Source organism: Magallana gigas, chromosome 3, assembly GCF_963853765.1.
Source record: "Magallana gigas chromosome 3, xbMagGiga1.1, whole genome shotgun sequence".
NCBI lineage: Eukaryota > Metazoa > Mollusca > Bivalvia > Ostreida > Ostreidae > Magallana > Magallana gigas.
This window is the reverse complement of record NC_088855.1, coordinates 7,345,303-7,489,481: the sequence shown is the minus strand read 5'-3', so window position 1 is coordinate 7,489,481 and position 144,179 is coordinate 7,345,303. Positions and strand designations below refer to the sequence as shown.

At 35.5% G+C, this 144,179-nt stretch overlaps 8 protein-coding genes, 2 long non-coding RNA genes and 12 other non-coding genes across 29 annotated transcripts in view; 7 read left to right on the top strand and 15 right to left on the bottom strand.

Annotated features, from left to right (window-relative positions):
- The window catches only part of LOC105330257 (histone-lysine N-methyltransferase MECOM), a 38,884-nt gene extending 18,849 nt beyond the window's left edge, over positions 1-20,035 (top strand). For 2 of the 3 annotated variants that reach the window (XM_066078291.1, XM_066078290.1), the window contains 6 exons: positions 9,764-9,898; positions 12,669-12,780; positions 15,262-15,424; positions 17,368-17,488; positions 17,609-19,582; positions 19,690-20,035. In XM_066078291.1, coding sequence (XP_065934363.1) covers positions 9,764-9,898; positions 12,669-12,780; positions 15,262-15,424; positions 17,368-17,488; positions 17,609-19,549 — 2,472 coding nt within the window. In that variant the 3' untranslated portion in view covers positions 19,550-19,582; positions 19,690-20,035. Of the gene's footprint in view, positions 1-9,418; positions 9,576-9,763; positions 9,899-12,668; positions 12,781-15,261; positions 15,425-17,367; positions 17,489-17,608; positions 19,583-19,689 lie in introns of those variants that run through there. The other variant, XM_066078292.1, reaches the window with a different exon arrangement.
- Positions 20,036-30,486: 10,451 nt separating this feature from the next.
- On the top strand, positions 30,487-44,742 carry LOC105330258 (GRB10-interacting GYF protein 2). Of its 3 annotated transcripts, none has more exons than XM_066078280.1 (29): positions 30,487-30,586; positions 30,907-30,949; positions 31,521-31,740; positions 31,903-32,017; positions 32,202-32,307; positions 32,447-32,613; positions 33,175-33,252; positions 33,406-33,494; positions 33,614-34,129; positions 34,493-34,628; positions 35,255-35,356; positions 35,464-35,528; positions 35,616-35,743; positions 35,882-36,052; positions 36,415-36,578; positions 36,935-37,014; positions 37,105-37,284; positions 37,617-37,753; positions 38,230-38,425; positions 38,790-38,903; positions 39,219-39,304; positions 39,390-39,407; positions 40,859-40,964; positions 41,168-41,364; positions 41,590-41,710; positions 41,839-41,938; positions 42,791-42,837; positions 43,247-43,360; positions 43,554-44,742. In XM_066078280.1, the coding sequence occupies exons 2-29, from the start codon at positions 30,918-30,920 to the stop codon at positions 43,755-43,757; spliced, it is 3,789 nt and encodes a 1,262-aa protein (XP_065934352.1). In that variant the 5' UTR covers positions 30,487-30,586; positions 30,907-30,917; the 3' UTR covers positions 43,758-44,742. The 3 variants fall into 3 exon arrangements, with proteins under 3 accessions (XP_065934352.1, XP_019923644.3, XP_065934351.1); XM_020068085.3 differs by having other exon boundaries at positions 33,175-33,318; XM_066078279.1 differs by lacking the exon at positions 39,390-39,407 and having other exon boundaries at positions 33,175-33,318.
- A 1,740-nt stretch (positions 44,743-46,482) lies between these two features.
- Positions 46,483-54,600, top strand: LOC105330259 (uncharacterized). 2 transcript variants are annotated; one of them, XM_066078301.1, is made up of 18 exons: positions 46,483-46,819; positions 48,080-48,437; positions 48,938-49,103; positions 49,433-49,656; positions 49,759-49,911; positions 50,016-50,114; positions 50,207-50,233; positions 50,331-50,417; positions 50,561-50,650; positions 50,736-50,816; positions 51,823-51,957; positions 52,056-52,199; positions 52,313-52,540; positions 52,790-52,903; positions 53,057-53,083; positions 53,191-53,253; positions 53,646-53,745; positions 53,990-54,600. In XM_066078301.1, the coding sequence occupies exons 1-18, from the start codon at positions 46,616-46,618 to the stop codon at positions 53,994-53,996; spliced, it is 2,307 nt and encodes a 768-aa protein (XP_065934373.1). In that variant the 5' UTR covers positions 46,483-46,615; the 3' UTR covers positions 53,997-54,600. The 2 variants fall into 2 exon arrangements, with proteins under 2 accessions (XP_065934373.1, XP_065934374.1); XM_066078302.1 differs by having other exon boundaries at positions 46,484-46,819; positions 52,313-52,531.
- Positions 54,601-56,649: 2,049 nt separating this feature from the next.
- Positions 56,650-65,999, top strand: LOC105330261 (alkaline phosphatase, tissue-nonspecific isozyme). Its single transcript, XM_011431871.4, has 11 exons — positions 56,650-56,812; positions 58,762-58,804; positions 59,412-59,632; positions 59,881-60,055; positions 61,369-61,538; positions 62,461-62,565; positions 62,749-62,851; positions 63,047-63,187; positions 64,960-65,151; positions 65,235-65,336; positions 65,688-65,999. The coding sequence occupies exons 1-11, from the start codon at positions 56,798-56,800 to the stop codon at positions 65,963-65,965; spliced, it is 1,545 nt and encodes a 514-aa protein (XP_011430173.3). The 5' UTR covers positions 56,650-56,797; the 3' UTR covers positions 65,966-65,999.
- Positions 66,000-66,058: 59 nt separating this feature from the next.
- On the bottom strand, positions 66,059-66,130 carry Trnac-gca (transfer RNA cysteine (anticodon GCA)). The gene has a single exon. It is a non-coding gene; the product is annotated as a tRNA-Cys (tRNA).
- A 2,655-nt stretch (positions 66,131-68,785) lies between these two features.
- Positions 68,786-68,857, bottom strand: Trnac-gca (transfer RNA cysteine (anticodon GCA)). Its single transcript has one exon. It is a non-coding gene; the product is annotated as a tRNA-Cys (tRNA).
- Positions 68,858-69,264: 407 nt separating this feature from the next.
- On the bottom strand, positions 69,265-69,336 carry Trnac-gca (transfer RNA cysteine (anticodon GCA)). Its single transcript has one exon. It is a non-coding gene; the product is annotated as a tRNA-Cys (tRNA).
- Positions 69,337-69,760: 424 nt separating this feature from the next.
- Positions 69,761-69,832, bottom strand: Trnac-gca (transfer RNA cysteine (anticodon GCA)). The gene has a single exon. It is a non-coding gene; the product is annotated as a tRNA-Cys (tRNA).
- A 1,304-nt stretch (positions 69,833-71,136) lies between these two features.
- On the bottom strand, positions 71,137-71,208 carry Trnac-gca (transfer RNA cysteine (anticodon GCA)). The gene has a single exon. It is a non-coding gene; the product is annotated as a tRNA-Cys (tRNA).
- A 1,756-nt stretch (positions 71,209-72,964) lies between these two features.
- Positions 72,965-73,036, bottom strand: Trnac-gca (transfer RNA cysteine (anticodon GCA)). Its single transcript has one exon. It is a non-coding gene; the product is annotated as a tRNA-Cys (tRNA).
- Positions 73,037-73,622: 586 nt separating this feature from the next.
- Trnac-gca (transfer RNA cysteine (anticodon GCA)) lies at positions 73,623-73,694 on the bottom strand. Its single transcript has one exon. It is a non-coding gene; the product is annotated as a tRNA-Cys (tRNA).
- Positions 73,695-74,681: 987 nt separating this feature from the next.
- Trnac-gca (transfer RNA cysteine (anticodon GCA)) lies at positions 74,682-74,753 on the bottom strand. The gene has a single exon. It is a non-coding gene; the product is annotated as a tRNA-Cys (tRNA).
- A 3,198-nt stretch (positions 74,754-77,951) lies between these two features.
- On the bottom strand, positions 77,952-78,023 carry Trnac-gca (transfer RNA cysteine (anticodon GCA)). The gene has a single exon. It is a non-coding gene; the product is annotated as a tRNA-Cys (tRNA).
- A 575-nt stretch (positions 78,024-78,598) lies between these two features.
- On the bottom strand, positions 78,599-78,670 carry Trnac-gca (transfer RNA cysteine (anticodon GCA)). The gene has a single exon. It is a non-coding gene; the product is annotated as a tRNA-Cys (tRNA).
- A 1,227-nt stretch (positions 78,671-79,897) lies between these two features.
- Trnac-gca (transfer RNA cysteine (anticodon GCA)) lies at positions 79,898-79,969 on the bottom strand. Its single transcript has one exon. It is a non-coding gene; the product is annotated as a tRNA-Cys (tRNA).
- A 15-nt stretch (positions 79,970-79,984) lies between these two features.
- LOC136273582 (uncharacterized) lies at positions 79,985-84,881 on the top strand. Its single transcript, XR_010711751.1, has 2 exons — positions 79,985-80,111; positions 84,604-84,881. It is a non-coding gene; the product is annotated as an uncharacterized lncRNA (long non-coding RNA).
- On the bottom strand, positions 83,073-89,994 carry LOC105330260 (uncharacterized). Its single transcript, XM_034483408.2, has 12 exons — positions 89,838-89,994; positions 88,887-89,069; positions 86,392-86,626; positions 85,904-86,080; positions 85,593-85,780; positions 85,323-85,494; positions 85,116-85,230; positions 84,690-84,843; positions 84,236-84,380; positions 83,765-83,936; positions 83,302-83,474; positions 83,073-83,216 (listed from the first exon to the last, which is right to left on the bottom strand). The coding sequence occupies exons 1-12, from the start codon at positions 89,853-89,855 to the stop codon at positions 83,131-83,133; spliced, it is 1,818 nt and encodes a 605-aa protein (XP_034339299.2). The 5' UTR covers positions 89,856-89,994; the 3' UTR covers positions 83,073-83,130.
- Positions 89,995-93,812: 3,818 nt separating this feature from the next.
- On the bottom strand, positions 93,813-101,396 carry LOC105331201 (uncharacterized). Its single transcript, XM_034483407.2, has 12 exons — positions 101,282-101,396; positions 99,133-99,316; positions 98,551-98,851; positions 98,255-98,428; positions 97,174-97,361; positions 96,702-96,864; positions 96,230-96,344; positions 95,908-96,061; positions 95,402-95,546; positions 95,009-95,180; positions 94,029-94,219; positions 93,813-93,936 (listed from the first exon to the last, which is right to left on the bottom strand). Exons 2-12 carry the CDS (start codon positions 99,310-99,312, stop codon positions 93,878-93,880), a joined length of 1,842 nt encoding a protein of 613 aa, XP_034339298.2. The 5' UTR covers positions 99,313-99,316; positions 101,282-101,396; the 3' UTR covers positions 93,813-93,877.
- A 15,425-nt stretch (positions 101,397-116,821) lies between these two features.
- LOC105348556 (transcription factor HES-1-B) lies at positions 116,822-118,311 on the top strand. The gene is made up of 3 exons (XM_011458033.4): positions 116,822-117,067; positions 117,192-117,287; positions 117,447-118,311. Exons 1-3 carry the CDS (start codon positions 116,969-116,971, stop codon positions 118,110-118,112), a joined length of 861 nt encoding a protein of 286 aa, XP_011456335.3. The 5' UTR covers positions 116,822-116,968; the 3' UTR covers positions 118,113-118,311.
- Positions 118,312-124,673: 6,362 nt separating this feature from the next.
- Trnac-gca (transfer RNA cysteine (anticodon GCA)) lies at positions 124,674-124,745 on the bottom strand. Its single transcript has one exon. It is a non-coding gene; the product is annotated as a tRNA-Cys (tRNA).
- Positions 124,746-126,218: 1,473 nt separating this feature from the next.
- LOC105348554 (uncharacterized) lies at positions 126,219-132,881 on the bottom strand. 3 transcript variants are annotated; one of them, XR_010711750.1, is made up of 3 exons: positions 132,759-132,881; positions 128,256-128,475; positions 126,219-127,250 (listed from the first exon to the last, which is right to left on the bottom strand). It is a non-coding gene; the product is annotated as an uncharacterized lncRNA (long non-coding RNA). The 3 variants fall into 3 exon arrangements; XR_903604.4 differs by lacking the exon at positions 132,759-132,881 and adding an exon at positions 132,058-132,325; XR_010711749.1 differs by lacking the exon at positions 132,759-132,881 and having other exon boundaries at positions 128,256-129,005.
- Positions 132,529-134,344, top strand: LOC105348555 (transcription factor HES-4-A). The gene is made up of 3 exons (XM_011458032.4): positions 132,529-132,670; positions 132,781-132,876; positions 133,337-134,344. The coding sequence occupies exons 1-3, from the start codon at positions 132,608-132,610 to the stop codon at positions 134,141-134,143; spliced, it is 966 nt and encodes a 321-aa protein (XP_011456334.2). The 5' UTR covers positions 132,529-132,607; the 3' UTR covers positions 134,144-134,344.
- The last annotated feature ends 9,835 nt before the right edge of the window (positions 134,345-144,179 follow it).

Sequence of the window (144,179 nt, the reverse complement as noted above, 5' to 3'; positions counted from 1 at the left end):
GAAGAAATAAATTCAGGATTCGATAAATGATTTCACTAAAGACTTTTAATGAAAGTGTATACGAGTTTTAATACCTGGGCTTTTAATAATTCAAGAATGGAAAAGTGATTAAATCGCCTATCTGTCGACAATGAGTACACATACATTCTTATCCTTTTCTATATCTCTAAGACATGGCTTCGAATTGTACCCAATTATATCGCTTAAGCTGAGAATGATAGCAGGATTGTCATTGTTTGAAATGGATACGGACAAAGTTATGACTATTTATAACACAAAATGCATTAACAGATAAAGGGCCGTCAAACTGTAGACACAAATACGAGCATGTTATATAACCGTGTATATACATTTCTACATCTGAGGGGCGGTTATATCAGCCATTGCATCAAGGTTATGTAGATAAAGTGCGGTGCATCATAAATTTCATCAAATTAAACAGTGTTTGTGTGCCTTGTTTGATTTGATAACCCTCAAATTAAGATAAGGCGTGTTCCCTTTGTTTGCTCGGTGATTCTTTAGAGTAGGCCAGATATTTGAGAAGTTTTTATCTTGTTTGTCACTGGCAATCTAAACAATCTCGGATTGTCACAAATTTGTGCATCACGGAATCACTTTGGGTTTTAGTTTCTCACATCGCGGGACTGTGTACTGTTGGGCCGCGGGACACGCGTTTTAAAACAAAAGATCCCCCACAATATAGGGGATATATCGTATCATAATTCCCGTATTATGGGTAATTCAAGAGGACAAAAATACTGTTTCCCCGTCTAACGAATATAATGACATATAGGTCAAAGTTATGAAATGATGTGCACACTTTGGTTATTAAAAATGGAGTTCTGAACATGTTGGTGCACACGGATTTCTGTGACTTATTTTTTTCACACTGTTAATCATTAGTCTCAATTTTCCCATTTCATTAGCGTGTCGGCCACTTGAAGAAATAGAACCACTCTATATAGTACTTTATAACTATCACTTCACTGCACTGTACAGAAAAAGAGTTTCTTATTCTGTAGCTCTAAATCTACCAAGGACTAGCGACATGTACTTAAAGCGGCCATGCATCTTAAGCTCACCAGGCGTACGTAGAAACAAGATATCAATCTTTATTCCATGTGTATTGTTTCCTGTCAATTCTCCGATTCTTGTGCTCCATTATTGCTAAGTTCTATGCTGTCATTGAAGATCTTCGTAAAAATTCTATTTGAAAAAAAATTGACATGAACTTTTCATTAAAAGATGAATCTGAGATATTGATAATGCAATCACGATGGCATCTGACCACAGCGCCCCCTGGGTCGCTTCTTTTTCACTCTCACAGAAGCGGAATGGATATTAGCCGATCTTTATTGAATAAATAGCTTTGTTATCAAATTTAATTAAGACCTATTACAGTATTGATTTCGCGGCGACAACTGCTTATTGTCTCGGTGTATGGAGAGTTTGAGTCTCAGTCTTTCCAATGATATGATACGTACACGAGATGATGGATTGGAATCATTCCCTTTATCAAAGATATCGATGGGTTTCAAGATGACAGCTAACCTGATATTCTGCTATTTTATACTGCCAATGACTTGTGTTGCAAAAACAACTCGATTAAAGTTTTTTCGTGTATGAATGCTTCTTCTTATGCAATCGTAAATGACTGTCTGTTCTCCAGCCAAACACCTCCATGAATCATCCCCGGTATTTCAAATCGATGTCACCTAGAATTTTTCTGCAAACCTTAAGGTCAAAGAAACTGTCTCGAAACATTCTCTTCCCACATTCTGAGAACAGAGCAATTTATCTCGCTGGAAGAGATACATAATGAAGCGAATATCGGAGACAAATTCTTTTTGACTTTTTCATTAAGTGATATTAAATAGTTTTGTCCGGTTCTTTGGGGTTCCTTGGAGACATTAGGACTATCTGGACTCGGGAAACGATGGGGTTTCGTGAATTGCAAGGGGACAACTAAAAACCCGAACTGTCGTGTGATTAATAGAAATACTCTTGTTACTGACTCCTTCAATTTATCTTGTCCTTCCTCTGAATTAAGGTGTAATGAAGTGAATAAAAGCTCTCGCACAGGGCGCACGCGGTCATAACAGAACGACGATTTGACCAATTGTTCTTTTATACATGTATATGACTAGAAGATATAATATTAGATGCTGTATCCCCCATATTTCGAAACTCTGTTTTTTTAGTATTGTTTGGAATCACGTTGACAAGAAAATTAAAATAAGTGTCAAATAGATGTTTTTTCTAAGTGCAACAGCTTATCCAAATAATGGTACAGTCATGTCAAACACTTCATTGACAAAGTTACATTTGTTCCAGAATAGATAAACGATGCAGTATATGCGCATATATTTTTAACCCCCAAAAACCCTCTATTTAATATCAATTTATTACAAAATGGGGTTGTTGCAGTTTCCAGAAAATGCTGGGAAATATTGGCAAAGAATGTTCATATTGGGATAGAACAATGTCAGACATCACAACTGAGGAGGATTAGGGTGTCTCTGGTCAGTTAGGGGGCGGGGACAGATAAATCCCACCGCCTGAGCGGTCAAATGACTGTTCATCCGGGTAATGCAACAACCAGTGATGAGTTCAAGCAGAAGTAATGACGTCACAGATGTGCACAAAATATTAGATAAATCTTGTAGTAGATTAGAGAATTTTATAGTAACAGGTGCTTTTTTATATCTGGACTTTTTGACACAGTTTACTGAGAGACAACAAATTTCTCACAGAAAATTTATTTCCCAAATAAAAATTTGATTCTGTTTCATTTGTGTACTTATTGTGGTTATCTTAACTTAAACAACAGCAATGTGATTTCTGAGTTCTTCCGGTTTCCTTTATCAATGTATATTGTATCTACAATTGTCTGCAGACATCGGAATAAAATTCACACGATGTGGGGTGTTTGGACAGTGCCACACATTGGTGGCACCTCCGCAAGTTCCGAGTCTGCGCGCCATAATTACCCCGCTTTGTAACTCGCACATTATTTGATGGAGATAAGAAAGCGAGGCATGTAATAGAAAAATCAACAGGCATCGTAAGAAGAGAGGCATGGAAAATGAATTTCACATTTTTGTCGGCTGATCTTCGTCACGTGTTGACACTAGCGGGAAGATGTGTGGGAAAATAGCTAGGGATGCAGATATCTGTCTGTTTGTCATTCGATAAACCGTCATCCTCGCAAAAACATATGTATCTGTAGGGTCATGTGTTGTTTCTCCTCTTCAAGAGTCCCACGCGATGAGAGAGAAAGAAAAGAAAGAGAGAGGGAGAGAAAGAGAAAGCCTGTCTTTATCCTTTCTAATTATATATCAATATGTTTTATTATGCAACATGCGCCCGTTCAGGACATGGTAATCTTGAAGCGCTAGCAGAGTTAATGTCCCGCTCATAGGTGGTTATCTAGGGCGAGTTAAGCATGAAATTATGTAAATTAATTACAAATTGGAAACATGGCGTTGTCTATATTAGGGACACTAGTTATCTGGGCGAAACGCAAAGTGTGTCTCTTTCATCTTATCTCAGCTTGGTGCAGCTTCATAGTATACATGAAGGCCTATTATATTATTAGGTCGCAATTTCAAATAAAAATGGTGAAAAAATATTCAAGATGGCGTCGTTCTTAAGGTGACAAAATATCTGTCTCCAGAAGACAAAACCAGTAGCGGCTAGGACGGTGGTTCCCGGTTTGGATTCCGTAGTGCTTCCGGAAACTCTCAAGAAAGTATAGCACGATTACTAAGTGCGGCATCTCTGTCTTACAAAGATTTCATTAATGGGAGCGAATCTTTCTTAACCTTTTTAAGAGATCTTAAGAGCAGGATGCAATCTAGGAGCATGATAATTTCACAGGATATCTGAATCATCTCGGTCATTTCTTAAATAACTTGTACAGTCCAATGCTGTATTGTTTGAATTATTTTTCATAAGCATACTAGACGCATAATTGTGCATGTTTTCTTAAACTACCTATTTCAGTTAAGACGTTTAAGTAAACAAGAAATTATGTTAAATGTTTACCTATCTATTTATTATAAAAGCTAATATCATTTTATCCATTTGGGATAATTCAGTAACGGAATATGATTTCACAGCCTTAGCACCATAAAAAGTAAGACTAGATCTCATCACAATGGTATCTTACATACACTTGTTCTGTTGCGGTGTCTGGAAGTTTCATTCCCAGGCTTTTTGAGAGATCTCAGCTCTGAAATCTGGGTGATAATGATGGGAAAGTAAAAATGACACTGGTTCTAACAAACCACAGATCTTCCGCTCCCCCAAACATGTGGCTCCTGTCACCCCTGGTCGCTGCTCTATATAGCCCCACTTTTTATACTGTACCCATAGCATAGACAACACCCAGACTCCGAGGTAGGTCCAGAATTTGGTGCTAAATCTCTGCGATTGTATTTGCTTTTAATCCTTTATTTTGATATAGGGTTAAATAGTGCGTATTGTCTTGACGCAATAGGTAAACAACTTAAGTCTTTGTTTTTAAAGGACAATGTTATGCATTTAATTGTTGATGTTTTGTTGTTGTGCATTGGTACTGACGTAACGAATGCAGTGTTGTGCAGCGTCTTGCGTCCCACTTTGCTGTCATGTTGTCAAGTGCTCATGTAGGTTGACTGTATGACCAGTTGGGGGGGGGGGGGGGGGGTACAAACACCCCCCCCCCCCAACCTGACAAATGTGCGTGTTCAACTGCACCAAACGAAACTGCTAAATGATCCTTTTTAAAAATATTTAATGAAAGTCTTGTTCCTTTTCAACTAAAACCTTATTTAATGACTAATAAACGAAATATGTTAATATAAAATTACGATCCTCATTTAAAGGGCGCTAGAAACGAGCGCTTACGACAAGGGAATTTAAGTTTGTCAACAAGTTAATTGTCGTTTCTGCGGGAAGAAGGGGACGTTAATTTGATGTATCATGCCATATCCCCAGCGCTACAGCATCCCCACGACTCATGACCCTGCGCCAGGGTGATTGCTTATCGAGGGAGCAGCGCGGGGAGGGTTCATTGTAGTGCGTGACATTATCGAGTTAGATTTTGTCGCGACGGAGGACAATTTATAAGATACACCGTGTATCCATCACAGTTCTCATTACAGATGCATGTTGCAATCCAATGAATACTTATCTTTTAATTTGTCTCACAGTGATCAGAGAATGAAAAAAAAGTTTAATACGTGAGCCCCGTCCTGCGTCGCAAATACCAACGATATCAGTTTGATATGGCGCGCGTTACATGTACTGGTAAAGTTGAGCATTGAAGAAACAAGTCCACGGCCACTACTGGACATGAGTCAGTAATCTGTGCTTTCTATAAGGTTCATCCCAGTAATCTGCTTTCTGGAGGTTTTTAAAGAACTTAAAATCACAATCCGAAGTCACGACGTGCAAATCGGATCGACGTTGAACATTTGTATCGATATCTGTATATAAGCACAAAATTGGTGACAGATTGGAGTCATTAAAGCTGAAAACATTTGTTTAAATGTTCTTATATTGAGTATTTTAAAAGCACAAGGCAAAGTGTGCAACTGTAAATGTCAACTCAATTTTTTGTAGATAAAATCATTTAACAAGGAAAATTAATTTTAAGATTTTCGTTTCGGCTAAGCTTTATCAGAGATCTCAACAAAAAAGCAGTATTCATCAAAACAAAACGAAAAGGAACAATAACAGTTTCTCGTGTCGCTTTCTTGTAGAGTACAGTGACTGTAAAGTCCCTTTTTATAGAATTGATTGCCAGGTGTCAGAAATATTTGGAGAAAAATAAAATACCGTGCCGAACATAACATTTATTAAAGTTGATTTTCTAAAGAAAAAAATATTTAAAAATGAAAACTTTAATGATACCATTAAATACACAAATGTCATGTTCTGATAATAATGAGATCCCATACTAGCGAGAGGAGAGTGATTGGAGAGTGACAATGAGAACAAGTCGGGTTCGTCCTCCCTTGCTTCTGTGCTGATGTGTGAACAAACCTCAGGACCCCGCGAGAGAATGTACGTCATATTGTTCGCCGAAGATACGGGGAGGAGCGAATTTGGCGCGTTCAATAAGCAGACGAGAGGCACTGGGTACATAGGTTTCTTGGAGGCATTGTCAGAGGACAATAGAGACGATGTATAATCTAGCCCTGTTAATATCGCTCTTGTCAATCGCCGTCCCATCTTATTTATTCGGAACTTAATTGAAAAATTATAATCTTTTTAATTCCTAACGTAAAAAAATATACCGTTTGACCCAAGTCCTCGTCGATACTTAATTCTGTTGTCAAATTGATCTTTAATCGTGGGTAAAGCAGTTTTTAGAATTAATGAAAAAAATGCCGGGATGTAATCTTCTCATGTTGTATCTAATAATACAATGAGTGTTGGAATTCCGATCTCTCGACGTGTCATCTCTAAGGGCCGGGGACAAATGATTATTTTCTCCGCTAAAGTAGCTCTCAAATTAGAAATTTTCATATTAATAATAAGGCAAACTAAATGAACAGATTCACAGATGCAATAACCCGAGATATTTGAACCCGATCTTCCACTTGTAAATCGTTCACCAAAGTGCAATGTCACCCCATTAAGATTCAATTTATAGATTTTTAAATTTACGAAATGACTAATTTAATGTTACATTGAATATGAAGAATTATAAAGTTGTTTACGGTGTTTTTGTGTTAGGTAGTCCTCCGCAATATGCAGAGGCAACACCGCGAGATTTCGGCGAGATTTCATCGGTGGCAATCGACTGCCTCCATTCTGAGGTGTAAGCGATGATGCATCATTAATTTTTCTGTTTAAAAATCATATTTCAAAAAATGACAAGATTGTTTGCATTAGTGCCATCTCAGTGGGCATCGAGAGACGTCTGTGAAATATTTTCATTTACAATTAAGGATCCCCGCGCAGGCTTCCAAGAGTTTCTCCCTGAACACATGGTGGAGCTTCGACGTCGTGAGATTTTGTTTCGAAGGTTGAGAAATAAACAATCTTTATCGAAGGTCAAATGATCGTCCTCAGTCTGATCAAAATAAACAACTTCTAGTCTAACCTAGTTTTTTAAGTTTTGGCTTGCAGGATTTCTCTAACTATAAACAATAAATTCGCCCACATCCCATACATCTAAACACTATACGTGTTAAACGTATCATTTATATGATGTGTTAGTACACAAAAAATTGTATATGCAATTATGATAAGTGTTAGATTTTGATCTTTAAAAAAACCCCACTATTTTAGACTATTGCAGATAGATCTCTGAAAAATAATGAACGTATATATTTAGGAAAATCATAACATAAATATGAAACAATGTATTTCTCTTTACCGAGGGGTTGTTTCATTTAAACAGGATGTATATGAAATAACTTTACAGATGGTAATATTGTGATAAAATCAGACATGAAATACTTTCAGAAATATGCCATTTGTTTACATGCTTCTGGCCGCATGATACAACATTTAAACCCTCAACAAGGCATGCTAAAGGAAAGTGTGTGTGATGTAGTCACCTATGACCCACCGAGAGGACCACAATGAACCGATTATCTCTTGTCCAAACAGTTGTCCCTTGCACAATAGCGCCAAAATAAGATGATAGCGCTCTGAATGAGCCTTGTCGTTTAGTTTGTTAAGTTGGAACATCTCACTCTACTGCTATTCTAAATATGCCCCGGTGTCATCTTTATACAATGCTTGTGTGAGTTATGTCATCATTTTAAAGTGTGTTATGTTTTGGGGAGCTTGGATCGGCCTGGGAAGCCCAAGATGGCAGAGATAAGGAGGAAGACAGTGTGTGTCGTAACGGAGGAAGAGTTTCCCAGGAGTTTGTCTCTAACGGAATGCAGACAATTTCATTTTAATAGGAAACATTTGTAAATGTTTAGAAATCATATATTTTATGAGAAAAGACAGTGTACGGGGACGCTGCGGGGTTTCGTGTCTTCTCGCTGGTTTCTGCCATCAAACATGGAAAGCAATGGTTGATGATAAAAGTCGAACCAACACGGTCACGCCGCCATTAATATAAACATCTGTAATTCATATAATTTAACGATTATTTTTTCTTTATTAAAAAAGAATATAAGAGGTGCGGAAATTAAAGATTTAAAGTTTTTCTGGAGAATCTGGCTAATAAGGACGGGGACCAGATGTCATGAAGGCATGTTTTCAGCAAGGACTGAACACAACCAAATGTTAAAATTGCAAATGACTCGTTAATAGGGAAATATTTGCATCATCATACGCTAGCAGCCTATGATATTTTCTAATTAGTATATGTAGCTAGAATTATCTCTCAAATCTAGTTTTAATTCGCCATGATGATCTAACCACCATTTCTTCTCTGGTTCCGAAATGTCACTGGATGGATGTTCACTCGGAGTGACTGCATTAAGGACGCTTGTTATTATTAGCGATGACTAACAATTTGCAAATGATGACAAACTAGGTCCGCACAATTAACAATATTTCGCAGAGTCCTTTTCATATATTCCTCGTCAACATTTTCGCATCAGGAGCATTCAAAATACCATTGCCCAGCTAAGGTTAATCATGTCGATCCAAATTGTTTCGAAAATTAAATAAATGTTCAATCTGTTTCGATTCGATGCCTTCACTGAGAAATAATTCAATAAAAATGTAAACCCGGTCGAACAAAGAACGGTGTCACTCAGGTGAAAGTTATTTATGTATTGAGCAGGCCCCTCTTTCGTCTGTATGCATCGCATCGAACGCACCAGCAGACAGGTGCGCTGTTTCTAGCAGTGTCAATGCTGCCTAATCTTTCCTAATTTTATGTTGCTTTTTAACAAATACATTGGTCTGCAAAAACGGGTGCAACACAGAGAAACGACTTGACTTAATCTGTAGCATAGTGGTCTTTGAAACTGTAGCAAATTGTTGACGGTTCAAGCCTGAATTGCTCTGAAGAAGTCGTGGCCCGGGTGTAAGAAATGATAACGAGGGATTGATAACCTCCCCTAACTCCCGCGGTTGGAGACAGCTGCGCAGTATTGTCCATAGAACATAATAAGGGATTCACTTGCTCTAGAATTGTCGAAACAACTCCAGGCGAATTTTCATAATGAAAAAAATCATTAAGAATAGGCCGCAGATTTGTGACAAATTATTCATAATTTACTTTGTTTCATCAAATCATAAAAAAAAATATTTAAAAAAAATAATTGCGAAATTTTCTTTTTACTTTTCAAAAAATCATTGACACAAAATATGTTCATCGCTGAGAATTGTTTTCACATAAATATGTCGAATTTCCTCCTGAGGCGTTATTGGCAGAGAGAAAGTTTCCCTACTTGTTGTCTTTCATGCAATGCAATAATTTGATCATGTTGAGCGCGTCCCATTGGCTGCACGGCGTGTAGATAGCAGTGCAAGCCAGCGCACACATTAGATCTCGATAGGAGGGGTTACTACTCATACACATAGCAAATGGCTGGTGTCCTATAGTATCAACTAATTCATCTTGACTTCATGTGGCCGGCGTTGTCAAAGGCCTCACTAAGACAATTGTGAATAACTTTATTATTTTTTTTAATTCTCTCATTGTTTTAATATTTATTTTAAGTTATGTATCGAGAATAATCTTTTAATTCATTCTCATATATTCATGGTGCAGTTTCGATTTTCATGCATGATATAGTGTTACATTTTTTTAAAATTTCACTCATGACTGTTCGTTTTATTTTTTTCATTTCAGATTTTGAATGAAAACGGAGAAATAAAAGGGTGGATTGATGCTAGTGAAACAGGAAGCGGAAATTGGATGAAATATATACGAAACTGTTCACGCTCGGAAAACCAAAATCTGATGGCCATACAAATTGAAGAAGAAGTAAGTTCAAACTTCATAAATGACTATAATTATGTTTATTCATAACACATGTTTTACCATGTATTCAAAATCACAGACATTGTGAAAATGTGTCAAAGATAGCTTTAGAAAATATTTTGAAAGAGTTTTAAAAACGTATTCAGCATTATCATAAAAGAAAAGTAATATTCACCGCGTTCTCTGCATACCTTTTTGAAATTCACGACATTTTGATGTCTCGCTAAAACATCTGTAAATTGAATAATTAAAGACAACTTCAGTTATTCTTAAATTTCCCGCGGTTCCCCGCTCCTCTTGGGATAACACTCCACACCATGTGTTTCACATAATTTAACAAACATTAAGAAAAAAAGAAGCAATGTTGAGAATATTAACAACACAGTAAATTAGTGAGAGGGGGCTTCCTAGACGGTCTGTGTCTTTTTCTTGAAATTAAACAACATCCCGCGGAGCTGCGAAGATGGCACCAAAAGATAAGGCGGATTTATTACATCCGTCTTTGGTTTCTTTTTTATGTTTTTCATGCTTCGAGTGGTGCTTAATGTGAATTCTTGAAGGACCCAAGAAGAAGAAATTCTTTCTCCCTTTGTTTTCTGTTATTTTCTGATTCCTTTGATTATGACATATTCATATCTTCTACCGAAGATTGACTTTAATTTGCTTCAAATGACAAAGATGGAGACAGACAATTATAGTTTAATTCTTCTTCTTTTTTTCCTTGTGTATTTTTGTATGCTTTATCTTTTGCCAGCCGTTCAATCCTTTCTTTTTAGGTTTACTAAGGCTCACAGCCCCTATCTTTCTTTAAAGTCTATTGAGTATGCATAAGTAATTTACAATAGATGAAGTTTTTATCTATAAAATAATTGATTATCACCAATTTTTACTCGGGCGAATAGATAAAGCTGGGAATAGATTCAGTCTCATCTTAGTCACGAGGGATTTAATGTCATCTCTTGTAATATTTATCTCCTAATTATATGGGTGACTGTCACTTATATTACTGGCCAAAAAAATGATAATGAGGAAAATTTATTTTTGCTAATTTGTTAATCATTAGATAATATAACTCCAAACAAATTTATCAAATCAAATGTCGTGCTTTGTCCATTTTGATGATATGGTCATAGGTACGAATAATATTAATTACACAGTATTTCTTGTTTCATGTATATTATTTGAAATAAAATGTTACATTTATTCAGTATTCATTTCATCTAGATTATATTTAATATTCATTTCATCTAAACATTATTTTATAATTATTTCATCTATATATTACTTACGGTAATATTCTTTTCATTTAGATATATTAATTCAAATTCATTTTATCTACACACTGTCTCTCAATAAAACGGCTAAGACTGTTGTGAAAAGCAAGTGTCCCTCTTTAATAACAAATCCTTTCTATTCATTTAATCATATTTGACATCCCATGAAAAAACATCACAACGGCATGTCATACACGCTCATCAGTTAATGCAGGGGGATTTGATCCATAATCCGCGATTAAAATCGTTTTTCCAATTTAAGCTTCAAGATTGATAACTAATTAGGCATTAATTATGTGTTTGGAGCGCGGTGGGGGAGAGGGGGTTTTCTTGTTTAGCAGAGCCCTTCTTTTAACGGTTTGTCAGGTCAATTTTTGTTTTATTGGCTTGGGAGGCACAGTGCAGTAATCACTTTAAGGCGTGTCATTTTTACACCTTATGTGTTAGAGGTGATGATATTTGGATGTTCTGTCATTCTCCTATTGGCATTGAGACGTTCAACTGTCCTTAGTATAAAAGTAAAACGGACACTGTAGAAAATTTAAAACTGTTTTAATATTCTTACACATCGCTGCTGTTGTTAAAATTGAAGGTAAGATTTTCTTTTAAAAATTAATTTGTGTATAAAATAATTCAGTGAAATTAAGAATTAGTTTTTAGCTATGTTTTTAGATATAAACAAAAATACGCATCTAATTAAATGGTATTGTAGTATTAATATTCATTAAAAATCAGCCACCCATATAAGGTTTTGATTTATATTATCCCATAAAATTAAATTGGTTTTTAATTTTAAATAAACATTATCATTATCATCACCAAGTTATCAAAATGTTATCTAAATAAATGGAAAACATAAGTGCGATAAATAAAATTGTCATTTTTTTTTATCTGAAGGAAAGTGTGTCTTTGTTGTATTTCTGTGTCCAATTTCTGTCACTATCTCACACACACAGAAACCTAGCGCTTTTGTCATAATTGGTGGTACCACTTGTATCGCTGCAACTTAAATCTTTGAAATAAGTGTTTTGTTTGAGTGTCGTAATTACCGCCGAGCTATGAAACTACTGCTCCATTCCACTCAGTATCTGTCTCGCTTGCTAAGTTACTTTAGCCCTACCGCGACTTTGGGCTTATTTATTTTATAAAATTGAAACTCGAAAGAGTGAAAAGAAACTTGTGTTTAAATATAAAGATAAAGACTATTTGTATAGAACCGTTCTCTATAACAAATCAACTAGCCGCAGAAGCTTGTTTGTAGGCGCTATAATCTCTTGAAAAGAAAAGTCCATCGATCACGAAAACGGGGCTCTCTGATTGGCTAACGCCGCCTGTCAATTACGGCACCTGAGATGGGCACGCACAACCTAAGTATTGTGTAAAATGACAGGTGAATCAGAGATCACCGTCCAAGTCATGTAAAAATCCAAACAAACAAAAATACGAGCACTTTTCCCCCAGTCTGCCTCCGGTGACTTACACCCCTTTCCTTATTTCAGATTTACTACAAATCAATGAGAGATATACTACCAGGCGACGAAATGCTCATCTACCCCGCCGATCCGGTCTGTCGAATGGACGCCCCGGACTTCTCCAAACTAGATGACCAAGGTCAGTTTAAATGTCTACATTTTATTTTTTTTTTAATTTGATTTAATATCAAACAATAATTATTGACTTTTTTCTATTAATTCGTGATAAATTACTTATTATGTTTTCTTAAAAATTTATTTATTTTTTCATCAACGAACATGGACATTTTTTATTTGAAATATTTACTTAATAGATGAATAAAAGTTTTTTGTATTGTGAGATGAATACTTTGAATTTTTTAATTGTGAACATTCTTTAAACAAATATTGGTATATCCGTGTGTTGAATCTGTCGTCTTTTGATGTGTAATCGCAGCTGAGACTAGCGCCTCGTGTCGATTTCGCTTCTTTGAAGATTCACCCACTAGGACCAAAATAAACAATTTAAACTTTTACTTACCGTACGCATGAAATATCATTCAAAAAATTGTCTTTAATTAAATTTCCAATGAAGCCATTCTTTGATTTTTCTTTATAGTTCCCACCTTTAAAAGAATCTTAATGATCTTGTCTCCTCGATAAAAAATTCATATTCCCACATTATTCAAAAACCGATTACTAAATGATAAAAAGGCGAGTTGATTCTCGACCAACAATTAAAAGTTGAATGCTTTTTTTATTTAGTCGGAGCTGTGTAGTTGTAGGGTGTTGTATTGAGGAACAGGCCGGATTCTCAAGGCTAGCTGAATACTTCTATACAAATGGCTTACACTTTCACTAAACCGATTACTGGGGCTATCTATTCTCCCTCTCAGTCGCTTCGCCATTATCAATTTGTGTGGCACTCGTTGAGAAGAAAAGACTTTTCTTGACATGCACATATATATCATTTTAATCTTTTGATAATATTTTGTAAGAATTTTTTGGGGGGTACATTTCTTTTAAGACAATTTTCGTCATCAAATTTAGCCATATTATACCGATTTGTACTTAAACTGCTGTATCTATAAAATATCCAAGCACTTCCTGTATTACAATAGATATAATTTTTTTTTTAATTGAGTGATTTACTTAATCTTGTCGTCAATTAAATGAAAAATCGATCTTTTGCTAAAGCTTTTAGCAAGTTATTTTGTTATTAGATATTGCCTGACACCGAAAATACCATTGCAGAAGAAATCTTTTAATTTTAGCATTTTATGGTGAATCTTCTAATGGCATTTTATTTTTATGTCTATTTCTTTAAAATTTTCTAATGCGCTTTTTATTTTTAAAACAACTTGAGTGAAATATTATAAAAAGATAGCAAGTTGCACATTTTTCAGCAAGCCCCCTTTGTGCGCACACCTCAATATCTTATGGGGTAACGCTATAATAGATGTATGCAAATTACTTGTGTTCCATTATGCAGGCTTAGAAAGTCTAATTGATTTTCACTTACTTTCAATTTCCCATGAAATTGTGACAGAATCACATTTGCGGTTCACCAGAAAACGAAATGAAGGTCAAAGCATAAAGAAAATTTAATTTCGGTGGTGTTCTCATCTCAGCGAAATGAGTGTATCTAATTGGGATTTAAGAGGAGAGTAGAGATAAAAAGTTGCCATATTTCAGCTGACAAATTTGAGGATTAAGAAAAAAGCCCAAAACATGTAATTAAGGTGAATGCGGATGAAGAAAACCACCGTGCTTATGTCCTATCTCGTGTGTGACATAAGACAGAGACACGAACAAAAGATAAAATTTTAATATCAATTTCAAATTCTTTAATTCTTATTCAACAATTTTATTTTTGTCTTGCATTACTTCTATCTCATTGTTGTGACTGTAGAGCCGAAGCTGCAGTGTAGTATTTTTTTGGGTGACAACACGATTTTTTGCAGAGGGAACAATGCGGGTATTTGTTAAGGGTAATTACTATCTCAGTGTTTCTTTTCGGTCAAGTTGACTTTTTACAACTCAAAGACAAGATCAGCTGTCACGATCACAAAGGACGGGGCTCCTTGATTTATGAATTATGGTAATACGAAAACGGTAGCTTGAATTCATCGAAATATTGTTTACCCCTGGACAAAAAGAAAACTGGACATGCAGGATCGGGGTCAGCTGTGGTCACCCATTTCGGCCAAATATCATTTACAGTCCAATACAAAAGAATTCTTCAAAACACCGCTTCCAAGCATTGGCCGATCTGGTCATTCTAATGCGTTTTGGGCCTAAAATAGAAAATGGAGATCTTTTCAAGAGGACTCACAAAAAGATATTGCGATGACCCGGCTGAAGCGCCAGTCTGAGGTCATGAGAAGGGTCGACTTCCGAGAGGCTCCGATTGACGTTTGACCACTGGACAACGCGAAACCCTTCTTGATTATAATTTGCAAATGAGAAAGAAGAAATTAATTCAGAAATCTTAGACCCCGAAAAGATAATTTCCCACCACAGATTGTTACTCAAAATTTTTCCGTGTAGGCAAGTAGTACTAAGACCATGTTTGGTCTTTATCAACCCACAATATGTACACAGGTGAAATTAATGTTTCTGTGATTTTTGAATGTTTTAGGTGAGACAAATTATCCTTGTGATTGCGGAGAGGTGTTTCGGTCTAAAATTGCGCTAGCACGCCATCAGACGTACGCTTGTACCCATAGCAACAACGTCCAGAATACTCCACAGAAAATGTCCATGGACAGGAACTCCGAGGATGAGAGCTTGGACTATAAGAGGTTCGTATTAATTAATTGATCAGTCAGTTCACGTGCTTACTCTATCGAGTATTAATTCAAACGATAAAAAACCAGATTGTAAAAAAAACTATCTACTGTCCTTTTTGGTTTTAACAAGGCGGGGTGAGGAGTTTTGCGAGTGTGTGCGATTTGAGTCCCCCTGCACATATAAATCACATGGAGGAAGTGTTTGAAGATTGCACTCTTTGTCTGCTAAAACACAAATTGAAGTGTCCTCAAATACGCCGTTAAACACGAGATATCAATTCGTGAATATTCTCACGAACAGTTTCACGACTTTAGGCTCAATTAAAGCAACTTGAAAGACAAAACAGTTTCTTGATAATGCCATGTGACAGTTTTGTACGATCTTAAAAGTTGAAAAAAGAAGGAAATTGGGTGTTCGAAAATTTGAAATTTATAAGAAAGTGAAATTGTCATGCAGTAGCATAAGTCTTGTTTGCCCCGGATAAACACACGCTTCGTATTACATTGGGCCACTTTTTGACGATCCTAAGAGATAACTTTTCTATTACACCGGCAAACAAATTGAAGTAAAAAGGCTGTAACTCTTTTTAAACATAAATGATTGATTTGAATTGCATGTTGATTTTTGCTTTCTAAATGTTTGACATCAAATATGAGGTATCTTATCTCATTATCAGAGTTATGAGGCGATAGCTATATGTTTGACATGATTTCTAGTGTCAATTTATAATGTGAATTGAAGAAAAATCAAGATGGATTTGATAAAAATATGTTGACAAAGAAAAAGGTTAGTTTATTGGACAGAAATTGTAGACGGGATACGCGTGGTGATTGTGCTCTTGCAATGAAATTATCAAATTAGACAAGAAGTGAGAGCAACTGTTTGCAAATAGAGTCGTTCAACATGACAGCATCTGTAATTAAAATCAAGCACTTTGTTCCAGAAAGAAAAAAATTCATATCCGAAATCTTCAGGTTACAAAGTGCCTTGTGCATCATTAAAGTCACGTGACACAAAAAAAGGTTAACCATTAATCACACATCCCGAATTTAAAAGTTAAGCATCACCACGATAAAACCTGAACACGGTCATCGTAATAGCGGATTAAATTAGAAATTAAGCACCCGGCATAATTTTCCCATTGTATTACACCAGTGAGTCGGTTTGTGATTAGTGCGAAACTTGTCCCATCCTGGTAAAAGTACTCACCGCCGTGGCCGAGGGGTGCTCACGCCAGAGTAGGTCTGTAAACATCGTCCCTGTTGACCTCTCTAGGGTGAGCCCCAGGAATGCATGAGGTGGTTCCTCCACGTATTCAGTTACACCCCTTCTCTCACTTCTGAGCTGTCGATAATCACCCTTCAAGTGTTAACCCCGGAATTCCTTACGATGCGCCTCATGTATACATGTAATACATCGAAGTCGTGAATAGGTCCATTGTTAAGACATAGATTCCAGAGAGACAGTAAAATAAACAGAAACACAAACACGGGGGCGAGGATCACGTTACCACCGCCCCTCTCTCTCTCTCATACCTGTAGATCAGCTAGGAACATTGCATGATTTAGTCTCATTTAGCCACCTGTCGACACCTCGCATGGAAAGATGCAACATAATAACGGCCAGTCAACTGTGTCCATTCTAATGGGAGTTAAGCAAGCCTTTTTGCCTTCCAATTACTTGTGTCAGAATTAAAAGGGTCTGTTCGATGCGGGAGAAGTGTTTCCTATACACATTTCTGATCTTCAAACATACAATCAGACACATCCCCCGCAAAGTATCTTCTGCACTTCTTGAACCAGTGTCCTGACTTAAATATTGACGTGGTTAACCATTTTAGTCAAAGAAAAGTACATTCTTCTTATCCTAATAATATCTTGAACATCATTATCCAGTACATGCGGTGATTGTTTTTCCCGGTCCCTCCACTAACTGTTGCTATGTTTTATTGCAGCGTTGGTAATGGTGACACTGACCTGTCCTCGGAGGTCCCTGAGCTCGGAGACCACGGAGAGTTCAAATGTGACAAATGTCCAAGGTCGTTCCAATGGAAATCCAACTTAATTCGTCATCAGGTAGGCACCTATACAAATCAAAGTGACAGTTTCGATTACCAGTATATAGTAGTATATAAAAATGAATAAGATGTTAAAATTTTTGTGATGTCCTAATTTTTCTGTTTTGAATACTTGCAGATCACTCACGACTCACTCAAAAAATTCAGCTGTGAGAATTGCGACAAGATCTTCACCGATCCAAGCAACCTTCAGCGCCATATAAGATCCCAACACGTAGGAGCCAGGAGCCACGCCTGTGGAGAATGCGGAAAGACCTTTGCGACATCTAGCGGCCTGAAGCAGCATCAGCACATCCACAGCAGTGTCAAACCATTCCAATGTGAAGTCTGTCTCAAAGCCTACACCCAGTTCTCCAATCTCTGTCGCCACAAGAGAATGCACGCCGACTGTCGTCAACAGATTAAATGTAAGGACTGCGGCCAGGCCTTTTCTACAGTTACCTCTCTGAGCAAACACAAACGCTTCTGTGAAGGCGCTCTTCGAAATGGAATTCATCTAGGATTTCCATCTGACAAAATCAGCCAGTTAAGCTTGCCAAGCGCCGTCACCCCCTCCCACCTGAATCCAGCCCTGTACATGGGGATGTATCGGCCTCCCTATCCATTCTATCCTCCACTTGGAGCTTCGTTTCCAGTTTTCCCTGGTGGTCACCCATTTCCTGGTTTGACATCCCCGATTTCACCATCAAATCCCGGAAAAATGTCTCTACAACCGACCTCACCTTTGGGGAAAGCTTCCATTCCCTCTCACTTGTCACCACGTGACCGACTATTTGAGCGACACGCCGAGGAATCCGGACGTAATTCTGTCAACTCAAATTCTAACGACTCACCACTGAGTTCCGGAAGTGATTCGGACCACAGTTCTGCTTCCGATGCAGAAAGTGAAAGCAGCTCTTCAAAACGTCCAAGGACCAAGTCTCCTTCCCGGGGATCACCACATCAACCTTGGTTACCCTTTAGTCAGTCCGTAAAAACCGAGCGAATCTCACCAAAGCCCAAAGACCTACCTTCACCAAGTCACGAGAAAGAAGAGAAAAACCAAGATATTCCATTCGATCTTTCCAAAGCAACAAAATCACGATCTCCATCTCCTGCACATTCAAGGACCACTGCCTCACCCAAACCGTCTTCTGGGGAACAGCCGCTTGACCTTACTCGTAAGGCCCCGAAAGAAATCACGCCCCCTGAAAATACGAGGAAAACTCACATATTTGGTTTGCCCTGCTCTGGCCCCGATGCCAAACTTCATTATGCCTATCCCCAGTTTGGAACCCCAAGCCTTATTATGGATCATCTGCGTTTAGGGAAAGAAAAATTCCAACAATCTCTTCACGAAGTCTCCAAATTCATGCCATTTTCACGATTTCCAATGAGCAGTTCTTCATATGTTGCTGCCGCCATGGGACAATTCGGGGCCATCAAACACGAAAGCGAAGAGAAGGGGATAAGCGCCATGATGGATAAACTACCAGACTCTTTCCCGTATACTTCTTCTGGGAACAAAATAAAGGAAAGATATGGATGTAAATTTTGTGGGAAAGTTTTTCCCCGCTCTGCTAATTTGACACGTCATCTTAGAACTCATACAGGGGAACAGCCTTATAAATGCAAATACTGCGAGAGATCTTTTAGCATTTCTTCTAATCTCCAGAGACACGTGAGAAACATTCACAACAAAGAGAAACCATTCCGTTGTACTCTCTGTGATCGATGCTTTGGCCAGCAAACAAATCTGGACCGACACTTGAAGAAGCATGAAACTGAGGGACCAAATGTTCGGGATTCACCGATTGCCGAACCCGATCTAGAATCCAAGGATGAATCTTACTTTGCTGAAATCAGAAATTTCATCGGAAAAGCAACAGATCGTGAACTGAGCATGCCTGTAGTTGAAACCGACAATCATCAAATCGTGGACCGTCTTCCTTTAGAAAGTAAAATGGAGGATGTTGATGATGACGTTGAAGAGGAGGAGGAAGATGACGTTATGGAGGAAGAGGAAGTAGAAAGCGACAGAATGGACGGAAGTTCCCGCGGCAGCTCTCCCATCAAATAAACCATAGTGCTACCCACTCATTTCACTGTAAATGTAAGTGAATTACATCTGTTCATGTAAACTTTTAAATATGATATTGTGTATTATCTCATAATGTTTTGTTAAATGGTTTCTTCAATATTTTCTTCTTTATTTTTCAGAATACATTCGTTTGTCAAAGGGACCAATTGACTACGGCGTTTTTTGCCTTCATCTGAATATTTTGCCATTTATATTAACTTATTGAAACTGTCACGTGTGGAACCAAAGGTTACCGAGGACCAATCACATCGCGAGTGTTTGTGTGTGAACTTTGACCTGTCTCCTTCAGGACTTTTCCTGAGATATTATATGAATACAATCTTTGTCAGAACTGCCGCTTTTATATGCAGAATATATTAGTGTGACAAGTGTGTTTGTGTGCTTTACATTGTAGCCATATTAATTTATTTTTTATTTATTTTTCATTTATCCATTATTTCACAAGAATAAACAAATACAAAGTCATCAAGTTTTTGATTTTTGTCATTCATGTTTGGGAAATTTTCAATATTTGCCGATGTTCTTGCTATTCAACTTTGAGATCAAGTACATGTGTAACATTATTGGCGCATTTTATAATAGTATTATATATCAACTACAAATGGAAATTTGTACCAGGTAATAAAAAAGGGCATTATAATTGCATTTTGGTGGCATCATTGCAGGATGATGATAAACAAAGAAATTAAACGACATTGTAACAGACTTGATATTAATGAAGGGATTATTTTACTTAATTTTATGACAGATCAAATATGCGTTAAAATTAAAGAATTTGTATATATTTTTTTCCACGATGATACACATCATACAAAATAAATGCCAAGTATTTATCGAAAACAAAATTGGATACCTGTACCGATACATTCTGAAAATCGGTACCGTATCACATTACAAGTCTTTGTTTTGTGGGCTCGAGCAAATTATAGATTCATTGTTTTAAATGGTTAATAATTTGAATATGAATCAAAAATCAATTAAACGAGGATGATTTTAAAGTTGAAAACTGATGCAGTAAAACATTTGACGAAATTAAACTACGCTAAATTCAATTGGCTGAGTTTTATCAGGTATAAATATAGACAAATGAAAGTAAATTTAATCAAATACCGAACTTATACGATATTAGTATACAGACTACAGTATTGGGTCGTGAAATCAAATCTGGAGCACTTAATGGACAGTCGTATAATACTTTTATTATTATAGTATATGGTCTTTAAACCAGATTGTATGCACGTACCGGATTTATTTGTTGCTGCACGGGACAGTTGCATTAAATTTTAGAATATTAGAGTACTTATATACAGATGTTGAGTTGAAATTGTACCAGTAATTTTGTACAGATATTTCACCAGTTAGTTGCAGGCACCAGTATGGTACACAGTGTGACGTCTATCGTTTTTTGTCCGTTTGGCTTTTCCTACTACTTATAAATGACATAGATTATATTTTATATCGTAAATATGCACAAATAATTTATTTAATGCAATTGTGACACGTGTATATGCATTCTCATACATTAAATTATAAATGAATAGATTTAATACCCGGTCGGTCAGATCTATATACCCCCCCCCCCAACAACAAAAAAAAACAACAAAAAAAACAAACAAAAAAAACAAACAAACAAACAAACCCACTAAATTTGTTAACGTGAAAAAAAAAGAAATACATGTGCAAGAAATAAACATTGCAATGCAGTTTTTAAGTTTTAAAACAATTAACGTAATGTACTGACAATTTGTTTCAATAGATATATTAAATGACATTAATTTTATTTCCTTCTTACTAACTGACTGACTGCCTGTACAAGATAAAGAATACAATTTGCAACCTAACATGTACAATCGGACATTGCTTACACTTATCAATACATCAATATATATTGGACATTGTGGTTATGTATCAATCAATGTTGGATATTGCATGCGACATATTGGAAATGGATAATTTAGACATGTATCAGTGATACTATATGCATGACATATTGGACACTGTATGCATGTATCAATACATATTGGACACTGTATGCATGTATCAATAAATATTGGACACTATGCATAAATGAATGAATATTGGACACTGTATGCATGTATCAATACATATTGGACACTGTATGCATGTATTAATACATATTGGACACTGTATGCATGTATCAATACATATTGGACACTGTATGCATGTATCAATACATATTGGACACTGTATGCATGTATCAATACCTATTGGACACTGTATGCATGTATTAATACATATTGGACACTGTGATAATGTATCAATCAATATTGGACACTGTAATAATGTATCAATCAATATTGGACACTATGCATAAATAAATGAATATTGGACACTGTAATAATGTATCAATCAATATTGGACACTGTAATAATGTATCAATCAATATTAGACATTGTATGCGTGTATCAATAAATATTGGACACTATGCATAAATAAATGAATATTGGACACTGTATGCATGTATCAATCAATATTTACACTGTATGCATGTATCAACTAATATTGGACATTGTATGTGTGTATCAATAAATATTGGACACTATGCATAAATGAATGAATATTGGACACTGCATGCATGTATCAATACATATTGGACACTGTGTGCATGTATCAATCAATATTGGACATTGTATGACATGCATGTTATACATAATAATAATTGTATGCATGCATCGATACATATTGGACACTGTAATCATGAATCAATAAATATTGGACATTGTATGCGTGTATCAATACAAATTCGACACTATATGTATGTATCAATAAATAATGGACACTGTATGCATGTATCAATACATATTGGACACTGTGTGCATGTATCAATTATTTATACATATTGGACACTGTGTGCGTGTATTGGACACTATGCATAAATGAATAAATATTGGAATGTGTATACATATCAATGAATATTGGACACAGTATGCATGTATTAATACACATTGGACACTTTGTGCATGTATCAATCAATATTGGACATTGTATGCGTGTATCCAAAAAAAATTGGACACTATGCATAATTGAATAAATATTGGACACGGTAAGCACGTTAAATGCATGTTAGATATAACAATTCTATGCCTGTATCAATACAATTTGGACACTGTATGCATTTATTAATCAATCGAATTGGACACTGTATACAGGTATATATACAATTTTAGACACTTTATCCATGATTGAACAAATATCGGACACTGTATGCAAGTATAAATGCATGTTAGACATGGATATTGTATGCGTGTATAAATACATATTGGACATTGAATGTTTGTATAAATACAATATCATATCGGGTACCGGGGGTATTGCTTATGTTAACATGTATCAATATATAGATTTGACACTGTATATATCTGACGGTTTTAATATGCATAATTGAATACCGAAAACTTTACAAATATGGGTGAGTATGTATAGATTTTACTGTGTAGACATGTAATATCATATAGTCGACAAAATACATTTTTGTGTATTAAAAACGATTACACGTCGTATAAATGTAACAATACACTACAAACGTTCTATGCATTTATCCATTATGATTGTATTTATGTATTTTATAGTTACAAGTATATCAGGATTGTATCAGTATGAATGACGCATTATTTACATGAAATATATACATTTTGGTATTTAGTACAGGAATCAATATAGGTTCATTGTATGCACATGTATCACAATAGCATTTCTTGAATAATAGAATAACATAAACATAAACAAATGACAGTTTGTTATGATAGAGGATCGAAGATATAGGATTTTATTTTTAAAGGGTACCTGCAACGCCAGTCATTTTTTTATATGTTAAAGATCACGATTAAAAAATATGATCCTGAAAATTTTACTGCGATCGTACCATTACTTTTCGAGATATTCGGCGAATAAATAAGATAAAGTTGTGTATCACTTTTATGAAATCGAAACACGCCGTCTCTTGTCTGGGAATTGGGTAATCTTAGATCGCGCAGACCATTCCAGTGACAATAGAAATCATATGTCATCTAGATGTGTGCCGGGATAAACACAGATTTCCGCAATAAATCGGAAAGTTATCACTGCTCAGCCATCACTGGCATTAAAGGACCGTGTCTCAGAAATTATATATGGTCTTTCTCAGGATAATGCAATTCCGATTGTCTTTGCTTGTGTCATTTGAGACTGGTTCCCTCGTATCGGTGATCGGCTGAGCTTCCGGTTTGAGGTAAATCTCTCTCCATCCATTTTCTTTCTTCTCTTATCTTCAGGACACGTGATTGATCGGAACCTGCTTACCAAAGATTGGATTTGACAAAAATGACAGAGAACTCGTTTTGTCCATTGCCGTATAGGTTTATGACATTTCAATTGAAAGCCAAAAGTTCTTTCCGTAGTAACGTTATACTTGTTCAAAAGAGGCGTAATGACCGCCAGTCGATAAAAAAAGGACATACAACCACTGACACCGGAAGTCGCTCAATTTTGCCCATACGCAGCCACCCGTCAAAAACTGATGTACGCCTGCTTTTGGCTGGAAGGAAAGATTGGAGTATAATGATGAGAAACTTGCTTGTTCAGTGATTTCTTTATTTCAAGAATCGGGTAATTTTCTAGTATTTTTCAGATTTCTATGCGCTTTCACAAGTAGATCTAAGGTAATGAAGCGATAGCATAATTTACGACATGACCAAATTTTCCGCATCATCCAGCGCTTTGTCGCCTCTTGGCTTCAGGATGAGAAAATCATTGGCATCGACTTCTGTTTACAAATCTTGATCACGTAATGCCCCCATTATCTGCTTCAGGGTAATAATTACCCTCCAACAATACGTTTCGGAATCGAAGTTTTCGTCCCTCAAATAGCCTACAGAATGCTTCGGAAAGCGTTTAAATCTTGTTGCTATAAGTATTTGAAATAATGAAAGTTGGTATCTGCACTTTACCTGACAACAAATTTTAATACCTTATACGGTTCTTTGGTCATGCTTTTGAGTGGGAATAAGGAAAATGCGTTTTCCTTTGTATTTATTTAACTTGGAATTGGAATTAAAAGTGAAACGTAGTTTTGAGAGGAATAAAAAACTACCATAAATCGTTGATAATCAAGGAAGAGTTGTAAATGAGTAATTGGTTTACATGCACCCACGAATGTATTCTCCCATAACGCAGTTTTTTTTATTAAAGAAAAGATAAGCCTACATATTAGGATTTTCCATAACGTCAAAGGACAATTCATTCTTTCTTTAACCGAGATGTCAAAATTAGAGTGACGCGTCTGCATCAAAAGATGTTATTGATGATAACAATGGATTAGAGAAAACTTCTTTATACGTGCCCATCTACGACTTAATCATACGGGTATCTATCGAGATGCATAATCTCGTGCTAATCTCGCGCGATAATCGTCCCTTATCTCGCGATATCTCCTGTCACTCTCTATTCATTATGTCGGCATAGAAACCTCATCGGGTTCGGGTAGCCCGATACGTCACAGATAACGGCTGATAAAGCTATCTGTGTGTTGATCAGTACGTTCTTGTAAACTACAAACAATGCTTCACACTTTTATATTGATGTGCTATCAAGTTCATCACTGTCTCTGGCAAGAGTAAAACATGAAAACTAATCGTCCGTTCACCTAACCATCGCCTCTTCAATGATTGACAGCAGGCGACACATTCCTGAAGCCAAGCACCTTGTATGACGTCATTTGCCAAAGAACATCTTTTGTATCTCTTCGCCAAAAGCGGAAGATGCAATATAAAGGGATAAACCGACCCTCATATAAAGTCATGGGTCCCGAGTCGAGTCGTGCATGGTTTTCATGGGAGGGTGGGTGCGGGGGGGGGGGGGGGGGGGGGTCCCGAGTCCACTCGTCCCACGGCCCTGAGTGGACTCAAAACCCTTTGACATTGTAAGAATGGGAGAAACGGTACTTGTAGTGTGTACGGAGTAAAGAAAGTACATGTTTAAAACTGAAATAGGAGACCAGTGTTAATCTGTTTAAAAAAGATGATTTATTACACTGCTATCTAGATAAGCAGAAAACACACAGGCGGTTTGATCACTGGATTGTAAATGACAAAAATTTGAAGAAATAATCCCTGCTCTTTTTGGTCAATTTATGGAGTAATTTAGTTTTTAAATTTCCTCCTTGAAAATCTTTTACGAGGTGGTTTTAATAAACAATCAATTTGCAAATCTGTCTGATTTCATTAATCTAAGTTTTGATCAGCCTAGCTCAAGTGCCTTTTCACAAACGCTCTGAAGACTTTACGAATTGTCAGTGTTACAAGGCCGCATTGACTTGCACTTTTTCTGTAGAAGTGTTTTGCAGTATAAATCTGTGCTGAATTGGACGCTTCTAACTGTCAAAGTATATGAGACTGACTTCAGTTTATGATTTATAAATGTAAATATATGTGTCTTCAATGGACAAATGGTTCAAATGAATGTAGTAAATCCGCCACAGACAAAATGTACATCCAGTGCAAAGTCAAAGCTCCCTACATTCTTCTCGTACAGTACGTAATAAAAATTATAGAAAATACAGTACAGTTACTTATTTTTATACTCAAAATTAATCGTAGGTCAGAAAAAAACCCCACGCCGATGTATATCCATCAAATGTTTAAGTTTTATTTTGCAGAGCTGTCTTGTAAGTTAATACAATGTAACTTGAAAAAAATATTAGCTGGTAAAAAAAAAGGTACATTCATTGCATTGACAGCTAGTCTTGGAGAATACAGGAAATGACGTCGTATGAATAATTCCTATGTGTTTCATTTATAATGTCAGATTCGATGTTTTTATAAAAAGAGTATCACATCTTCCTTTTTTCTTCGTGAAGGACACAGAGAGATGTCCTGACAACCGGAAGAAGTCTTATCGCAGAGTTGTCCTCTGCTCCCATTTAACTTCATTAGGCTGCTGAAGAATACCTCGTCCCTCGTCAAGTGGGCCGAGTAATTGGGACTTAAAACAAAAGGCAGAGATGGCGACTGCTGACAGATGACCAAGTCAGGATAGACCTCTCTTAAGCTCTCAAGTGCTATCACTTCCACGAGCTTTAATTACAACAAATGAACTTGCTTTTACTGTCAACAAGCCCGCAACATCCGAGATGCTGGGACGACAATCTGCTTGTATTTGGTTATTGTCAGGACGAGGCAGATGACGTCATTTTACGGGGAAAGTCGTGAGACACAATACCTGTATGTGTTCCTTGGTATGTGAAACTGTTACATAACTATCGGAATGCGTGGTGTTTGTTATCCTTATATGACCGCTTAGAGAGACTGAATGAGCGTGCAAACAAGGCAATACAGGAAGGCATGGGATGCCAGGAATTAGCGGATGTTACGGGATTGTTTTCAACAGGAGTCGTTTTCTCGAGAAGCCATTTCCGATAATTCTTGCGTCAAATATGTCATATGTTTTCAAAATTTAAATGTTTTTACTTAAAATTTTCAAAATAATTTCTTCCTGTTTTTGAAATTTGAATAAACCGCACGTGATACGATAGAACCTGCAGCGAGGTGAAGTGTAGGGCGTCCCCTGCCGGCCATCCTCCACATGCGCAAGCTGTCGCGTAGCAATTCTTGAATTACAGGCACTCAACAAGGACGGGGGTGTTAACAATTCTTCATATCCTAACGATCTATAAACAATACACAAGTGTTCCTTTTATTAGTTTTAATTGATAAGTTTCTGTGCTTATACTCACGTGGCTTGGAAGCTTTCAAGGTTACTCTGATCTCAAACAATTGTTAAGAAAAATGTCGAGGTCAACGCGTACTTTATTGATGAAGAATTTCAATTCTATTTATCAAATAGTTTTTTTCATATTTTTATTGTGGTCTAAGGGAGATCACTCACAAAGCGTTTTCGGTGTCTTTCCTCACAAGTCATTTTATTTGTGAGTGCTTGGTCAAAGGGAGGTAGCTCTATTAGTTATTATATGCATAGGATGTTTATAATCGAATTAAAGTTCAGGAGAAAATCAATTGGAAAATGACTGAAGATAAATGTATTTTATCAAATCTTGCTGTTATTTGGTTCCCATATTGTTTTTAGTCTCCATATGCTTATAAACTGATTTAAACATAAAAGCATGGGATGTTTATAAACAAATCGAGGACAAATATATTGACGTGACCACTGTGGGCGTTATCAGGAATAACACATAGTGGTGTTTGTATTTGCTTAGCATTAAGTACAAGTATTGTCATTTGTCATTATACACACCCATAGAGAGAGTGAGAGAGAATTATTTTTTTTTTTATGCACTAATCTATATAAAATAAATTTCTGAAGCGAACTGGCATTAAAAATTGTTAAATTGATATTAAATGTAAGTAAATACATTCATGCCCTCGCCACAGCCCCCTTTCTTATAACCAAAAAGTACACACTGTGCATTACAGTCTTATTTTAACAGATAAGTTATAAGTTAGAATACTTGTACATGCTCTCTCTCTCTCTCTCTCTCTCTCTCTCTCTCTCTCTCTCTCTCTCTCTCTCTCTCTCTCTGCACTTTCAAAAAAAAATAGAGGGGTCGCAACCACTGTTGGCAAATTATTTATTAAATCTAATATACTAGTAGCTCACCATTTTACGGGCATAAACTCTTACTTTATGACTTTATGATAGATTTGATCACGCCCCGACTGAAATTATATCACCTCATAATATTCAAAGAATGATTCCTTATTACTTATATTTATATAATATTAAGCCATTGTACGATTAAATATTTGAATATAAATAAGCAAACCCCGCTGGGACCCCAATTATACGTCATTTGAAGTTATGAGTTATATAGTACAAAATCGATACGTAGTGTTATCACAGGCAAAGACACTAGAAAATGTAAATATAAATTTATAAGAATCATTTTAACAAGAAGAAAAATAACCACACTCCCTCAAAAAAAATGAACTGAGTTGATTTCAGGGTCCGGAGAAGATGTTGCCATTTGTATATGGTTTAAGATATTTTGGAAATTCAAGTGCGTTCGATCGGGTTGCCGGTTACATTAAAGTTTTCACTCTGTTTTCAAAAACTTTGCTATCTTTCTTGTGTTCCTCTTAATAATAAAAGATACTTTCATGATACAAAGATTTGCTGCACGCAGGATTCAAGGTTTTGATCAGCAACCTCCCTCTGCGTGCACTATTTACTCACTAGGTCTTTTTCAAATGGAAAAGATGGTTCAAAAACTTCAACTACTCTTCTGGAATCGGCTCTGCAGATCTAACTACTCGTTGTTTTCAAAAAATTGTTTATTGCAAGATTGTGTACATACTCGGTAGGCACACCCCAAAGAAACGTGGGTTCGTTAATTGTATCTATAGAACCATAAAAAACTATAAAATTGATTACTTCGTTAATGATTATCTCTGTAACAGGGAAACACCTTCAAAGTCAAGTTGGAACCAATACATCGACACTCTCATTCGTAATTCTTCTCAGGACGAATGGAGAGAATCCTTGAAAAGTCGACCAGAACTTAGCCGCTTTGCCGAAGTGCATAAATATATTGAACCTCATCTACTCTGGTCATTGAGCCTTCAGCATCCGGAATACACCTAGAAATTATTTGAATTAATCAACTTTTCTTTTACATATGAAACAGAGGAAGTGTCGTGTAAGCTCTGTAAAAGAAAAGTCAACGATATAGTACAGCATTTTATTCTAGTCTGTCCTGTTCTATATAAAAGTGGCGAGTATCTTATGCATCTTATAGTAAATTCGTTGACTGTAAATACGTATGTCAAGTTGACATACAACTCGGACAGCGTAATCGTTGGTACTATTCTCGGATCGAAGGACGACGACGTCATTCCAGAGGTATATATATATATATGCTTGCAGTTTCGGAAGGCATCACAGTGATGATAAAGGACATGCGAGCACTCTTGTAACGTTTTTTTTTTGTTTAAAATATGTGCGATTCAAAATGAACACTCCATAATATTTGAACATTGATTGTGTTCTGTATATAAGTAATTGTATATATGTGTTCGTGATATTTTTATGCTTGAAATTTCAGCACTATTTATTGTAAACACATTGCACCAAACACTTGTTTGATCGATTTAATCTCTAACTTATAGAGGAAATAAAGAATGTCTGTCTGTCTTTCTGTAGGTGACAGTAGGTCTATTGTTGAATAAGGGAGAATGACATGGTTTATAATCATAATGAATTTATGTGGAGAAAAACTATTGGTGTTATTAGTTACATGGGTTGTAGTTGACCTAATATGGTTTATACATGGTGAGTATATGAGACGAGAGCAGAGCTCGAGCCCCATATGGAATATACTGACCACGTATTTATATAAACCATATTAGGTCAACGAGCTCTCGTTCCATATAGATTTTACTGTCTGACCACGTATAAACCATATTAGGTCGTCTACAAACCATGAAACGATTATCTTACCGACTCCTTAGGAAGTTATATACAAATGGCAAATATTATGTTAAAAACTGTTGTATATAAATGCAACTCCAGGATTTTTTCCCTGGGGGAAGAAGGTCCACTGGATAATTTTTTTCTGAGGGGGATGTTCGATGCCTATTTTCAAAATGTGAATTTAATTAATAAGCGCTAACTGTTGACGGGCCGAACACCCCCACCTCCACCCCCGTCATATCCGTGCACGCATATACCGTCAATATTTTCTTCCTATAGCCTAGATCTATATCATTAAATTGAACAATAATTGGAAATCAACTCAATTCCTCATTGTAGCATATCTGATTCGTTACACTATCTTGTTTGTCAAATTTGCTGCAAGTTTTTACAAACGGTCTGTCATTCTCGGTGACGATTATATTTTTAAAGTTCTCAAATTCATCTTTAAAAGTTCGCGGTTTGACAAAATCTGCTGGCACCGGTCACTTCCGGCAAGACATGGGTCACGTGGTACATACACAAACTTATACGGCCATATTGGTTTTGTGCTTCGTGTTCAGGCTGGTGAAAAAACGATTAAACGGATAGGTAATGCAAACATTTTACCCATTTTTGTATCTTATGTCATTAAATACACCCAAAGTTACGACTCCGAGCCTTGGTAAAGGCTTCACATGCAGAGGTGCATCAAAAAAGGATGTCAAACTGTTGACATCTTTGCACCTTGGTGCAGAATTTCTCGAGAAGTGCATGTTCAGTCTTAGGCGGAGTGTTTTTGTTGAGCTAGAGGACCATATATCTTTATGGATGTTAATTTGTGTTTTCTGGTTAAGTTTCTGTATGTTAGAGCTCTTTGACTTGAGTGAACATTGTGACTTGCAAACATAACGTGTTCAATTCTGTTACAGATTGTGACAGAATGGCAGACACACTAAAGTTCGGTCCAGAGTGGTACGTAAACTAACAACAATTCTGTATTGCGTATAAAAAGGAAAACTTAAACCAATCACAAATTTAGGCTCAGCCAATATAACTTAAGATATCATTGTGTCATATCGCTAATCAAATAAATTGTTGTATCAGTTCTTATCTATTATTTGGTTAATGTTTGTTTTTGTATTGTGTTTATAACTGCTATGCATTTTCCCATTGCTTTATCAATGCTGTCATTCAAAATACCATAGTGACATAGATTTTTAAAATATTTTTTAAAAGTAACAATTGCATGCAGGGTTCATATTTACTTACTATGTAGAGTAATTGCATTGCAGCTCCTATATTAAAGTATATGTTAGAAAAAGTTCAGGAGAAAATCAATTAGAAAACGAGTATTTTATTAAATCTTGCTGTTAAAGGGTGTTTTATAAAGCCTGAAACTTTTTTTTATTCTCCATATGCTTGTAAGCTGATTTAAACATATAACCGTAATAGAAAAAATTAATACCGAATAGCATTCATTTGAAACCAAAAAGAGAAACTAAATTGATGAAATTCTAATCTAAATGTTTTTGAAAAATTGCAGGCTTCGTGCCTTATCAGATGGAAACAATGTTGGGACACCTCCTCCTTCCCCAGGGTTTGGGAAATACAAACTGGCAGAACATCGTTACGGTCGGGAAGAGATGTTAGCCTTGTTCAATCCTGACACAGACCCTCCAGAAGAAATCAAGAAACTTACACCAGTATATGTTGACAAAAAACAAGAACCTCTAGCATTAGTCGCACTATCTGAAGAGGAACAGGTAGTGTGTCTCAAATCAGTGTTTGTATAAATCTTAAATGTTCACCTTTAACTTTTTTGAAACTCGGATATGTTTCTCTTTTGTGAACAAGAATTTTAGGATAGGATTGTGAACATATTTATTAATTATATATGATGAAACATAAACAACTTTATTCCACAGAGGATTTTGTCCCAGTCTGTTAACAGTGTGGCAGTATTAAGAATGTTTGGGCGTGGTGGGCCCCCAGGGATCAGAGGAGCCAGGGGAGGAGGACCAGACAGGGGGAGAGGCAGAGGTAAGTTCTGTGACAAATCAAGGAAACAATCCTTCTGTAAAATTTTTGATATAGTGTCCTAAACAGGTCATTTGTGTTTGGTCTGTTGGAAATGATTGACCATGACAAAAGCGTGTATCAAAAATGAAATTAAATTTTATGTATTGATGATGACAATAAAGCTTAACTCCTTGTTTGTTTGCAGGTAGAGGTCGTGGGGAATACATACAGAGGGGGATATCTTATGAGGAGACAGGCGGGGGGTTTGGTCGTCCTCCAACCCACAACAGAAATGACGGATGGGAAGAAGTGTGAGTTTTAATCTAGTGATAACAGCAGGGGCTTAGCTGTATAGCATCTATCCAAGCAATCCTTTTCTATATCAAAAGGAAAGAAGATATGCATCATCAGGTGATTTTACTTTTTTGTTTTCATTTTCTGGTTTTATAGTGGTGCAAAGAGAAATTACAACACAAATCGTTATGATGATGGTTCAGGTGGCCCCCCTAAACGTGAGTTTAATAGATCCCTCAGCAGTGAGAACTGGAGAGACCGGGGCGGAAACGAGGAGGAGGAGGAGGACGGGGACTGGAGGCGAGCAGGGGGATCTAAGTGGAGTAAGTAGTGGTTCTTATTTCTATGTTACTGAAGTCTACTTGTAGGGATTTATATTTAGTGGTGGATATTAGTTCTATGTTACTGAAGTCTATGTGTAGGGATTTATATTTAGTAGTGGATCTTAGTTCTATGTTACTGAGGTCTACTTGTAGGGATTATATTTAGTGGCGGATCTTAGCTCTATGTTATTGAGGTCTATGTGTATGGATTTGTCTGATATTTGTATACTGTAATTTTCAACAGTATAAAATCTTAACATATCTCTTATGAATCTTTGGATCTTTTATAGAATCAGATTATTAATATGATTTAAGATAGAAAAGACAGTTTTTTGTAAGATAGATGACTCTATATGCATGAGTTAAAAGATATTATCTGTTGAAATATTTTTGAAAAAATGTTTGTTTCAATAAGAAATACTTAGAAATATTTTAATTTTGAATGCACAACTTGAAAAGATTGTTGAAAAAAATGTTGATCCTAAAGTAGGCTAGAAATACTCTTGAAAAAAGTTTCCAAAAAAGTTAACTGAATAAGAAAGCAATTTGTTTTTCTCTCAGATGCAAGAGGGAGTTGGAGGGATCCAGCAACGAGAGGAGGTTTTGACCCAGATAGACGACAGAATGGAATTCATAGGGGTGGGTTTGACAGGGGTGGGCGTCAGTATCAGAGGTCACGCAACAGTGAATCTTGGGATGATGAGGGTATGATTACTTGTTCAATTCTAAAAATAATATGATAACTTGTTTTTGAACACCAAAAAAAATTAAATGAAAATTATTTTGTTTCAGAAATTTTGCCAGAGTGGAGCATGCCTGATTCAGATGATGTTGAAGAGCTCGGCACGTTTGATTCAAGTGGAGCTTTTGTTTCAACAAAGGTATGAATTTTGATGGATGAATATCATATATTGTTATAGTTACGTGTTCAATAAATAACAACTTTTAGGTATACTTGATAAATCATTTGTATTGATGTCTGTATACTTTTTATTAACAGCCCGAAGATCTAAATAACAAGGACAATCACACAAAGGAGGAGAGTCCAGGGAAACCCCCGTCACCTGTTGCTCAGACTTCAGTCAAGGAGGAATCCAAGCAAGACTCCAAAAATAAAGCAATTCCAAAGCAACCTAACGCTAATGAGGACAAAGCTCCGCCCTCTAAAAAACAGGACAAAGTGGCTGAAAACAAAACTGTGATCAATAACAATAAAGCTGAGCCCCCGCAGGGCAAACCAAAGAAAGAGGAAGCCCCAAAAACAAAAAAGGACAAAAGTTCTCAGCAGAATAGTGCTCAAAGTTCCAGTGGTGAGGTCAAGAAAGAAAGTGCTACTCAAGATAGAGGTTCTACACAAGGTGCCAAAAAAGAGACAAAGACTGAGAAAGAGAAACCTAGGGACCACTCGGCACCACCGGTGAAGAAAGGGACCACTGTGTCTGAAGTGGAGAAGGAGGCCTTAGATCGCCTTCAGGAAAGTGCAGAGAATATGGTGCTAGCTGCCATGACAGCAGAGGTACATATATTAAAATAATGGTTAATTCAGAAAAGGGCCATACAATATTTTGCTGACTGATGATGTGCTTGTGTATATTCTAGTAAAGAGTTTTATGAAAAGTAAACAATGGTACATGCTTTACATTTAATTTGTGATAGAACACAGAGGTATTTTGAAGATGTTTAGAACATTTACATATATTTCATATATATTTCCTCAACTGTTGATCTTTTTATCACTACTGTGGTTGAAAAAAAAAAGCGGACTACAGTTGAATAATAAATTAGCTTATGATGAATTCATACCAATCAGTATTCTTGAGCAAAAACTGTTAGCTTATAGTTCCTGATGAGTAAAACAAGACTGTTGTTTATTTTTAAGGAGGAAGAAAGAGAGATGAGGAGTGGTCCCCCACCCCCCGCTGCACTACCCCAGCCCTCTCCCAGTGTAGCAGTACCTCTCGATCACGAAAATGCACAAAAATGGTTTTATAGAGACCCCCAAGGGGATACACAAGGTATTCAAATCCAAAGTTATTTTTGGGAGTTGATTTTAATCAACTCTCCTATGCACTTACTTGGGCAAAGCGAAAGTGAAACAGTGTTTGGATCTAAGCACAAATCAAATATACCGCTGACAACACTTAGTTCTATAAATAATCGATAAATTCGATGCTATGTATTCTGAAGCATTGTTTTTCAAGAAAACTTATTTATTAATACCATGAAAATAGTAAGATTTTAAATTGTACAAACAGTTTAGATATTTTTTAAAATCGTTTGTATTCGTAGGCTAGATTTCAATGTAGTCTCGTTCAACCAGATGCTTGGCTGACTCCGTTAATATCCGACAAAACAGAGTGGCTCTTGCTTGTCGAAGATAAACAGAGACAGCCGAGCGTTTGGTTGAGCAAGACAAGAGTTCAATCTTCCCTGGATACATAAAATTTCTCAGAAATATTTCGATTACTGATACTACTTGCCATGCAAAATCACATATCATTGATTTTGAATAAATGATAATCGATAAAATCAACTCCTGTCAGTACATCGGTACTTTGATTTTTAAGTGTTTGTGAGCTGAAGATCCAGATAACATTTAAAATGATATACAGTACATTTGATTTGTAATTTTCGTTTCCAGGTCCATTTGCATCCAATGAAATGGCTGAATGGTTTAGTGCTGGATATTTTACCATGGATCTCTATGTTAGGCGGGGATGTGACGACAAATTTTCCCCATTAGGTAATAAAATCACACAGATAAGAAGCAAATGTTCTACATCTTAAGGATAACGTTGTTCATACAATCAATTGATATATACATGAAGTTACCTTTGAGTTTTGTTTTAGGAGAGCTGATAAAGCGCTGGGGGCGTGTTCCTTTTCTACCAGGACCCTCTGCACCCCCGCTATTGGTTAGTTTATTTCTTCAGGTCATTATGATATGATAAAAAAGAGAAACTTCTGTAATAATTTTTTTCGTTCCAATTTTTTTTTATCAGAATGTCCCACCGACCAGCCAGCCAAACTTGGAGCAGATGCAACAATTACAGCAACACCAAGAACAACTGAAGGCTCTGCATGCACAGTATCTCCTCCAGCAACAAGCCATGCAGCAGCAGTTGCTTAGGTAGGCCTTCAGTCAGAACTCAGATCAAAGTTTATTGTTTGTATGTTTGGATTTGCCTCATTCCTAATGGTTTTCTTTGTATATTGAATGAATGGCCACTTGCCTAACTCTGTCTGGTTTTTTGTTTTTGTTTTAAAGACAAATTCAGATGCAACAGATTCAACAGATCATGCAACATATGCAGGAAAATGAACAGTATAAAAATCTGAGCCCTGCCCAGCAGAAACAGATCGCCATGCAGTTACTGCTGAAGCAACCTCCTCAGCCAGTGATGATGCCCATGCAGCAACCCTCCAAACTCTCACCAAGGTCTGTAAGGTTACCCATAAATGTCAGAAACAGTGAATAGTATCAATCATACCCATTAAACTTTTGCCAAAGTTTGGTGAAAAAAGTCTTCCACAAAACTGAATTTTTATTTAATTTACCCTCAAAACTCTTGCCAAGATAAGGTGTTAATGTCTGTCATAAATGAATTTTATTTATTATACCTTCTATGCTCTCATCAAAGTGTGAAAAAATGTTTTGTTGAAATTATGAATTCTATCTATTGTATATTCTAAACTCGCAATGGAAACTTGCTGACTAACTCAACAATATACCATAACTAAGAAGGAAATCTGTGCCTCCTGAGGATGACCTTAGTCATTAGGGTTGTAATATTGTTTCAGGTCCCCACCATCAGAGGCAGCCCCCATGAACGACCATCCCCCCACATCATCTAGTCACCCCTCATTCCATCGCTCCATGTCTCAACCCAGTGATTTACAGGCGGAGGACGGGTCAATCTGGGGGGTCGCCCAGTCAGTACCCATGGCTCAGCCAGTACCTCCAGGTAACATGTATAAGCTTGTTATTATAATAGGTTGTAATGAGAATGGATGTCCTTTGCCTGGTGGTTAAAAATGTTTTTTTTACCCTATTTAATTCTGCGTTTTTAAGTAAACTCAAACCATCCTGGCTTAGTGAAACAGTTTTTGTTCATATTTTGTACAAGTTTGAGAACTGAGACTCATTTACCTATATAACAGTGTTAAAGCAAACCAGGTACATTATAAAGAAATAAATAAAGGATCAATTTTCAAAGGTCAAATAACAATGGATAATAAACATGTCGAATAAAAAAGTTCAAAGATTAATTCATCAATGTCTGTTCGATAAAAAAGGAAATCATTGCTATATTTGTTTCAGGTGGGAATCCCCCTAGTGTGTGGGATGTGATCCCACATTCCCGGTCAACTCCAGACAATGAGCTAGAACGAGCCAGAAAGGTACGGAGACACAATGATAATGAAACTGTGTGAATCCACAAGGTTGTTTCGAACTTTATAATGCGATAATGATTCTTATTTCTTTTTAAGGAAAAGGAAGAACTTGAGATGAGAAAGAAACATGAAGAGGAGATGAAACGCAAACAGGAGGAGTTCCTTAAGCAACAACAGGAGGAGCTTCGTCAGCAACAGCTAGAAATCCAGAGAGAGAAAGAAGAGATGGAGAGAAAGAGGGAGGCACTGGAGAGAGAAACAGCCCTCCAACTACAGGTATGAGTACAAATGAAAATTGGTTATGATTGATTTGAATTGGTTATGATTGATTTGAATTGGTTATGATTGATTTTATTCAGTTATGATTGATTTGAATAGGATATTTTTTGTGGTAGGCAATAACTGATTTTGGTGATTAATCAATTTGGGTTTTGTTTGGACTTCATATAGCATTTAACTTGAAATCTAGCTTACATATGAACATTGATGAACATTTGTCTTTATATGATTTGAAAAATGATAACTTTAATGCTGAAAAAAAATTCAGATATGTATGGTATGTTGTTGAATATCATGATAAGCAATAACATTCCACAATTGATGCCCAGAAACTTGAAGAGGCCAGAAGAAAGGAAGAGGAAGTCAGAAGGAGAAAAGAGGAAGAGGACAGAATGAAACAGCAGAGGGAAGAGGAGATGAGGAAGCAGAGACAGGAAGAGCAGAAGAAGAGGGAGGAGGAGATGAGGTCAGAGAGAACCTTCTAGTCTTAGTTCTCAGATGGTTTTTGACAGAGCTATGCCTCTTAAGAATATCTTCATAAAAAAAAATGGGAAATTTTCACTCTCTAACTTTTGAATTGATGCAAATGTGAAGTTGATATTTGATAAAAGGTTATTTTATTAGAAAATATAATTCAAGTTTAAACTTGGTTCCAGTCTGATTATTTTTGACAGAGTTATGCCTCCTGAACTTTAAAGAAAATAAGTAATTTTAAGGATTTACAACTTATTCTGCAACCAAACAAATGTTATACTAAATTTTGCATTTGAAATAGGGGTCGCCTGTTAGGGCATTTGGGGCATTTTGAAACATCTGGTTTTACCTTTTTTGAGGCAATTTTTAAAATCAGGAATCTAATGATTACTGAATGAGTTTGACATATGAAGTTTATGATGTTTTGTATTCCTGAATGTACCAATATATCTGTGTGAAATGTTGCAGACAAAGAGAGTTAAAGAGACAAGAAGACTTACAGAGACAACAACAGGAGATGTTACGACAACAGGAGCAGAGAAAGCGAGAGATGGAGGAGATGGAGAATCAGAAACAACTGGAGTTACAGCGACGCCAGGAACAACAAAGACAACAACAGGAGGCCCTCAAAAAGCTCCAGCAGGAACAACTGGCCAACATCCAGGTACTAACACAGTCCAATCCCATGTACAGAAAAACTTTGTCAACATTCAGGTGTACACTGTTAAACCCTATGCTGTTTATCTAAAAGAAATAAAAATTGTGTTTTGCAATTTTAAAAAAAATCAAATATCGGAATTTTTTTTTACTTATTACTTAATAGGTCCAACAGAAATTAATGTTCAAAGTTTAGCAATAGTCCTATAAATAGAAACATCATATCTTATTTTGAACAAAAATTAAATCCATAAAGATTGTTTTCTAACAAATTTAGGTAAAACTACAGTAGATGTTGAAGATACCATAGTTTAACATTATAGTCAAAAGTTCTCAGATTACTTGATTTATAAATTTGCTTTTATTTACAGTTACCCTCTCACGCCCAGTGGGGGAGTCAGCCGGTGACCCAGACGTCTCAGAAAACCAGGTCACTGCTGGAGATTCAGGAGCAAGAGGAAAGGGAGAGGAGAGAGAAGGAGGAGGTGAGGCTTGGGGGCAGGGAGTGACAATATAAAGTCTGCATCAGGGAATGGTTATAAAAAAAGGGGCTCTTCAGAAAGGGTTAGGGATACAAATAGGAAGTCTTGAGTAAATATGAGGCGGTGGATCACTAATAGGAAGTCTAAGTTAACAGGGGCAGATGAGGTGGGCAAGGAGAGGGGTACAAATAGTAAGTGTAAGTTAACATAGGTCAGGGGTTGGGGGGTACAAATAAGTCTCGGTAAACACAGGTAAAAGAATAAACAGAAATACTTCTCCGGTGGTTAATCTTCTTTATATTTTCTGTTCTTGTCTAGATACAGAGAAGACTTGAGAATGAACGACAACAGATGCTAGCCATTCAACAACAGCAGCAACAACAGAAGTCGTGGTCCAGCCAGATGTAAGTACAACAGCCGAGTGTTGTCTCTCCGCTAGTCTTGACATGTCTTCCTGTTACTTGTTCTGAATCGTTCTTTTATCTGTAGTTTGCGCGAGACCGTCAGGTAATATGACTGGAGTGTTTTCTCTGTGTCAGTATTGTGCTCCCTTTGTAACTGTGTTCCTTTTGATTGTGCTTTGTGATGTCATCTATTGTTGAAACAAATCATTAGAAATCATTGTGCTCTATTAATCACTATAATGTGGGCATATTGGATTTAATAAGTTACTATTCAATACTTTGGTTCATTCAAGGAAAGTTCATTGTAGAACCAAACACTAACTCTTGAATTCATATATTACATTAAACCACTGAAGAATCATTTACCCGACATAAATCCCCTGAAAAAACCCATCAGGTTTATGAGACAGTCATGTTTTTCAGACAGTCATGTTTTCCATGTCATTCTTAAAGTTTATCCTGCATGAGGCCAACATCATTTTGATGTTATTTTTTTTCTGTACCAAGGCTGGACATTTGTAGTACATGTATAGTTGTTAAAGCACTGTTTAGAATCCCATATTATTACCAATTTTTTATTATTATACTTTCATGTTAAATACTGAAATCTGATTCGTTTATACACAGTTGATAATCCGTTCTATTACCCTTAGCGTTAGCAACACACTTGACAATGGGCAACACAACGAATTGCGTACGGTTCGCCGTAGAATTCATGTCATTTCTGTGTAAAAGCAGTAATAATTTCTCTAAAATTAAGACATTCAGTATAATAAAATAAATAGTGCCTGTTTGGGAGGACAACAGTTGAAATTGACACCCCTCGAAAACCATTGTCCACCTCCGCTTCGCGTCGGTTGACAATGGTTTTCAAGGGGTGTCAATTTCAACTGTTACCCTCCCAAACAGGCACTATTCATATACTGTTTACATCTGGAATGTAATACATGTATTTGCAATTTGATAACACAATGACACAATTTTAATGCTCTGAGTGTTTTCTTGAATTTCTGTATCTTGTTGAAGTTTAGTATGTAAAATCAATTCAAGAGGGACAATTTTTATGAAATTTCAAAACTTAAAGGGATGTGGATACTTTATTTCATTGATTGAAAAAAAAATCCACTGGAGATATAGTTTTTTTGGTAGAGTCATTGTGTCTATGGTATCCCACAATGGCTCTGAGAAATTTGTCCACTAATTTGGAGATAACCTTATATTAAATTGTCTTCAGTTCATTGTTTTATCTTCTTTATATCTAAAGCTTTTAACATTGTAATTACCTACCACTTAGGCCCATGGGTAGCAGGTTACCCCTATTTAATTTTGGAAATGTTCATGTTCTTTGATACTATACCTGTGAATAACCATGGCATGGACATGTTATTGTGGAGGTGGGATACAAAATTTATATTTGATATGGATAGTAAGGTAGGGTAGTGAACTATTGTGTTGCTATCTATAGTTTCATTAAACTTCATGTGACTGAATGGACTTTATTTTGAAAAATGTGAGAGATGATTAAAAAATTTTCGTTCATTTATAAATGTTTAGATTTCCAACACAACAACAAAATATGAAGACGTTACTTGAAATCCAGGAAGAACAACGAAAACTGGAGGAAGAGAAACAACGAAAACAACAGCAAACTCAGGCCAAGGTAAACAGACAGTATTTACTAATTAAAGCATGTTTTATAGTATAAAGGATGAAGAAAAAGTATATATCTTATACCAAATACAGTTAAAGCTAAATGATATTAAAAATAGAGGTAAGATGGATAAGTGAAGATTTGAATAGACTGATGTTGTTGAAATTTTCTTTGATGCAAGTTTGTAAGACCTTCATGATTATCCATTGCAGCAAAATATAAGCTTAGCAGCTGCCAGTGCTTGGGGGGGAGGTCAGCCAACTTCATCCTCCCACTGGGCCAGTGAGGGGGCCTGGGGGAACGCCACCCGCCAAGCCTCCACGGGGAGCAGCAGTGCCAGCAATGGAGCAGGGTCCCTGGGCTTCTGGGACGATGCCATTATATCCTCAAAACGAGCACCTAAACCAAGGTATATCCTCATAATAAGCAACTTAACCATGGTATATCAAATTATATCCTCAAAAAGGGATATCCTTAAAACAAGAAAATATGTTAACAAAGTTATATTCTTAAAAAGAAGCATCTAAACTGATGCATGCATAGTTTATTGCTGAATATTGTTTGTTATATCTACATTTGTAGAGTTATGTGCTTATCATCACTATATAAATTGTTTTCTTTTTTGTTTTTATAGTAATCAGGGAGGAGTGACTACTGAGTTTCCCACCTTAAAGGGACAGCCTCAGCAGAAAGCCCCTCCTGCATCCACTACACAGACAAACAAAGCAAAGCCCTCCAAGAGAGGCAAAGAAGAGGTAAGTATACTCTCCCCCCTGTTCAATTTATTTAACTTTTGAAAATTTGGAAATTGGTTGATTAATGTTGTGAAACAAAATTGAACTTGAGGCTGATTGATGTGAACTGTTTGGTGGTTCCACTGTAGGAAGCGGTCCAGAGACTTTTCCAGGGCAGTGCTCCCCCGGACGACACGTTCTCTCAGTGGTGTGACAAGGCACTGAAGGCCCTCAACACATCAGTAGACAGTGAGTTCAAAGGGCGGAGTCATTTTAAAAAAAAAAAAATCCAATGTCTGTACTTATTTATATAAATTGAGGATATTTTCTGGCCACTGACAATTCTATCAAAATTTTTTTTTTATGCCTGAATAGCTCTTGAAAACTTACTAAAGTGAGATTGAGAGATTTGTAAACAAAGTTAAAAAGTTACATTTAACACTGGAATTTTGTTGTGCTTGAATAGCTTTTGAATGCATTTCCTTGCTAAGATGATTTAAGGAGAAATTTATACACACTGTACCTTCATCATAAACATTTTATCAATTGTTATCACTGGTTAGCCTCGTCTTGTCAATAGATATTTCAGATTCAACACTGAATTATTTAGAACCATTTAACAAGACCTTGGACTTCAGTAGGACGTAGCTATCTATTTCTTGCATCAAAACATGTTAAAATGACGCAGTTTCAAGCGAAATATGCACCGATTGCGTAGTCTTAGCTCAAAACCCAGACAAATCTTGTTGATTTCAGAGAGCCATGGCCAAGTGGCTGACAATGAAATAGACAGACCTACGTCACATTGTTGTTTAACACAACCCCAAAGTCCAAGCTCTTGTTAAAATGGTTCTATATTGAACTAAGACCAAAAATTCAGTATTTTCAGCATTTGGTATTAAATAGCTGATTAGCTCAGTTTTGAAATTATCATCAACTTTATCCACTGCCTTTTGATGGTAAAAGATAAAAGAAGGGAAGTAACTTGTGCTTTCCTTATGACTAAAAAAACCTCCATAAACCCTGCTTGCTTAATTGAAAAAAATAATTGTTTTCATTTGAATATTTTTTTTTTAACACATATGTTTGTTTATTTTTCAGTTCCTACTTTTGTGGCATTTTTAAAAGAAGTTGAATCCCCATACGAAGTAAGATTACAAGATGTCTGTTTTAAATATGTTGATAACAATCTTTTATTTTCATTAGTTCATTGCTTCATTAAAAAAATTGGAAGATTTACCTGATATACTATTAGATGTACACCTTTGAAATCACAAATGTTTACAACTAAGTGTAATCTAATTTACCTTGTAAATTTCATTGACCTCTATATGTTGTGTAATCAATAATGAAATTGTATCATATATTAGTATAGGGAAAGGATGATCTAGGTTACAGAACTTGTGCCCAATCATAAATTAGTACAATAAAAATATGTTGGTGAATAATGTGTGCAAAGCAAAAACAAAGAAGAAATTTTCTTACAGTGCATGTACCATCACTTTTAAGAAAATTCCCAAATAATGAGTTTGGATATAGGGTATGTTCTTGTTTCAGGTACACGATTATGTGCGGGTGTATGTGGGGGAGTCTAAGGGAGCACAAGACTTTGCCAAACAATTCCTGGAGAAAAGAAGCCAGAGTCGCAACAAAGCACGGCAAACAGTCGAGGTAAATCTCTCCTACCAAAACATAACAAAACAGCACTATATGCACTGACTGGCAGGGAAAAACAGCCTCCTCTAAAAAGTTATTTTCTAGAATTCAATGAAAATGGGATTAAAAGAAGAGTTTTTGTAACATTAAAGAAGAATCTACCAAGATGAAATTACAGGTTAATAACACGCATCCTTCTGTTCCACAGGACAGTATTTGGGGCCCTGCCCCTGCCCGCGATTTCCGTCAGTCCGGCGGGAATCAGCATAGTGAGTCAGACTCGCAGAAAGCCAAGGGAAAGAAGAAAAAGAAGATGCAGAAAATCGACAGCAGTATTCTTGGATTTACATGTGCTGCTGATCCAGACCGCATCAACGTTGGAGAAATTGAAGCTGATGGCACAACAAAGTGAGCGGATTATATCCAGGAAACGGGATTTAATCAGCCACAGAAATTGTGTATAATTTGATGGTGACAACAATTTCTTTATTATGTGTGAGAACTTGGTGGTAGTTATTGATGGCTTTCTATGCGCTGTGTGTGTACTGTCCTCAGTGATCGTCCGGGCCCAGAGGTTCTACAGTCGGCCCAGGATCAGCTGACATTGACCACCCACTACACTTCTCACCACTACAAAGTCTGTGTTTTAGCATATCAAACCTGACAACCAGTCTCTGTTATAACTCTTTGTTTTAAAGGTCCTGCTGACCATCTTAATTTGTTGAATAATGACTTTTTATTTTCCTTCTTATGCTGCTCTCTTTGAAGTCTGTTTTATGTTTCTGTACTGTTTTACCTGTGAGATCTACCTGAGCTCTGGTATAATGAGCTAAGTGATAGTGAGTACCATATCATGATCTGAAACTTAACGTACAGCCATGACAGCTGTCCACAGACTAAGTGAACCATTCAAACTTGTGCAATATAACAAAACGCCCAATCATGAGCTGATATTTTAAGAACTTATTTTAATCAAACTTACACAACGTTATGTCAGGTTTGGTTTTTGATATGCTAGATTTCTGTACGAAATTGTCCCCTAAATGGAAAACTAAGGTCACATTAAGAAAAAAAATACAAATTTTTTAAGTTATTTTACACTCTTTAATACTCGTTAACATATTTTTGAAAAAATTAAGTTTTCAATTCTATTTTAAAAAATATGTAAGAATAATTTTAAACAATCAAAAGAATTGAATAGAAGTTATTGGTGTTGACTGATTAGGTAAATGATTTTTATCAGGGCTTCTCCCGTGTTGGAGAGAGTTAACGCCCACTGTTACATGTGTTAAAAATAAAACGCTCCTCCGATCTAGATCATGACGTCACAGGCCTTAGGCCCGGTGATATAATCTGGACCAGAGATTCAAAAAGTTCAATAAAAAATTAAAATAAAATGGATGTTGTTTTTGTGTGTTAATTAACCTATTAATTGGTACCCTTTGGGAATGCTGTTGTGTTTACTGGACCATTGGCCTAGTTGTGGTTATGTGACGTTTGTGGGGGTGAAGAACCCGCTGACATGATGCTATCAGCTGATTATCCCGTGCATCAGACCCCCGGACACGGGCAAAAGAAAGCTCAGGTGTGAGTGCTTTAAAAAAAAATGTAAAAATAGACAGGTGTGTCAAAATTTACATACCAGCAAGTGCTGATAATGGTTATTGTATGTTTTGTAATGACTCATAACTGATGAGATGAGAAATGTCCGGAAGATTGCTTGAACGGAAAGAACTAGTTAAGTAGATAAAATGTTATCTCAATTCAGGTTTTTTAAAATAAGAAACAACGTATAAATAATATTGGCAATGCTTTCAAGCTTTTTTCAAAAAATGAAAACATCACAAATTACACGTATTGGGAGAAAATTTCAACATTAACCTCATCTTATTTGGTTTGCATTGACGACATCCACAACCTTAAACCATGACCCACACTCCCCAAGGTGTGTATTGATGGAACGGCAGTCGGTATAGATGGTATATATGATCAATATAGGTGGGGGATCTCGGGGAGTGGGGGTAGGGAGAGTAGACCGTTCAGGTGCTAGATCATTAGAAGGCAGGGACTTCACATCAACTGGAAACAACGGGTCTGTAGCAGCGACTCTGTGTTGAGGATTAGATAAATACCAGTAGGAGTAAAACAAAAATTTGTATAGTCGGCCAAAGTTGAGATAAAGAGTTCGTTAACATTAACTTTTTCTCGTAAGAGAAAAAAGGGTTTTTTACATGCGTTAACACATACACGGCGGAGAAAAAAATATTAAGTGCCTGAGGATGCTGTGTTGTTAGTGCGCTTGCGATAACTTTCGTTACTGTAAAAAACATTTATGACTTGGTGAAATGAATTTTAACCCATTTGCTGTCATAGATATGTATTTTTTCAATCACAAAACTGTACGAACAGTGTGGGATGAAAAAGTTGTTAGCATACAAGGGATTGTCAGAGCTGCATTAACTGTTTGCCTGGTATTTTGTAGAAGCTTGAAATCAATAGGTTTTATTTCGCGTATGTGCGCTTTTTGTTTGGGTGTAACCTATAACTATAATTTGTTTATCTGCTTAAAATATTCATATCCTTCAAACATTCCTTTTCTATGGTTTTAAGAAAATTTTAGGAGAAGGGTTGTTACGAAAAAGGGAAAATCATGTTTTAGAACCTTCAAAATCATTCTCAAAATGACATAAAGGTGTTGTTTGCTGTATCTTAAAAATCAGGTTTATGATTAAATACAAATGAATGACAGAGTTTGTAATGCTTTCTTGAATAATAAACTGTAGCTGGGTTTTATTTAAAAGTCGTTGACTTTCCAGACCAAGCTCTTCATTGTTACGTCATATTGTCAATAAACTGAAAAATGTCTGTCCAGATAAGATTCTAATCAGACAGTTGCCTAATGTTTCTCTTTCTTGGTTACGTATTTTTGTCTAATGACGGCCGGCGGACAACTCCACCAGAAGAAAAAAATTCCTACGCGCAAGTATTGTCATGAAGGCTTAATCGACCAATCACAAAAGCGCTTCAAGGCAAAGAGTAATCCCGCACCGAAATACTTTATAGTGTTTCATTCGCTCCAGAAAATTTGGCCAATCAGATAATGGGTCATACTTTACTTCATTATCTTGATAGTCATGCTTAAGTAATTTTCAAATGTTTTAGAATTTGCAGTAAATTCTAGGACAGTTATATATATTCAAGCTAGACTTTGTCATGTAAATATTTATCTCACGCCCGGGCTTGGAGTAAACCTAAAAGAAAACTGAGGAAATGAATGAATTCAAAGGAACTATTATTTTTAAATTAGTGATAGTTTTTCAGACTTTTGGGAATATATTAACGATATTTGTGGAATTATCTGACTATGGTGCCATTTTATTAGATCCGCCTGGGCGTGGTTCCCTCTGGAGACACAACATTTCGGGGGCACCGGTCAACTACAGGGACCATCGGCAAAACTGTGGAGGGGTGCAGGTACAAGCAAATTTCAAAAACTCAAGAATTTCTTTTCTTTTAAAACTCAAGTTTTCATCTTTCTACATAAAATACAGAGATTATTAATATTTTATTTGTATTTATTTAATATACAATTGTTTTAATGGTGATTTTCTGAATATTTACATTTTAAGAGAATTTTGATAGCCAATATAAAGAAAATTATTTTTATTCTATATCATTCGGTTTGAAGTAGGAGTATTTATATTTTTTAAATATTCTTAACTAATGCTAATGAGAACGCTATTTGTCGTATTTGAATTTATTGAAATTTTATTTAAAATTTCGTAATTTCCATCGGACAATTCAATGACGGGTGATTTTTGTTGATTCATCATTGAATTTTTCCAGGTGTACGGTGTGTATAGGTATGGTAATTACGGGCTTGCCCTGGGCGCTTGGGCTCCGAGATGTGAATTTTACAGGGCTTATCAGCACCCATCTCTAACAAACTGCTCCCCGACAATCACAGATAATTGTCCAGGTCGCCACTTATTACTACATTAACACTCGGCCCACTGACCCATTTGCGACGAAATATAGTTACATATTGCCATCTTAAAAATGAAATTTCGAATGAAAATTCTTGTCCCTTAATCGTAATTGTTTTCTCTAAATAATATTTAGAGTTACAAATTTATGAAAGAGAACGAATATTGTAAATTAGTTTATTAAACCGAAGAAAGGGAGCCATGACGTAACTTTGCAACCGTAATTACCTGTATACCTTTAAAGGTAAATATAACTAATTAAGAACATTTCGTCCATTATGAGTCCAGGAATCTACCCATTTTACCTTTAATGGCGGCGGGCCGTGGTCAATCACCGGTCATCAATTTTCATGTTCAGTGCTCTGTATGTTTTGACTTTAATTGGTCTAACACTCCAACATGAAACTACAGGGCATCTACACCGAGAGACCTTTTCTAAAACAGCAACGAAATAGACCAATGGAAATCCAACATATACATGTTATACACGCAATTGCAACTTTTCAGGTCTTTCGAATGTTCGTTAGGGCCAGAAAAAAGTTGTTTTGTTTTATACGATCTAAGCGATGTTTCAGGGACGACCAATTAAATAATGATTTTCGCTGTCATGGTGAATGCATTATAAGCGTGTTCTGTTTAATCGTTATATTAGTAATTTGACAATGACGGTAAAAAAAACACCAAGAGTGAAAACCCCAGTAACAATAAATGAACATACATGTATAAGTATTCATATCCTTCTTTTCAGTCTCAGTGGAAAAACAACAACGGAAAGTGCGGACTATGTGGAGATCCTTGGAATAAACCACGCGATCACGAATTTGGCGGGAAATACTTTACAAATCACATTTCATCAACATACCAAAAAGGATCTGTGATAAATTTAACAGTTTTCACAAACTTGAACCCCTCTGGGTGGATGGAATTCAGACTTCTTCCATATGACACTGAAATCTCGTCTATTTCAAATAATTATTCACTCCATATCGGAAATTCCCGGACAAGGAGATACAGGGTTCGAAGATCCGGATACCACGTGATACCGGTCAGACTGCCGACAGATGTGGAGTGTGAACGATGTATACTTCAATGGAAATTTCATACAGGTATCCGTTGCTGTGGATTCATAATGTAGAAACGTATGGTTAATCAGAGGAAAAAACGTTAACCACCACGACACTCCCCCCCCCCCCCACCCCTTCCTCCACCACCACCACCACCAAAATATATATATATATATATATATATATATATATATATATATATATATATATATATATATATATATATATATATATATATATATATATATATATAAATGGTTATTGTTATGATTCAGTAAAACGATATTATTTCATAAAATTGAAGCTTAGTTTAAAAAAAACGTGCCGCACCTAAGGAAGTACATGTATTTGATTTGTAGGAAAAGTTCTAATTTTTGAAGATTCTTGTAGTCAGACACAGTCTTAAATATTATCAAAAATTGCACAATTTGGTTAGAGGGTCTAATAAAAATGTCTTTACATTACTTACTTGATAATATTTCTCCATCCGGCACTGTGTTGATTTCTTTCTTGTGATAGAGTTGTCTCCTTTTCGTCAACAGGTGCTTCGTGGGGGTGTAATGACATTGATCAGACTGACTGTTGCTATGGCTGCGGAACGGATCAGGAAGAGTTTTACAACTGCGCAGATGTATCTATCACGCATGGGACCGGCAATAATGATCAATCGTTCGAACAACAGCACGACGAACACTTAAAATTTAAGAGGTATATTGCCTATGAAGAAAACCTTTTATTTTGTAACTTATTTATTCTTTTGTTCTGATACTTTTTTTTTGGCCATTTACGACTTGCAAGGACATTTTTCTTTGAAACATGGTTAAACAAAACAATGTATATTGAACACATGGAAACATATCAAACTGTTACAATAAATCACATTGCTAAGTTGTAAAAAATAAAGAGAAAAGCAGACACAGAACTTAAATAAAAGCGTAAAGCTATCACATTTAAGAGTTTGAGTCCTTTTCACCATTTCTAAACCTAGGCTTCATTGATTTATATGAGCTCTGAAGATTCTGGGGGTTTTTTTGTAGAAAACAAATTTCGCCCAGTTCTGACTTGATACGATGGTGGTGTCTGTCCCAGTGTGAGGGAGAGGAATGTAGTGGTCCGCCATGTTCCGGACTCTCCCGCCACCGGAGATCCTCCAGTATTTGTTTGGCGGCTGGGGCATGGGCAGGACAGGCAAACATGGACACGTGGTGCCAGAACAACTGTGCCACGGGGTACTGCCCAGCCTCGCACTGCCGGTGTCAGGGTAAGTCCTTGTCTGTCTGTTCATCTGTTGATCAATTCAAGAAATTAAAAAAAAAAAATTTAAAAACCGATTCCTTAACACCAATGGTTTTGTCTCCTGCAGACGTGAATCCAGTCACCACAACAACCAGCACAACAACCACAACTCAATCTACAACCAGTACAACAGTACCGACAACAACGGAAACGACAACGACGACAACCGAACAAACAACGACGCATGCGCACTCCACTATTACTACTACATCACAAAATGGTACAAAGTCGGCATTTATTGAGTCACCAGTCTACTATATGTTTGAAGCTTAACTTAAATGATGCCGTACATTCTTGTTAATTTATTTTCTTTATTTTATATAGAAGATGCCCCTGGTATTGTCCGCGTGCTCGTCAGTAGGGGCTGCCATTACTGCAAGGGCCGAAATGATAATACCTGTGAAGATCTCTACTGCCCCGGATGTAAGCTACAGTACAATTGTACATATCAAACATGTTGAAATTCTCGCCCAATGTTAATCTTGTAATTAATCAATTTTATTATCTCATTACAGATAATGTTGCTGATATTAAGGACACGGGTTAGTACATCTATTATGAGTTTTAATTTATTAATGACATTTTAATTAAATGACATTTGGCACGCATTTGTTACCTTTCCCGTCGAATTATTTTTAGGCACACTAACCCAGAAAATCACAGAACTCTCCAACTATTTCTGTACCACGTGTGACACTAGCGACTCCATCTGCCAAAGGCTCTTTTGTGAGTGCATTTCATTGTAAAGTACAACACAATTTTTAAAGCCACTAAATTAATTGAATGCGATAAGTTGAAACAATTCTTGACTGCCTACATGTTGTTGTCTACTAAAACCTTTACAAACATTGTTATCTTTATTTAAACAGGTTCCCAAGATAACATAATGGTTAGCTTTGGACTGCATACAAAATGTCGGCTCTGCCAGATGACGGGAGACTGCCAAAGTTATCCAGAATGTGAGTTGACGGACACACGTGTTACATCTTACACCTGTCACAATGTCACGTGTATTCTGTAATAAATTTATTGTTATTTGAACAGGTGATCAGATAAATGGTATAGAGACCACTACCACTACCCCGGTCACAACCACCCAACCAACCACTACCACTGCTGCCATTAGTAAGTCAATTACAGTACACTCTCTGCCACTATTGCTATCAGTATAGGTACTAAAGTATAGTACAACTACTACCACTGCTGCCATCAATAAGACAAGCTACTAAAGTATAGTAGTGTACAACACTACCACTGTTGTCATCAGTTAGTACAAGCTACTATAGTTGAGTACAACCATCACCACTGTTGCTATTAATTAGTGCAAGCTACTTAAGTATAGTACAACCACTATCACTCTTGCCATGGGTTATTACAAGCTACTATAGTATAGTACAACCACTACCACTGTTGCCATCGGTTTATACAAGCTACTTAAATATAGTACAACCACTACCACTTGCCATCGGTTAGTACAAGCTACTATAAATCATAGAACAACCACCACCACTGTGCCATTGGTTATTAAAAGCTACTATAGTATAGTACAACCACTACCACTGTTGCCATCGGTTTATACAAGCTACTTTCATATAGTTCAACCACTACCACTTGCCATCGGTTGGTACAAACTACTATAGTTTAGAACACCACTCGCCATCGGTTAGTACAAGCTACTTAAGTATTGTACAACCACTACCACTGTTGCCATCAATAAGACTAGCTACTAAAGTATTGTACAACCACTACCAATACTGCCATCAGCAAGTCAAACAACTATAAAATAAAGAACAATTATGGCTTCAGAAGAGATATAACTTTTATTGGAATGAAAGATCATCATTGTCAAGGTGATAGGCAATATATGTCAAAATTTGTCCCACAAGCGGTAGAAACGTTATGCATTTAAATAATAATTTGAACATCATTGTCAAGTTAAAAGGCAATTTCTGTCTAATTTTGTTCTGTAAGGTGTGTAGAAATGTCGTGCAATTCAATCATAACTTGATTTTAATAGATATATTTTGGAAAAGCAAATTGGATACGTGTCTTCTACATTTGTTGACTTTGTTCTATATTTGGAATCAGTTCACGCATTGTTGCTTAACGTTTCCGTCAATTACATCATCAGATATTGTTCCTTCTAAGAAGACATGTATAGCTATCAATTACTACTCTCAAATAATTGGAATGAACAAATGGTGTCAAGATAATTGTGGATCCTCGACTGACGCAAGCTGTTACCCGGATGTTTGCCAATGTTCAGGTTGGTTCTTTTTGTTAGAATGTCAATAAAGTTTGACATTTGTTTTTATAAGTAAAACTGGAAACAGATTTATATTTAATTAATTCTCCATCCATTAGATCCCTCGATGCCACTGATTCAGAAATTAGACACTGGTGACGTCACGACTTGTAAGGCCATAGGTCAAGTGGCTAACATTCCCGGAATGGACAAGTGGTGTACAGACAACTGTCCTAATAATTGTCCGGAGACTTACTGTTCGTGTAAGTTCCGTCACTTAATTACATCTATTCAAATTAATGTTTATCAAATCTAGCACTGAATACCACGTTGTCCGTGCTTTATGTGAGTTACTCTATATTATATTTGTGTTCAGGCTCCGTCAAACCTGTTACGCAGTCTCCAACAACATCACAAACTACAACCAAAACAACAACAAATCCCCCAACAACTACTTCCCAGACAACAACAATTAAAGCGACAACAACACCAGCCAGAGTAACAACAGTGGAGGACATCGTCTCTGGAACAACATCTATTAATACCACACCCGGAGTAACCATACTGCCGCCAAAGACAACTACAGCCTCTAAAGGTATTGGAGGTAATACCCATAAGGATCAAAGTAAACCAAATGTACTTGGTTGAATTATTCTTTATGCTGCATAACTGTAGAAAGTCTTAAAACAACACTGTGTTTTTGGAAAGATGGGTAAATACTTGCATTGTTCTAGACGATGGTACCTAACGTTAGAGTTTGAATCCACGTTGTTTTTGTCTCATACATGTTGTGTCTGATTTGTCGCCTCACATCCCTAGGTTGTTTTCTATCGATGATTTACTGCTGTTTCAGGTGTAGACTATTACTCCATCAATGCAATGAACGGCATTCTGTGTAACATATGCAGCAGTGACCCCGGCCTCTATCGGGAGTGCTCGGACCTTTACTGTGCCAGATACGATAACAGTAGGTGTACCCGATCTACAAGACACCAGCTAATTAAGACTTTAAATACATCATGTTCCTCAATCTTAAACAGTTCAAACAAAATCACAGAAGTGAGATTAGCCTGTTGATTACATGCTATGAGTGTGTAATATTATTCTCTTCTTTTTGCAGGTGTTGGTGACCCATCAGACAAATTAAGTATGCATATATTTTTACATGGCATGAATTATCATTCAATCCGCATGTAAATTTAGATTACTTCTTCAAGGTCACAGTAAGGTCAACTTTGTCATTTTTTTTTCTAGATCGAGCTTTGAACTACTCTCCTGAACTTTTCTGTGGAGTGAAAGGAAAAGACTCCATATTCTGTAAGTATTTAATCGATGAGGACCTCGTGTGTACGGAAAGCTTTGGTTGAATTTCTGAAACATTGTAAACAATAAAAATAGAAAAAATAAATTTTGTGAATTGAAATTAAAAAGAACGTAATCCACAGTTGTGGACAATATTTGTAATTAATTTTGTATTGAAACTAATTCCCTTTTATGAATTAAAGTCGGCAAAGGCGACTTTTATTCAGTAGTCGAATTCAATTATTACATTTTTAGCGATATAAATTTCTCAAAGTAAAAAAAAAAAAGAATGTATGCATCAGGGTTAGAGGGGTAAAAAACAATAATGACGACGAAGTGTTTGATTAAGTACACATAACACACTTGATTTTCACTTTTCGGTGAAATATTGTCCTTCCTGTATTTAGGTGAACCGGCTCCCATGATCCGCCCCTTTATACAAAGCTCACTCTGTTCCGCCTGTGTGTACCTAACCCCTAACCAAAACTGCCACACCTATTGCAGCAGGTGAGTCAAAGGTGTCACCTACGTGTAATGTAGCATTTAGCAATTATAGATAAAGCATGCATGTACCAACAAAAATACAAGGTAGTCAATCCACGAATTTTCACGAAATCAGTTTTACTTTAATTTCTTAGTATTTATGAATGAAATTCTAAGTAACAGAAAAATCTTCGATTTATGATTACCTTTTTTCTCTCATTGATCAGCCAGACAAATAACACATTTACATATTAATTGTATATTTCAGTTCCTGATATACGAGAAACATTAATATTCTAGATTCTACTACGACGAAATCCAAGAACCTGCAAGTGATATATTATTTGTGTTGTTGATCAAACAGTATTAACGTTGAAGTTAGATGTTAGAGTTTTTGCCTTTATTACCATTTCCTTGTAACTTTGCATGTAAATAGACTTGTTATTTTCCTTCTGTGTTAAAAATGGCTCGTTTTGGGGGACCTGAAAACTTACAACATACGCATGTATATTATGTTCAAACCAATGAATCAAGGTTTATGGCGTCAGTGATTTTAAAGTTTACGATAGATACAATTGTCTTGTTTTGATTTACAATCTAACACTGTTAAAAGATAAATAAAAATGTCACCAAACAAATTTGTGAACATCCTGTTGTTATAAAACGGAGTAGATTTCTCACAGGAGTTTCCTAGAGGTCGGAATGTTCGCTACACCCTTCACTGTGGTTAGTTGTGTTGAACGTCCAAAACATGATGGCAGCGACAGCGAACATCCCCAGAAGAGGGACAGCAATGAGCAAGCGTGACAGGAAATCACGGCTGAATGACCGCATTTAAAGAAAACTCGCGCGCTACGTTGAGATCGGGTCTATCTAAAAAGCAGTTAAAATGAAACTGACAAGATCAAGATGACAAGAACGATTTTCCTTTTTAACACTGGCACGAGTCCAAACAGCATTCCATGTAGTGTTGGTTGTTTCTCTTAAGTTCAAGAATTTTTTGCTATTTATGCATGTTTGACGCACAATAAAAAAGTAAAGAAAATGAACTCATCTCTGTAAATTAAGGGATTTCGTTGTTGTTGTTGTTGTTGTTGTTATAAAATTGACTTATCGGCTTTAGAGTCTGAGTGATCAACGACTTGACCATCAGAATTGCTTGAAATTTTAAAATGATATTTTTGACCATAAAATATAAAGTAAAGAAAAAAAATCTAAATATTTTAGATTTCAATTTCGTCTAAAGAAGATAAAGACTAAAAATGACCACGTCCATCGAGTCCTTTAAACCAATCGTCTTATCTTTCACCAAAACCATTTTGTATTCTAATGTCAATCCTTTGCTTATGTTTTATTTTACTAAGTTTAATGTCTATATTTGGTTTCAATATAAACATAGTGATGACATTTTTATGACTTATTTGTCCCCGTTCTTTCTAGTAAGATAGAATATGCCCCAATATCCAAGAGGAGTTTTGGCGCACAGCGATGATGACAAAAAATAACAGCACAACAAACCTTATCAAATTACTGAAAATGAGCAAACAACAAATAAACAATACAAAAAGCCCACTAAAGTTCTTTTGGTAAATGGTCTGGTTGGGCGCGCTATGTGCCATAAGGATTTAGAAGCAGATAATTCCCGAAGGTCCATCCAAAATGCAATTCCAAAATAAAAAACAAGGCATGTAGTATTCCATATATATTGGGCAAGTCTCAACGATGGTGGATAAATTACATGAAAAAACAAACAGCATGTTACACACGAGTCGGATACAGCCAGTAGTCACTTCCGCCTTCCATGTTAAAGATTGACATATAATATTTACATGTAATTATGCAAATTTCACAGTTTCTTTTGTCCAAACTTTGCGAAGATACATAGAAAAGTATTACTCGCTGTTTCCATTGTGATGACGCATTAACTGAATGGCAAAGAGAATTATTCAAAATAAAACTTACGTCTTTTTTGTCAAACCAGCAGTTTATTAGATTCGCTTTCAACGACGACTTGGAATCAATCTCTAAGCCAATCAAATGCTTGCTATTTATTTTTCGGCTTTGATAACTAAAGGACTTAAGATGCTGACGACAGTTGGATGAATTTTGATGTATGCCAACAAAATGAATTAAACAGCAAACGTATACCAAGTTTTCCGTCGAAAATTAAAGAAATACTATAACTATGACAGATAAAACTATTAAATATTATTATTAGTTTAAAAACCGTAAATATTTTATAAAAATGTCATTAATAGGGAATAATAGCTTTAAATTCTACAGATTTAAAAAAAAGTTATGCAATGCAAAATATCCTTATTTTTAATTTAAAAATATATCAAAATTATTTAAAAAGAAAAAAAAACTGTGTTCGCATTGAAACTAGAAATTCTTGTATAGTGTGCAATGGCCTTTTACGCGGCAAAAATACTTTTCCGAGATTTTCAAAGTGTCGTGTTGGTTTAAAAAAAATCAAGAAATGTTGGTGTAAGTTTATATAAAGTTGAATTTTTCTTAGAACAAAGCTGACATATTTTCATAATTTTAAAAGGAAATTGTTATAGAAAATGCGCGAAATGCGTACATGTATGATCCAGTAGGTAAGATTTGAAATCGGTCATCCCAAGCACCATCTGTCAACCTAGAACCATACGGAGAGAAATCATACATTACTTATCATCGGAAAATGAAATGCTGCATCATAACACAGAAAACATTTAACCCTGTCATTTAATTTGAATATTAGATTCTCGGGGCGGAGCTACAGACGTTATGTTATTCTCGCTGGGAATATAAAACTTGAGAGAAGATGACACCTTTGGCCTATCAATCACCTGTAATTACTGTGAATCGGGGCTCAGACTTTACTTTTTGTCTCTTTCTCTCATACGTCCAAACTCTGAACTTTGGACCTTGCAGCAAATTCTCTATCTGTAGAAGCGCCGAGTGATTTCGGGCGCGTCACTTATGGGTAGGCTTGTGACACAGGCAGATATCCGGGTGAAGAGGGGTTTGTGGGTATACTTACCCAAGAGGAGGCTTCAAGTACCTGTTTATTGCGGAGGCCGCTGTTAACATGAACAATTTAAAGGTAAGTCAACTATTTCAATTTTTCCTCGTATTAAATATCACTTTGATATATTTCATATTGTATCAATTTTACCTTTGAGTATAATTAGTTGTGTTCCGTATTCCTATTGCAATAATTCCAGAAATTTATTAAGACAATTTGTAAGCGAGAACAATAAAAGAAAAGAAAGCCACGTAGAATGTTAATTGATGACAACCTTCGCACATCATAATGCTTCGACATCAAAGAAATGCATCCCTAAACGTTCATTATAAAGATTCATAAGTCATCCGAGTTAATTATGGAAATGACACCGAGGCCTAAGATACGTGAACTGCAATCGCTTAATGTATTCCCTGTTATTATTTATGGCCGATTTGTTGAAATGAAAATAATTTTTGTTTTACTTATTTTTTTCATTAGAACCTTACAACTTTACGATTTACATTCTCCTTCGATTGTCAATTCAAATGACAGTTACCGAATCTTGATTTACGAAATAAACCTCCCTTGCGGTTTCTATAGGTAAAGCTTTTGTGTATACCAGTTTACGGTAATATACTAGCATCAAGAATTTAGATCAATTCAAACATAGGCGCCTGGCATTAAATATTTTTTCATACTAAAAATATATACTCTCTACCAAATGATACACCTTGTGTATTATTAGGCAGAAGGTATATGTTTTTAGTATCAGAAAAACATATAACCTCTTGTGCCTGTGAATTCAATTGCAAGCTACAATCTCTGAGGACCAAAACAGAATCACGCGATTCATTTATGATTCTGGGTCATTTGAACTTTTGGAAATGTTTGAAATGTGACGTAATCAGTTGAAAGAAATCAGACAAAAGAATAAGTATTACATAACATGCAATACATTTTCAAAAGAGCCGTCCTGTATTTTGACATGTTCTTAACGTAAACATGAGCATTTGTTGACACCGGGTACCATATTTCGCTGTTCATGAGGCTAGGTAGTGAAAAATTACATATCAACTTGATATAAGTTGCTATATAATGGTTATTTATTTAGTAACTGTAAATTACCCATACTGGGCATTTTCCGGAATGTTTAAAGAGTCTCAAAAGGGAATGACCACCTCATCTGTTTTAAGCTTCATTTATTGACGCTATTTTTCTCTAAGAATTTAAAATAAAAATTTGTTGATATCGATATTCTTTAAAACTTTTTTTGACGATATGAAATATTTTGATTCACTTGAACTTTTATATATAAATTTACTTCGTGGTAAAGAGAAAAAAGGAATGCGCATTGCATTCTGTAAAAAAAAACCAGTAGTGTATCGTTAAGAAAAAATCTTAAGAATTGATGATAGCTTGCTCATAAAAAGTTGTTCGGCCATAACCGATTTGAGATGACAATTGACTACAACCAAGATTTTGTTACTGTTTTTCATTTTAATTTGATTACTTCTTACTCAGCTGTGTTAATCAGCTCAGGTGGGTCTCTGAAGTAGGTAGAGGGTCGTTACACAAGAGATCTATCACCCTGGTCAACAAACAACCGAATAATTTGTGATCTACCAGTAAGAAGGACGAGATTGACGGTCCGATCATAAGCAATAAATTCTGTGAGAGGAAACTATATAAATACATGAAGTGGTTTACTGTTAGAATCATCATAAAACTTCAAATTCCGAGACAAAAAAAATTTGCATTGCAAACAAAATATGGACAGCGGTTTCAAGGGATGTCGAACATTTTAAACAAATATGATTATTTATCATAATTCTCAATCCAACAGTTTTTAGCGATATTCGCTGACAATATTTTATAGGGAGGTCAAGCAAAGGAATGAGTATTTTTTTTTCTGATTGGGAATGCGACAATTATAAGAGAAGCAGAATCGGAGATGTTCAATGTCTTTTAATGTAATGTTTTAGTCTAATCTAACCTTTATTCCAATAGTACCCACTTAATCTGGTGTTTAATTTTCTTTTCTTCAGGTCTTATTTCTTGGATTATGTCTTATTGCAACCGCAAAACCAGGTAATCATTCTTCCAATTTGCAATCTGTTTACAAAAAATGCGCAGAAAGTGAATAAGTAAATGATATCTACATAATCATAAATAATGATAATTAGGAAACAACTGGACGGTGATGAGAACACAAATCTCGGACAACAAGTCACTTAGTATCGGCGTACTTGTCCTTATCGTTATCATTATGCAGTCAAGTTCATAATAGTGTAACAGAAAACGAGGAAATAACAGTCATCTTACGTGCACAAATAAGTCGAAGTATTAGAACATTTATGGGTGTTATATACAGAACCGCCAACTGGATACCTATGTTTAAATTTAATAAATATCTTTAAATAGTTTATTATTGACTACATACTGTGGAATCATTAAAATTAGTGGGGGCCAATTTTCGTGGATTGCTGAAATTTTATAGGTTCGTTGGGACGCAATTTCGTGTATTTTCTAATACCTACTAAAGGAAATATGACTTTATAACCCTAATTTATTAATTCGTGGAGGATGTTAATTCGTGGATAAGAGATACCCACGAATTCCACGAAAATTAAACTACCACGAAATCAAATGATTCCACAGCATACTTTGTTGGGTCAAAATTGATTGTTATGTTTAGATGCAGAGTTTTGGAACTCCATGGCCCAGGAAAACCTGAAAAGAGTTCTACAGAAACAATGGAACACGAATATCGCTAAAAATGTCATTTTGTTCCTGGGGGATGGAATGGGGATCTCGACAGTCACCGCGGCGCGGATCTATAAGGGGCAGCAACAGAACAAAACAGGGGAGGAGGCAAAACTGGCGTTTGAAGAATTCCCAGAGATAGGGCTCGTCAAGGTAGAACGACTGTGAGAATCCATAGGAGAATCAACAGAATATAAAACACATTTATTACATGCATCTTTGAATAATTAAATCTATTCTTTGGGTTTAAGGTTAATAAAATTAAACTAGATTAAAAATCAATTAAATTTGATTTGGGTTTAATGGATTTAAGTGCATGTAGTGTATTAAAATCAAGTGATAATACAGATATGGACGTTAATAAGGGTATTTTAAAAAGGATAATTCTTATAAATTTCCAGACTTACAGTGTGGACGAGCAGGTGCCCGACTCGGCAGGGACAGCCACGGCCTTCCTCTGTGGGGTGAAGGCTCAATCCGGGGTACTGGGGTTGGACGACACGGCAACTTACAAAAACTGTTCCTCCTCGATTGGAGCGGAGGTAGACTCCATCCTACGGATGTCTAAACAAAAAGGTGCGTGATGTCTTAGTAAACTGATGATCTTGAGGCTTTATGGTTATCAGTGAACTACAAGACTTGATTGTCATTTTCAAAAATGTCGTAAAGCGCACAAAAAGTTAACTGGAGTATAAATTTTTCAACTAAAACAGGTCATACTGCTTCAATGAGATCTCAAAGTCATTAAAGATACTGCCAAGAGTATTTATTGAAATTATAACGTTACTGTAACTTGAGTGCATTATCACTGTTGTGTTCGACTCGATACTGATATGTTTTTATTCAATAGCGTTGATTTCATAGAAAATAAAATGATATTCAAATAAAACAAGCGATTGTTCTTTACAATCATAATATGAGGTTATTACTTGTTCTTCAAATTGTTCCGTTATCGACTTGAAGTCGGCGTTTTGTGCTCACTATGGTCATGTACTTGTGTGAAGGAAACAAAAAAAATATTCTATTAACGACTGACTGAAAAGAAACGTATCAATATATACATGCATCAATTATGAATCTTTGAAGCGTGTGTCCTTTAGATACAACTTCCTTCTTAGATTAATTCATACATGCTTCATAATAAACAATTATGCTAAAGGTCATTTGGGTTGCAACAGATGATAAACAGTGTGTTAGAATTTTTTCTGACATAAAAATTCATTTGCTGACTTAATATTTCTATGATCTTTATCAATTGTGAAGCATTACTGTGCACTTATCTTTGATTTTAACCTTTGGGTCATAGTTGCAAGATTCGTGGTTTCTGCTAAAAATGTCATGCCATGCGTCGGACGGTATTTAGTGTAAGTGTTTACATATTATGGACAAGTACCACTAAATGTTACAGTGTGAGGTCTATTCGACAATACGTAGGCTATTAACCGGAAATATGCGCACTGGAAACTCGACACCCGAGACAGCATAACATGTCATAATAAATACAGGTTCATGATTTTTTCTTCAAAATTTCAATTGTCAGTCTAATAACTAGTGTGAAAAAGGAAACTTGGCAATTTTGCTAATATTTTTATCAAACTATCATCATAATTGTCATTATCATATCGCAGTGCCAGTCTTTTTTATGAGACATGAACTCTTTCTACAACGCACCATTTGGCTGTCAAAAACGACATTGAACTGGTTTTGCCTCGTTACCCAAATCTTAACACCTAGAGAGTTTTGCATCAGAACCAAAACATTCAAATTGTAATTTCAAAAAAAAAAAAATATGGAGTAAATAATCTTTATCATATATACAAAGCCAAAGATAAATACAATAAGTTTTCACGTGATCTTACGAGTCATTTCGTGCTTGATCTAATTTGTAGGTAAATCGGTTGGCGTTGTGACGACGGCCCGCCTGACCCACGCCACCCCGGGGGCTGCGTACTCTCACTCAGCAAGTCGGGGCTGGGAGGGTCTGTCCAACATGGAGGGGGTGGAACCCCAGTGTACGGACATCGCCTACCAACTCGTCATGAACAACTCCGACATTGACGTAAGGGTCGGCTGAGTAATGGTTCTTAGTGTCACACATGATTTGGTAGTATAAGATAATGAACCGTGAAAACGTTATGTAAAGCAGTGACTGAACACATCCTTTGGTATTGTACAATAACGAATAGTACATGTGTTATGAAAGAGATCAACTGAAGACGTTTGAGTAATATTTGGTTTGGTTTGCCACCGTGGTTCAATGTTTGTGTAATACTGTTCCTTCTCTCTGAAACTGGCAAGATACATGTAATACCCATTTGAATTTTTTTTTTTAATTGAAAGTGGGATTGATGAAAATGAAGTTAGAGATAGCTGCAAAGAAGTCTTGAACATCAAACCATACCTTTGTAGATAACCGATTATTTTAACGCTAGTATATATTTTAATGAAAACAAAAAAGATTTCATTTTTTGAAAAGAGGTGCGATGTCTTGCATTTCTTTTCCAACTTCATATGCAACATATATTCCGTGCACTCTGGGCTATTTATTGGAATAAACTCATTTTGTCTTATCTATACTCTTCAGTAACCATAAAACCGCAAATGTAATTGTTTTCATGAAAAGTTAAGACATACTTTCGAGCATACATTTACTCAAAAATATATTTAGGGTATTTGCACCAGCTTTATCTTAGTAATATATTTCCTCCTTCTTGCATTTATCCTAACATCTACGTTTTTAGATAAATATATAAATTCAATATAAATCATGAAAAAACTGAATGGCCTCCAAAACTTTCCCATAGATTTCCTGGATATTGACAACTTCATGTTTGAGCAAATTGTTATGTATTTACATAAGAATTTCGAATGACCTATGCGATATCTTTGATATTTTACTTGCTCTATCTTTACCGTACTTTGTTGGGGTCGTGTAATTTTACAGATTTTGCCATATTTTATGCCTGACTATAATCTTGCAGGTTTTAATGGGTGGCGGTCGCAGGTTTTTCTTGTCAATGAACAAAACAGATCCAGAGCTGAACAGGACCTCATCCTATCAAAGATGGGACTTGGACCTCGTCGATGTAATAAAACTTTCACCAAATCTTAAAGAAAATGAAAATTTACCGAATCATTTATGTACCAGTTAATGAATTATTCTTGCTTTGGTGGCTATATCCATATTAATTATAAGAACGTTCAATGTCTTTCACGCTGTCCGGCGTCTCCAATTGTTTTATGACGTATTGTGTTCCTTTTGATTAAAGGAATGGCTGAGGCGGAAACAAGAAGAAAACGTTTCCCATAGTTACGTGTGGAATAACGAAGGATTTAATGCCATTAATCCACAGACCACAGACTACGTTCTAGGTAATGTAATAAAGATATTTTACTTTCTTTAAATTCATATGACATAATCTTTAAATGTTTACCCCCCCCCCCCAAAAAAAAAAACCCACCATTTTAAAACACCCCTTTCTAGAGGATATAATTATAAAAAAACAGCCAACCAAAAAATATACAACCGAATAAAAAAGATCAGTGAATGAGGTTGTGTATTTTCAGGTTTATTTGAATCTTCCCACATGCAATACGAGTATCAACGTGACACAGGCCCTAACGGGGAACCATCACTGGCGGAAATGACGCAGAAAGCCATAGAAATCCTCGGAAGAAACGACAAAGGCTTCTTCCTATTAGTGGAAGGTAAAATGAAGTGACTTTTGTAAATAACAAGTTTAACTTTTTTTAAAAAGCTTACCGTCTTTAGAACAAACCCTAAACAGCAATTAGTTATCAAAGACAGTTCTCTCGAGCGATAGCAACTACGTTAGTCCTTTTCACTGGAATACGCATGCTCGACTCCATAGTAGGGGATTCTGGGAATACTGTACTACTGTAGATAAACTGTACCATTTTAATTTCGTTTTATCATCTTCACGTGGTTTTGTATTTTATCGTTAATGTCAAAAAGTAACAGTAGCTTCGGTCTTATGATGCAAAGTTATTTTCAATATTATAATAAATAACATGTAGAAAGCTTTATCTTAAATTCCTTCAAGTTCGGAAGACAACTTCGGATATGTTTTCCGAGCTTGTCGGAAAGGCCCGAGAAGATACGATTGCTACAAAACAGTACATAATGATTAAGGCACAGCCAATGAGCTATGCCATTGCCGATGTGTAGCCCACTCTAGATTCACAATTTTAAATTGAGACCCCGCTCCAGCACAATTCCAGTACACCACTGTGCCTTCCTATTGTTAATTAATCGATTCAGAAATTTAAACCAATGTTTTAGAAATCAGCTTCTGTGTTTTATGATTGCTACAGCGCTCGCTCACCAATCTTTTTTAAAAGAAAAGCTTGTATATACAAATACCACCTTCCTCTACATAGCATGGCGAGTGGATTTATCCGAACATTTTTGTGCCATGTGTTGTTTAAGCCTGCGTGTCTAAAATTGAGAACTGTGTACCCGAGCTTGTAAATTGAGATCGACTATAGGATGAAAGAGATCTTAGGTAGGGTCGTAGACTCGTATTATTTTGATAAAATCAAAGTTATACCACTGCATTTATCTATCTAAGGTGCAAAAACTTCACCGATATTAGGCATACCGCATCAATTTTTTTTTAAATTTTTTTTTTACATTTTGGTATAAATATTTGAATAAACAATGCTAAAAGAAAAACAGATAATTTCAATAGATATCGTAGAATGTTACTTTCAACTAGTTGGACCTGAAAACCAAAGGCTGAATTTCATTCATAGCAATTTGTATTGCTTTTTCGTTTTATCACTTTTTAAGATTTGAAATCTACGAAATTTGTTAAGTCGTACGTGAAAAAGATCATCAGAAAATTATCTCCCTTGCGCCGAACAGTATTTCAACCAATGAAATCAATCGCAACTTCTCGGGCCTTTCCGGCAAGCTCGGAAAAACACCTCGAATGTATTACCTAGGCGTCCATGACAACCCCCCTTTTTGTAAAACTTGAAATAAATAGAACACGTTTTACGATCTGTTGAGATGTGAGCTATACTTCATTAAAGTAAACGATATACACTAAAATATAACACAGAAACGACATACAAGACTGTCTAGCCGATACTTATTTTAATGGGAAGCGACTCCATTTTGTATAAAATTCTAACATCCGGCGATGTTAATACATTCGAGGTGTTTTTCCGAGCCTGCCGGAAAGGCCCGAGAAGTTGCGATTGCCAATGAAATAAATGTTAATTTTCACATCATGTATTTTCAACCAATCACAAAGGAAAGGAAGTGCACAACCCGGAGACTGTAAATTATTTCAACTCTTTATACCGTCTTCCAAGGAAGACGGTAAAAAGAAGTGAATGACATTTTCAGGAACTTTCTTTCAATTCTGTCTACACATATGGGATTCTTTTACTTGTTATACAATATTCTTGAATCGGAATATAGCCTTATGCCTTTTTTTTGTTTCGTGAAGGGGGTCGGATAGACCACGGTCACCACGCCTCTCAGGCAGCCGTCGCTTTGTCGGAAACCGTTATGTTTGACAAAGCGGTTCAGGTTGCTAAGGAAATTACGAATGATGACGACACGTTGTTAGTAGTAACAGCTGACCATTCCCACGCCTTCATGATGGCTGGATACCCTAGTCGGGGAAATGACATTTTAGGTTTGTTAAAAAGATTCAATTCTCTCGTGCTGATTTTCAGGACTTTTACGTGCTTTAATACCAGATGACCTTCATTCTGATAGGGGTCGTTGACACGGAGATTGGAGAGGACGATATGCCTTACACGACCTTGACCTATGGTAACGGACCACAACAAAGAAGGAATCTTACGGGTATAGATACCAGTAAGTACATGTACTACTATGCAGATAATTTTGATAGGTTGTGACCGCAAGGACAAGCGCAGAATTACTATGTATTTTGCATCACCAATTTTCAGTTACAAAACTCGCGTTATTTTTTTTAATTAACGAGTCAATCTTAAAAGAATCAACACAAGATGCTCCGTTATAACAACTTCTGAGAACTTTTCTTATGAGCCATTAAACTTAATGAATAGCAAAACAACGATTGCAACATTTGTTGAACAAGCTTACAGTTTACAAACTATACCATTGTGAGGAATATTATGTAACAATGTCCTGAAATAGTTTATAGAAGATGGATAAATGTTGACGACAACTCTTCTGTTCTAGCGGCCTTCACTTTCCGACAGTCAGGAGTTGTTCCCCTGGGTTCTGAGACACATGCTGGTGAGGATGTTCCAGTTTATGCGTCAGGTCCGATGTCCCATTTGTTTGTAGGAACTCATGAACAAAACTACATTACGCATGTGCTAGCATACGCTTCCTGTGTTGGTCCATATCCGGGACGATGTGCCGTTCCACCGGTCTCTACTACCGGATCTGCGACATCCGGTTCTGTGATATCGTTTCTCTTGTTATCTATCTCATTTTTTCTTTGTTGGCTATGAAATCCAGCTTTTGATAAATTATGATTTTTAGTCACTGACATTTATTTTTTATTGACTTAGTGCTTTGCGAAATGTATTTAACAAGAAAAAATTAGGGGACACCCGGGTTCGAACCGGGGACCTCTCGATCTGCAGTCGAATGCTCTACCGCTGAGCTATATCCCCTTGGTAGTTATGAACAGTGCTTCTTTTAAGTATACTGTTACATATTTTACGTGTTTTCCAGTTTGAAACTTAAAGACATTTTCACTATCTAAAATTAAGAATTATAATCGAAGTAAACTCAAGGCCACGGCTTCCAGAACTTAATAACATTTTAAAACTACGGTCTATACATAGAAATGATCGTATGAAAAAAAGCTTGGTTATAATTAGTGTACAGCTAAAAGAATTACACCACTTTCGTTTTTAAGTCCTATTCACATTTTAACATGTACATGTTTCCAAATTCTCTTTTATCTACATTTTGGTTAGCAAACAAAAATGATTCTGGTGAGTATAAAGGTGATAGGTTGAAAGCGATACTTAGTTCCATGGCATCATCTTAAAAGGCCCCTATCGTTATCAGACATTAAAATCAACCTTGAAAAAAATTATTGAACACTGAAGTGTCGCCAAGCTACAACATTTAATTATTTAATAGAGATTACATATTTAGACAAATAAAATCATGGTTTTAGAAATTTGTCTGAAAGAAGTGCACCTTGAATGCCTTTTTAAAAAACAATTATTTATTCATCATACCGTCATAAATAAAAGTAATAAATATTTTTTTAATTTACAAATCCCTAAGTTATATACATTACATGGGTATATTGAACTGACCTACAAATTTTCTCCAGCTACATGTAATTGTAGTTTTGAAGATTTCTATTGCCCTTCAATTAATGTACACCTAAATTACTATATATGAACAACACGCAATGTATTGCTCTATATTACAGTAATAACTGTTAGTGTTACAAAAGCAACACTAGTTTCTTTCAACTGATTTTTTGAAATAAAAACATGGATGAATTATGGCAAACAGCATTTCAAATCTTTAATTACTTTTTTTTGATGCGATGTAATTTTTGTCAGTAGATTTAAACTGTGTCTGCACAGGCTAATCGAGTTAGATGAACGTAATTTAGAAAGGAAATATTTAATGTTTGCAAAAACCATGCTCTTTCTGCAACCCTTTCTATCTAACTGATTTTTCTGATTAGCGTTTAAGGTGGCTCTATATACCCACAGTTTATTCCAATTTTCAATAGAAGACCACAAAACATATACTTATCAAATATTAAAATGACGATAGGGATACTATAGGTATTTTTAAAGAATTTTTTAATGTTTTTTCGTGTTTTTGTAAAATATTTTTTAAAAAGACAGCTATCAACAAATTGAGAGAAATTATTTTGTCATACGATGGATATTTCCTTCGGACACATAAAAAAAAATATAACACTTCTTAACATTCAAAAATGTTATTATTGCAATTTTTTTTAGTATTTCCCCAAAACATATTTTTCATATTTTCTTACTCTGTTGACAAATCATCTGAAAAAGTTGCTTGATGTTATAAGAAAATGTATTTTAATTAATGTGAAATAAAAAATTGAATGAAAACAATTGCAAATAAACACAAAAAATATTTTAAATTTTATTTGGTATGAAAGTTCCTCATGTAAGGGTTATCGTTCCTAAGTCCCAAGGCCCAAACACCTTGGGGACTTTTCATTTCTGAGTTGAAGAAAATTTCCTAAATATAATGTTGGAATGATAAATACATGCATATTTCATTATAGACTGTGCCCTGTATAAGTGAATATATTCGCTTTAGTGCAAAACTAAGTCAAATAAATAAAGGGGAACATTGACTAGGCTAATAGGATTTATGTATCTCAACCTGAGAGAAATTCAAAGCAACCCTCTCATCCCCGTTAGGTGTCGATATTGATGTGCATTAAAGTATATTATAATTGAAATATTTTCACCTGTTTAGAATTTTCTTTCACGGTATTCAACCAAAAAATACGTTTTAAAAATTTTTGAAAGTTAAAAAATTTATTGTTCTCAACGGGAATCGAACACATGACCTACAGGTTTGTAGTGAACCCACTAACCCACTGCGCTACGGCGTAACATATCGATGATGCTAAAGAAACTCTTTAAAAATTTATACTTGATTTTATTGTTTAATTCGATAAATAATACCACACAACGTGAAGGTGTCACATACCACATTACTTGTAAGTAATGAATTTTCCAATTATCAAATTAAATCTATCCATTTAACATTTTTTTCAAAATAGCGGTTCCCATACAATTCACCTCAGTTTAAATCAGCCAGTACCGGAAATGCATGTTTCCAGATTTACTTTTTTGCGTACTGCGTCATCAAAAAGTGGTGTATAGAGCCACCTTAAAGACAAAGACCATGGAAAAGAATTCTCTTTCCCTTGGTTAGATGGTATTTATATCCCAGAATTAAAATTCAAATTGAACAGAAAGTCCACGCTTTAAGGTGGTATGGGACACCTGTCGATATTAATGTGAATAAAGATAAATTGTAATATTAATACTTTCACCTGCTTAGAATTTTCAGATTTTACAATATTTGGCCAAAAAATATGTTTTAAAATGTTCAGGATAGGTTACAATAATAAAAGGCCCACCGGGAACTCATAACAATTTCAGTAAAGAAAATAAAATAATTTATACTTGATTTTTTTGTTCATTTCGTAAGGAAGTCCGTCACAATATGGAGGTGTCCCATACCACCTCAAATCCCACTGTATGGGTCCATGTGACCGATTTCTAAATAAAAAAATTACTAGGGGACACCCGGGTTCGAACCGGGGACCTCTCGATCTGCAGTCGAATGCTCTACCACTGAGCTATATCCCCATATTTCAAGCGATCAAATGCTTTCTTTTAAGGTAGCCCATGAAGTAACAGCTGTTTAAATAATTTCTTGTTTTCCCCTTCTATATAAATGTATAATTTTCAATGTTTCAAATGATATTCCATTTGCAATATTTGATTTATTTCTATTAAATATATAATTTAAATTTTATTTGTATAACATAACTTTGATTTGTATTGTATAATTTGTTATCTTTATCATATAGATGTTTTACCTTGGAATGTCATATGGTATGATGGTATACATATCATGTCATAGACCGCAAACAACAGATTATTTTCGTTTAAAATATCAAACAGTAGGTTACTCCAGTTTGAAAAAACTAAATACTCGAAATAAGTATGCAGTATGGAGAAGGTTCCAAATATATTTGAAAAGAAAAAATATAAGGGGACACCCGGGTTCGAACCGGGGACCTCTCGATCTGCAGTCGAATGCTCTACCACTGAGCTATATCCCCATGTCGAAAAAATGAAAATGCCTTTCTTTTAAAGTTAGCTTGAGACGTAACAGTTGTTTAGTGCTCTGGTGGTTTTTCCCATTCGATATACACCAGTAATAATATACACGTCAGCGAGTATGACAATGTACTTATATCTGATAATAACAACATGATAAGAAAAATAGTTAGTCCCAGCAAATAACGAAATCAATAATCTTTTTAAAATTACAAACAAAATATCGATTTATGGCTCGAAATCAAAAGGTTGAATTTGATTTTTAAATATCAGTATTACAATTTTCAGATGTTATCACTTTGCACTCGTGTATATCTTGACAATTAAAAAAAGTTTTTAACCATGTTTTACTAGATAAATACAAGTAAATTATATTACGTGTAAGTAAAGTGTAGGCACCTGATTTAAATTACATTAAAAAATACTAGGGGACACCCGGGTTCGAACCGGGGACCTCTCGATCTGCAGTCGAATGCTCTACCACTGAGCTATATCCCCATATCCGATATTAAAAAATTCTTTCTTTTAAGTAGGCATAGGATTATAACAGCTGTTCTACTGGGTTTTTTCTATTTGGTATGACCAGTTAATATTACACACGTCAGCGACAATGATTCTGTCTTGAATATAACTTTAAATAAATCGTTGATAGTAGCATTATGATAAGAATAAACTTAATCCCAGCACATAATGAAATCAGTAACCTTTTTTTTAATTACAAACGCAATAATTAAATAGAAAAACATTGATTTACAAATTTAAAATAAGTAGCTAGACTCGAAAGCACTACGTCTGAATTTTATTCGAAATTTTATTACCTGTGTAATTATACAGGTAAAGATGTATCACTTATTTGTTAATCATGAGTGTTACAGAAAATGTTTTAAACAGTTTTATTAGAAGTATATTATTTTTCACACCATGTAAGTAAAATATGACTTGAATTACGTGATTGTACTTCTTTTAAACGGAGATTTTTTTAAAATGATGAAGGATTGTGCTTTCGAAACTAATTGAATAAAAACATATCATTGTAATTGAGACAAAATACATGTATTATGGGATATCCGGGCTGGAACTGTGGGCCCCTCGATCTGCAATCGGATGCTCTACCACTGAGCTTTATCCCTTTTTGAAGCAACAGCTGTTAACATGTCACCTTTCCCAATCGATAAGAATATATAGCGACTATAATATACTATTTGTAGGCAATCACACTGTCCTAAACATTACTCTGAAGACACGGCTTATTTATCTCAGAGTGATTTCACTAAATTCAGCGCAAACTGAAGACAGTAACAATTCCACATTACGTTGTATATTTCATCTACAAATGAACGTTTCAATGAAAAAACCAAGATCCACCATTAAACTCGAAATCCGTAGTATGTTATTTGGTTTTCACAGGTCATTCATATTCCTAGATAAATTAAAAACACAAAAACATGTTTTGAAACAGAAAATCTTTTGCGAGTTTGATCAGAAAGTAAAGCTATAATAATATTATCAAGCTAACTTTGATTGTATCATTCTTATTAAAGGAAACTGTGTATGATTTTTAAAAAAGAATGATATTTTTACTGATATTTTGGGAGAAATATTATCATTTTATAAAGTTATTTTACTTGATAGAAGATGTTTTTATGTTTTATAAAGTCATATAGACTGTATACTTGTAGCAGTTTATTCTTAATTTAGCAAATAACTGGTCAATTCAACATGAAAAAAGTATCCAAAATTGATGTGCAGTGAATAAAAGGTACTCAATGTTCGAAATGTATGCGAGATGGAAAAAAAAAGATAGGGGACACCCGGGTTCGAACCGGGGACCTCTCGATCTGCAGTCGAATGCTCTACCACTGAGCTATATCCCCTTATTGAGAGTTTCATATTGCTGTCTTTGTGTAAACTGTTACATATCTTACTTAAAGGACAGGTGACACAAAATCAATTTCACTATTTAAAGGCATTAGTTAAATTTAGAATTTTAATCAAAGTAAATTCAAGGCCACAGCTTAATAGCATTTTAAAACTACAGTATACACATAAAAATGATCACGTATGAAAAAAAAGCTGGGTTATTATTAGCATACAGCTATAAGAAATTTCCACCACTTTCGTTTTTAAGTCCAATTCACAAAGGAGTGTAAATTTTACATGTACATGTTTCCAAATTCACTTTTGTGTACATTTTGTCAAGCAAACAAAAATGATTTCTGATGAATTTAAAGATGATAGATTGAAAGTCATGATTAGCTCCATTGCATCATCTCTTCTTTAAATGGCCCTTAACGTTACCAGACAGTAAAACCAACCTTGGAAAGTTTACCGAACACTGAAAGGTCGCAAAACTACAAGAAAAAATAAATAAGAAATCAGGTATAAATGTTGTATGGACACATTAACTATTTAAGAGAGGTTACATATTTAGACAAATAAACTCAGGTGTTAGAGAGTTGTCTGAAAGAAACGCACCTGGGAGGCCTAGGTCTATTAAAAATAATAATTCATTCATCATAACCTCATACATGTAATGAATGCTGATAAATATTTTTTATATACAAATCTATAAGTTACATACAGTACATGAATATCTACCACTGACCTACAAGTTTTCTCCAACAACTACATGTACTTGTAGTTTTGAAAATGTCTAATTCCCTTTATGTAATGTACCCCTAAATTACTATATATGAACATTACGCAATATATTGTTCTATAATACAGTAATAACTGTAATAAAAACATCATAATTTTTTTTTCAACTTTTATTGAAATTAAAACATTGATAAATTATAATAAACTGAAATGGCAAACAGCATTTCAAATCTTTAATATTTTTTATGCGATGTACTTTATAATCTAAATACTTTATGTACACTTATCATAGCCCCAGCGCGATTCTAACTCTTATCATTTATTTCTATAGGAAGTGCTGCACAATATGGAGGTGTACCGTGCCACCTTATGTGCACGTTTTATTTCTTCATTTGTATAATTTTTAATTTATATTGTATGGAATTTTATATGTATAAACTGAATTTGTATTTAATGACATTCCATTTCTATTGTATGATTTACAATTAACAATGTAATACCGTATTATTTAAAATTTAATTTGTGTACACATAACATGGAACTTTAATTCGTATTATATAATTTTTTTACTTATACTACTTACATTATTACCTTGTAATTTCATATCATGGTATTAGGTAATGTCATATCATGTCACAGACTGCACAAAACAGATTATTTTAATTAAATATACAGGCACGTAGCATCAGGGGGGGGGGGGGGGGCTCCCCCCCCCCCCCCCCACTTTTTCTCGCCGCAACAATTTTTTTAAAAATTACATATAAAAAATTGAATTATCATGGAGTTGCCCCCCCCTCCCCCCCACGGATTAGGATTTTGAAGATTTTGAGAAAGTCTTATTTTCTTTTCTTTTTTTTTCTTTTTTTTTGCTTGTCAAGATTTTTTGGATGAGTCTGCCCCCCCCCCCCACTTTCAAAAGCGATGCTACGTGCCTGATATATCTAAAAGCAGGTCACTCATGTTTGAAAAAAAAATACCCAAAATGATATGCAGTGTAGAGACGGTCCCCAATGTATTTGAAAAGAAAAAATTAGGGGACACCCGGGTTCGAACCGGGGACCTCTCGATCTGCAGTCGAATGCTCTACCACTGAGCTATATCCCCATGTTAACTACACGAAATTGCTTTATTTATAAGTAAACAAAGGAAAATAACAGCTGTTTAATGTTCAACTGGTTTTCCTATTCGATATGAACCATTAATAATATACACGTCAGCGACAATGACAGTGTAGAATACTTAACATTACGTTAACACAGTGATAACGACAACATGATAAGACTGAATTTAATTTCAGTATATAATGAAATCAGTATTAACCTTTTAAAATTACAAACTTAATGATTAAATATAGAAACATTATTTTACGACTAAAACAGTAAGAGTAATTATGATATTAAAATTCCATTACCTGTGTAGTTTTCAGAGGTTAAAAATTTTCACTCAAGTGTTTATGTTGACACAAAAAAGAAAATTTAAACAGTTTAAAAAAAATATATTACTTTACATAGAATGTGTTAGTGAATTATAACTCGAATAACATGGTGTGTAATTCATTAAAACGAAATGCGCAGTTTTTTTTAAATGATGAAAAATTGTGTTTTTGAAATTAGGAAATAAATCAATTACATGTGTTAGTTTTTTTTATTCATGTGTAATTAATGGGCCCGATAATTATTGGTAAAATATTAGGGGACACCCGGGTTCGAACCGGGGACCTCTCGATCTGCAGTCGAATGCTCTACCACTGAGCTATATCCCCATATGTTGAGCGTTCTTTTAACGCTTCCTTTAGATGAGCTGTATATTTTGCTGGTTTTCCAGTTTGACATTTAACATAAGTATTATATTTGAAAAAATGTAAAGGTCAGTGCTTATCGAGGCCAGGAAGAATTTGTACAGTGTATGTAAATGATTGAATAGAAAAAAAACCTAGATCTACTTATTAGCCTACTACTAGAACATTTATATTTCATAATTATATTTCAAATTTCCACTACATTTGTAACAATTTCAAATCTTCGTCAAACAACAAAAGTCAGAAGAAAGTCTCTTTTAGAGCGTTCATATATAGATTTATTGATTATCTGAGGGAACTTACATATTAAAGCAAATAAACTTATATAGTTGAGATCTATCTTCAGTGTACTAGGGATATTTCCAAAAAATGCTCATCAAACTATATGAAAAAATATTAAGAAATAAAAATCTATAAGTTACATCTTTACCTATATACAAGTTTATTCATTTTACTATTCATATTACATGTGGTTATATCTTTTAATAAAAAAAATACGATTATTTATATATGTGGACACAAAGCAAAACTCTATGATGAAAATTCAAAATACATGTATGTTGCATGATGTCCTAAACTGAACAACATGTCCCTAACACCTACGTGTATCTGCCTTTAGTCTTGAGGATTTCTCCTCGACCAATGGACACCTATATCATGAGAAGTGACCAAAATGCACTGTATTATTCTACACTCAATAGTAATTATTTCCATCGTCAAAAATGCTTCTAAAATTTTATTCATTAGATTGAATGATTTTTAATTCTAAAAATAAAAAAAAGATTGATGTATATTAGTAAATTGAAAAGGGATAAAGAGCTTTCAGAAATATAAGACTTGTAAAATGCAATGAGATGTGTCATTCCTATTGCCTGAAAGAGTGCAGCTTCGTATCAATGGATCCCCGGTTCAAATGCTTGGTCAGTGTGACGTAATTTCAATAAAATATTCAGGGGACACCCGGGTTCGAACCGGGGACCTCTCGATCTGCAGTCGAATGCTCTACCACTGAGCTATATCCCCATACTTCACAACGCCAAAATGCTTACGTTTAAAGTTAGCCTGAGACGTAACAGCTGTTTAATATCCTGCTTTCCCGTTCGATATTTCTAGCATGTTATGAAATACATGGCGACTATAAACAGATAATGACACTGCTTTAAAGATTTCTCTTAAATCACTGATTATGATTAGAATATATTTAAAACTATGTTTCTAGCATTTATTAAGGTCGGTAACTATTATAGACAGTGTATAAACACGACTGATTGAATGGAAAATCTTGATCCACCACTATACCGGATTCAACTAAGGTGTGAAATATTCACATGTAAACAGAATGCACTGGTGCATAAAATAACAGGATGATTAGCGAGTTTTAAAGTTATTTTATTAATTAGTTAAGAGGCTAAATTATATTGCATCATCCTTACTGAAAACGAAACTGCAAAGAGTATATAATGACGTGTCTTCAGAGTTAAGGAAACTACTGTCTGGGTCATTTGCTGTAAAGTATTTTTAATAAAAAAAAAATAAATCTGTAAATACAATAGTGATTTAGAATTTTTGAAAAAAAAATGCACGGCAAACAACCTTTGCCTGACTGAAAACCAGTGCAACTTGACCCCCCCCCCCCCCCCGTTCAAATTTCCAAAATTCACCAAAACCTTTATCATCTTTTTAAGCATTACTTTTAAAGTTCTTCTACTCGTATACATTCTAACTTTCTCTTCTTATGTAGGTTCAAAATGTGTTTGGACTTTGAGAAAACCATATCGCAGAAAGGTTGAATTATCAACAAGTTGTTTTTCATCAACCTTGGAAACATATCTTTTTCACCAAAGAATAAAATTATAATGTAGTAATGAGAAGTAAAAAATCGCTTCTATTGTTTAATGAAATGGGCAAAAACACATACAATTTAAATTTTCAATTTCTTCATCCATTATACTATAAAGGAATGAATATACTGATAAGAATACTTAGAATATTACATATTGCATCATACACTGTATCTAACAACCAATTCATTCTGATTCACAACAAGCAGCAGACCAATCTAACAACAAAGTGTCTAAAACTAATTAGCAGATTAGAGAAGGCCCTAATGTTTGAAACGTATTTTAAAAATTTAAATAAAGATTTGTGGACACTGGGTTTGATATCTTGCTGATGTACTATTTAAAGACACTGGTTAACAATATGTACAATGTGTTAATTAGGTAATCTTATTCTAATTTCTAGAGATGTTTTAGGTCGTATGTTTATAACATACAATGCATGCATGTCAATGGTAGAATTTAAAAAACACACACACATATTACTAGTGAGTGCAGTATAGATCGTTTGATACTGAGTATTGACATTTATTGTATGTCATAACTTAGTTTGAACCATTCTTAGTGTGTGTCCATACTAAGTAGTAGTAGTTATACTGTATCATAATATGCAATAAATAAATTTCTGATCATTTTCCACTTGTTAAATTTATTACAATGTTATATGCAGGTGATAATTGAATTCGAATCCATAACACGAAACATCATTAATTGATGTGTCATTTGTGTAAAGATGGCCGCCCCACTCCGATGGCCTAAAAAGGCACAAGTCCCAAGACTTATTTTACAACGGTTTTACAAATATTTTACTTTAGTGATGTATGCACGCCGTTCACAATAATGAAAATCAAAACTGTTACAACATTTGCTAGAACTGTTTGCCATATTCTATTGAAGAAAACACGGGTTAGATGACACAGTTCTTAATCTGTTGGCTTTGCAATGGATCCGAAGAGGAAGGCAGGCGTCCTTGGTTTTGAAGATGTATCAACTGCTTTTTTAATATAAGTTGTTATACTTTTTAGAAAACCTCACTTAAAATAACAATGATAGATTTTGTTCACCTGCTAGAGCGGATTGAAATCCTGCATTGAAATCGCATCCGACATGATTATCCACGTATACGTCATTAACATCCGGGCCTCCAACCAGCGCCCCCTTCAGGATCTGTGGACTTGGTCCGGGATTGTTGATGTTGTCCCAACCACACGGAGAAGTGGGCGGGTCGGGGCATGAACTGCGTGAACGAAGCTAACAGAAATCAACTTAAGAGGCTGAATGGTGAACAAATTACCCGTCGGATCAACCTTAAAACTTTTGATACGATTTCCTTGGCCATATACTATTATTAAGTAAATAATATTTCCAAAATTTCAGCTTTCAAAGTTAGATATATTCCTATATTTTTAAACAAAGCTCTTCTTTTCAACGAGATCAATATAGTCATACCTGGCCACAACCATCCAATCATCTTAAGAGATAACAATTACACTGCAAAACCCAAAACACAGTATTGAGATTACAGCTTACCTCGCTCTGTGGTACGGTTTCTGGGGATATTTTGTTCCGTAGCCGATTTGATAGCTCATCCTTTGTTTGTTGTCTCCTAACATGTAATTGATTTGTTTCAGCGCCCAAATCTTGTAGGCATCGCCCCCAAATCCTTCATCCACCGCCATTAAAGCAACCAGGGCCGCATTAGCTTAAAGAAAGTGTGGTTACAAAACTTCTCATAATGAAGGCTTTTATATACCCGTGCAACATTTAATTATCTAGTATATCCATGCAATAATTTCTTTTTTATTGTGGGGATGTGGGATATTCATAAAACCTACCTGCGTGCCTAAGCGGTCCTACCCCTAGCCTCCAGACAACTACAACAATGATTTCTGATGAATATAAAGATGATATACTGAAAGTCATGCTTAGCTCCATTGCGTCATCTCTTCTCTAAAAGGTCCCTAACGTTACTAGACAGTAAAACCAACCTTGGAAAATTTACCGAACACTGAAGGGTCGCCAAACTACAAAAATTAGGAAATCATGTATTAATGCTGTATATACACATTAACTATTTAAGAGAGGTTACATATTTAGACAAATAAAGTCATGTGTTAGAGAATTGTCTGAAAGAAAAGCATCTGGGATGTCTATTAAAAAAATTATAATTTATTCATCATAACCTCATAAATGTAATGAATGTTGATAGATATTTTTTTATATAAAAATCTATACATTGAAATTTCATATCATGTCACAGACTGCACAACACAGATTATTTTAATTTAATATATCAAGCAGCGGGTCATTCTTGTTTGAAAAAAAATCCCCCGAAATAATATGCAGCGCAGAGACGGTCCTTAATGTATTTGAAAAAAAAATAAGGGGACACCCGGGTTCGAACCGGGGACCTCTCGATCTGCAGTCGAATGCTCTACCACTGAGCTATATCCCCATGTTAAATACAATAAAGTGCTTTATTTATATATGTATATAAAGCAAAGGAAAATAACAGCTGTTTAGTGTTCTACTGGTTTTTCCATTCAATCTGAACCATTAATAATATACACGTCAGCGACAATGACAATGTAGAATACTTAACATTACTTTAATACAGTGATAACGACCACATAAGACTGAATTTTATTTCAGCACATAATGAAATCAGTAACCTTTTAAAAATTACAAACTAAATGATTAACTGTAGAAACATTATTTTACAACTAAAGCAATAAGTGTGAATATGGTTTTAAAATTTCACTACCTCTGTAATTTTAAGGGGTAAAAAGTTTTCACTCAAGTGTTTATGTTGACACAAAAAAATTGTAAACAGTTTTAAAAGAAAAATATTATTTTACATAGAATGTATAACTTAAATTACATAATGTGTACATCATTAAAACGAAATGCATTTTTTTTAAATGATGAAAAATTGTGTTTTTGAAATTAAGAAAAAAATTCTACGTGTTAGCTTTTTATTATCCTTTTGATACTATTGGGCTTGATAATTATGGGTACATGAAAAATATTAGGGGACACCCGGGTTCGAACCGGGGACCTCTCGATCTGCAGTCGAATGCTCTACCACTGAGCTATATCCCCTTATCTTGCACTTTATTTTAACGCTTCCTTTAGATGAGCTGTATATGTTGCTGGTATTTCAGTTTGACATTAACAATAATAGGACCTAAGAAATTTATTTGAATAAATGTTAAAGTCAGTGCTTATCGAGGCCAGGAAGAATTTGTACAGTGTATGTAAATGATTGAATAGAAAAAAAAACATAGATCAACTTATTAGCCTACTTCTAGAACATTTTTATTTCATAATTATATTTCAAATGTCCACTACATTTGTAACATTTAAAACTCCCGATCACACAATTGTATGATATTTAAATATGCACATGTAACCAACAATTACTTCTGTAAATATTCTGACACAAGAAAAGTGATTTTGGGTTGGTTGGACGATCAATGTCTCTTTAACTTGAATTGCATCATCTTTAATTTTTAAAGGGCCTGAACCAACACACCGATTTACACAACTTATATCGATTACCAACTATTTTACATGTAGTGTTTGAACATTTTCAAATCTTCGTCAAACAAATAAAGTCAGAAGAAAGTTCCTATTAGAATGTTCATAGATTTATTGATTATCTATGGGAATTTACATATTAAAGCAAAGAAAATCATATATTTGAGAATGGTCTTCAGTGCACCTGAAATATTTTTAAAAAATTCCTCATCAAACAATCTGAAAAAAAAAGAAATACAAATCTATAAGTTACATCTTAACCTTTATACAAGTTTATTCACTTTGACATTCATATTCCATGTGGTTATACCTTTTAATCTAAAAAAAAAATACGATTATTGATATATGTGGAGACAAAGCGAAACTATATCATAATGATGAAAATTCAAAATATAATGCATTTTGTCGTAAATTGAACAGCATGTCCCTAACACATACGTGTATCTACCTTTGGTCTTGAAGATTTCTTTTTCACCAATGGACGTCTATATCACGAGAAATGACCAAAATGCACTGTATAATTCTACATTCAACAGTAATTATTTCCATCGTCAAAAATGCTTCTTAAATTTTATTCAATAGATTCAATGATTTTTAATTCTAAAAATCAAATAATTGTCAAATATTAGTAAATTGAAAAGGGATGAAGAGTTTTTAGAAATCTGAGACTGGTAAAACGCGATGCGATGTGTCATTCCTATTGACTGAGTATAAATAAGTGCACCTTCGGATCAATGAATCCTCGATTCAAATGCTTGGTCAGTGTGACGTACTTTCAATAAAATATTCAGGGGACACCCGGGTTCGAACCGGGGACCTCTCGATCTGCAGTCGAATGCTCTACCACTGAGCTATATCCCCATACTTCCATTTGTAGAAATGCTTACGTTTAAAGTTAGCCTGAGACGTAACAGCTGTTTAATATCCTGCTTTCCCGTTCGATATTTCTAGCATGTTATGAAATACACGGCGACTATGAATAGATAATGACACTGCTTTAAAGGTTAGTCTTAAATCACTGATTATGATTAGAATATATTTAAAACTTTGTTTCCACTGTTTTTTAAGGTCGGTAACTATATTATAGACAGTGTATGAATGGAAAATCTGGATCCACCACTATACTGGAATAAATTAAGGTGTGAAATATTCACATGTAAACAGAATGCACTGGTGCATAAAATAACAGGATGTTTAGCGAGTTTTAAAGCTATTATATTAATTAGTTAAGAGGCTAAATTATATTGCATCATCCTGACTGAAAACGAAACTGCAAAGAGTACATAATGACGTGTCTTCAGAGTTACGGAAAACTAGTGTCTGAGTATTTCGCTGTAAAGTATTTCTAATTAAAAAAAATGATAAATCTGTAAATACAATAGTGATTTAGAATTTGTGAAAAAAATGCATGGCAATCAATCTTTGCCTAACTGGAAACCAGCGCAACTTTGAACTAAGTTCTAAGTTACCCCTACCCCCCCCCCCCCCTTCCCGGTTCAAATTTTCAAATTTCACCAAATCATACTTTTACCTTTTATCATCTTTTTAAGCATTATTTCTAAAGTTCTTCTACTTTTATACATACTTAGTTTCTCTTGAATATGTGTTTGGACTTTGAGAAAACCATATCGCAGAAAAGTTAAATTACCAACGAGTTGTTTTTCATCAACCTTGGAAACATGTCTTTTTCACCAAAAAATAAAATCATAATGTAGTGATGAGAAGTAAAAATCGCTTTCATTGTTTAATGAAATAGGCAAAAACACATACAATTGAAATTTTTAATTTCTACATCCATTATACTAAAAAGGAATGAATATACTGATAAGAATACTTAGAATATTACATATTGCATCATACACTGTATCTAACAACCAATTTATTCTGATTCACATCAAGCAGCAGACCAATCTAACATCAAAGTGTCTAAAATTAATTAGCAGATTAGAGAAGGCCCTAATGTTTGAAATGTATTAAAATCAAAGTACTGAAGTACTGACGGGAGTTGATTTTATCGATTATCATTTATTTCAAAATCAACGAAATGTGATTTTGCATGGCAAGTAGTATCAGTAATCGAAATATTTCTGAGAAATTGTATGGATCCAGGCAAGATTGAACTCTTGTCTTCTTCAACCAAACGCTCGGCTGTTTCCGTTTATCTCCGACAAGCAAGAGAGACTCTGTTTTGTCGGATATTAACGGAGACAGTCAAGCCTCTGGTTGAACGAGACTACATTGAACTCTAGCGTAGGAATACATACGACTTTAGAAAATATCTAAACTGTCTGTAAAATTTAAAATCTTATTACTTTCATGGTATTAATAAATAAGTTTTCCTGAAAAACAATACTTCAGAATACATTGCATCGAATTTATCGATTATTTTCAAGAACTAAGTGTTGTCAGCAATATTGATTTGTGCTTAGGTCCAAACACTGTTTCACTTTCGTTTTGCCCGAGTGAGTGCATAGGAGAGTTGATTAAAATTAACTCCCAAAAATAAAGATTGGTGGACACTGGGTTTGATATTTTGCTGATGTACTCTATAAAGACACATGTTAACAATACAATATGTTAAGTAAACTAATTCCAATTTCTAGAGCTATTCGAGGCCGATAACCGTTTAACAACATACAATGCATACATGTCAATGATATAATTAAAAAAAACACATTCCTGATAAGTGCAGTATAGATCGTTTGATAGTGAGTATTGACATTTAAAGAAAGCACAATTTAACTTTTCGAAAAAGTTAGGCAGGTTTGGATCAGAAATTTATTTCTTGTATGTCAGAACTTAATTTGAACCATTCTTTGTGTGTGCCCATACATTTGTAGTTATACTGTACTAATATATGCGATAAATAAAGAAAGTGGGCGCTTAAGATGTACATTCAGCAGGAATCTGGGCGCACAAGGAAAGTGAAAATTTCATCAATTAATTTTGAATATTTTTCGAATTATAACCGTTATTTGCTTTCTGTTGGATGTGGAATGAGCGGAAAAATATTTGAAATGCAAAAGGTTTTATCATAATATGGGTCTAAATATAGCCACACGATGCAATTCTTGCAAAATCCTAGTTTTTTACAGCTGTTTTTAAATGATTTTGTTGTCTCTGGGTCTTCTCTCCACAAATTTTAAACGTGTAAAGATAACATATTTCGACATTGAAAATGTCGCTTTTTAAAAAAAGATGGAGAGATGACCCAGAGATGACTAATTGTGTACTTTTTCAAATTATTTTTTGAAGGATAAAAAACAAAGTCCATTTATATGACAATGTTGTTTCAAACAGTACTTTATAGAGAATATATTGACAAGTCTCGCATGGCTCAGTGGTTTCGTCCTGGATTAGTGAATACAAACATTCAGTGTTTTGGGTTCAAATCCAACTGGTGGTCATTTTTTTTTAAATTAAACTTTTTTGTTTTAAATGTTTGTTATTTTACCATGATGTTGAATTATAATATACCGGTATATTTTAATTTGTTGTTATTGATTTCTAGATCTGCTGTATGAACATCATTTTCTTTTCTTATTACTAGTTTTTTTAGGATATACACAATATAACTTCATTAATATATGTTTGCATTAACATTTCCAACTAGTTATCGGTTTAACTCTCATTGCCATTTTTTGAAAGCCTGTGAGTTCTTTAATAACCGGAATAGCCATGAACTTCGACTCTCAATTTAATATATTTTTGTTGAAACCTGTACATAGCCTTTCTTGTGCACTCACTTTCTTTCTGATAATTTTCCTCGTTAAATTTATTGCAATATTATATGAAGGGGATATTTGATTTCTAATCCATAACATGAAAAGTCATTAATTGATGTGTCGTTTGTGTAAAGATGGCCTCCCCACTCCGATGGCCTAGTACCAAGACTTCCTTTACAACGGTTTTACAAATATTTTACTTTAGTGATGTGTGTACGCCGTTCACAATAATGAAAAGAAAAACTGTTACAACGCTTGCTAGAATTGTTTGCCAGATTTTATTGAAGAAAACACGGGCTACGTGACACAGTTCTTAATCTGTTGGCTTTGCAATGGATCTGAGGAGGAAGGCAGGCGTCCTTGATTTTGAAGATGTATTAAGCCTATAAAAAAAATACATTTATAATATCAGTAGTTTATACTTTATAGAAAACCTCGCTTAAAATAACAATGATAGACTGTTGATACCCGCTAGAGCAGATTGAAATCCTGCATTGAAATCGCATCCGACGTGATTATCCACGTATACGTCATTGACATCCGGGCCTCCTACCAGTGCCCCCCTTAGGATCTGGGGACTTGGTCCTGGGTTATTGATGTTGTCCCACCCACAAGGAGAAGTGGGCGGGTCGGGGCATGAACTGCATGAACGAAGCCAATATAAATCAACATATGGAGGCTGGGCTGCGTTTTATAAAAGAACTTACGACAAAGTCATAAATATCTTTAGTCTCATGGATTGATAAACTATTGTTATTTAAATAAAACTTCATAAATTTCAGCAAAGTAAGATATATTCCTATATTTTTAAACAAAGCTCTTTTTCTCAAGGAGATTAATTTAGTCATAACTGGCCACAACCATCCAATCATCTTAAGAGCTAACAATTGCACTGCAAAACCCAAAACACAGTGTTGAGATTACAGCTTACCTCGCTCTGTGGTACGGTTTCTGGGGATATTTTGTTCCGTAGCCGATTTGATAGCTCATCCTTTGTTTGTTGTCTCCTAACATGTAATTGATTTGTTTCAGCGCCCAAATCTTGTAGGCATCGCCCCCAAATCCTTCATCAACCGCCATTAAAGCAACCAGTGCCGCATTAGCTTGAATAAAAGTGTTCTTACAAAACCGATGTCAGACTCAAACTAACATATTACAAAAATTTTCATTAACAAAGATACAGTTACCTTTGATTCTCTTTATGATTAATTTAATCATGTTTTAAAAGAAAGAATGATTATCCATGCGGGCTATGAAGGTAGCGATCATTTCAGAATCTTTGTCTTGTGCAAAATCTGGTAATTGAAATGGTGAAAATGGCGGGGGGTCGGGCGTTCCCCTATCGTTCGGATTAACTCCTTCTACAGTTTTCAAGATATTGGGGGATATTCATATAACCTACCTGCGTACCTAAGCGGTCCTACCCCTAGCCTCCAGGCCAGGCCGCAGGGGGTTTGGGTGAGCTCCCCTCCCGGCATGTAGCTCCTGATGAAGTCATCGACCTGCGCGGCGTAATGGCGGGAGCCCTGGGCCCTGTACAGCATCAACTGTCGGAGTAGTGCACATAGAGTTTTTAGAGGAAGTTTTAATGAACAAACTGTTTAGCAACACTTTGTAACTTAGACTTATTCACTGTTCATTCTGAATTGGTAACAAAATTATTTTGACCGTCAAATTACCCACAAGCACATTAAATCGCACATATGAAGGATACATGTATATTGATAACAAATGGTTGTTCAAACGCTAACGTCTTTCAACTTTTAACAGACAAAAAGCAGAGACACATTAACAGAACACAGGGGAGCTCAACCTAACCAAGGGATTCAAGAGGCTAAAACAACATGTTTACGTACGGCGCACTGGACATTTTTGTCATCCCAGGAGAAAGCCCAACTCTTGGAATTGGGGACGTAGAACGAAATGGCGTCCTGTAGATACGAGGCGTCATTGGTCACTTTGTAGAGTTCCATGGCCGCCGTACACAGCTCGTCCTTGTACGAGTTGGAACTGTCAAAATATTCATTTGAATAAAATACAACGAAGTTTTATAATCGTACTTTATTTCTTTATACCGGTACTTTATTTCAGCTTACCTTGCACAATTAACTCGAAGACAGGTGCTTTGCAAGTGCGATTATACTTGATTACCCGTCAAGACCAGGCTTAAAATTTATTTCTGGTTCAGTAACTGTTTGTTAATTAACGTCTGTCTTACTAAAAGTATTTGTTGAGGTAAGCCTCATTGTTAATTATTATCTGTTAAACAACGCTAGAGTTACCGGTAATAGTTATTGGCATCCATTACTGCTGTTGTCCCGTACGTCCCTTGGTTACTTTTGGCAAAGGCATACAGACTCTTGGCGGCTGTCAGCAGCTCATTGGAGTACGTAGCATCTGAAATTTTCTGCATATGTTGTTTCAACAATCAATAAATAATAAATGAGTATTCAATACATGCAGAGGAAAAGATCTGTTCTTTCACGTACTCTTGTCTTTGAACACTATAGCACCGGAAGCCAGCGCTGCCGCCGTCTCTCCAGCTACATCACTGCATTGGTCGTTGCGCGTGCACTTATAGGCGGGTCTCCACATCGGTCTGAATTTAGACATATCCTCGGGGCGACCCCAATATCGGTGGTCCTCTTTACCCTTTCCAACCTAAAACAAAACCCTGAAAGTAACAGCGAAAGTTCCTCAATTCAGCTGTATAAGCCAGCTCCTAAATAATAGACTGATTTGAAACAACCCCGCTTTACCTGTGCGTAATACTCTTGGGTTTGAGGATTCCAGCATTTCAGGAAATAGTCCAATGGCCATTTTAACATATCATACATCATGTCGAGCTGGCCGGCAGACTGGTAAGCATCTTTCCATATTTCTAGTCCCCATGACAACAGGTGCGCGGACGATGCCATCGGAAGATTGAACTTTACGTGATCTCCAGCTTTGTTCACAGTGAAAAAGAAAGTGGACTTCAATTTTAGGACAATTTTTAAAACTTTTAGTTCGATATATTCCAACTTTATAGCATGTTTCGGTATAAATAAACGATATCAGTATGACCTACCATTATACCACCCGCCGGATAGATCCTCACCATAATCACCGTGATCATCCACGGCGGAATCACTCCGCCAAGGTATAGGGTTATCTGCCGGAAGGACGCCGGATCGCTGAGCGTCATAAAACAAGATGGAAAGAGACAAGGCCTCCGAGTAGTTAAAATCCTTTGGGGTTGGTGGTTCTGAAACAAACTTCTTTTCTTTGAAACCTTAGAGCAATATACACATGGTACGATTTTAATAGTCTATCTTTAAAACACCGTTTGTATTACTACAGTAAATATTATAGAGGGTTGTCTATCTAAATCGAAGACAAGTTTTTTTTTAATGTAATATAAATATAAACTTTAACCAGCATGAATTTTCATAAATACTAACATTTGCATTAAAGGTATGCAAAAATTTTAGAAAAATGGTAGTTTACTATTTGAAACAACATGCCTGCGAAATAGCCGGGCACCCTAGTAATTATAATTTGTTGATATAACCATACCCGTTGTAGTTAATAACGTAGTGCGTTCATTCATAGCGGGGGTTGTCGCAGGAGCGGAAATGGGATTTGTTTCAGTAGTGCATTGTGGGATGTTATTGTCTGTCGCCATCCTGACAACAATTTCAACTTCTTCAGGTGGATGACTATCGCCGTCAGAAAATATGTCGTCATTTCTTACGACTATTGTGGATTTACCGGATCCAATGTTACTCGATATCAGCATAGCACTCCAGATCTGAAAGAAAATGTCTGGATTAATTTGCAGGTTGTCCCTATTATAAAATAAACAATAAAAAATGATGTTTTCCGAAAAATTGCACAAAACGTTTGGTACAAAATACAGAAAATCAATAATCATTAATGAGCTTCGTTTATGACAGCTGTTACATTATAATCTAAAGGAGGGTGATGTTGTTTAGTCAGGGGATTGGTACGATTTCAAAAGCGAGAATTTTGAAAATTTTAATGCCCACATCACCCAAAATGACAATTGAAAACTATGCAGCAAAGACGCATACAAGTATAACGTACACCAACATTATAGACGACATACATGGATACCGTACAACAATATGATAGACATACTTGTATAATACAACAATTTGATAGATGACATACATGTGTACCATACAACAACATGATAGACGACATACATGTATAGCATACAAAAACATGATAGACATCATACATGTATAACATACATCAACATTATAGACGACACACATGTATACCATACAACATGATAGCCGACATACATGTATAGCATACAACAACATGATAGACGACATACATGTATAGCATACAACAACATGATAGACAATATACATGTAAAACAAACAAAATGAAAGAAAACATACATGTATACCATACAACAAAATGATAGACGACATACATGTATAGCAAACAACAACATGATAGACAACACACATGTATACCATACAAGAACATAAAAGACGACATATATGTATACCATACAACAACATGATAGACGACATACATGTATACCATACAACAACACGATAGACAACATACATGTATAACATACATCAACATTATAGACGACACACATGTATACCATACAACATGATAGCCGACATACATGTATACCATACAACATGATATACAGCATACATGTATACCATACAACAACATAATAAACGACTACAGTTTAACCATACAATAACATGACATACGATATACATGTATACCATACAATAACATGACAAACGACATACATGTATAGCATACACTAACATGATAGACAACATACATGTAAAACATACATCAACATTATAGACGACACACATGTATACCATACAACATGATGGCCGACATACATGTATACCATACAACAACATGATAGACAACATACATGTATAAGATACACCAACATGATAAACACACACATGTATACCATACAACATGATAGCCGACATACATGTATACCGTACAACAACATGATAGACGACATACATGTATAACATACACCAATATTATAGACGACATATATGTATAACATACAACAACATGATAGACGACATACATATATACCGTGCAACAACATGATAGACGACATACATGTATACCATACAACAACATGATAGACGACATACATGTATACCATACAACATTATATACAGCATACATGTATAATATACAAAATGAAAGACAACATTCATGTATACCGTACAACAACACGATACATGACATACATTTATACCATACAACATGATAGACGACATATATGTATACCATACAACATGATAGACAACATACATGTATAACATACAACAACATGACGTATTACTTGTATACCTTGATCTGATCGATCTCCTTATTACATGTAATGGTGGTTGTCCAGCCCCTCCCCAGCAATGAGGGGGACACTATAAAGTATGTACATACATGTATAGCATACAAAAACATGATAAACATCATACATGTATAACATACATCAACATTATAGACGACACACATGTATACCATACAACATGATAGCCGACATACATGTATACCATACAACAACATGATAGACAACATACATGTATACCATACAACAACATGATAGACAACATACATGTACATGTATAACATACACCAACATGATAAACACACACATGTATACCATACAACTTGATAGCCGACATACATGTATACCGTACAACAACATGATAGACGACATACATGTATACCATACAACAACATGATAGACGACATACATGTATACCGTACAACAACATGATGGACGACATACATATATACCGTACAATAACATGATAGACGACATACATGTATAACATACAACAACATAGACGACATACATGTTTACCATACAACAACATGATAGACGACATAAATGTATACCATAAACCATGATATACAGCATACATGTATAACATACAAAATGAAAGACAACATACATGTATACCGTACAACAACATGATAGATGACATACATTAATACCATACAACATGATAGACGACATACTTGTTTACCTCGATCTGATCGATCTCCTTATTACATGTTATGGTGGCTGTCCAGCCCCTCCCTAGCAGTGAGGGGGATACTATGAAGTACCCGTCTATTCCGTTGTTCCACTGAGTCCTGATATGTAGGGGCTTTGGAGAAGCATGTATAATAGAGAATAGGACCGCAGCGAGAATCCACCAAAATACCGTCTGTAACGTAATAAATATTAAACATTAAAACAACGCCTGTAACGTAATAAATATTAATCATTAAAACACCGTTTTTAACGTAATAAATCTTAATCATTTAAACATTAACATTAATTGACGCTAATACAAAAAGGCGTGTAGAAACATAAGTGGCTGCAAACATTAACAACATGTTCAAATGAAACGCACAATAGTGTTGTTAATTCAGTACATTCGTGTTTATTGATAAATTCGTGTTTATTGATAACTCCGCCCCATCAATTCGTGTTTATTGTTAACTCCGCCCCATCAATTCGTGTTTATTGATAACTCCGCCCCATCAACCAACCAGTGACTTGTTAAAAGAGGCGGGTACTTCAATCCAAGTCTCGGACTTGATTATATCCCTGTTTCAATCGCAACAACATTACCCATTTTCCCTTGAATATTATGTATCGATAGGATTTTTTTTATTTGTCGGCGATTCAGGTTTTTAATTAGAGTTATCAGACTTTGAATTTAACGTAGCGGCTCGGATTAAACAACAAATGTTCGGAGATTAAAAACGAGGGAAATCGAATGCCGCTGGTAAATTCGCTGTAATTTTACATAGAAAATATCAACAGAGGTATAACAAACTTGTATGTTATTGTATGCAATACATGTATGTAAACAATATATGTGATCAGGCTGAAACCCTTTTACAAAGTGTTGGGTTTTATAGAATTAGAGAATTGATGTAAGGACATCCGATTAATTTTGATCAATTTTAGTATTACATCTACTTACCACGTGCGTTGTTGACATTTTGTGTAATATGGAGCTGTGATCTCTTTATTGACCCCGGCGTTTGGTCTCTGACAGAGAGATAAGATTATGTTGATCAGGTCATCAACCAGTGGCCAACAATCACCGCGTTCTATTTAGTAAGTTGAATGCATGGAACTCTAAGCTGCCTGCATATGGTCCGATTTTTTCGCAATTTCAGTATCAAAAATTTTTCTATTCAAACTAATTATCTTAGAAAGTAATAGGTTTCGCCTATTTACATCAGCAGAATCAGTCTCCTTTCAAAGTTAGAAATATTTAAAGTAAATAAAAAAAATCTTAATGCGCAACACAAAAAAACAAACCAAAATGCATCAGGGTAATGTTAGAAAAGGGAACTGTTTGATTTCGTCCCCGAATGATTGGGGTTATTCAACCCGCATTTTATGCATAGATTGTAAACATAAACAAACTTCAGAAATATTAGTGAACAAAATGTACACATATTTAACTTTCGATTTGCCAAAACATTATGACCTTTGTTCATAGCGATGTAAAATAATACCATACTACAATCATACCTGCCTCGACGTCAGGAGCGAATTTTAATGTGAGTCAAAATAACGCAATACCCTTTTATGTCGTTTCTTTTGTAAACAAATTATGTACATTATATTTTTCATTGAAATATGGCTTAATTGACTGGGAAAAGTACTGCAATGCCCTTTATTACACACATACTTTGCATAGCAATTGTTTAAATGCGTACACAAAAATTGATATAAAATCTTACCAAGCGTCTGTAAATGATTATGGATCTTATTAATGAAAACAAGCTTAACAAAAGATAAGGTAGCTGTAAATGATCACAGAAAAAAGGTTTGTTGATCATTGTTTTTACCTTTACCTATTCCATTTTTTGTTTTTCTGGTTTTTAAATTATATGAAATGATGACAATGTATCGCACGAAAGTTGAAAATGTATGTTTTTACCAATATGATGTTTTAAAAATATATTGAGAAAGCTTAAACATAAAAAATTAATGTCTTAGTTACGTCTTGCTGTATGAGACAAAATGAAGTTTTGCAAAGGTTTAAAACCTTATGACTAAAAATATTTAACATATATTTTTATAAAAAACAATGAACAAAAAGTTTCAGTCACCATATTGTTCTGAAAGGTCAATAGCGATATAGAAAACAATTTTTATGGGTCTTTCCGACAAAGGAAAAAAATCTGAACGCTGCCGGTAAAGTGCGAGAAGGTGCCATGGCATCAATCGTGTTTCTTTTTTTGACAAAGATAGTGCGACATTCTTGTCCATAGCAAAAACAAAACTTTTGTTTGCTCTATTATTTCCACATCCAATGGCACGAAGTAAGATAAAACTGAAACAAGCCTACAGTGAAAAATGACAAACAGAGCAAGAAACAAATGCATACATTTTCCAGAATTTCTCTTAATTCTAAGCATGCGTGTTGCTTGTTAAAAATAACCCAAGGGCGCAAGCAAAAAGGACTTGTATATTTTGAGACGCGTCCTCTTTACAGTGACCATCGAAAATCAAACCCAAACACGATTGCTATTATGCTTGAGCCTTCATCATTAGCATACTGTTCTGCGTAAAGTTTAGAATTATAAACAAACTGATATCGTTTCTGATTTACACATATTAAGGCCAAAAAAAATTAATGATCTGTTTCTCAGGCACCGCCGCATCAGTAAAATCATCGCCGCATCAAACTTTTTTATCGTTATTTTTCCGGATTTTTTATATCTTATCATTATCGGTTTTCTCTACTATGGAATCTATGTAAACAAATGCTCAGAACAGATGCATGTCTCTGTCAGTGAAAAACGTTATTTGATCTTAAACATCTACCCAGTGACCAACCTAGGGGGCTACCTGGGCTAAATACAACTTTATGTAAATATAATTACTCGGTTTGTGGTCGGTAACTTCGCCAGAATTTCCTCAGTAAGAGAGGTTGAAGTTGCCCAGTATTCTGAGTTCACGATCGTGAAAGTTAACTCCAAATGCAATAAAATGATAATCATCTAATTCAAAAGACATTTTCATAGCCTAAGTTAACCCCTGTTGTGATTAATAACTAGCGACTGTCTTATCTTCAGAGGTTATAAATACGGTTGATGCAACCACATACTGTGCACTGAAAATTTAACCGATGTTTATAACTTCAGGTGCTGATATTACAATTAGTTGGTAACTTGTAATTAATTAATAACTCTGCCAAGTTAGTGCTAAAATAATCATGAAACCGTTTGTCTACAGTTATCTTAACTAAAAAATTCTGTACAACCAACTATATGGGTTGTATTTGGGTCGAAGGGTTGGACTAATACCTCCAAAATACACTTAAACACATAGACTGATTTTATTTGTCATTTAGCCAACACAATTAAGAAAAATTTCCGCTACAAAATGTATGAATACACATAATAAATTAAATTTAAAAAATTGGATAATATTTTAAAATTTTTAGGAGTTGTTTTATTTTTAATTGACTTAAATTGCTTCTAATCAAATTCAAATTAACGTTGACTCTGTGTATAAATGTATTATCATTAGCATTATGCCATTGTGAAAGAATGGAAGTCTACCCGATTTCTCAAATTTCTCCCTATATTTGTGAGGGAGAACTTCAGAAGTGAAGTCTCCCTAAACTAAGCTTGCTCTGGGTTGGTCCCTGTTAACACAACCACTGAAATTTCTTTGTTATCTTCAGAAATTGAAGCTTCTGTGATATTGCATAGAAGAAAGAATAAAGGACACTTGTATTATTTGAGAATTTTATGATGACTTATTTACTTTTCCTTGATTTCTGTCCTCAAGGCAGTGAAGATTGATAAGAAAACACCCCCAAATAAATGCTTTATTTGATAAATTTTTATATGGCCAATTCAACTAGTAAAATGCCCTAAGAAGTCCCCTATTTCAGTTTAGACTTCTGTTATTACTGTGGAGGGGAAAGATGGGCCGCAAAATGAAGCAGGGGCATAAACCATTTGTCTTGTTTGTTCATATGCAAAAACTCAACCTTATAAAAGGAAACAGAACAGTTTAAACTAAAAAGAACAAATTAAAACAAATGTTTAAACTTTGCCAATGTATGAGCTTGATGAAAATCTGCTGATGAGTACATAAATAAATCATATAATATGGGTTACCGTCATTGTAAATTTTGTCTAAAAAAAAAAAACAAAAAAAAAAATCCTGCCTGCCTGCCTCATCAAAATTTCAAAATTTTGGCCCGAGAAACTAATGATTAATTGTTTTTGGCCTAAAAGGGCTCAATTGTCGTGACCATATTTAGACTGTATTGATCTTCTCTAGAAGAAGAGCTCTATATCAAAATATAGGAAAATACCAAAATTCAAAAGAAAAAAATTAATTAAGACTTATTCTTGATGAGATAGCAGTTTATATCTAAAGAAACCTATGGTTAATTTGTTGACTATCCAGCTTCCTTAAATTCCTTTTTGTTTATTAATGTTCCGATAGATGGTCCAATTCCATCTATTCTAGTTATATCATAACCAACTTGTAGCACTGTCCGCTCGTTTTTAGCTTTATCCCGCCCGTGCAATGTGACGAGGAAATTCTGAAATCGGACTCTCTGGGGCCTTACCCACAGAGCTTATGCTCGAAAAAACATATTTCAAGACTTATTTAAACTTATATAGGAATATATTATGTAAATATTTTAATACTGATTCACTACTCATGAACTTATGATAATTGAAATATTAAGCAAAATGTGGTGGAAGAAAAAACTTTTGACAGAGTATAGTAGTTATACTAAGGAGGCAAGAAATGTAGTAATTATAAGTAAACAATTTTGAAATAACTATTTTTATCACATTTCTATATTTAGCTTCTTTGATTTATTATCTCTAAAGTCCGCCTAATATTCATTCCTAACATTTGGCCTCAACTCATCTTCTCAAAAATTTTACGAATACGACACGTTGCATAAAGATATACAATTTATTTCTCACTAAAAATGTTTGATCACAAATTTGAGTAACATCCAACACATCAACATTTAGGGGCAGGAGAGTTGGGAAGACATCCTCTCTTTGCCATACTGGCCAGACCTTCAAGAATACAACAGTCGTAAGTGTTAGATAAGTGAAACAAGGAATATGTGTCAAATCTACAGTCACGTGACGGCGACATGACTACTCACCAGCCAGAGCGGACTGGAAGCCGGCGTTATAATCACAGGTGACCTCATTCTTGGTGTAGTCTTTTCTGGAGTCTGCGTACTCGTCATTCTGGCCTGGACCTCCAACTAACGCTCCCTTGAGCAGCTGGGGACTGGGGCCAGGGTTGTTGAATTCATTCCATCCACATCCAGCGGGCGGGTTGGGGCAGGAACTGAAAAAAAAATAAAATTCAAACAGTTTAAAGCTGCTTGGTCCGATTTTTTTGTAATTACAGTATCAAATAATTTTCCATACAAACCATTTATCTTAAAAAGTTATGGACTTTCTCCTATTTACACCAGCAGAATCGGTCTCAAAGTTATAAATATTCAAAGTAAATAAAAATAATTCCCTTTTGGGCAAACGAAAAAACAAACCAAAATGCATCATGGGATGTTAAGAAAAGAGAACCGTTTGGTTTTGTCCCCCGAATGATTGGGGTTATTAAACTCGCATGCTATGCATCGATTGTAGACAAAGGAAACTTCAGAAATATTAGCGTACAAAACATAGATAGGTTTATTTGCAATTTACCTGAACATTACGACCTTTATTTATAGCGATGTCAAAGTCGAAACACAACCATACCCGTCTTGGCTTCAGGGTGAATTTTCATATGAGGCGAAATAACGCGATACCCTTTTTATGTCGTTTGTTTTGTTAGTAAATTTTGTACATAATTTTTTTCATTGTAATTTGGTTTAATTGACTGAGAAAACTACTGCAATATCTATTATTATACATATACTTAGCAAAACCACCGTTTAAAAACATGCAAAAATTTGATAAAAAAAAATCGGACCAAGCAGCTTTAAATAAAGGTTCCATTATTCTTTGTAAGACTCTTTAAACCGAATATCTCATAAACTGGTACACCAATAAGGCAATTAGAACGACTGTTCGATCAGCCGATCAAGAACGAATGTAATTATATTTTAATGTGCCCATGTCAGCTTAATACCTTCCTCTGTGGTGGGGCTGTCTGGGGTAGTTACTTCCGAACCCGATCTCGTAGCTCAAATGGTTCCTGTTATCCCCCAGGATATAGTTGATCTGACTCAGAGCCCAACTCTTAAACTGGTCCCCACCAATGCCGTCCTCGGCCGCGGCCAGAGCAACGAAGGCGGCGTTAGCTGTCAACACAGGGGTTGATTTACATTATACTTTCTAGGATAACAGCATGTATAACACGGATACATGATAAGATTTACATGGGCCAAATTGAAATGTCTAAATTCAAAGAAATGCTCTAAGAAATTTCCTAATATCATAAAAAAGATTCTTGACAGGACGTAAGTCAGTAATCAATTTATCAGGCATTATTTGGAGGGTTCTCACTCTCTTTGAAATATACCTGCGTATCTGAGAGAGCCCCACTGGTCTCTCCAGGCCAGCCCGCACGGTGTCTGGTGGACTGAGCCCCCGGGCATGTAGGACCGGACAAAGGACTCCACAAGACCCTTGTATCTGTTGTCCTTTGTCTCTTCATACAGCAGGAGCTAAAACGGTCAACAAATCAGGGTTTACCTTCGTGAACTGTTATAATGTATCACTTAATTTTATGCGCCTCCTTGTCTTAATCATTTTATCTGCTAATATTGATTATTTCTAACATTTATCTTTTCCTGGCAGTATATCGACCTCTGAATCAAGTTAATCAAAGCTTAAAAATCATCACTTTTGGATTGTGATTCCTTCTGTATGTCTAAACTGTAAAAGTCGCGGTTTGTTCGCGGGTATTAATGACATTAACGCCTAAAACGTTTGTGTTAAAAGGCCAGCAATTAATACCACAATGATTCACGGTTCACAAATTCATATAGTTGCAAGACGGATCCAAGGCAGACACGATTCACTTACTTCACACATCACGTGGTTGTCGTCCCATGAGAGCGCCCAAGCGACATCGTTTCCTTCAAAGTTGGCCTTGGCGTCGTTAAGGTACTTGGCGTCCTTGGTCGCCTTGTACAGCTCCATGGCGGCCACGCACAGCTCATCCTTGTAGCCGGTAGATCTGTCCACAGGGGATTAATAAAGATATCTTTATGGTGTATTTCAACAAGTTCATTCGATTCTTCAATCTTAATTAGTTGTATCTAATTGTACTAACATTTAACAAGTAACTAGGCATTTTGATTACTATATAGTTGAAGATTAGGATATTTGATCAGGTTTAAGTTACCCGTAGTACGAGGTAGCGTCCGAGATTGGTCCTTTGTTGTAGATTCCTTTGTGTGCATTAGCGAAATCATACAAACTCTTAGCAGAAGCTAGCAGTCTCTGCGAGTACGCGGCATCTGAGTGTATGGAATATTTATTGACATTACATGATTTAAAATAAATTGTTATATACCAAGCACGAAGTAGAAATATAAAGCTCGTTATATTTTAAAGAACATACATTTATCGTAAACTATTCTAACGCCTGTAGCATAAGTAACAATTGATAGTCTAAATTGTTCAATTATTCGGCAATGACTTTCATGATTAATATTAAACCTAACCAGTTGCATTAAGCAGTGAATATTAGGTACATCTGATAATTGACCCAAAGTACGTAGTTTTTTAATAATTATACTCAGGTTAAAAAGTAAAAAAGGGTCATAACCCAAAATTAACGCCTGACTTGGAATTTTCAGGCTAGCAGTACACACCAGAGGCCTTGAAAGCCATGGATCCTGCCGCCAATGCAGCCACCGTGATTCCCTCTACGTCACTACATCCGCCATTGGAGGCGGTGCACTTGTAGGCGGGTCTCTGCATGTGCATGTCCTCAGGGCGGCCCCAGAAGGCATGGTCAGCGGCACCGTTCCCGACCTGAAAAAAAGTAGGAGGAACTCAGTATATTACTTTATCTGTTTCTGTGTTTGATATGCAAAGTAGTAAATTATGTATCTATGTCACTAAAAAAACCACCATATCAATGGGTAGTATCAATGTATGATAAGCGAGTCCGACTAAATATTGTGAAATGATAGGAGAAATACAGCTTAATCTCCTGACTTCCTCTCAATCAGTTTGTATTTCTTTGAGATTTATTACAGAATCAGACATTTCCGAAAGGTAATTTGCATAACGTTTTGAAGGGGCTTTGAATGGGAATGAGACAGCGACATCGACACAGACCTGAGCGTAGTATTCCTGGGACTGGGGTCTCCAACACTTCATGAAGTAGTCTAACGGAGTACGCAGCATCTCGTACATGTTCTGTAGCTGATTGGAGCTGGAGTAGCCATCCTTCCATCGGTTCAGACCATAGGCGAGCACGTGAGCCGAGAAAGCCATAGGCAGGTTAAACTTGACGTGATCTCCAGCTGTAACGATGAGTAGAGCTCCATTATGGTAGGTATAACCATGTTCAATTTCATTTACAGAGTTTTCTGGGGTTAGAGGTGAAAGATTTCATTGGTGTTTACAACTAAAGAATCATAGTTTTACCCAATTAATGAAAAGGCCACCTTTGGAAGATTATCCTTCCATCACACAATTTATGGAATGATATTATGTTCATATTTTGATTCTTAGTAATATTTCGTAAAGGGCTATTCCGTCATACTTTCCAACAATATCGACAAAACTGTATAACCACCATCATATCTTTCCAAACATTACTGAAGTTTTATAGTAACATACATTTACTTTAATTTGATTCCAGATAAAGCTTCAAAACGCACCATCATAACATTCTCAATGTTCATAACGTACCACCAAACCAACCTCCCTAAATGATCCTTTGCGTAGGATCATCATGCCATCCTTTCAATACCACAACGTACCATTATACCACTCTCCCAATACCGGTTACACTTTTATAACGCATCATCAAACCAACCTCCCAAAAACGATATTAAAACTTTTAAACATAAATCATACCACCCTCTCAGTACTGGATACTAGTAACTTTACGTACCATACCACCGCCCTCCCAATACTGGATACTCAATACTGGATACTCAATACTCAATACTGGATACTCAATACTGGATACTCAATACTGGATACTCAATACTGGATACTCAATACTGGATACTCAATACTGGATACTCAATACTGGATACTCAATACTGGATACTCAATACTGGATACTCAATACTCAATACTGGATACTCAATACTGGATACTCAATACTCAATACTGGATACTCAATACTGGATACTCAATACTCAATACTCAATACTCAATACTGGATACTAGCAACTTTACGTACCATCATACCACCCTCCTGTGAGGTCAACGCCTCCATCTCCGTGGTCATTCATGGCGGAATCGTGTCTCCATGGAATAGGATTGCTGGCTGGCATCTTTCCAGATCTCTGGGCGTCGAAGAACAGAATTGACAGACCCAAAGCATCGCCATAATTGTATTTTGTGCTCTTGGCGCCTTAAATATTTAAGAGTTTCAGAATGAAGAATTTCTTTTAACACCTTTCGTAGACAAATCAAATTTCGCATAAGGCGTTCATCTATCTTTGCTTTGTCAAAAATAATAAGAAAACAGCTTACTTCCGCAGGAAGCTCCCGGGGTAACTGTCTCCGAGGAAGTGGAGCCGCCAGATGGCGCCTGAGTCTGTGATCCACCACCGCCAGAGGGGGCCTGTGTTTGGGGGGCACTGGTTGCTGGATTTCCGTGATCCTGTCCTTCGATGAAGACTCGACAGTTGGGAGCAGTGGAGCTGCCTGGGGTGCGCCCCACAATGTCCACGTTCAGGGAATCCCCGTTGTGAATGTCGCCATCGTATGGTTTATTTCTGATAACGTATTCAGATTTGTCTCCATTTGAGGAAACAATGTCTGCCGTCCAAATCTGCATGTACAGAAAAAATATGAATACAATTTCGAATTTGATTTTATAATTTCTTTGCAATACTGTTGTAATGTTATTTTTGCCTGTATATCGTTCGAATAATAACGAATTTTTTCTAAAAATTTTCGATTTTATCCATATCTTTCGATCAAATATCGATTGCAAGATTTTTTGTTAAAATTCTACACATTCCTTTGGAATGACAGACAATAAGTAAATAAAGTTTCATTTAAAAAACCCCGAATGAACAGCCCTAAGGACAGCGGCTTTTTGAGATTTACCTCCAGGGAGTCGATAGGGGCGTCACAGGCGAGGTGAGCCGTCCAGCCGTGCACTGTGTGGGTGGGGGCCAGCGTGATGGTGCCGGCGAATCCACCGTCCCAGTGGGACCTGATTGACATGCCCTGGGTAGCACAGTGGGCGAGTCCCACCAGACCGAGGAACGCCCAGAAACGGAGCATGGTTCTACAGAGACAAAAACTGGTATTTTTTATATTAAATATATAAGAATAGAACTTGATTATTTAAGGATTGGAATTAAGTACAATAGCTGTTTGGTGGCTATAATAATCAATTTTCCTCTATATAACAAACGTACATGTGATTGGTGTATGTAAGAAATAAACAGCAATTTAAAAAGTTTACCAGGTTATGAACTCGGTTAGTCACGTGATCAAATCCTGTGAAGCCCGAAGGGTTTTTCAGAAGATTTGATCACGTACCAACCAAGTTCTTTGAATTTTAACAAACTTATATTCTTAAATAATAACAAAAAGAGAGGGATATGATTATTCAAAGATATATTTTTGTAATTCTCAGACATTTATTGTTTTGCTGTCATAATCACAATTCGTGTCAGTGTATTATAAATGTATATTGCTTATATTTTATTGCTGTGAGGCACAAATTCTGGTACATTATCAATCATATAATCACTTTTCGATGTGAATCTGTTCCAAACAATAAAGTGACACTACATTAATATAGTTTATGGAACTGAGGATTTCTGGCAGGACCTATGTAAAAAGAACCATTTTACCAAGACCTTGGTCTTTCAGTAGGGCGTAACTATCTATTTCATGCGTCAAACAATGAAGTTAAAAATCACGCGGTTTCATGTGAAATATACACCGATAGCGTAGTCTCGTCTCAAAAGCCAGACAAATTTTGTCGATTTCGAAGAGCCATGGATGAGTGACCAGAAATGAAATAGACAGGCCTACGCCACAGTGCTGTTTGATACAACTATCCAAAGTCCAAGCTCTTGTTAAAAAGGTTCTAGTTATAACACGGGGACACTTGTTAATTCCTCCTAGTAGTAGAAGTAGCGAACACTGATAAGAGAAGATTATCAAGTTCACTTACAAAATTCTCAGTTCACTGACTGGGACACTTGGTATCCAAATGTTACATAAATATTCATAAGATAACAAATGGAGCATGAACATGAATGATGTTACAGTTAATACACACTAAAAAGGCAAAATAAACCAGTAATCAATGTAGAAAGAGAAGGTTGGGCCTCGAGACGAACTTTATCATGATGCAGTTATTACCAACTTACTGAGATATAAAACACAATGCATAATTTTCAGTAGGCCATTCTTACACACACTTATTGACTGTGGGCTAACTCATAAAGCTTCTTTCGGTTCGATGATTCATCAATAAACATGCAAAACTATAAAATTTTGGAGTACATGTTGTGAAAACATGCTACTGGTTGAGGAGGTCTCCTTCACGTGAAGGTGAAGGTCCTTGTGAAAGGACAAATCGGAATATGGCAATAATTTGTAAACATGTTTTGATCTTGCCAAAGGTTATGCAAGACGATGGATCTACACAAGTGAAAAACACGTCAAAACACTGCCCTAAAACTTACAACAGCTTGTGTCGCATGCTTATTATTTGCACTACACGTCCACCGTTTAAGAGGAATTCACGCAATGCTTTTGGAGTACATGAAGGTTTCATTGTTTATACAAGTAACCAAACTGCAACATTCTGTAGTGAACCAGCGAAAGGTGGCAAGGATGCATATGTATTGGAAGAAAAATACATTGGTCGGTAGTTATAAAAAAAAATAATAATACTACGTAGTTGGTAGTTCTATTTGCTTCTGCAGACAGAATTCTTTTTGTTTTGTGGTATAATTAAATTGGAAAATTGAAATTTTTAAATTTTGACCTTAAGTTGACGATGTCGAATTTTGAAGATGTCGAAAATTTGCCAAGGAATCGTTTTCATTTTTATCATGCATGTTTTCTGCAGTATAAGCCGTCACTGAAATAGCACATTCAAATGTTACAAGTTTCAATTAATGCAACCAAAAAAAATGGTTGGAAAACTTTTGTACATGTACAGTTATTTAAAACAATATGGAAAATCTGTAATTAATATGTGTGGTAGCAATAGTCTACATGTGCCTACCTTTAGTCTTGGTTCAGTTTCTGGAGAAATCGGCCTCGTTTCCATATTTATAGTTTGAAGATAAGACGGGGCACTGTCAGACCTAGAAGGCCCACAATTCTGAAGGTAAATAAATGGGTCTCATACTATTGAATAACCCGAGTTTTCTAGTGCAATAGCAATTCAAAATATTTATAAAAGATAAGCCTTTGGTTGATGAGCAGGTTAATATCAGACACCTTAGCTCGTATACATATATAGGTTACATGCGTAGTCAATTCTGGTTTGAACATATTTTATTGTATATATAATATACAAAGGGTTCGAACACAAGTTCTTGCAACCTACTAGGTTCTCACCCAATTACAAGTAATTTGCAATTGTCATAAAACATGGTACAAGTATATACACATATATTTAAAAAAAATGGTAAAGAACAGAATAGTATACTTATATATAAATCTGCGAGAATTGATTATAAAGTTCTGCACAGCTGTGAAAATTCTAACATTAGTTTTATAATCTAGGTTGTCATTACCCCATAGTAAAGTATGCGAATCTATAGTACCTAAATTTTGTATTTGGAATAGTTCATTAAATAAGGTATTCCTTGCATTAGAAAATAGTTTGCAAAAACATAAAAAATGATATACATCTTCTTTCTTTCCACATATGCAATTTGGAGAATCAACAATATTTCTTCTGTGTAAATCATAATTTAGTAAACAATTGTGTCCTAATTTTGTATGAATGATGTTAGCTACTCTTTTACCATGAAGAAAATATTTAGGAACTTTTGAATCACTCCTATTATTAGAGATGCTTCTTTGAAACTGGCGGATGGATGTTGATTTTTTAATATTCGAATTTAGTGAGTTCCTTTTGCCTACAGCATCTGGAATAAATGATTTTTTATATGTATCATACTTAACTCTAGGAGGTATATAATTGTCTTCATAACGAGTATTGTTGCGAGATTTATCTTCCCAATAGTTGTTAGCAATATTACTAAGATATTGTGGTACAAGATTGTAATGAATTTTGTACATAATCGTTAGTTCAGCTATTTCCCTTCTTTTAGATAGAGAGTCCTAACCCGTTTCGAAATACAATGATTCCCTTGAGGCCAAAATTGGAAGTCCCGTGACAATTCTTGCAGCGTGTAGCTGTACTTTTTCTAACTTTTCAATTTCTGCGGAAGAACAACCATCCCATACAACAGAAGCATATTCTAATATTGGCCTTACAAAAGTTATATAATTTTGATAGTTTGTCTCTGCCTATGGTAAATTTAAGTTTCTTAAGTAGTCCTAATTTTTTACAAGCGATTTTCATTATATCATTGATGTACACAGACCACTTCAAATCATCAGAGAGCGTTAGGCCTAGATGTTTATGACAAGAAACAACATTTAACTGACAATCTTGAAAAAACAGTTCTGGGGTTACATTACGTTTTGATTTGCTAAAAAAAATACAAATTTGGTTTTATTAGGATTAAATTTAAGTAACCAATCATTGGACCATTTTTCTAATATTCTAAGGTCATGATTTAACACATTTTCTACATGTACATTTCTTAAGTTTTTATCCGCATACTGGATTGAATTATCATCTGCGTATAATCTACAAAAGGACAACATATTTTGTGCAACATCATTGACATAAATTAAAAACAAAAGGGGCCCAAGTACAGATCCTTGTGGCACTCCAGCATTAACACATAAGCTGGATGAAAATACATCTTTATACATCACTTTTTTGAAGATAAGACGGGGCACTGTCAGACCTAGAAGGCCCACAATTCTGATGGTAAATAAATGGGTCTCAAACTATTGAATAACCCGAGTTTTCTAGTGCAAATAGCAATTCCAAATATTTATAAAAGATAAGCCTTTGGTTGATGAGCAGGTTAATATCAGACACCTTAGCTCGTATACATATAGGTTACATATGCGTAGTTAATTCTAAAAATGGTGAGTTCTTTGTCCAAGGGTTTCGACATTAACCATTAAGGACAAAATTGCCCAATAGCCGTCGTAGAATGAAGTGATATTTTTATCAGACCCGTGCAATATTTTTTTTCCAAATACACATGCAGTTACATGGCATAACATTAATTTTCTGCAAAAGTTAATTTCAGTGTAGATCATTATGAAACATACATTTCAGTGTGGTTCTTTTGATCTTTATGCAATCTATCCTTCTAATATTTAAAAGAATGTACATTTACATCCACAATATGTATATTCTCTACAGCTCCAAGCTGACAAGCAATCCAGTGAAACGATGTCGGCATTTAACAATAAAAAGCTTTCGTTTGTGTTTCATGAAGGTAGCTAGCATTTCAGAAAAATATTAAGGTTCATGAGACACTTTCATGTTGTGACGTATTGTTTATCGAAATAAACAATAAAATGAAGTGTAATTATGTTAGAAATTTCTTTCCCAAAATTGTCATCTAACAGCGTAGCGCAGTGGATTAAAAGGTTTACAACAAATCTGTAAGTCATGAGTTCGAAACCCTCTCCAAATATTTTAAAAGCTATTTATTTGTTTTTCTACATCTACCTTTGGTTTGTTTAATCAATTGTCCATCAAAAGTAAGTTAAAGTGCGTAAATTATATTTATTGTCGCTTAAGGTGGGGGGGGGGGTGTGTGCGGCCATCTTGTACACTTGAGGATAAGAATGTAAATATATCTTGAACTGGCTTGTTTCAGCCCGACACTGGCCAAAAAATATTGCCAAAAGATATAAAAGCAATAAATATGAAGTTCTACATGCCATTTTTATTAAACTATGCATACAAGAACAGGATAATGCCTTTTTAATCACTCAGAACAGCTGTTGAACTGCGCAGCTACAGACTTATTTTGAAGATTTAAAAATCTGAAAAAAATATGAAGGAGGTTCATTTGCGTCCTCTCTACAATCATATATTGAGAAAAAGTTTGATTACTTTTATCTCTTTTGCAATGGAAGATCCCCGCAGACTTTTTATTTTTAAGGAAAATCTTGGGATTTTTTAATACTATTGAATAAACATCGTTTGAACCCAGAGGTATTTATAAAAATATCTAACAATTTAAGAAAATGTACGGCATTGATATCTTGGGGCAGACTACAAATGGAAGACCATGGCAATTGCAGAAATACTTTGAAAACAAGATGTGTTTGTTGAAACGTCAACAGATTGGGTGTTTCATAAAATTGTTGAAGGATGCTGCCAAAGATGGTCCAGGTAAGGGTTAATATTTTGAAAAATGGACCATCTTTTTTCCTTGTGTTTTACGACAGGCCGAAGAAACATCTGACCCAAAAGAGAAAAGAGAAGAAATTTGATACACTATTGAATGCAACAATTCACTGTTCGTTAAAAATAAATAGACTTATCCCCCTTTGCATGTGCAGTTTTGCTGTGTACGAATCGGACTTAGTCCGGGGGGGGGCTCAGAAATATTGTAAAAAAAAAAATGCATCGAACCCATGTGGGAAAATTCAAAATGATATATCATTGTTATATCTGTGAAATTTAAATTAACAAAATAAAAACCCCATAAATGCATACAACCGATGATTTCTCAGTGTCAAATGAAACTGTACATGGTGATCGAAACATATCGACTCGGATCTAGGCAACGCAAAGTTCGAGAAATGTCTAGTATAAATAAACAGTTATAGTTTTAATTCAAAAAGTAATTATCTTTATACATTTTGAGTATTGGTTAAGTTGTATAGAGATTTTCGAGGGAAAAAAATAATAAAAAAAAACATTCGAGGCTTTTTGTCCATATTGATGAGTAGATATTAGGTTCGTCGTGGTGTTTCCAGTTGAGCAAATAAAACGCTATTGTTTCAAATATATTTTCATTATTAATAGTTATAACGGATATTCAACACGTATAATTTGATATTAACAGACTTATCTCCCTTTGACTGTCATACTGTATTGCTGCATGCGAATCAGACTTAGGGTAAACACTTAGAAAAAAGAATCTCGTTTAATAAAAAACTGATTTTAAGAAATGCATTGAATTGTAAAACTCAGAATGATAAATCAATGTAATTTCTGTTTGTTAGTAAAGTTTTATACAACCGTTGAGTTCTGAAGAATAAAACAGCTGTTATCTAAACTCCTACGGCAGTGAGTACCTTTTAAGTAACAAGTTATAGATCCGCTGTTACTTTAAAGTTTAAATCTAAATTTTGACGGACATACAATATATCCAATAAGATGAATAATTGCATCGAGGATATGTATCTAATTTCATAAATTACAGATTTTCTATCACTTCAGCTTCAACCTTCCCACAGTGCCAGCATGTACACACGTCCACGTGCTTCCAACATCTTCTAACTCCAAACTCGTAATTAAACTATGGATTAGTTATTCTCTTTTGAGACAAGTGGCCAGGCATTGCCTACATCCATGTGCCAGTCCACCTCTCTAGATACACAATTCACAATGATTGTTTAATCTATAAACAGTTGTTTTTTTTAATTTCTGCTGCTGTATTAAAGTGTGTAGATGTATAAGTGGTCATTATAAATAATCATTTAAAGTGTGAAAAGTACATAAGTGTATTGCCACTAAATTCAGAAAATATCTTGCTTCAAAACCACCAGCTTGGACGAGGAATATGACGATACATGCCAGAGAAAATGTTTTATGCAGTCAGGTTTTAAAAGTAGTTCGGCGGAGTACATGTAAACTGTTGCCCATATTTTCAAAAGATGCTATGAAATCAATTTCTTATACAGAATGAATGCATTCCATAATGTTCATGATTAGAGAAATCCACAATGTATTCTATATATATATAAGTATAGTACAGTAATAGTAGTACACATGTAGTAGTTTATTTATTCATAATGACATGTGCATATACATTTTCAGATGATGTATCAACAATAATAAGTATAAATTTATCACCCGGCCTGAGAGCCTTTACACCACTTAAAAAATATTATATTTACATTCACTTTAATTTCTTTCCTCTTATTAAATTGCATTGATAGATTTGAGTGATATTTACGCATAACACAGAAAACCCAATCACCAAATCTGGGGCGTATGAATACATTCAGTCTTCCTTCAGAACATGACTGACTCTCCTCCCGACTTCAAACCGGATCACGCGCGTTATTCAATTTGTATGCACACACCGTTGCAGTTATGAGACCACATCTTTCAAAAAATAATGATTCAATGCTTAAATAAATGAAAAAAGAGAGAGAAAAATATATAATTATGTGTGTAATGTGTAACTCAATTTCCCCCATATATTATCTCTCTGATTATTCATTACACACATAAATGCATAAACTTCTATACTATTATTTAAATGATAAGCTATGCATATAAATGAATATTTAAATGTTCACAGTAATTATTGATAAAAAAAATATGTCACATGGAAAGTAAACACGTTAGAATCTTCAATATATTTTAAAGAGGTTGTTACATCAATTGCAAGAATGTTAAAGCTTTGTTCACGCCATTATTTTTATGTCAGAATATTTGAATAAAATTTAGTAGTACGATAACTAAGGAAAATTCAAAGAATATGTTTCTATTAACAGAAAACATTTAGCATCAAAAAATGTAACGAGAATAACATAAACAAGAAATAACTGAAGAAAAGTAAGAGCACTCAATTTTTAATTATTTTATTTTTTCAAATCATATCTAGAACTTGCGTTATATTTCTAAAAGGAAAAGAGAATAACCAAACTTACAGATCAAGGTGTTGGGTTTTTTTTTTCAATATTAACATGACATTTTCTAAAATTAATATTGAGATATGTTAATATCTATTTCTGAATTAATTCTATATCATCCAACAAAAAAAAAATCAGGCTTAGACGTGCTATAATATCAAATTAAAAACTTTCTAAACTATTCCAGAGCTGCAACAAATCACTTCAAACCTGATGGAGTTCTGTTCGGTTTTTTCCGCATGCTATTAGCTAGGAGTACAAATCGATGAAATTGTCAAAGTGCTCGAACCAAGTTCCGGAAGACTCTACTTCATGTCAAATTATAGAGCATTGTTCGCGGTGAAAAAAATGTCCAAAAATACATGTACTCTGGGCCCGTCACTTGATCGGGGTCCAGCTGCTGACATTGGTGTACTTGGACCTGAGTCTGTGTACATGTTCAGTGGCAGGTATCGCTGCATGCCTGATTATCCCGCAGGCAGGTCATTAAGCTCTAATTGTGCGTAATCAAGGGCTACATGTACGGGGCTGTTACGGCGACATCACACGCTTTATTCGCGTGAGAACAGGACCACAATGAGTGATACTGCACGGAAATTCTACTGGTTCAATTTTTTTTAATTTTTTTTTTTTTTGAAAAAAAGTTTATATGTCAAATGGTTTAGCGTACATGTATATACTGGCGTACATTTTGACATTTTCGAAAACGTGAAGTTTACATGTTTTGTTTTTTTACATGAGTTAATAGATATGATACATGTATATCTTAAAATATTTTAGATAATTAGCAATCATTTAAAGTTGTTTTAGAAGACTAATATTCAAAGTCAGAAAGATCCTCTTACTTTGTATCACAATGTATATTGTTTTATGTTTAGTATAACAAATGTTATTTTGATCTAGTATTTATTATAAAAAAAAATCAATATAAAGTATATCTATCAACAAAATTGACTGTATTTCTCTACTTTCGCTCTCTAAAACTTATGTAAATATTATAAAATTTTGCTTATGCATTCTTCAAAGGCAAAGCTGTATTAATGTATGCTATTGTAATGCATTTTAGAATATTGCAATTTTAGTATCATAAATAATTATCTTGGTATCTTGTAATGGTACTGTACAAATGTAATACTAGTACTACTGTTCAATTGTGTTATTATACTTTCATGTTAAATACTGAAATCTGATTGGTTTAGACGCAGTTGGTAATCCGTTCTATTACCCTCAGCGTTAGCAACATACTTGGCAACGGGTAACACAACGAATTGTTACATGCGCGTAAATTATGCGCGTACGGTTCGTCGTAGAATTCACGTCATTTCTTTATAAAAGAAGTAAACTTTTCTTTAAAACTAAGACATTCAGTATAATAAAATAAATAGTGCCTGTTTGAGAGGGTAACTGTATATCATTGGTGTAATAAAATTATATTATTCTCAATATCCGTTTGTCGATAACTAATTTGGCTCAAACTTTCTTGCATAATAAATATTATCATCACTCCTATATATGATTGAATCTAGTATATCTTTTAAACATTCAATTCATCTATAGATTGTCAATGTCACTAAAATTATGGCAAAACTTTTGACAAGATCACGTTATTCAAGACCTAAAACAATTGTTAACCTTGCTTTACAAAAAATATATTATATTAATGAGGTCATATTAGCAGTTTCTGAAGTGTGTTCTCTTAAAATTCGAAACTTTGGTCAAGGCCGTTTTCACTCTGCTAAATTAAATATTTGCTCGTACGACACACAAATCTAAACCTTACACAATCGTTCCACATGCACTGCTAAAGCATTAACTATACGAAACAATGGCTTAATTATATTTTATGTACATTTTCAAATCAATCAAGAATATTGGCGTTTTTTGTTTTTTTTACCAAAAGCTATTGAAATAGTATATGCTCTTTAATAACGTCATTTTTTCAGAGATCATGATTTATAACATGTCTATAGTCTTCCTAAACCTTTTTTATCATGTCATGAAACACTTTCTACGTGTACATTCGTTGATTGGCTACATGTATTTTATTTTACAATGCAAAACGTGCATACATGGTAGTGAGTGGTTGAGTGTTAAGAACACAACAGAAACCTATCAGTGGGAGAATTCCAGGTCTTTACAATCCGTCAGGCACGTATTCAGATAATTCATCAAACACTATAAAATGAGAAATGGGGGTGCACTGTAGTTTAGTGCCTTAAAGAAAAATAGTAGGAAAACTTAAACATATAAAATGGTCACTTCAACTGATTGAAATCAAAGGTTATCATGCGATGAAATTGAACACGATATCTTTCCCCAGATCGTTGACTGTCTCACTGCTTCATACAACTCATGAAGCTCGAAACCCCAAACCTGAGCGATTTAGACTCCATCGAAAGTTGTCTCAAGCGTGTGATGAAATTAAATGGAATCATCAAATGGAAACAAAGGAACGCGCGACTTTGCTTAACTTTTCCAGGACAAGTTTGGCCGTTTTCCTTGTCCTTGTTTTAGTACAACTTGAAAGTCAATTTGATTTTTTATATAATTTTAATATACATAATAATATTAATAATTGTTTTATTTCATATTTATGTTTCATTCTTTATATGTACCGCTAACAATATGTGTATCATATTGATATCTTTAACCTCTCACCTCACCTTCACTTTCTTCTAAATCTCATTTACATCTTTTCTAGTCCTATTTTTTTTTAACCACAAAGGAGTTTTTTTTATTTTAATTTTTTAAAGGAAATTAAAAAAGGTTCTTTTGATAGTCTTGAGGTGATGCGATAAACTTAACTTACAACAAACACAACCCACTGCTGTTGTTTCCCCGGTACTAATGCTAATTCATTGTCAAACAATGTTCACTCTCAAAAAACTCTTATTCCATTAGAAATGAAACATATAATATATCATTACAAAGACAATTGCCCTTTATGTAACAAAACTCTAAAATTTAACAGTTCCCACTAAATAATAATGACCGCACCCCCTTCTTGACTGCATTCCGCTCGCCTAAACTGGGCGAGGTCTTACAAAGCACAACGCTCCATCTTAATTTTTTTTTATTCTTCTTGAACTGTATACTAAGTACTTATACTATTCTCTTACAGTAAGTACCCAACTACAGATCACCTAACCGTGTCCGCGCGGAGAGTCGCGTGAGGCATGGTTCGGGGGGAATCTTCCCGTTTTCACCACCCCCGTTGATTAAGGAGATACCGGGTCCTTCCTTATCACAATCACCGTCTGCCTCGCCGTAATAAGACGGTTAATTACATGACCTGCTTCAATTAGAAAATGAAGGCCACATGCAACTCGCAGTGTCGTGCGCTCGTTACAGTTGGGTTTGTTATCGGGGCCGATAAGATACGAGGACTGCCGGCGATCGGTAAAGATCACGCACGTGTTCGCTCGATTTTGGCGGGATCTATGTCGCATCGCACAGTATTCCACCTGAACTACCAAAGAAAAATGTATATAATGCAAGACTTTAATTTCCCACAAAGATCTTAAGGTAATTCAATGACCGATGCCACCCAGGAAACAGCTTTGTTAATTGTAGAGATTTAATTGTTTAGTTATTGTGGAAATTCAATTCAATACTTATATATTGTAAAAAGTACTCAACTAAGATTTTTTAAAAATTATCGGAGATGGGTGGATCCTTGTACCGTATCTACATATAATGATACATATTATATCGAATACATGTATTTTACTTATAAACATGCACATATACTATAGTATACAGAACACTCCGTGGCGCCTGGACAGACGAGTAACCTTTGAAGTAAGGAACATCGCCCTGCTCGTGCAAAAGAGGATGAAGTGCATCTGTCTCGTGCATGTATTAGAGCGTTAATTACTCTCAAGTATCATTATGATCAACGCAATATTTAATTTACTTCCCTGTTTCTGTTTTATCATCAAAATTCGAGTGATTTATACAATGTTTATTATTTTTCTTGTGCGTATTAAATTAATAAAAAAAAATCTATACGTTAACCAGAAATTAAGAGAATATATAAATTTTTAAAAGTAATAATGAACAAATAAAAGTTTCTAAAACCAGTTCAATTATTAGCAGCGATAAATTTTCTTTTCGCGCCATTTTCCGCAGCGTGACTTGCACGCGATCAATGGCGGGTTCTGGGATTGTCCATAAGAAACGGATAGAAATATTGACGATAGCTTTGATAGGAGAGGTCTGAGGAATGTAATTTGTCTTGATAGGGGGCAGCGTTTGAAGGGATCCTCCTTTAATTGACTTCTTCGCTGACCAGAGCCCTCTTGCTTTCGTGTCGACACTTTCCAGGAGAGCCCTGGGCGGTGATTCATTAAACGGATAGTTATGTATCAATTATCCTCCGAGATTGGTCTGTATGCTGGTTCTTTGATTAAAAATATTTTAAAGCTTCCGGGAATATCACAATTAAGTTATTTGAAATATATCAATTCTACACACTGATAAAGCGAAATTAATACAAAGTTCATATCAATGAATTGACTTATGGCCATCATACGATTCTCTATACGCCCCTCTGCGATTCCGCTTTGAAACGGAAGTTTTCTAACTTCTTTTATTTATTCTCTCAAATTTGTATTTTTATTTTTTCCCACACTTCTATAACTACATGTACACAAATCCTAATTACTGTAATCAGACTTTTAAATGACGGTATCGATTTTATATTTGAAGCATTATATACATGTATTTGTTATTTCCGCTTCACATTAAAAATCGATTTATATAAAATTTTGTAAAGTGACTCTATACATTTTTATTAAATGAATATATGCATACCATTGCACTTAATATATAAAATTACTTGCACTCTCAAATATTAGAAAAAGAAAAACCACGATATATGAGAGAGTCACAACATTACTGGTATTGTACACGTGTTATTATGGACACATGTCTGATTTGCCTAAAACATTGACACTAGCACTGAGCATTCAATTAAAATAAAAGATGATTTTTTTTGTATAAGGCATTGAAATGAAATCAGGCCCTTATTTTAACAAAAATGGATATATTTCCTTTTTTTAAATACTGTATTTTTCGCGATAGTTCGTTGGAATAACTAATTATGAATAGTTGATTATAGGAAAATAATAACATGTGTAACGTTAATTTTCTAAAATGTATGAATTGGTAAACGACAGATGGACTTTAAAAGAGTGAATCATTGTATAAATTTGTAGTTAAATTGGTCCTTTTTTTAAAAATCTACAACAAATAGAAGTTGGGAATAGAACACGTGATAGAATGTATATAATCCATAACAATGTATACATCAAAAGGCCACCTCTTGGTTCTGTACGTTTTTTCCTTTCTAATATAAATATTTTTAGCAAATAAATATATACAAGATGGCTATTTTATAGTCATGTTGTATTTATTTTATTTGTTAAAATATATGATATCAGAAAGGACAAGACGTTCACCCATAGTCTGTTGTTCAAATCATTCACAGACGGCCGGAACAGGAAATAACAAGCTAAATGCAATCAATTCGAGTGAAAAAGAAATGTACAAAACAAAAAAATAATAATTTTCTTTAATTAAATGAGCAGATATCGTGCTATCATTAATCACTAAGTATTTTTAATTTTCACAAAGTACAATACTTTAAATATCAATACGACTGCATATAATTATTAAATTAGTAAACATCTAATCGATTCAATTTATTTTCATCAATGATATATTGGAGTGCACAATTGATATTCAGTTCAGAATGGCTACAATACGAGATCTACAATTTGTACTTTTATTGGTAAATAAATGGTATGGACTAGTTGATTACTAATTTATTAAAGATAGTTATAAATCAGAAACTTTTATGTTTTAAGTCAATCTTTTACCAATTTAATTGATACACTCCTGTAGCAAAACCTTTATTAAATCTTATTGTAAATTCATTTACAAGTTGTCATTTCTTTTGTTTCTTCAATCAATAGGAGTGAGTTCCATTCTACGTACTTGATGCAGCATCTCTCGCATTGTTTCTGTAACGAGAAAGAATTCGTCAACATTCTCCGATACTTTGAAGAGAGTAATTCGATCAATGAAGAATTTCACCCATTCTTTGTGATTTTGTGCCTCATCGCAGTCACTGGGCGCGGGGGTCCACTCTGTCCCCAGGAATGACATTTGTCAGCGACCCCCAGAATCTCCCGCCTCGCCGCGGCATCGTGCGGTGTCAGAACTTCAAAGAGAAAGGGCCATCTTGGAAAGTTTTTCATCAAGTCTCGCGCGCTATGGATCGCGGGTTTAATAGATTTATCCAAGATAATCCGCATAATGGACAAAATATTTGTGAGAGGCCAAGTGTAAATCAAACAAATTGTTCAAGTGGAAGATTTAAGATGCGCTGTTTCTGCTGACCCGCCAATTAAGAATTAAAACCGAGGAAGTTTATGCACGTGCTCACCGTAAACAAAGCTTGTAGCGAATAAGGATAGGAGGGACATTTTATAGTTTACTTAGTGGATAAAATGGGATATGTCGAAATGAAAAATAAACAAAATGCGATGGCTAGTTTCTTGAGTCATTAAAACCAAGAGAAGACGTCTGACGTGTGCTGGGGCATGGAGTAATGCGTTTTTCGCAGATAATTGATATAAACCAACTTTCCACCAGTGACAAATCAAAGACAGTCCTCAAAAACCTAATTTTCCTTGCATTTGCATATTTCTGACACAAACCAAATGTCGGTGTGATATTAGACATTTTCGCGGAATTTGTATTCTTTATAAAATCATGCATTGAGATATGTTTTAAAATTTCTTCAAAATTAAAAATTAATTGCAAAATAACCTAAATTAAACATGCATGACATGGGTCCGTTCGTTTACTTGCACCGAGTGTCGTTGTTTGGGCGCTGTTATCGGGGGCCATCTGATGGTGGTTCACTATTACGAGACGCGCATTCATGACGAGGACACGGAGATCAGACGATCGGTGACACCGCTATAGATCACCGTGAGAAAACCGATCAAATCGAACGCGACTCCTCCCGTCTAAAAAAGCGGTCCCACACACAGTCAGTCAAACCGCGAACCGCGATAAAAATCGACTGCCCGGTAAGAATAGAGCCAGGGCTAATTAATTTACCTATTTTTGTCAATTTATTACAACTGCCACTTGAGGGTAATTTCAGGATACTTGAAATAAGTATTTGGAAGACTTGAGGTAATTTGGTAATGTCTGAAAATCGGCGTATTGGTAGGAACGTTAAAAAAAAATTTCATAACTATCGATTACAAGATTCATAAGTGTCATTATCATGTCATTCTTTCTACATTGTAAATAACTGTATGGTAAAAATAATTTCCTTTATTCTTTGTTTTTTCATAGCATTATTTAAAGAAATAAATATATATCATGTGTTCTCAATTGATACTCTTTTTTATACGAAGGTTGCGCAATGTTGTTTTTTTAGACTACTGGGAAAAAGCTCGATTTTCAAAAACATGTTTTCTGACATCGCTTACCGACATGATCAGATATAATTGCGCGCGGGAGTGCTCGTGCGACTTGATTGACACCAGAATTAGACGAGCCTGGGAACTCGGTGTGCCCTAGGGCGCGATGCTTTCGTTCTGTCGCGTCCACGAGACAGCAGAGTGAATTGTTTCCGCTGTTCACTATAGATTGTAGGCGATATTTTCCGCGAACTGTTGGGATATAAACAGGTTGTTTTGGGGGTTTTCTCGAGTGGACTTTATCTAGAGCTTCGGCAGACTATCTTGCATAATTTGAATGAACTATCATCTCTTCGGAACTTGATCACGCCCTGAAATAGATTTACTTTCTATATTTCATTAATTGTCTACTTGAATCCATTATCTAATGTTAAAAACTATGTACAACCATTCAAGATATCCTTGTTAGCAATGTTTCTAAACAGAGTCGTGGGAAACGAGCACTCAGTATCCACTCTCTGTTCAGACTATGCATAAAAATGTACATCTAGTTTTCATACAGTAAAGAGAATCTTATTTGTTGGATATATTCTGATTATATTTACTTTTTGGCTTTGTCCTTTTATAGTTCTTCCACAACAAAGACGAAGAAAAATATGAATGTGACCATTTTTTTTTCTTCAAAAAGAACTTTTCTATGCGCGACTGGAAATGAACTGCTCAAGCATTGATCCTGCGTCGCGTGTTCAATGCCTCCTCCACTGTGGGCTGATAAAATGTTTTCTCAAAAGCGCCGAAGCCCAAAGAAAAACTTCTATTCAAAAGCGTAAAGAAAAGATTAGGCTATTCTCTGTAAAAGAGGCCCAATCTAGAAATTGAGTATATCGACACAAATTCCCAGGATCTGCAATCTCTTGAACTGCCGCTTGCCATTTATCTATCGCTGGTCACACAACCTGCGCAACCTTCTTGGTACGAGTTTTTGTTCCTTCCCCTTCCATTGAGAGGGGCGGATCCCACGTGGACCCTAATTTCCCGTGCCTGAAAACCGTGTACTAATAACTAGGGATGGGACGATCCACCGATGCACCAGTGCATCGCGGTATTTATTTTGACGATATTTGGATCGATACATTTACCATTAATACAACGATACCTTACCGAACTTTTTTTATTTTTCAAAAATATCCGAGCTTCATATATCAGCTATTTTTTGTCTGCGCGCCTAATATGAAAGTACAAAGATGGCGGAAAACCTCGTAAAGTTGTCAAAACTGTTAAGAAGCTAAATATGGAGTGTGGAAAACTTTTGGAGTACTTGTTTAATACTAGTGTACACGAGACTAAAGTAATTTGTAAATTGTGCAACGCTCATTATGAATATAACAAAATAACTTTGGACATGCGGTAATACATCGGCAGGTTGAATAAATTTTAAACTTTTATTCATGTTTTCATTTAATTGCAATGTATCGTGATATGTATCGTATCGCATCTCATGTATCGTGATATGTACCGAATCGGCTCAGTACAGTATCGTCCCAGCCCTACTAATAACATACAGGTGTTTAGCCAGCTTTCTCATGGTATCGCGGTCCTCCCGAACAATACGAGCCATTTCACTTCTCACTCTCGGCATTTTCCCACGAGCCGCCATCGAGTCAAAGAGGCTATCTGAGGGGGCTCTAAAAATATTTTTAAAGTTTTAAATTCTTTTATTTTTTCTGTTACAGTCATTTTTTGAGTGCGTTTTGTCAAGTGCTCTTGCGACCTAGGCGTTTCATATCGTTCTTTGCTTACAGTAATCGTTATTATTGTCATCGTGGTATGATTCATAACAAAGTGTGAAGTGTCTGTAACGCCAGAGGCCTTGATATCTAGTTTAGATTTCTTATAATTTGACTTAAAATTGGCAGCTTTTACAATGGCTGACAATGTCTGTCAAACTGCACGACCGCGTCGTCAGTACATACTAGTGTATATAAAAGGATGCATCTGTTATTTGCCAACCTAATCATGATTCACCAGAATATTGTACTATATGAAGAGTTTTGATGAGCCTTCAAGCGCCTCTCGCGGTGACATTCCTATACACACAGGGCAAACTGTTGATAAGACAGACGTGCGGTCGCTCTATACCCCTATTGTCAGGAGGCAGCGTTTATCACGCTTAATATTTACACAATGATTAGGGTTTTTGAAAGGCGGAGTTTTCCCACAGTACTACGGGTTCGCAGTGTAATTATCGTGGCACGTGCCCCTATTTTGATTTCAGACGATAAACAAATTGATTGACATTCCGACACAGCCATATTGAATGCAACGGAATTTTTTGACCAATGGAACGCGACGTACTTTTTAAGCCACGGTCGCATTGGGAAATGGGCGCACGTCGATTGGTTGCTTGTGAAGGAATCTAACCGTGGGAAAGAGATACGAAATGGCTTCACACCGGCGACTGTACACATGTCACGAAGTATAAATGCTACAATCACACCACTGGCCAGCTACTTGTTGAATTTTGTCACCAAACCGATCGGATGTGCAATACATACCAAAGTAATACACAAAGTAATAATATGGAGGATTACGAACAAGAAAATCGAAACTTTCCAGAGGATAAAATCCTTTCCAGAAAGGTAGTGTATTTGATATTATAAAGTATATGTTTTTTAATATACCATCGTTTATAATTACGGACTTGAAATTGTATGCTATAATAATCAAACCTATATCCCTATTAATATTTTTTTATTTTCACAGAGTAAAAAGCCATTGATGGAGAAGAGAAGAAGAGCCCGAATTAATAATTGTCTTGTTCAACTGAAAAGCCTTGTTCTACAAGCCATGAAAAAAGATGTAAGTACCTATATTTATACTGTAATTAAGAACAGTAATGTTAAAATACTTTAAAACTCTTTATATTCTTATATCTTTATAATCAACATTACACATTCAGGTCCATATTTAAGAGGAATTAAGGATATTTTAGTTACTATATCCTTTCTTTTATTTTAGACGACACATTATTCCAAGCTGGAGAAGGCAGACATTCTAGAGATGACTGTCAAATATCTGCGCAGTCTACAGAGACGACAGATGACGTCAGCCGTCGCCGCTGACCCCACGGTCGCCGCCAAATACTCCATGGGCTTCACTGAATGTGCCTCCGAAGTGGCCAGATATCTTGGAAATTCTCAGGGAATAAACGACGAAGTTCGTGGGCGACTCTTAGGTCATCTGTCCAACTGTGTCCAGACAGGGAATTCTTCACCGCAAGTGGGAGGCGGGCAGACCTACGGACAACCATTGCACGTACAGATTCCACGAGTCCAGAGCGACCTGTCACGTGTTCACTCAGAAGGACTCCTGTCCCAGCCACCGGCGGGGTTCTTATCAAACTCTACATCTTCATCCGGGTTACAGGTGACCGGGTCCTTCCAGATAGTTCCCGACAACCTCTACAGTGAACATTTACCGGTGTTTTTCCGACAATCACAGGCCATGCTGGACTCTGTCTCTAACAGGAACTCGTCCCTCCCCAAACCCTCGCCTTACTCCCCACCCACCTGTGATATGTCACGTGACATTTTCCAGTCCACCAGGAAGGGACTGGTTCCCAGCCCGCCCGTGGCTTCCGCAGCCATGACCTTGAAAGAAGAGCGCTTGTGGCGACCTTGGTGATTTTTTTACATGAAATTCTAGAGGACAATGAATCTCAGGAAACGCGTGCTTTTGTTAGAATGTTTGGAGTGCTTGACAGTTTTACTGTACTGATTTAGATATTTTTACACTGACACCAAAGTGCTATTTCAAGAATCTTTACCCTGTTGAATCGGTGCTGTTGTAGAGTATATTGATATTAAAACTCTTTAAAGACGTATTGATGTGTCATATTGTTTGTTGTTGATCGTACAATTTTTGGTATTTTACGTTTATGTTTTAAATGAATTTAAATCAGTAAAATTGCTTTCAATGTGCATTTGAAAATGTACAACGCTTCTCGAACTATGTTTTCCGTAACTTGGGGTTTTATTTAGCTTTTCTTCAAATTTTAAAGACCTGCGTATTAGTTCCTTAAAGAATATACATATAGAATATGTATATGTAAAAATCTTAAGACAAAAAAAAAACTATAAGAATAACTATCAACATTTATATGTTTCTTACTTAACTTTTTTTCTGCCATGTAAAATATTGTTATATGGGAAAATATATAACAACTTCATCTTTGAAATTCTCTTATGTTAAAATAAAGAATTCCGAAAATTGAAAACAAAATAATGCTGGTAAAATTCCCAGAACGTCGTAGAATCCCCAACATAAAATAGAAACAGAAAGCGAAAATCGGAAGTTGGTCAATATACGTGTTTTGTATACGTTGTCGTTAATAGAGTGTTAGAGATGGGTTGACCAACATGGCGCATGATCCTGGGACTCCATGCTTTAGTTTGGAAGCTCCGGCCGGTGGACCCGGAACTCTGGGGTATATCTTACAATGGCATTCTCTATAGTTAAATTATCAAAAGCATATTTTCTATCCTACTAGGCTAATCCCACATCAACAAGGTCAAGTTATTGAAGTCCAAAGAAGTTTGTTGCTTCATTTTGATTAAGGTAGTGTGGGACGACTGTTGATAAAAAATGTGGATAAAAGTACAATATAATCAAAATACTTTCACCATTTTAAAACCTGTTTCAACATTTTTGTAAAAGTAAAAATTATAAAATCCCCAGCGGGATTTGATCTAAGACTTACAGATTCTTAGTTAACAGTCTTCGCTACGGGCTTCTCTATATTGGGTAGCAATTTTGGGAAAGAAAAAAATTAAAACTATTATTCATTCTATTGTTTATTTCGATAGGAAGTACGTCTCAATATGGATGTGTCCCATTTTATTTGCGTTTTGAAATTAAGAAGAGAGAACAATATACGTACATCGACATATTATAATATCAACGGAATTCAAAATGAAGTCAACGATAATGCCATCTCACACACAAATAACCTTAATATTATAACTGAAAAACAAAACTGATGGAAAATGACAGGCTAACAGGAATACTGCTCTCTCTCTCTCTCTCTCTCTCTCTCTCTCTCTCTCATGAAGAAGTGTCTACTATATATAAGGATTTACGAGATAAAGTTATTGAAAGTAACCAACAATAATGCTGTCTATGTCTAACGTCTAAATTGTTTATTCAAGTCTCATCCTTGATATCTCTCTTATCTTGAAATTAAAGCAATCATACCTGTGTCTCTTTCACTTGATACTGTTCACTACGAGTCCAGTTTATCTGCACGTGGAGCAGCGATAAACGCGGGAAAGGTCTCGGTATTTATTTGTATTAGAGTTATCCCGCTTGTTACGCTGAGTTCTCGCTCTCGGTAATCACACATCATTAGCCGAGTGTATCAGTACTGCTCGAAGATAACGCATGTCATTTTGAAATGTGACACGTCTCTGATTCTGATAATCATTGTCTGTCACTTTGTTGTTTTTGTGATATTTGATGGAAGGCCATTACATTGTTTTTATTTGCAGAGTACAAAATGATCATGAACGAATACGGTTCGTCTGCATTACAACACGTACTTAAATGAATGTATCGGTATTTCTCGAAGAGAGCTGTGTAAAGGAATTTACAACCAAAAAAATGCAATTTTCTTGATAATTAATGCAAAAAGATGAAAATAGTTGTGAAAATACAGATCAAAATGTTGAACCATTATAAAAGGTGGGCATTTAGAAACATTTGCCAATGTTTGTAAGATTTGTTCTTGGTTTTAGTATACCGAATCTGTTGGTGCCATATGCCGGGTGATATTCTATCTGCGACTGTGAACCTATAAGTCACTGTCATCAATGAATTGTTCTGTTTTTATGGCTCATTCAAAACGTCTTGTTCCTTATGGGAATGATAAATGCCGAACCCGATCCAATTCCGGCCCTATGTGTCCAGTATGTGATTTATTCTGAGCTAAAAGTTGAAATTTGAAATGCTGACATGCAGGGAAGTTATTTCAATGTTTCCCGTTAGTTTCAAATCGTGACAGCGCAACTGCTTTTTTCTTAAAGTTAAATTAATTCATTGTGAAGCATGAGGGGCCCCGCGCATAAAACGGTAATAAAACTTGGTGAAATGGTCAGAATAAAGAAATTACAAACAGTAGGGGTCGCCGAATTTTATGTCTGATGAATTTCTTGTAAAATTTGCTTTAATTTAAAAGTCAACTTTGACACGGGGAAAGTGTGTTCGCTCAAAGCTAATATATGTGTTCATTTAATCGTGAAATCGGAAATTGTTCCGTGCTTTTCGCAGGATATTCGTTATATATTTACGCAAGTGTTCAGATCAAAATCAGATTTTGCATCAACTTGAAAATTTTCTCAAATACTAGTACATGTATATCTGCACCTCTTCAGATTTCATCTCTTCTTAATACATTTTTTATTCATTTATTTATTTGAATGGTTATGGATTTTTGAAATAAAACGTAGAATAACTTTTATTAAAGGTATTTTTTTGCGCCAATTGTTACGAGTTCTATCGTCTGTTTCTGTCGTCAGCTCACTATCATGTCAACCCTGATGAGGTCTGTTAATATGTCGGATTTTACGCTCGTATACCCTATAATGATTTCCTTATCATTTAGAGTATCGTCACCGATGTCACAAGTCTTACTCCTAACTGCCAGTTAATCGTTTACATGAAGCCTTTAACTGCTAATTAAAGCTTTGCGTATTCTTAATGAGTTTCCTTGAACATTTATGAAATGTAACATTGGATAGCCTGTCATCCTCTCGGATTAACGGATGCCGTTCAATGCCGTGCGTCGGATATATTACGGATCTTGATCCCGAATATGATGAGTTGAAGGCCGATCTCTAAACGACTAAAAGAAGTTGGAAGACATCAATTTTGCCGCTAAAAAAAGAACATGAAGAACTGGTTTTCAGATCATGGTTCGTCATCAAAATTTTTTTATTGGGGACGTGTCATAGACAGGTAATGAACGGTAAAAAAAGGTTTGACTTCAACTGACTCGTTTATCAACAGATATTTCCGCTCCTGACTGATGTATGCTTTCAATAAAAGTAAATTTTCATATTGGATCTTTTTCAAAAATCTTTACTAATTTTTCGAACCTCTTTTTTTATGGATTTTAGGTACCTTAGCTATTCTTGCTAGCAAGCTATGAGAGACCATATTGAAATGATGAAGGATAAAAGCCATGTACTGGAATCATTTGTTTTCTGAGAGACAAGGTTTTTTTCCGTAAACCTGAACTCTATTTAATATGATTTCCGCATCATTAATATTTCCTTATTTTCACTTTTTTGGTCGTAAAGTTTATCCCACCTTAGTCAAACAGTTGATTTCAATATGACCCAGGTGAAAATTTGAATATTTTGATACAATCGGACCGTTCTAACATATTAATGGGTCATGTTGACAGGGTGACAGGCTCTCAACGTTTGGCCCCCGGGGAAAGCCGCCATGACCCCGAACTATCAGTCAGGTAGACATTTGAAGTTGAAGAGATTCAGCGAGATTGACTGCTGATGAGACTACGAAACACCAAAAAGGTGTCCATTTGTGGGCCATCAAATCGCTTTGGTAGAATGGAAAGCCCTCCGATAAGTCTTAAACGACACATAAAAACAACTGACCCCCTGGTATCGCATGCATCTCGCGTTGTTCCTTGTCATTGCTATAAATCATCGTGTGTCGCTTATGGTGTTTTAATATTTTTATCATTTACAAAACTTCTGTGATCATCAGTCTTTTTTTACAGCCGGACTGACCGCTCGCCGGAATCCGCAGCACATGTGCACGCTGACCAATGGCGCCTGGACTCTCTACATCGTGTTTGGCGACAGGTACATCCTCTAGGAGATTTAAAATTTAAAACAGAATAAATTCAGATAATGCTAATCAATCAAAAGATATAAATTTGGGGATAACGGAAAACCAGAAGTGGGGGTCATACACTGCAATGTTCCCCAAGAAGATGACAGAACAACGCACGTACGGGTTATTACGGGAACAGCTTGACTCCCCTCCCTCAAACTCCCAGCTTAATCTCGACGTAACATGACGGGTCTTTTCCTGTGTAGAGCCGGCTTGTCTTGTCGGATGTCGTCTTTTATGATGGCCTCTGCACTTGTTACAAAGTTCGCGTGGCTGGCCGGGGTAATCCCCCGCAAGTCAAGTTGGTGTCTTCAGTAGAATAGAGAATGTGCTTCCATTAGGACAGACATTTAGGTAATCCGATGAGCATTTTATGATAATTCTGTTGTATCCCTGTGTGTGCTTTGAGATTTATTGGGCCCTTTACGCCAAGATCAGTTTGCGTTCCCACGGACAGGGTCTTTTGGTGGTCAGGTGGCGAGATTATTTCAAACTTCAATATTTGTCGTGCGATTTCATAACCTAAGACTAAGGTTCAATAATGGTTTAACGGCCGAGGCACACGGTCTTGAAAAATCCGAAATTAATTACTCGTATAAAGTTCTGGGAGACCGTGCTGATTAAGAAACATACACTTCAGATTGTTTTAAAATATGTCAATTGCGTTGAATTTACTTTTCGTATCACTTAATGTAAACAATTTATGTTGCAAAATTTTGACTTGAAGAGCGCAAACAAGCACCACTTGTGTGAAAAGGCACCGAAAACGCGGCCATCTTCATTAATAAAACCGTTTCCGCTCACGACACGCTTTATCACACGATATAGGCAGATCCGGTTGCAAAAAGTTGTGAAAGTGAGCTAAAACAGTCAAACCTCGCCGAGAGCTTGCTGTTCCCACGGTAGACCTATCTTATTTACCGCGAGATTTTGATGACCCCTCACCCCCCTCGTGACAAGAACGTGGCTCGGAATGATAAAAGGGGAGAAATTAACGTATCTTCCACGATTTAGAGAAATGGCTGATTAAACGAGCGGATTATTTTGGAATTTACCTGAACAAATAAACTTCCTGTTGGTTGGTTACATTGCCATTATCTTAATGCAGATGCTGCCCTAATAGATATGTACATGAGAGAACGATAACATTTTTTTAAGTCATTGGACGGAGAGAGAGAGAGAGAGAGAGAGAGAGAGACAGAGAGAGAGAGAGAGAGCCTTCATCAATTTATAAAAGCTCACTGTTTACGCAGTCAACATTGAGAATGCTTCATTAATTAAGTTGTCAGAAAATGTGTCCAAATTAGTTGAAAGTGGAAACTTCGAAGACCCCAGCATAGTTCTTCCTTGTTCCGTAATAAGGAACCGGAAACGGTGACGCAACGTGCAGGTGCGCTGCCGTATCCGCTGCAATTTGAATATAATAACATTGTTTAACGACATCTTGAAGTAGACACACCCTTATCAGAGAACAACGGTGTGCTGTCAATTTGTGCCAAAGAAGACAACCATAGATTTTATCACCTCCCGCGAAAATCGACCCGTTATATACACAACGTCTAATGTTTTACGATTTCACGAAATAATTGTGAAAGCACTCAAAGAAAATTTCAAAAATGATTTTTTAAATATTTTACATAAACGCGATGAATTCAGAAATTGTACTTGATTTCAAGTTCCTTTAAAAAAAAGTTTGATGATTTCTTTTCCTATACTGTATACACGTACTTCAGGTTGCTGGGCTTGTAAATTGCATTGCTATGGAATTTGTAACTTTTCTTTTCAAGAGAAATGATACATATCATGGACAAATAGTTTTCCATTAGGACCGAGATCAAAGAAGGAATGCGGACCGTGGGATCTCACAGCCTATCAAACCAAATTCATTCACTACCTGGCGAGGGCGGTTTTTTCGCGCGCACCTTTGCCGTAAGTGGGTCAATTTCCTGGGCGCTGAACAGATGTTTCGGGGGATGGTCTGTCTCTTTTTTTTTTTGCGCCAAATTTTGTATTAATGTCCACTCATTTTCCTTACAAAGTTTATCAAATAGAAACATAAAGTGACAAGTTCATTTCCATATTTTACGAGTCTTTTAGAAAAAGAGTGATGCGTTGGAATTTTTCATATCATAATTTCCTGTTTCAATTACAACTGACTTTACTTTAATTTCAAAATGTAATTAATGGATTATTTTTAAAATTTAGTAACTAGTAATTTCTTTAAAAATTATGTTTAAAATGAAATCATCGAAAGTATTTGTTCTTACATTGAATTCCACGTAACTGGAAGTTTGAGTTATGGGGCTTGAAAAGCCAGAAAAAAAACTTAGGGGACACCCGGGTTCGAACCGGGGACCTCTCGATCTGCAGTCGAATGCTCTACCACTGAGCTATATCCCCTGTTGTTGGAACCGGCCCAGTAGGTATACATATGTACATGTTAAACGTCCTGGTGTGACCTTTCTATTGATCGTAAAGCTTTACCTGAGTCAAAATCCCTAACATTGGAAATATTTCACCACAAAATGTAACACTGCTCGTTCCCTTCATTATTCACTCACTATGTAAATAAAATTTTAATTTTTGACTTTGATATTCCAGTTCCTTGTGTAGAGTTTCTGTACAGATAGGACATAAGTTTGGTTGATACTAACATAAAATTGTCAATGTATTGAAATAATTTTTTTTACAAATGAATACGATTTGTGGACTTTATCTGTATTAGATAAAACTGACTCCTATTAACACTAATAGACTCGGTCTCAAGGGACGGTCACAGCGACTAATTGGCTAGTAAACTAATCATTATTAAGCCATGAGGCCGCCATGTCATCCTATTGTGTATATTACAGAATCAGTGTTTGTAAACGGAGGAGACTGGCGCGCTGTAACAGGACCCTTGCTGTCAGGCGGTGACACGGCCGTCATAACAGGTCAATGTCGCCGTGATGCTGTTCCAACTGTAGAAACAAAGTACATAGTCCATGTCAAGGGGGTCGCTATATAACATTATACTGGTTCATGGAAATCGTAAACAAAGCATTCGAATCATACTCCATAGTGCCTCTTCAATAGTCCAGTCGATTACTGGTCGGGCCGTAAGATGCGAAAGGGGGGGGGGGGGCGGGGTAACGATGGACGGGCGCCAAATATTTTACTCCAGCATACTAGAGGTTGGTATACCAAGACCGAACTGTGACTCTTTTCAATCTTCAATTTTATTAAATGGATTCAAGTTGTAACTGTAGCGATCGACCATTATTCCACCCCAATACAACATTCTACAAACACGCCGTATAAAATATACGTACATTGTACCCTTAATAATACCATTCTGAAATAAAGGGAAGGAGATATTAGTTTGATGTCGCATCAAAAACATAATTTATATAATATTAATTTTGATATAATACAATCGATCATAGACACACAGCCTCTCTGTGTCTGTGTTACGTTTCTACTGACCGCATTCAGAACTTTATTTACTAATTCGCTCAAGGCTGAAATGTCCCAGTCATCATTTGACTCCTTTGCCACACTTCCCATGCTTATTTATTCCGGTATTTAATTTTCATGCATAATTAATGAACTCATTTAAAAAGAAATAACGAAAAGATGATTAATTGTTTAGCAACAGTTACACTATCAAAAAATATAAATGCTGAAACCGGACTCCGCGGGTTTTTGTTATTCGGATTGGTTGATCATCGCGAGTTCTCCTTTTACCCCGTTTCCACGAGTCTAGAATGACTCCGCGTGCAGTTAAGTTCAAGGGTCTGCAATTTTCTTGTTTAAAACGCTCAGATTTCGAGTTATAAAAAGGGTCACGACATATTATTATTCTGGGAGGGAGATGAGATATATTATATAATATTTCAGTCGCTTTAGGAATATATTTGTGAGAATTTTATGAGAGATTTGTTTTGATACACAGACTTTATACTTTGGTGGCATAAAAGAGAGTGAAATGTACCGCATGTTCGCGGCAGATGGCACCGGAACAAAGAAACGAGTTTTCAATACACAACAGCATTCGCCAACATGTCATTGTCAATATCAAACCGTTTTTACTTATTTGTCAATCTTTGTTACGTTTATTCAGGCATTCTACAGCTGCTGTACATATGCATTTGAATTTCCCTCGTGCTTGTTAATCCAGTGAAACAATTGGTCGGTTACAGACGTAACATATGACGCCATTGGACGAGCGCGCTGTACCAGGGCGAGCACCTGTTATTCGACAGCAATACACAATCATCAAGGTGAAATCCATCTCCTCACAGGTGTCTTTAGATACTCCCGACTAATGATGTTCAATTGATGTCTCTTTACCTTTATTGGCCATTAAACGAGAAGATTTAGCTATTTTATATTCAGTGGGTCATGTTTTTCACATTCAGAAATATTTGTTTTGAAATTGGAAAAAAACATTTCAAAATGTCCTTAACAAACACCATTTTAAAAGCTTTATGCACTTGGTTCAAAAAAGCCATCATCAGTAGTACAGATTTGGCGCCAAAGTCCATTCCAGCAGTTCGGTTGTCGTAATTTCATGTACCGTAATTTTTCCTGGCACGTGCACCCGGGAGTCGAACGTTGGTGACATCAATTGACTGTCCTGACAGTTACTGATTGATTACGGATGAATGCCGAACCCGACGTCGTTTCATTGATTCCATTTCCGCAATTATGCATGGGAATGCGGCCCTGGACACGTGCTGGTTGCTGTGAGTGAGATCGCGAGAGATCCGGAGGACACCGCCTGCACGTCCTGACACGTGCGTCGAGAAGGTGGCGGGGATGTTGATTTCACGATATGGAAATCGACAACAGATGCTTGATGCCAAATCAGTCCTATTCTTGTCAGCCTTAATTCCAATGGATAACAGACAGCTCCCTTCAAAACTATAAAAAGCAAAAATAGTATTAAAAAAAAGAAGTAAACAGTAAAAAAAAATCCAACTTGCAAATGTATGACGAACCACGTCTTCCCCCGATATAAAAATAAGAGCGACTAATCCATATGCACCGAATGTCCAAACGATCTGTCTACATATGCATGCGCTTGGTCTGGTCCAGAATTGTTGAAAGGATAGCACTTGTGAACTTAAGTGTACATTTTAAAGTTTTACGACGGTTCTGGAATAAAGATACGTTTTTTTAAGGGATAATGAACGAAATTTGTCAACTTTAATTTGATCGTTCGATATATGTTACCTAGAATAAATAATCATATATTTTCAAATATCAAATTATATCTGGAATTTATATAATTAAAATGAACAAAACGAAACAGTCTACTTTGTCAACTTTTAAATTTAGGTAAGTTTCGTAGATGTTACTTAGAATTACGTTTCATTTATAATCAATATGAACCAAATTTTCTAAATACTGCAAGTCGCCAAGACTAATATAAAGCATTAGTATGAGTGGTCATTTATTTTTTTTAATTTGAGTTTTTCCTAGGATGCCACGACAGAGAATCGTTAAATCACAGATGTCATAGACGTTATTAACTTACACAAGCATGCACTTAATTCTTCTGTGTAGTTTAACAGATCGATTTGTATCTGGCATTAATATTTATTAGTCTAAATGGCAGCCAAGCGGGATCCATTAAACTGATGATATGTCGGTGACACGTTGCGGCACGTGCGTGCGATCCATCGCTTTCAATACACACAGTAGATACCGGGGTCGCCCCGTGACTCTAACGGAACGCTTGACAGCGCACATGAACCGTGTCATAAAGATGACACGTTAGAGGCATTCCGATAGAGAGCCCTCTTCCAACAAAGAAGCCCGAGGCTGCCACACTTATTTCAGCACATTCAAACAATAGGAAGATATGGCGTCTATCTATTATTTCATTCTTTAGTGTCTATTTCCGCCACCCTATTGACTGTTTACCTATATTTCGCTACAGGTAATCTACCTGTTTTGGAATGTCTCTCCGCAGGTATCCAGTCACTAGGTACCCCTTCTCGGCCCCCTCACCCACCACCTGCCGCTGACACTGGTGATCCGATCTTAAAAATAGAGTAGTGTGGGAACGCAGCTAGTCCTTACCTCTCAGGTAAACTCAGGTAGAGATCAGGTGGAGCGCGTGCCAGGCGTCACGGAACAGGAACTTCAATGAAATAGACAACTATTTGGCATGTGACAACAGTCAATTCTAAATCATAAAATGCAAATATTGACAGATTTAAATGCATCGGAATCTGGAAGGAATCAACTGTAGCGGGGACTGATTTAATTAGACAAACACTGAAGAGTTGACACTAGCGTCCGTTACTTCAGCCAGTTGACACATTCTTAAAAGACAATTATTTTCTTTACAAAGATATTAACTCGAGTCGTTATTCATTTTTCAAAGATTTTGGTTGTTGGGGTTTTTTTTGACATTTGAAAGGTGACAAGTCATAAATTTCATATGGTAGCCTTTTGACTTAAACCAAAGTGGTTCTCAAAGACTGCAATAAATGGTAAAATAGAAAATACATTCTTGAATCTAGATAAAAGAGAATTTTGAAAAATTCGCCTTATATTGTATATTAAAAACTTATTATAAACTGTTCAATCAAACGGGAATGTCTCCATGAATTTCGTGATTTTTACATGAATTTTGTAACGTCTTCTTGAGCTATCGTATTTTAATGAAAACGCATTTATTTTTGTTGTTATTTTATCCAATTTCTATACATGTATATTAAATCAAATTATATTTATTCTGAACTAAATCTTTTGTCGGGTGATCCATTTTTATGTTTGTGATAATTGTAATAATATAAAACAAAAAAACCCCGTTTTTTTATCGTTCAAACTCTGAATACTCATTATCAGTAGCATAACACTAGAATACATCCAACGAAAGAGTAAAATATGATTTTCATATAACATTTTGTCTTGATTTGATATGCTGTGAAATGAGTTTAAATTGGATTTCAGTTATATGAAGTTTTAGAAATTGTTTCATTTGGAATAGTCAAGCAATTAATTTTTCTTATTTTCATAATTGTTTTGTAATTTAAAGTCTTATCGAGATTATTTCTCTCGTACATTAAGTCCATTTGTCTACAGCGAGTATTTAGTATTTGAAATTACTTATAGCATTGCACATCGTTTTGCTACATTATGCGAAATAAAAATATCTGAAAGAGTAACCTCGTGGATAATATAAAAATGTGATCAAAGTAATTAATTACATAAATGTATGTGTTACAAATCTTAATTCTTATATTCTGAAATTGTCTATTGGCCAATGATACTGTTTTAAAAATTTACAGTCATATCAATATAACCTACCTTTTTTAAACTTTGTTAATGATAGAGTTGGAGATAATTAATCAGAGAAAAACATTTAATTTACGTACATATTGGACCTCAGAAGTTATTCGAAGTGGTTTTAAAAGAGGAATTCCCCTTTCTTAATACTAAGAAAAATTTGCATTCACCATTTCCAAGTAATTTCAGCATTTAAAATTTCGTCAAACTCGCCTTGCATTAGAATACTATTTGTTCCTTTCAATTTTAACATTGTGTAAGTAATTGGATAATTATCTGGCACTGATTTATTTCATAACTCCTACATTCGGCCAATAACACATGTAATAATGATATTAATAATAATTCGTAAAAGAAAGAGAAAGTAAAATCTTATTTCCTGTTGTAAAATAATGTAACTACGACATAAACTGAATTGCTTTTTTTTACCGTACAGAAACACAATGTCACAAATTTACTTACAATACACCTGCATGCACCTGAAACTATATCTTATGCATATACATGCATGTACTAAGCTTACTTAATATACTCTTCATTATCCTGTTTACTTTTATCATGTACATTTTGCACACTGCTATGTGCACACGCATTCTAATACAAGATTGTGATGTTTTTAAAATAATTCTAATTTTAACAATCTTTACCCACAAAGATTTATTCTCTTATTCGTCTTCAATCGAATTCAAATAATGTCCACAGAAAAATGTACAACATTATAACCCCCTACCCCCATTTGCCCTCCCAAAGCTAATTTATTATTGAGCATACATGTTCTTGATAAATAAGATAAATTTGTTTCATCTCAAAGTTACAAAAATTTGTAAAAATAAAATTGTGAAGATACGTGTTTATATGCACTTATTATATGCAAGAAAATATTGTTCGTTTAAATATTTGCCATTCTTAAATAATTTTGTTTCAATTTTGGAAGGTAGGGGCGGGAGAAGTGTACCGTCTTCATATTTTTCTATCACAATCTTTTACCCGCAGCTACAATACGTATCTTTTAAAATCATTTTAATTATCATTTGAAGAGTATACTTTATTTTTGTTTTTTAAATGTAAGAAATAAAAAGATTTATGGTTTAACTTTGCATAATAATTTTTAATTCGAAGAAAAGTATTTCTTTTAAAAACCAGTAAACTGGGACAAAGAAAGCTATCACTGTCAAAGGACTCTAGTTTGATGCGTATTTAGCAGAACTCTGTTAATGAAGCCGATACGTGTTAAAGTACCCGAGACTGCGCCGGCACATTGTGGGGACCAACTTTCCCACCACTCTAACCATGGGTAATATATACCAAACGTATTATTTTACCCCAAAAAATGAAGCAGGCATCACGAAGCGTGACCCTCTAAGTGTTATTTTCTTTACCGCAAGGTGGCCGCTTAGAAAGGATGAAAAGGGAGAATTCGTGAGAAAGTGTGGTGGAAACCGCTGACTCGAAAAATATGCCCATTTATCTGATTTTCACCGTGAGAAACCCCCGTGTCAATCCAGATCCCCCAATTTATTAAGAAAATGAAATTGGAAGATTGGGGACGATTGGTGATTATGAAACTTGACCTTGGGGTTAGCATTGGTTTTTAATTCATCTCTTAATTTGAATAATTCTTTCCAATATCGATGGAAGAAAAACTACCAAAACAAGGAAAAGCTTTGAGGCTTTGACACCGTACATGAAAGATTTGACCGCTGTCCGTATGTCCGTAATATAAGCCTACAGGTGCGCGTCCGAAGGATTACGAGATCACCGATGTCGGTGAGCATAAACTTCGGACCTGTGATAATTATTTTCTGCTAATCCAGGCCCTAATCTTCCAGAGTAAACATCATAAACTTGTTTCTAATTGAGGGACACCCGTCAGTCCGTGCTGTCCCATGCCTGTTGCGGATTTCGGACGCGGTCGACACTAATCTTGTTTGATAGCAGTTTGATTAAATATGTAAATTCATCACAGACTGCACCAACGGAATGTAAATATGGGCTCAACAAAAAAGAGGAAATGAATTCACACGTGCAGATTTAATCGATTGATTTTAATTTGCATTGAATCATCGAATAATTTGCGAAGCAACTATCTTGAATTATTCATTGCTAGTCATCTCCGATATTGGTCGGTTCTTTCTTTTTAAAGAATTGACGAAAATCGCATCTCATTACCAACTGATGTTTGTTGACAATTACCTACAACTTTTTTCACCTTTACTTTCAATTTCCTGTCTCAGAAATCAGTTCAATCTGAACGTGCTTTTGAAGGTGCAGGTAATTCGGGGGATGATTTGTATAATTTGTATGCAAATTGTTCCTAAATGTTTGTTTTCATTATTTGATTGTGCCTGACAAGATATCGAACCAGGAGCAGCTGGCCTTCCACTTATGGAGCGATAGTTTTTAAAAAGTTTAAATTCTAATCACATACTTTTTCTATTGACTTGAGGCATTTTCCCACGACTTGATAACAATGGTTTAAATTCCTATGCTCGCAAGACAGTCCCAAACTGATAAGGGAGTCGCGAGACGGGCTTTAAAACGTCTTTGTGAAAACGAACCGTTTATCGTGGATCATGTTTGCATAGTTGCTCAAGCGTTCCAAACTCTCAGAAGAGGCGGAGTTTTCCCACACTTTGAAATTTATTCGAGGTAATCGTCACGGCACGTGGCTGGCTGTCCCGCACAAACGAAACAACTTTGATTGACATAACGATACACCTTGAACGGCAACCACCTGCAACCAATAAAATTCCGATAGGCACGAGACCGTAACCTTTGACCTAGCCGCGACGCGTTCTGATTGGTCAGGTGTAATGGATTTTTCACCGTGGGAAAGGTCCGATGCATTCCGCCAGAGATGACACCAGACACATGCCCCGAAGTATAAAAAGCTTGTGTCAACCGCAATTCCGATACACTTTTAAAATCAGAGCCACAGAGAGAACAGTACATTAGAACTCAGATAGAAAATAGCATCCATGATGTCTGTTGATACACTGGATAACGTGATGTCCAAGGAACACAAAACTTCGTTGAGAAAGGTAAAGAGAGCTTTGTTTTAAACACTTACTATTGAAAAGTTTTGTCTTTAAAGATGTCATAATTGATTTATGTTGAAATCGTACTTACGTATAAAATGTTGATTTTACAGAGCAATAAGCCCATCATGGAAAAGAGAAGAAGAGCAAGAATCAATAATTGTTTAACTCAGCTGAAATCATTGGTCTTGGAGTCAATGCGAAAAGACGTAAGTTGAATTCTAGAATCTAAATGTTAATCGTTACGAAGCAGAAATTTAAGCGGCAAATCATAATTAGTCAGCTTAATTTCTGTTATCAGATGCATCGATGACAATACCCTTTAGTCGATACAATGAAATATTTGGCTTATCATTATGAATTGGAACGAACCGCCTCTGTTTACCGTACAGTGTTTATATATCCCACCCTTGTATTGATACCAGCCCATACACGAGCCCATCTCATTGTAACGCTAATTTTGTCTTTGTTTGAACATCTTATCTCATCTAAACCTGTCAATATCTTGTCATTTGTAACCTGTAGTCGATACTTAGCATGCGTCCGCATTGTATTTTCTATGGATCATACACATACTTCTTTCTTGTGCTTGTCGTCGAGTTAAAATATGCCAGTCACGTTGAATGATAAAGCAAAGTACTTAATCAAGTTTTTATTTGTGTTTTGCAGAGTTCTCAGTACTCAAAGTTGGAGAAAGCTGACATATTGGAGATGACTGTGAAACATCTTCGCAATCTCCAGAGGAACCAACTAGCATCAGCAATGGCGTCAGATCCTACAGTTGTCACAAAGTTCCGAGCCGGATTCCACGAGTGTGCTAATGAAGTTATTCGTTACCTAGGAACCGTGCAGAACGTCGGGTCCGATGTGAAGTCACGTCTCGTGTCCCATCTCTCCACGTGTCTCCAGACACAGAACAACACAGCGTCCACAGAAAACATGCACACGCCATGTCAACCCCAGCAACAGGTGCCCGTGACGTCACCACAACAACAAGTTAACATTTTACAGCCACTCAGTGTTCATATTCCGCACAACGCCAATGTCGCCTCCCGTCCCCAGTCTTCCGAGTTCGCATTCAGTCGCCAGACCTCGCCACAGTCTTTGTCCCAGTCCCCCCAGTTACTGAACATTGCTACCCCCGTGTCCTCAGACTCTAATAGTAACTCTCCCATCAAATCCACTCCGATATCGGGACAATTTCAAATCATTCCCAGCAATCTGTACAATGGTCCGGTGGCTGTGTATGTGGGGCAGATTAACCAGAGACAGTGTATGACCACCCCAGACTCCATGCCAGTGTTCACGTTACAAGTTCCCGCCAATAACACCTCCCCGTCTTACCAATGCAGGTCTCCTCAAGAATTCCCTCAGCAACAGAAATCCAAACCATTAGCTCAGCAACATAGAAGTGCCTTTGTTGAATGTAAGCAAGGCGTTCCCGAGTCTCCTGAGAGTCTCTGGAGACCCTGGTGATACCCTAATGTTGACCAAATTTTTCTCAGGACTTATAGACATACGCACTTTGTGATAGAACACGCATGCTTCCAGAATATTGTTTTGTACCATTTGATGGTGACTTAAATCAGTGCTAATCATGTTTTTATGATGTTGTTATTGATTCGATTTTTACTTGAATCTTTTTATATGACCATTAAAATTTGTTATGAATATAAATCATGTTTTAGTTGTCTTTACTTATGAATCCTAGAACGTGTGGGTCAAAGGGGGATAACTTCTTTTAACTATGTGTACGATCACGATGGCATGGTATAAATTTATGTTGAGTGATATTAAAGAATTGGAGGGGAAAGGTGAAAATCAATATACAACACAACTATAGAAGAGAAAGGGTTTTTGATAAATCTGGTTAATCCCTTCGTTAAATTTGGGTGAAATGAGGTTAATCTGGGCACGTCCTCAGGTGTGTTTAATCGCCGACCAACAACCGAGGGGAGCTGTAAATTTGATACAAAATCTTCGATCGGGAGATTTACGACTGATACCCGTACAAGTTGTCCCGTATCAAATAACATCCTTATCAGGCGCGCCCCCGTCGACAATTGGACTCGCGGGCCTGCGGTCCTAAAGATTATCCCCCGGTCTTTGTTTAATATAAACAGTTTATTTATGCTAGAGACATTAACGTGTGCTTTGGATAATTTACGAATTTTGAAAGGAAGAATAAATACTGAAAACAATGGGAAGCATCCAAGCTTGCTAGTAACTAATAGCCTGATCAAATAGGGGAGGTAACCAATACCTTGATCAAATATGGAGGGCACTTGCTGCGCTGGCTAATATTTGGTCAATGAAAGTGTGACTTCTTAACTCAACAACGCCAGTGGAAGTTCAAACTATCAAATTCCATTAAATTATTTATTTTGAATCGCCTACAAACATGGGAACAAACACGTCGAAGAACTGTATCAGAGGGTAAAGGTACTTGATCTGTCCGTATCCCGTACCCGAACCAATTAAGGGTAATGGATTAGAAATCAAGAGTGTTTTAGGGTGCAACGTTATCGTCCGCGCAGTCAGAACGCTCGTTGGACAGGAACAGAGGAGTAAAGTGTCCGTTAAATTGCTGACTACAGGGAAAAGATGAGCAAACACTGAAACATAACCAATGAACTTAATTGTGCGACAACCTAACTTCATAAAAAAGTTCAAAGCAATTATCAGGGTACATAATAAGTTGAAAAATTGTTAAATTAAGCAATTTCAAGTTGCGTGTGGGAAAAACCCATTACGGGTTTAATGTACGATTATTTATTTCTTTTTTGCACTGATATTTTCTATGCTGGTTTTGATTTGTAGTCGTTATTTCGTGTTCAACAATAAAAGGGAAATGATTTATCTTTTATTGTAATATTCAGGGGGTTAAGATGGCAACGTAATGATCTCGCGAGATTTCATCGAATCTTTTGAAAAACGATCTTCAGGGAGCGCACTGGTTCGGCTTAATTAAAACATGAAGATTTACGGATTCTCCTTGCATGTTCACCACCCTAGGGCCCGCTTCTTGTTTCAAGCTTAAAATTTCTTTTAAATGAAAAGTAAACATACACTTGTTACAGTTAAAAAGCAATGAGTGTTTTTAAGAGGGGCTGCAAAGAAAGGCGAAAGAACACGGAAAAAGAAAACAATTTCAAAGACCGAGCTCTAACCCGGTGATTGTCCTAAACCTTTGACAATATGCTTTTTAAAAAAACATTGTAATTCCACGTGCAGCGCACCTGTGAAGTAGCTTGGCACGGGGGTTTTCATGAAAAGAAAACGCGGACCTGAAGAGTTACTTTCATCTACTTATGACCGGATGTATTTGATGCCGTGGTATTGTGGTCCGGGCTATACGAGGTCTTATGGCCACCAATAAGAACATGATTCGGCACACTTTAGACAGAAGATGAACACGTGCAGCGATTCCCGGGGGATATTGTAAATCCATGACCGCGCTTGTCGGTCCATGTACTGCACGCCAGATAGATCTGATAAAGATTATGCACTGCACTTTGCTTGAACAATGGTCGGCCTTCGGCGAGGATTAGTAACTTATGGGAAGATTATTGTGACTGGAAGCTGGAACCATACGGTTTTTGTAGAGTAAACACAGCGTCCCCCGACGGCCGGATTAGACGTTGAATTGCTGTCTAGTATCTCTTGGATAATCGGATCATACTATCCCCGGGTCTCCATATTGTCATCAAGGAGCGTCTTGGTATTCGTGACATCAGGATGAATCTTGCTTAACAATCAACAAAATCACTGTCATGATATGAACTAAAGATACAAATATTCAAGCACGCCATTAAGGACATTTAAGGTCTTGATATAAGTAATGCTTGTGTGTTATAATCCCTCTGGAAAATAAACTTACACCTTAAAAATATTATTATTTGCACCAAATCAATGTCACAACTGTTTTCCTAATATTTTTTGGAATTTGAATTTATATATTTAAGCGCAGTGTAAAAAAAAAACTGCATTTACTTTACATGTACATCACATTTGTAGACTTTCATTTTATTCACTTGTATTTGAATACATAATTTTAATATCTGGATCACAGAAACTTTTCTTTTTTTTCTTTTCTTTATTGGTATAAACAGGTGTTTGATCTATTCAAATACAGTTTACGCTGGGCAAATAATTTCATTTACTGTGATGCAATAGTTATATTACGAGAGTATTTGATTGTTAGATAAAGAAACAACTTCAAATCTCAGATAACGGTATCTGATAAAAAATGTTGTCGCATTCTTTTGAGGAGTTATGTAAATCTGTCGGCACATCTCAAAGTCCAGCAGGGTAATTAGCAGGTCGATATCGATTAAGTACAGCGGGTTCCCTTTAGAAACAAAGGTGACATCTTTTTGTTTGAAGTCTTAATCTCTTTAACGCTCGGCGTGCGTCTCGCGCCGATACTTAGGTCCGTTATTGCCTCAAGGGATTCCTCTCGCCACCTTCATTTGTCAATTTTGGCAACTAGTGACCATTTTCTGTGAACCGTTAAATAGCGTTCTCTTGAAAGTGTGAAGATGAGGAAAGTGTTGGTCCGATCTTCAAAGACTTTCCGAAGAAGGCCACAAAGACATGGTCACACTTCACGATGTGCTAATGTGAAATGAAAGAGCGCGAGGTCGTCCGAAAAGAAAATAACACATAATCGCTAATAATGAAAAATCAGCCAGGTTTAATCAGAGGGCGAGGACATAGGAAGACATTGATGGCGCGTTTACTACCCGCTGTAGAACTGGCTTTGTGTCGAGAGTCGTTTGTTACTTATGAATAAAATGTGGCATTTAGGTATCAAGATGTAGAAAAAGATGTAATTATCACAGGAAAAACTAGTTCTTTTATTCCCCAGTCTTAATGCATCTTGACAACGAAAAGATTAAAGTAGGGGCGCTAAATCCCATTGAAGTCCGGAATAAAGGGGTGGGTACCCTAATTACAGGGCGCAGGGCTACCTTGTTGTCAAAATATGAATTTTGCCGTCTTAATTACCTTTCGAAAAGACTTTCGGATGTTTCGAATTATGAGGGTTGTCTTTTTATTGCAACAAAATTATTCCAAAAGATTTGAGAGTATTGTCATTCCGTTTAATTGGAGACTAGCCATATGTTTCTTGATCTAGCTTGTCGCTTAGTTAGAGGGGAGCCATTTTGGAGTTCTATAATTGAATTATAATTACAATCATTGTCAACATAGAATAATTGAGTGGGTATCAAAAGTCTACATACTTTGGAGGGGGAGTTCGGCCCCCAAGAATTCACTGTTGATCTCGAGGGCTCACTCAGACAATAAACATCCGGGGCCTTTCTGATCATGCTTACGCTCGGCTCCTCTTGGATACAGCTAAATCACTCCTTTGCTCAATTATCCATTCTCATAATGGAAAGTAGTCGAATCTGTACCAAGTCAACCCATGGGACCTCGTCTCTTAATTTACCTTTATTAAATTTTTGGTGTTGGGGAAAATAATACTTTTTAAAAAGAATATTAATTTTCGTGAATACACTGTATGAAAGCGCCTTTTGAATAAAAAATTGTTAAAACAACCACAAAGTATGTGAAAAATGCTTTGAAATTTTTTAAAACTAACTTGTTTAGAATTTTTCATTGTTTACGAGACGTTTATTGTGTTTAATGAATTTATGTTTGTTTTAGCGTGTTTTTTTCCTCATAAATATGTAATCAATTTATGCAAAAACATTTATATTTTGATTTGAGAAAACTAAAGGATGTAATATCATTCAATTTCTGTAATTTCAAAGTAACTAGATAAACCTTGTAATTATATTTCAACATAAAGTTTTAAATGCTTATCGTATAAAAATAAACTCTAACCGAGCTTTTTACTCAGATAAATAGAATTTCATGTCCATAAACTAGTAAATCACTTAGATATCACCTTTTAAAAACTATTCTTAGTGTTTTTGAGAATATGCATCAGACATCATGAAATTATCCTTAATTTATCTTAGGCTGTGTTGTTGTATCCTTGAATATCGAACTCATTTGGTTTCTTTTAGAGCATGATGCTTGAAACAAGACATACGTTCTAACGATATGGAATGACTTAATTTTGTATCATAAAAGTTCCATGAACTCAGAACCTCACAATCAAAATCGATTCATTTGGTTTATGCAGCTGTTGAATGAATCTTTCGACTGGTACGTATTAAATTTTTGTCTATTTCTGGTTTTGTGGTTGTATTATTTTTTTTTGGGGGGGGGGGGGGCGGCAGATTTTCACTGCTCCGAATTAAATAACTAGTATAAAGTTTTTCATCTTCTAAAATTACACACTGTTTAAGTCTCATTTATTATAAAGGTTTAATTACCTTAAAAGGATGGGTTGGTTTTCGATTTTTTTTTAACAGAAAAATAAAGTGTTAAAGATTCAGTTTCATAATGCTATAAGTCCGAATTTTTAAAGTTGAGTCAAAGAAAGATATTCGCTTGCTTGAGAAGTCTGTTGAGATCGTGTGAAGTGTAGTTATGATGTTACGGTACTACAAACTGGAGTGCTAATGAACATAAGACTCAGTGACCGGAAATTGACCAGAGGCCACAGGACGACCCCTGAACAATTACTGGATAAAACATATTTTTCTGCTTCTCGCCAGCAACATGGGTTTCTCTATTATTAACATTGAAATTGGTTGTCCAAAACGTTAGAAAAATGCAATTGGAGCTAATAAGCCAATGATTCTGTTTCGATCGAGTTGACCCAGTGTCAGCTTGGTCAGTGCAGCAACAATGGGCAAATAAGTCCTAATTGCCGACAAAAATCGTAAATTTCAGCGGTTTTGTATTCATACTCCGATAAAAGTTATTTGCGATTGGTTTCCTAAACTTTCTCATCGTTTCAGCGGTCAACCGGTGGCGGCCATACAATATGTCCAAGTTGACCTCTGGCCTTTGGAGCGCGCGACTCTATGGGTGGGAGGTCAAAGATCATATGCACCGTGACAGCTGCTCCGATCTAAGAGAATCACTTTTGACAGGTACGGTCCCGCCACGCCGCGTGGACCCTGGTCACTCTGAAAACTTTTTATTAGGTCTTTTTTCTTTTCTTAATCCGCAATTTTAAGTTTGCTTTTGAAACTACCAGTACAAAAGATTTTGATTTCTGTGAAAAATAATAAAGCAAATATTTATGCTAATGAATCCTCGGAGAATTTATGCAGCATTTGCAATATTTTTGAAAAAGAATATTTTTAAAGATTATTTTTGGAATTACGGTGAAATGTGTTGCAATTTTATTAATTTTTATTGTGACTGATGAAAAGCTTATATTATATCAATACATCATCATCATCACTAAAAACTATGTATAAGAAGCCCAAGATACTGAATGAAGCTACTATTGAAACTATTTCAAGTTTTTAATTACAAGTATAGACAAGCAACAGTCCTTCCAGATTACGGCATATAAATGATTGAATTTATTTCAATATTCAAATAGCAAAAGTTCTGACGACCAGATAAGTTTGTGATAGTTTAATTTACAAAGTGGATCATCTAAAGATGATAGATTACTTTTTTAAGAAAATGAACAGGGGGCAATAGTTGTGTCTGATGCATCAAATTTCTTGCACACTGCTAAACGAAATTGAAATTAATGTTTAATGGGACGCACAGACAGGCTGTGCTAGTAAAGATATTTGTTTGGTGTTAAATTTCATTTAATTTGTTTTATAACAGTTTTCAACGAAATTAAATCTCGGACAAAAAAATACAAGGTTTCATGTTTGGTTAAGTTATTAATGAATTATATTATTTTGTTTTTATATCAACTGAAAAAATCATAATGTGATAGAAAAATGTGAAGAAAAAACTGATGATCTAAACTGTTACAAGATAAAATTGGAAAAATAAAATAAAAAACGATGAAACATGATAAAAATCTCGTGGTGAAAAAAGATATACAAGTATCTTTTTACAAAATATTGCTTTTTGCATTGTTATTACACATATATAAGTATTTGCAACTTATCAAATGACCTACAAACATTGTATGTATTGTTACATATGACTTGGAATTCATATTGCAACATTTGACAAATATGGTATTAATAATTATCATAAAATTTGACATTGTATTTATTATGCAACATTTAATATGGTATTAATATTGTAACATTTAACATGGTATTAATATTGTAACATTTGACTTGGTATTTATATTGCAACATTTAATATGGTATTCATATTGCAACAGTTGACACGGTATTTATATTGGAAATTTTTACATGGTATTTATATTGCAAAATTTGACATAGTATTTATATTGAAAAATTTGACATGGTATTTATATTGCAACAGTTGGCATGGTATTTATTTTGTTACATTTGACATGTTATTCATATTGCAATATTTGACATGGTATTTATATTGTAATATTTGATATTTTAGTATTTGACATAATATTTATAGTGTTACATTTGACACAATATTTGTATTTCAACATTTGACATAAATAAATAAATAATGAAATATTTGACATGATAACAAATTATTACATTAGACATGATATTTCTATTGAAACATTACTCGGACATGAATATATATTGCAACATTTACCATGATATTAAAATTGTAACATTTGACTCGGTATTCATATTGCAACAGTTGACATGGTATTTATATTGCAACATTTGACATGGTACTTTTATTGCAATTTTTGAAATGGATTTAATATTGTGACATTGGACATTGTATTAATATTGTAACATTTGACACGATATTTAGATCATTACATTTGACATGGTATTCATATTGTAACATTAGACATGGTATTTCTATTGTAACATTACTCAGACATGAATATATATTGCAACATTTGACATGGTATTCATATTGTAACATTTAACTTGGTATTCATATTACAACAGTTGACACGGTATTTATATTGTAACGTTTAACACTGGATTCATATTGCAACATTTGACATGGTATTAATATCATAACATTTAAAATGGTATATATTATGCAACATTTAACATTGTATTGATATTGTACCATTTGACATGGTATTCATATTGCAACAGTTGACATTGTTAATATTGTAACATTTGACATGGTATTCATATTGTAACATTTAAAATGAAATATATTATGCAACATTTCACATGGTATTAATATTGTAACATTTGACATGGTATTTATATTTCAATATTTGACATGGTATTTATATTGCAACAGTTAAACGGTATTTATATTTCAACATTTGACATGGTATTTACATTGTAACATTTGACACGATATTTATTTTACATTCTACATACGAGTATACGAAGCTTTTGGATTGGGTTTGGAATATACATAAATGGTTATCACATACATTTACTTATCACATACATAAAAAGACCATATTAAAACATGATAATAATGGATTCACATTTAAAAAAAATCTTTTCACAAGCGAGGAAGGAAAAAATAGGGAAAAAACTAGAAAGGAGTGAAATGAAGAGCTAATATTTTACCAAGAAAACATAACCTTTTCCAGAAGAAAAGAGCGGATATTGCAGTTATCAAATCTCTTCAGATGAATGAGAAATATCAAAATTCAAACTCGGAAAATTTTATTTGTCAATATAAAAAGTGAAACGAAAATTGGATTTCAAGAAAAAAAAATTGAAATTGAAGGAAACCCGACACTGTGTGAAATTTCGTGTTGGTTTCTGGACCGTTTTCACAACATAATTGTTATCAAGAAGCTTAATTAACTTGCAAACTGAGCGAGCAGTAGATACAGTCAGTGAGTAACATGACTAATCGTATAATTATAGGGGTGTTTCGTCCCCAATCCGCCGGAGAAAGTATGAGCAAATAACCCAAACGTAACTTGATGGCGATTATTGTGGGTAGCTGGGGGATGTCCTGTCAATATCTTAACCTTTTAACTATCGGGAACAAACAAATTCGCCATTGTCATCCCTGCCAAGCAAAACAAACAAGGAAGACAGTTGCAGGTTTGGTTTAAGCAAATACAATGTAAGACCGTGCCACCGAATTGACACGGGAAGATTTCACTTTCTTTGGAAATCATGTATCAATGCTTCAGCAAACAACGTACAAAGGAAGCAGACAAACTTTCAGGCAGGTCCATGGGAACCAGTTAACGGGAAGACGGAAGGGGCGTGTCTCGGAGATGCAGGCTATAATGGGAATCGGAAGCCAAGACAAGCACTTGTTCCCTGTCAGTTTAATTGCTGACGGATTCGGTGTGTTGTAACTAATTCTAACGACACACAAGATGGTCAATCTGTCTGTTGTGTGTGTCCCGTATTTGTCTGTTTTCCTCGCCGGATATTGAGATCGAATTGTAAACAAGACAGATGACATTTTTACACATTCAGTTTGTTTTCTGTACACAACCATTGACAAAAACACTTTCGTCAACGTGTGATTTTCTCAAGGGGTCATTCTTGATATGATTTTTTTTTAAAAAGAGTATAATGAATCCCTGAATATTATTAAACAAGTACATTTTTGTCAAGTTTGAAAAGAAAACCATGACAAGATTAAGGTTTAAAAAATTAATTTATCCAAGTGGTTTTGTTGCTTTAATTTATTTAGGCATATGACATGTCAAGAGAGAAAGATTCTGTGTTTTAGATGGAGACAAACAGGTGAAGACCTCTTCGTCATTCTCCAATGAGTGTCGTGTAAGATTGTTAACGAAGATAATGAATTTGTCTTTATTTTATCGTAGGTGAAAATTAATCAAACATCTTTCGTATTTTCAGAGTTTTTTGGTAAGCGAAATTTGAGAAGAAGTGCTAGAGAGAGAGAGAGAGAGAGAGAGAGAGAGAGAGAGAGAGAGAGAGAGAGAGAGAGAGAGAGAGAGAGATAATTATATATTTAAAAAGTTTTTGGTTTTGGAATTGTTGGTTGTTAATATGTACATGTAAACAATAACATAAATAAAAATTTGAGTCATCAATTTTAAAATTACGAAGAATATTTTACACGCTTATGACTGGAAGAAGTAATAGAAAGCTATTCCTGCTGCATTCGGAATAAATTGTAAAAAAAAAAAAAAAAAAAAGAACGAGAAAAGCAATAAAAGCGGAAAAAGCTTTACATTTGATGACTAATAAAAACGACCCTAGGAATGTTGCAACTGTTTATCGGCGTAACACCTAGATACTCTGGGTGTGAGGGATCGATTTATCCTTAACAGGGGCATCCCCCCACAATAGACCCAAGGACCATTAACATTCTTGTGCGGTTTGAAAACAAATTCAAAACAATATGTTATTGTGGGGTCTCCCCAGAGATTGTTGACTTTTTGTCTGAGTAGTAGAGATAATTAAATTTTATGGACAGTTAGAAGGTACTTTCTTCTTTGCTTCTTTTAAATAGAGAGTAAAAGGTTGGTAAACTAAGAGACAGCGAGATTTAGCGCAAAAATTATCTGGATAACTTGAAATTGAATTTCAAAGGTGTACTGCAGAGGAGGAGTGAATGCAACATTTGTCTAGTTAAGGAGACA

Coding starts and splice junctions, on each gene's coding strand:
- LOC105330259 (XM_066078301.1), top strand. CDS start 46,616: ATGAATGAATTCAAAGGAACTATTATTTTTAAATTAGTGATAGTTTTT. Junction 49,104..49,432: donor GAACACTTAAAATTTAAGAG/GTATATTGCCTA, acceptor GTTTTTTTGTAG/AAAACAAATTTCGCCCAGTT. Junction 53,254..53,645: donor AGGAAAAGACTCCATATTCT/GTAAGTATTTAA, acceptor TCCTGTATTTAG/GTGAACCGGCTCCCATGATC.
- LOC105348555 (XM_011458032.4), top strand. CDS start 132,608: ATGATGTCTGTTGATACACTGGATAACGTGATGTCCAAGGAACACAAA. Junction 132,671..132,780: donor ACAAAACTTCGTTGAGAAAG/GTAAAGAGAGCT, acceptor TTGATTTTACAG/AGCAATAAGCCCATCATGGA. Junction 132,877..133,336: donor TGGAGTCAATGCGAAAAGAC/GTAAGTTGAATT, acceptor TGTGTTTTGCAG/AGTTCTCAGTACTCAAAGTT.
- LOC105330260 (XM_034483408.2), bottom strand. Junction 85,781..85,903: donor ATCCGGCGGGTGGTATAATG/GTAGGTCATACT, acceptor CTGTGAACAAAG/CTGGAGATCACGTAAAGTTC. Junction 83,937..84,235: donor AGGACCGCTTAGGTACGCAG/GTAGGTTATATG, acceptor CTTTTATTCAAG/CTAATGCGGCACTGGTTGCT.
- LOC105331201 (XM_034483407.2), bottom strand. CDS start 99,312: ATGCTCCGTTTCTGGGCGTTCCTCGGTCTGGTGGGACTCGCCCACTGT. Junction 95,547..95,907: donor ACAACCACGTGATGTGTGAA/GTAAGTGAATCG, acceptor TGACCGTTTTAG/CTCCTGCTGTATGAAGAGAC. Junction 93,937..94,028: donor CTTCCAGTCCGCTCTGGCTG/GTGAGTAGTCAT, acceptor GTATTCTTGAAG/GTCTGGCCAGTATGGCAAAG.
- LOC105330261 (XM_011431871.4), top strand. Junction 58,805..59,411: donor TATTGCAACCGCAAAACCAG/GTAATCATTCTT, acceptor TGTTATGTTTAG/ATGCAGAGTTTTGGAACTCC. Junction 61,539..62,460: donor TGAACAACTCCGACATTGAC/GTAAGGGTCGGC, acceptor ATAATCTTGCAG/GTTTTAATGGGTGGCGGTCG.
- LOC105348556 (XM_011458033.4), top strand. CDS start 116,969: ATGTGCAATACATACCAAAGTAATACACAAAGTAATAATATGGAGGAT. Junction 117,068..117,191: donor ATAAAATCCTTTCCAGAAAG/GTAGTGTATTTG, acceptor TTATTTTCACAG/AGTAAAAAGCCATTGATGGA. Junction 117,288..117,446: donor TACAAGCCATGAAAAAAGAT/GTAAGTACCTAT, acceptor CTTTTATTTTAG/ACGACACATTATTCCAAGCT.
- LOC105330258 (XM_020068085.3), top strand. CDS start 30,918: ATGGCAGACACACTAAAGTTCGGTCCAGAGTG. Junction 30,950..31,520: donor CTAAAGTTCGGTCCAGAGTG/GTACGTAAACTA, acceptor GAAAAATTGCAG/GCTTCGTGCCTTATCAGATG. Junction 36,053..36,414: donor CCCTCCAAACTCTCACCAAG/GTCTGTAAGGTT, acceptor ATATTGTTTCAG/GTCCCCACCATCAGAGGCAG.